This window comes from Saccostrea echinata, unplaced genomic scaffold (assembly GCF_033153115.1).
Source record: "Saccostrea echinata isolate AGI-Se365-2 ecotype Australia unplaced genomic scaffold, CSIRO_AGI_Sech_v1 ptg000012l, whole genome shotgun sequence".
Lineage (NCBI taxonomy): Eukaryota > Metazoa > Mollusca > Bivalvia > Ostreida > Ostreidae > Saccostrea > Saccostrea echinata.
The window spans coordinates 10,994,952-11,139,130 of NW_026889761.1; the positions used below are offsets into that span (position 1 = coordinate 10,994,952).

A 144,179-nucleotide genomic window follows, 5' to 3' on the forward strand; every position below is an offset into this window, starting at 1 on the left:
CACTTACGCTGTAAAGAAATTATTTAGATTATCGCTAAGTAAGTGGTAACCATCTGAAATACATTTCAAATGTTGAAAAATACAACCTGAAAACAATCAATTTTCACTAATGAGAGATGTACACGACCTAACTCAATCACCAACACAAGAAAAAGCAATAAAAATAGTCGACCTTTCGTAATAAGGTACTTGTAATATCATTCTTAAATAACTTTCATGGTTACCATCGTAACACAGTGAAGTCACACAAAATTTGTTGCTAAATTTTGATTATGTTGCTATCTTAACGAGAGACAATTTAACATACCATTGTTTTAAAGTTTATAATGTTTTGCTGATTCGGAAATTCAGTTGCATTTATTTAAGACATATAACTGAAATGAATTGTACTTTTCTGATGGAACTGGAGTTTAAATCAGATATTGATGGGAATCTTTCATGAAATATATGGAGATAACGAACAGTATTCAAGCTCAAAAGTCCATTAATCAATACAAAATAGGAGCAGAGCAAACACGGACCTCCAAACATCAGAGGTGGGATCAGGTGCCATGGAGGAGTGAGCATCCCCTGCCGACCGGTCACACCCGCCGTCTGCTCCTTGTCATGATCGGGAAATAACGGAAAAATCCGTCGACAATTCAGTGTGTAAATAATGGCCTAACAATTAGTGTGAAAAACGTCAGTCAGCATTTGACTCAATGACAAATTGTATTTGCTGACAAGGTCATTGTATCGACCATAGAACTTACGAAATGATGACTTCAAACGAGACAGCTGATATTCTTGTTTCATCAACTTATTTGTCAGTAATTTACCTCGTTTTAGAAATTGTACATACGTAGAGCATGCTCTTGCGTATCGAATCAACTGAGAGATATATACCCCGTATGCAGGTGATGAAGGTATATTGCTGCATAAGTAAGGGAAGTTGACGATTGAAAAGTTAAAGTCATCACGTTTATCATAAAGCTTGGTTGTTAGATTATCATTAACGTCTTTTTCAAGTAAAATATCCAAACATGAAACAGATGTGTCAGACTCTGTGGTATCTTTTATCTCAAGTTCACAAGGATATATCGTATCGACATAAGAATGGAAATGGCCATTGTTAATTGACAATACGTCGTCGATATATCTAAATGTCGAGTTGAAGGCCACAGCAAGTGTTTTCTTCTTTTCACGTACAAGATTTTGGATTTCTGCTTCATATGAATACAAAAAAAGGTCTCCTAATAACGGGGCGCAATTGGTACCCATGGGAATTCCAATAGATTGTTGGAAGACCTGATCTCCGAAAACTACATAGATATTGTCAATCAGAAACTCAAGCATCTTTTTAATGTCAACTTCAGAGTACTTGTGTGAACAATCAGAATGTTTTTTAACAAAATAATTTTGCAAATGACCAGTGACAAGGTATGTATATTTACGAGTTCCATTTTTATTGAAAAAGCAGCTGTCAATGATATCAAAAAGCCTGGACTTTAATTTATCGTGGGGAATGGTTGTGTACAAAGTTGAAAAGTCGTAAGTTTTTAAGCTGTTGATTTTGGTAAAATCTTGTGATTTCAAATTTTCCACCTTGGAATTTTTAAGTATCCACATCTGATTTACACCACTTCTCGAATATATTGTTGCACAGTACTCTTGAAGTTTCTCCTTCACCACTGTTAATATCTTAGTGAGGAGTAAAGATAGAGGCTTGGTTGAACATTTACTGGAACCCGCTATGTACCTTTGCTTGTAAGGATTTTTATGAAGTTTCGGAATCCAATATAAATATGGTAATTCAAATTCATTTTGGTTGTTAACACATATTCACTCCCATTATTTCCACAGCAACGCTCCATTTCATGAGTTAAATTTGAAATTTGAAATGTGGAAATGAGGACCACACCTTAAAAGTTGCTCTCTAGCTATATAGAATTATGTTCTGTAAAAAAAGATAGGAACATACAAAATGAAATACAGAGTCAATTTGAAATTCCTCTGTGGCAACCATTGCCAATAAGAAACATCATATTTTAGAATATATCACAATGACCTTTCTGTATTATTTGGTTGCATTTTTAACCCATAATTGCTTTTAATTTTTTGATTGTATGATTTTATCAAAATAATTTTATGAAATTATTACTTTTCAATATATTATTTCCATAGTAATGTATGTTATTCTTGGTTTCCCAAAAATTTTCATCAAGCATATAAAACATCATAACTTGTAGAAATAGTCAATGTTAGTTTTCTGCATTGCTGCAAACGTTAGTAAGTGAAAACTGATCATATCTAAAATGCTATTTTTCAAACTTTAACTTATGTTGCCATGGTTAACATGACCCATAACAATCCAATTTTGCTAATATACATATATGATATCAAAGACTTTCATCATAGAGAGTTGAGGGAAAATCTGTTCAAGTCATTACAGAGAATGGCTGTTAAGTGATTTCAATTACAGAAAAGTTCTTGAAAGTACTAGGCATAAGTACTCGAGCAAACCAAACCCTTTGAATGCAAACATTTCGAAATATCAGAAACTTTTTGATATTAAAATGAAAGTACCAGCTGAAAACCTTCACCAAATAACGTAATCACTTGTACTCGCTTAAACAATTCAACAACACCAAGATTCTTGAAGCTATATAAGAAGTCTAATAACCCTAGAAATCTCTAAAACATCTCGAATAAAATGGCAACATAATTAATGTGAAGCCCGAACCACATAAGCACTTGCATTTGTTAAGTGATTCTTGATCCAGAAAGCTGACATTTTTATTTTACTAAGTATAAGTACTTAAGTTGTTAAGAACCTCTCTAGAAAAATAATTTCATAAATTAAGATTTGAACAAGGAAATGTCAAGTGCCTGCCTAAATAATTTATTATATAAATACATCGACTGAATGAAGATCTTAGTCAAACCAGAGAAGTTATAAATTAAAAACGAGAGTACAAAAGAGATGAAAACTATACAAGTGATTTATTTACTTCTCTCTATTTATGAGACATGTGGTCAACTGACTTCAAAAAACAAAGCTTTGGAAGCAACAAATGAATTGGCTAGTACTACATCTGATAAAGTATCAAATGTTTTACGTGATATCTTGAACCAGGAGAGCTTAGTTCGGTTTTCAATGGTACAGAAAATCCAGAGTTTGATGTTGGATGTTACAGATAACAAAAATGATGTTGAATTTTTGAAAAAGAAACTAAGTGACGTAACAAAAGAATTACAGACCCTTAAAGTAAAGAGCCGTCAAATGGAGTATGAAAACGTAGATATGAAGCAGACTTTAAATAATTTGTACTTATTGAGTGATCGCAACAACCGTTCAATAGAAACAATGAAAACCTGGAGCGAGAATTTTCCCTTATACTGGATGAAATTCATTTCGCCCAAAATGTCTCTAACGAACAACAGCACCCATCAGGTAAGTTCGTTTGTTTTACATAAAGCTTTAAAAGTTAATTGTATAAATGCAGCTGAAGATAGCTTAATGATTAACATCTGACCTGTTTATCCAAATGATGATAACACATTCACCCAAAGACTGCAAGGAACTGCATGATATGGGTAGGAGAACGTCAGGTGTCTACAGTATTTATCCATGGGATGGACTCAGTGATAAATCAGTAGAAGTCTTTTGCGATATGGTAACGTCTGGAGGAGGATGGACAGTGAGTAAAAGAACCTAAGTTTAAACTCTGCTGATACTATGATAATATAAATAAACTGTGCTGATACTATGATAATATAAATATACTGTGCTGATAATATGATAATACTAAATAAACTCTGCTGATACTATGATCATATTTAACATGTTTGTGTTTTAGCGACTCAGCATTGTGAACAGCGTTTACAACAATGTCTTGCAATGCATATCTTTTTTTAGCAGTTAATCCTTCAATCAAGAGCAACTTGACTAAAATTATACAAAATGGACTTAATCTTTGGTAATATTTGGATCTAAATTTTATAAATACAGTTTAATTAGGTAATACAAAGATATATACGTATATGCACTAAGATTTTCGTTTTAAATATTAAATGTAGGTAATACAGAATAGAGTTGACGGTAAGGTGAATTTCAACAGAAATTGGCAAGAATATAAGGCTGGCTTTGGAGATGTGTCAACTAGCCACTGGGCAGGTAATAAACTATCTTTACTATAGTCTGTCCACGGTACCAATTAAGGACCTCACTTTTCGCATCATATCTCAAAATGTATAAATACCTTGGCCTTCAAACTAGGTTCTATCGATAGATCATTTTAAACGAACCCTCGAGTTCAGCCGGTGTATTGAAACGGCGGCACATTCAAAGTCTATGTGGATTTAACATGGTAAACTCGTCCATTAGCTTCAAGATCACGAGGCAGGAAACAAGTTTATGGAGGGAGTAGTCGTTCTTTCCAAGTAAAAATTCAAAAAAAAAAATCTTTAAAAATTAAAAGAAAATAATTCAGTGTGTTTTTGTCATTAATATAAGTATTGCTTTATGTTTAAATATTTTAATTGGTTTTATCATAAAATAAAAGAAAATAGTTCAAATTTAATGCAGTACAAGTTGTGGACATTGAGGTCACATATTTCCTCTTGAAACGGATATTGACATGGTCTGGTGCAGGAATATGTTATTTACAGCTTCAATTGTTAAATACATAGCAAGTCGGTAAGTTGTTCTTTTCCTTATTTTATACCATACCTACATGTACATGCAAAGATCTGTTTCAAGTGCTAAGAATGAGTCGTACGCATACGTGCCCCATACATGTCTAAGAAAGAAAAAGAAAGAAAACTGACATTTTTATCATTTTATTTCAAGTAAAAAAACTATTAGGAAAAAAGAAAGCGTACCAATTAATACACCTTTTAATTATAGTGACAATGACTTTTTTTGGTATAGGGTTCTCCATGAGCTGTTTAACTGTGTCGGCCTCGACACAGTAAAATTTCCTCCGACACAGTAGCAATGAATAAAATTTTATGCGTGCGCCACAGTAAAAATTTTGCGACACAGTAAAATCTTCGACGATCAGAAAATCAGAACATGAAATTTCTCTATCTGAAATTTTAATCAAACAAATCTACCGTCTTTAAATTTTTAATTCAGAGCACTTAATCATCTCTTAATTTAGTGCACGTTGTCTTGCTTCACCTTGTACTACGAATTATATTCTTATCTCCTAGATCCTCGATGGATTTATGCATGAAGGAACAAAGAAAATAATTTATTTTCACACTTCCATGTAATTATATAATTGCTTTGAGCATTTGTTAAAGTTATTGAAATACTTAGAAATTAATTAAATGTATGTCTTTTGAAGTTTTCTTTAGAGCCATTTCTCTAGAATTATGTTGGCGCTGTGAGTCCAATATCGTACCGTAAATCATTTATTTAAAGAATTAAAGGCTCCCCGTAAAAGTATTTTACTACTCTAAAGATTCTATTTTTAATTCCAATAACTTACCGTTAATTTGATCAACTGACAAAAGTCATGGCAAATTTACTTTTAAAGATGGTAAGTAGTTTGATTGTATCGACAAGAATTTCCTCTGCTTTTCAATGCATGTTTTATAAAATATGAATGTACATAAATATATCAGGGATTTATACTTACAATATGTAGATACTGATGCAAATAAGTATGCAAGTTTTTTCATCGTACTTATGTTGTTTTTTTTAAGTTGTGTGTGTGTGTGTGTGTGTGTGTGTGTGTATGGGGGGGGGGGGGTTACAGATCTTTTGTCTTATAGTATGTACATTATTATATATTGGAGACATTCTAATTGTTTTCAATATCCATTAATTATATCCGCACTTTCTAAAGAAAGTTTTTCGCCCGCGTAGCACAGTGGTTAGAGCGTCTGCTCTAGAGTCGCGAAGTAAGGAGTTGATCCTTACGTCGCGGGTTCGAATCCCACTGTGGGACGTGGAGACCGGTCCTTCGTATGAGACCGTATAAACCGAGGTCCCGTGTCGCAGTAGGTGCTGGCACGGAAAAGATCCCTCACTGCTCAATGGCCGTAAGTGCCGAGTTTAGGTCAAAATTTGCAGCTCTCCACCGGCTATGGTGGCGTCTCCATATGAGTGAAAAATTCTCGAGAGGGACGTTAAACAACATACAATCAATCAATCTAAAGAAAGTTCGGATATATTGTTGTTACCCTGGTCCGTCCGTTCGCCTGTCACACTTTCTTCTTCCTCAAACTTCTCTTTTATTTTAAGCAGTAGCCATGCAATTAGTCTTTTATAATATGATAGATGGTGTCCTGTAGATGTGCAATAAGGTTTTGGAATTTTTAATTTTACCCTGGGGACCAAACGAGTGTCAAACAATGATGTTTTTTTCTTAAAAAAAAAAAAAAAAAAAAAAAAAACTGGTTCCCTGAACTCCTCTTACATTTTACCCAATAGTCAAGTCTTGTAGGTGTGCAATAAGGTTTTAGAATTTTTATATTCACCCTGGGGGTCAAATGGGGGTTAAAAATGACATTTTTAAAAAATAAATCTGGTTCTTAGAATTCCTCTTACATTTTATGCAAGTAGCCAGATTATCTTTTGGAAGATGATCGGTGGTGTCCTCTAGATGTGCAATGAGGTTTCGGATTTTTTATTTTCACCCTGGTGTCAAATGGCGGTCGAAAAATGATGTCTTTTTTATCTACAAAAAACCCTGGTTCCCTGAACTCTTCTTACATTTTCAGCAGTAGCCAAATCATCTTTTGGAAGATGAATTGTGGTGAACTGTAAATGTGCAATAAGGTTTGGAATTTTCATTTTCACCATAGGAGTCAAATGCTGGTCGAAAAATTACGTTTTTTTCCACAAAAATACCCTGGTTTGCCAGAACTCTAACGTTCGCAAAAAGTTTTGAATGGTTGGAGATAGTGCTTTTATTATACACCTGTGTATTCCCCTGACAAGACCTTCCCTTGGGTACAAAGTATTTTGACCCTTTGACCTTGACCTTTGAATTTGACCTACTTTTGAAAATCTTATCCTTTGCCATAAACCTTTGAATGATTAGTAAGAGGGATTTCATATTTCACAAGTGTTTTCCTTGTGACAAGATCTTCCCTTGTTTACAAAAATATTGACCCTTTGACCTTGGAGTTTTACCTACTTTTAAAGGTTGGTGCTAGGGCTTTTATATTTCACATGTGTATTTCTTGTGACAAGATGTTCCCTTGGGTACCAAACCAAAACATTTGACCTTTTGTCCTCTACCTTGGAGTTTGGCCTACTTTTGAAAAAACTTTAACCTTGACAAAACCTTTTGAATGGATGGTGCTAGGGCTTTATTTCACATGTGTATTTCGTGTGACAAGATCTTCCTTAGGGCACATTTAATTTTGACCCATTGATCTTGATCTACTTTTGAAAAACTTTAACCTTTGCCATGACTTTTGCACGGTTGGTACTAGGGCCCTCATATTTAACGGTACGTGTATTCCTTGTAACAAGACTTTTATTTGGGTATCAACATTTTAGATCTCTTGACCTTAAAGTTTCACTTGCATTTTAGAAACTTTTACCTTCGCCATGCGCTGCCATACGGGGGCATCAGTGTTTCACAAACACAGCTTGATTTTTTTTAATATACAAAATGCTTCTTTAAAAATTCTTTTTTAAACAGAATTTACATCATTTAATTCTGTAATTTCAGACTTGTAATGAATTTAGTACCGGTATATGAATTGCTTACATAAGAGGTCATTGGGACATATGTTCACCAGATCAATTTATACTCGGTTCGACAAATACATGTATTTAATTATTTTGTGTAAATTATAGAATTATTATGTCTTAGTTTCCTTAAGTAACAAGTCTCCCTAATTTCCCCAAACCCCCCAAAAATGGCAAATTCAAATTCTTGTTTACTTGTGTAGTTAGGCGGAGTGCAAGTGCAAGACAAAAGAGTCAAATGATTAGGTGAATCAATATTGGGGCATAACCTAGGTGATGTCCTTACAATGCTAAAGTAAAATACCCTTGCCCTTGATTCAGATTACTTACTTACTTATCCTCTCTGTGCCCCGTAGGACGCATGAGGCCGTCAGATTGCAGATTCAGATTGCACAGTGTTAAATTTATAGTATGACATACACCGAGGAAAATTCATTAGATCTCAACGAGCAACTGAGCTACATTTGGTAGCATTTGAATTGAATTTGATAAAACTTACTAGTATGGGTAGGAGCCAAGGGGCAACTACAAACTTAAGAAGCTCGTAATTTTATTTTCAGTTTACATTTGAGGTTAAAATATGCAAGAAATAAAGCGTTGGCTTTGTCCCGTTGATTGATTCTATTGTTTAATGTGGAGGCCAATATTAAAGACCCGAACACAAGTCATAAATGCATAAATAACACATAAGCCTAATTTATGGTAAACATTATCCCTACAATATTGGATTTACCATGTTAATCATTAAAGCTGGAAAGTTAAAACGTTGCTTCCAACCCCCCCCCCCCCCCTTTCAACATTTCTAGATGCTCTTATCTGAAAAAATTCATTTATTTTAAAATTCCCTTGTATAAAATAAGAATGTTCAATTTTAATGCTGTGAAAATTGACAAACGATCATTATAATGTTTTGATGCCTCTATACCCCCCCCCCCGTTTTTACTACATTTTTTTTTTATTTTTTAGTAAAGACGGCCTTTTTTTAAATAAATATAATGCACGATCTTAAAATGTGAAAACGCGAATTCATAAATTTTCCTGAAATATGTTTGCATGTAAAACAACAAAGTTTCAATAAAGATCACGCGATCACGCCACATGCTAACATGGAAACTTTTCAATCCAAGCCAATCGTGCATTACCCCGTAAAAGAATAATCCATCAATGCGTTTGATCATCAAATCTGATATTTGTCGACGATATTTTATGAAATTATTTTAGAAAAACTGTGATTGAAAGTATATTTTTTTCAAAATTCAGTCTGCTACAAAATTCGCGTACCTTTCGTTTTTGGATCCAGGGCAAAGAGGAGGAATTTGAGATATTCCGACCCCGATCTAATTATTTTCTAGCTAACCCAACTCAAATAGCAGAAACAAAGTTTTCCTCATAAAATAAGCGCATCTTTCCTTTAAATTAATGGATGCTATTATTATACCCGCACTTTCTAAAGAAAGTTCGGGTATATTGTTGTTACTCATGTCCGTCCGTCCGTCTGTCCGTTCGTCCGTCTGTCACACTTTTCTTTCTTAAACTCCTCTTACATTTTACACAGTAGCCTAATCATCTTTTGGGAGATGGTTGGTGGTGTCATGGAGATGTGCAGTAAGGTTTCGGAATTTTTGATTTCACCCTGGGGGTCAAATGGGGGTCAAAAAATGACGTTTTTTAATGCAAAATGCCACTGGTTCCCTGAACTCCGCTTACATTTCACAGTTTAGCCTAATCATCTTTTGGAAGATGGTTGGTGGTGTCATGTAGATGTGCAGTAAGGTTTCGGAATTTTCATTTTCACCCTGGGGATCAATTGGGGGTCGAAAAATGACGTTTTTTTTATGCAAAAAGCCCCTGGTTTCCAGAACTCCTCTTACATTTTACACAGTAGCCTAATCATCTTTTGGGAAATAGTTGGTGGTGTCATGTAGATGTGCAGTAAGGTTTCGGAATTTTCAATTTCACCCTGGGGATCAAATGGGGGTCGAAAAATGACGTTTTTTTTATGCCAAAAGCCCCTGGTTCCCAGAACTCCTCTTACATTTTACACAGTAGCCTAATCATCTTTTGGGAGATGGTTAGTGGTGTCCTGTAGATGTGCATTAAGGTTTCGGAATTTTTAATTTCACCCTTGGGGTCAAATGGGGTCAATTCTTTTTTAAAAAATATATAACATTTGAAATCACAAGATTTTACCAAAATCAACAGCTTAAAAACTTACGATTTTTCATCTTTGTACACAGCCATTCCCCACGATAAATTAAAGTCCAGGCTTTTTGGTATCATTGACAGCTGCTTTTTCAATAAAAATGGAACTCGTAAATATACTTACCTTGTCATTGGTCATTTGCAAAATTATTTTGTTAAAAAAACATTCTGATTGTTCACACAAGTACTCTGAAGTTGACATCAAAAAGATGCTTGAGTTTCTGATTGACAATATCTATGTGGTTTTTGGAGACCAGGTCTTCCAACAATCTATTGGAATTCCCATGGGTACCAATTGCGCCCCGTTATTAGCAGACTTTTTTTTGTATTCATATGAAGCAGAATTTGTCCAAAATCTTGTACGTGAAAAGAAGAAAACACTTGCTGTGGCCTTCAACTCGACATTTAGATATATCGACGACGTATTGTCAATTAACAATGGCTATTTCCATTCTTATGTCGATACGATGTATCCTTGTGAACTTGAGATAAAAGATACCACAGAGTCTGACACATCTGTTTCATGTTTGGATATTTTACTTGAAAAAGACGTTAATGATAATCTAACAACCAAGCTTTATGATAAACGTGATGACTTTAACTTTTCAATCGTCAACTTCCCTTACTTATGCAGCAATATACCTTCATCACCTGCATACGGGGTATATATCTCTCAGTTGATTCGATACGCAAGAGCATGCTCTACGTATGTACAATTTCTAAAACGAGGTAAATTATTGACAAATAAGTTGATGAAACAAGAATATCAGCTGTCTCGTTTGAAGTCATCATTTCGTAAGTTCTATGGTCGATACAATGACCTTGTCAGCAAATACAATTTATCATTGAGTCAAATGCTGACTGACGTTTTTCACACTAATTGTTAGGCCATTATTTACACACTGAATTGTCGTCGGATTTTTCCGTTGTTTCCCGATCATGACAAGGAGCACACGGCGGGTGTGACCGGTCGGCAGGGGATGCTCACTCCTCCATGGCACCTGATCCCACCTCTGATGTTTGGAGGTCCGTGTTTGCTCTGCTCCTATCTTGTATTGATTAATGGACTTTTGAGCTTGAATACTGTTCGTTATCTCCATATATTTCATGTTTATACATCCTTGTTCCCAGAACTTCCCTTATATTTTATGCATTAGCCTTTAATCATGATCTTTTGGAAGGTAATTGGTTTTGTCCTGTGGATGTGTAAAATGGTTTCAAAATTTGCATTTCCAATTAGATGGCAAATAGGGGCAGGAAAAAAATGACCTCTCCCTAACCCATAGGGTCATGATTTGTACAAACTTGAATCTACACTTCTTGAGATGTTTCCATATTAATCATGCTCTTGTTGTTCTTGAAAAGAAGAATTTTGAAGATTTTTTTCCTTTTATTCCTGTATAAAACTTTAATCCCTTATTGTGGCCTGACCTTACCCTCGGAGGTCATGATTTGAAAACTAGAAATATGTCCATAGGACATGAATGCCCCGCCGAATTTATATTACTAATGCAACATGAAAATTTGTATGAGTGTATGAAGTTTGATTAGAATATCTTGAACAATTTCTTTAAAATTGAAACTAAAATCTAAAAAAAAAGTTGGATATAGACGATAAATTCTCACCAAATTATGTATAAATGCATGCTTACATAAAAATATCTTAAATTGTTTCTTTAAAACTAAGCAAAATACAAATTAAAGAGAAGGGAGGTCAAGGTCACAGAAAAGTGCAAGGTGAGACGTTTTTGACGCAGTTGAATAGCTTTACTAATACATATCAGCATATTAGGTTTGATAAAAATATCTTGAATGATTTATTTAAAACTACATAACACTTATTTAAGAAAAAAGAGGTCAGGGTCAAAGGAAAGGTTGAGGTCAAAATGTTGATGCAGTTGAAAAGCTTACATCAGTATGTATTTACTTTTTGCATATGAAGTTTGAAAAAAATATCATAAATGGTTTATCTAGAAACTAGATAAACACTAATTTAAAAAAGTGAGGTCAAGGTCAAAGAAAAAGTCAAGGTAAAAAAAAGTTGATGCAATTGATAGCTGTCAGCAGTATGTATCAGCATATGAAGTTTGATAAATATATCTTGAATTGTTTATTCGAAACTGATCTAGACACTAATTTAAGAAAAGTGATGTCAAGGTCAAAGGAATGGTCAAGGTCAAAAAGGTTGATGCATGCGCAGTTGAAAAGCTTACATCAGTATGTATCAGCATATGAAGTTTGATTACAGTAACTTGAATGATTTCATTAAAATTAAGCTAAACACTATATCAAAGAAAAGTGAAGTCAAGGTCAAAGGAAAAGTCAAGGTCAAAAACGTTGATGCAGTTGAAAAGCTTACATCAGTATGCATCAACATATGAAGTTTGATTACACTATCTTTAATGTTATCTTTAAAACTGAGCTAAAACTAGTTTAAGAAAAGTGAGGTCAAGGTCAAAGGAAAGGTCAAGGTCAAAAAATGTTGATTCAGTTGCATAGGTCTTTCCAATATCTATCAGCATATGAAATTTGATAAAAATATCTTGGATAGTTGCTTTGAAACTGAGCTTTGGACAGAGCTAAAAGCAAAGCGCGACAGAAAGACAGACGGAAGGATGGAAGGACGGAAGACGGACATAACAAACACTATATGCCTCGGCCATATTCATGGCGGGGCTTAAAAACTTGAATCTACACTATATGAGGATGTTTCCATATCAAAATGACTAACAAGCAAATTCAAAGGATTGTGGTCCCCTGCTTTCCATGTCTTAGTGGATGGGATGCCATTAATTATGGCATATTGTTTCAAATATGCATGCCCTATCATATGTCATTCAAAATTAATCACCAAAGTTAAAACTTTTGAAAATTAGGTAAAACATCAAGGTCAAGGAGTAAAAAATCATACCATGCTCGGAAATCTTGTTACAGGTAATGTATAGGTCAAATATCTTAATCATTCTTAAAATATTTATGTCATCATTTCTGATTCAAGGGAGAACTAGAGATATGACCAGAAGTATATCTGTTGAGTAATAAACATGTACATGTATATTGCGTTTTTTAAGTCATTTGTTTGTTTGCCGTTAAATGTCCCTCTCGGGAATTTTTCACTCATATGGAGACACCACCGCTAAAAAATAATGAAGACGTACAAGTCGGATTTGAGGATAACATTCATTTTAGGAGTTTTCAACAATTAAGACGTAAAGAGATAACTCCTTCCCCTCGCCCCTTTCCCTTCCCAGAACCCTGTTTGTTCATGTATGCAAACTAATACTTTGTTTTGACATAAAAAAATGTGAATATATACAAATAGTTTAATGGTCCATTTCTTTGAATGATTTTCATTCCTAATTCTAGGAGGGTACATAGGTTGACTCAAATTCATGAATGAAATGTCAAGCAATCTTATCATTGATGCACTTTTATTTAATTTGATGTAGTCATATTGTGAACATTTCCAGTTCATTAAGAGAGTGGGGATGACCTCCAGGGGTTCATTACCTTAAACCATTAGATGTACATAACATAATAACACAAGAAACAAAATTATGCATAGTCAAATGGAAAATTTTTCTACTATTTTGGAGTCACATGATCATTTGTCACTTCAGGGACAGGGAGCGGCTAGGGAGATTGGACCCCCCCCCCCCCCTGGAATTTGCAGAGTTATATAAATAGGACTACATACTGATTTACAGAAGCAAATAAAAATGACTTTGGATGCCCTTCCCCCTTTAAAATCATGGACCCCACCATAATTGTTTTTATTTTGTTTGTTTGTTTGTTTGTTTTTTTTGCTCCTCGGGAAATTCTGGGCTGGAATTTTTTTTGACCGAGGTGTGGACACCCCCCCCCCCCCCCGGAAAAAAAAATCATGGATCTGTGCCTGTTACAGAATGTAGTGTCGACAACGGGAGATAACTCTTCAGAATGTGAAATTCGTCTATTGTGGCATCCGATCATCTTAAGTTTGATCCTTTTCAAACTTTAACCCAGCCATTTTCATTTCAGTTTATTTTACCCTAATCTATACTTAAACTTGTACTTACCGACTGTCATAGGTCCTGTCAACTTCATTAAATATAATCCAATTAAAACACAAAATGAATTAATTTCTACTGATATACATGCAATGATGTGAACACCACACTGCACCATGTGCAATCTAAAATGATAATGGTAAAACTAGTACTAATACTAGTATGGTGACGCAAGCCCAATGTGATGTAGAAATTTTCAAAAAGGTGTTCACATACATATACAGTACAAGGACAAATTTTAAATTATCATAACAAACGATGTTTTAACATAACTTTGCCATCTAGGCCTATTACCAAAAACAGGCAAATTGTGTGTGTGTGTGTGTGAGGGTGTGTGTGAGGGTGTGTGTGTGTGTGTTGGGGGGGGGGGGGGTGACAAAATTGATTGGGTATGGCTTTTCAAGGAGGTTTTTGCCTAATCAAATACTTAAAAAAATTGCACATTTTGATAAATTCATCAAAAACGCTTTGTACTAAAATAATATTATTTGTTGTTGAGAAAATAAATTTAAAAAGTTCCAATTATGGGCCAAAAATTTATATCCCCCCTTTTATCAAAACCTAATTTACATCATTAATTAAATTCTGTTATTTCAGACTGGTAATGAATTAAGTAAAGGAAATACCTATAAGAGGCTCATGGGTCACATGGTCACCTGGGCATTTTATGCTCGATTTGACGAATACATGTACTGTGTAAATTATAGAATTATTTGGACTTTTTCCTTGGTAAGCCCAATATGAAGGAGTGTACATTTAGAGGCAAACACCTTAGTGCGGGTATTACTGTCTCATGACAGCATCTAGTTGATAAAAGAAGTAATAAAGAATCAACATACACCTTGTTATGTCTTTATTATTTACAAATTTTTGTAAAGGTATAATAAATTGGAGTACATTGTTATGATAGGCAGACATCAAGACTTGAAGGCACGCATGCATTTAAAAGACAATCCACTCAACTTTTCAGAATAAAGTGTTTGGAGTTCATCTGGATGAAACACACATTTACAAGTTTCGTGATATTCTTCTGGAATATCTGGGCAGTAGGTATATATATGAATATGTCTTTTTTCTCTTTGAAGTGTATACTTCGGTATGGTATCTGAAATTAAAAAATCATCATGTATTTTTCATATGTACAGAAAGAATTCATGTTATCATGGTACATGTACAAAGGAAATCATCTGAATTTTCATTATTCCTTAATTTCACTTTACAGAGATTTAAAAGTTGTTTTCTTTCTTTTTTCATGCACCAGAATCTTTATGACAGTTAATATGTTGTCATCTTTTTCAGACCCAAAGTATTTGTAGCGTGCGGATGCGTGAACTGAACAAGTCAAGAACTCTATTGAAAGATTATAAATTTATTTCACGGGACACAGAAAGAAAGCAATACTGTCCAATATTCACAAAATCTCTGGTGTTTCATAAATTAATAAAAACCTCTATAACTGGAGTCTTATCCAGTAATAATAATTCATGTGCAAGTCTAACTCTCTTAGACCTAATAAAAATCCTGGTAATCCTAAGTATAATCCCAAACTGGTAATAAACCAGTTAACTTAAAAATCTAAACCAGTAATATACTGGTAAATAAATATTATTCAATCTCTGAATAAAATTTTCCCCCACACCCTTAATATTATTAAACTATTAAACTAAAGAACTAAATTAAACACACACCTTGATACATGCAGTGGTGTAGCCTACTGTTCAAACGCTGCAACTCCGCGTTCTTACTATAGATACGTCATTAAATACTACGAAATTACGTAAAATACGTTCACCAATCAGAAACATCGCGCACCTGATCATCAACCAATCACAGGCGATACTCGATACCCCAATTCCCACGGCAACGAAAAAGTGTACACATGTTTCACCAGAAAATAGAAACAAGTAAAATATTATAACTACCTTATGAACAAAGTAAATTTCGAAATAATTATAAAATATTGACATACAATTAATTTAATTAATCGCCGCTTACAACTTTTCACATCTTAAAAATAATGCATTATGGGAAATCGCACTTCCGCAATAACAACCTCGCGCACGATGTTGGTGTCAAAAAGTCAAAATTTCCATTGCGACAGCATTTGCGCTATTTTCATAATTTTGAAACAGTTAACTGTATGAAAACTATATATCATTCGGTCGGTAATTGTATACTTGATACATTTTAATATACATATTGGTCAAAAAATTCCATTTATCAAATATATGAATTCGACTATTCCTTTAATAACGTCCAAAACGCATGTAGACAGGTAACGGGAGCGTCGCACATGCAATAACAAAATGTTGATAACTTCCATAAAACAAACAATACAAACATAAAATTTAGCAGAAAAATTCAAAATATGATGTAAATGATGTAAATTCTTACAATTGTGATGACATTTAATCTGTATGCTGTGAATGTAAAACAGAGATGTAGATCAGCATTAACCGAAGAAATATGGAATGAACATGAAATGCCTTTGGGTTCTTAGAAAAATATTAAATAAGCTAAATAAATTTTGAAATTACATCTCGATAATCCTTTTGGTGTGTAAAGAACTATTTTTAAGAATAGAATGATATTGTGTGTTCATATGTATGTTGGGTACCTGATATTTAGAAGATTCATTGGAAGGATATTGAATAAGATAGTGTGTCACAAAGTTTGGACGTTCAGTGTCACAAAGTTTTTAAGATTCGTAGAATGGCTAATTTTGTAATACTGAGTGAAAAATCATTGTTGAAATATTTTTTAAATTCTACAAAAACGTTGTCATGTTATTAAGAAAAACATATCTATACAGAATTTTAATTTGGGATGTCGTAAATATTAAGAGTAATTGCCGTGTCACATATATGTACAACATGTAGCTATGTGTCACAATGAAATTTGACGGCAAAAACGTCACATCTAAATACGACACTCAATAAATTGCTTTCATTTTTAGATTTATTTTTTTCTAATTTGGCACCATAAATCATTAATTAAATACAACATGTGCAAAATCAAAACTTCAATGAGATATAAAATTGAATTGATTCTTGATAGAAGTGTATGTTTTAGAGGCTATCTGCGATGTCAACATTGAATGTCACACATTGTCCAAAACTAATAAATCTAATAACCATGGCACAACTGTGGTTGGATAAATCATATATGTAGTCATTAAATATAGACATATTGAAAATTAAACGATTTTTTTTTCAAATGTGCATCTCTTCAAAAAGTTATTAGTATATTCCAAATTAATATCAATAGAATGGTGACAAAATCCTAACAAAAAATAAATGTCAACATGCTATGTCACAGAGGTAAAAATAAGGCGTTTTTGACGTTATTACGTGCACTTGCGTAAAATACCATTTAAAACATTTAATGATTTTATCCAAAAACTTACTCTTTTTGCTGATATGGACGAAATAAAAATGTACCAATAATGATTAATTTTATGAACAATTTAAAGTTATGTCAGGTGTATTTATATATAGAAGCAAAACATGTACAGTGTATACACTGTATCAGTGTATATCCTTGTCAGAATCTGTCCAAAAGTACTCATCACTCGCAGTTTGAATTTTAGAAAAGAGAAAAAAAAGCACATACACAAAAATTTATATAAGGATAGCGATTTCAAATATGGATTTCCTGACAATAAAGTGTGTCAAGTCTATTTGCTGCTTGCAAACCGTACTACATGTACATGGGGCATTGGAAGGCTTTTTACATTGGGTAGTCGAATATTGATTAAAAAACTTCAATGACGTCACCCATTGTTATTAGTCTACGTATATCTTACCGATTCAACCAGCACTAGTTGGATATTGAAAGATCCAACTGGCCAGTGGCCATCAGTTGGATATTCAAATATCCAACTACCCATCGGTTGGATATTTAAATATCCAACTGTGCATACAAACATAATTAAGCAATGAAAAAAGAGATAAAAGAGTTTAAAATGTATTTCCAATGCAAATAAAAAACAATTACTCCGAATTTGTCACACTATTAGAATTTGTCCAATGCACACAGGATTAATCACTTTGCATTTATCACACCATTAGAATCGTGTTAAAAATGTACTTCCAATGCTCACAAAAATTACAATTCCTCCGAATTTGCACACTGTTAGACTCTTGTCGTCAATAAAATATCCAATACTTATCCATGTTTTTTTAACAGAATGTTTCCGGTCTTAAATTTTGAAAGTATCGCATTTTGACACGCTTTTAAATACATTTTCACCTTGAACCTTAAACCACATCACTTCCTGTTGCTGAATATGATTTCAGGGGTCCGTTATCAGCAAATCCTCTCAGATTATTCGAGGTTCATCTCTGTTCTCATACTTTCCAGTATACTTCCCAAAACAATTTAATAAATTGACAGCCCATCTATCATTACATATATGATGATGATTTGTTGGGGGAAAATGTTTGAATCTTATGGAGTTCCACTCGGACAATACTTCTAGTAGTGCTAAAACAGATGAAAAGATTGTCGGTGTTATGCGGAACCTGCTTTAAAAATATTCCATATCAAGATCTGCAATAAAAAAGGTATCAAAAATAGATTTCCAACCTTTTATCAAAATTCTGTAGTTTTCTTCTGTTTTCAGGTCAAAAGTGTTCAGAACACTATCTGAACCGCTCTAATTTTACTTTGGATTCAAAACTATTCTTCATCTGATTTCATGACTGTTCAGTACAATGGAAAGCTTTGAAATGACATTAACACCATTCAGTTTCATGCTCACTAGTCCATGTGTTCGATTAGGGGTGTTCGATTAGGCTATTGTATTGTGTCACTGTTGGATATCTAAATGGGCTAGATCCCATTGTATTACAGCAAAGTTGGATATATGAATGGGTAAATGTTTCTTTGGGGTCCACAGTAGGGAAGTTTTTTAAGTAAGATAAATAACTCGATAGTGTTGAATAGTTTAGAGAAAACATCCCCTCCTCGGGCCTTCGGCCCTCGGAGGGAATGTTTTCTCTAAACTATACAACACCATCTCGTTATTTATCCATTACTTAAGGGTTGGGGTGGGGGATTAATCCGTGGTTGTGATTTGACTTAAATTTCAAATTTTCACTTGAATATTGATAATTATTTCTTTTTGTCATCAACCCGGTAGCATTTGAAATAAAACAAAATAGTATTTTATTATGATACCGTGAACAAAAATAGGTATGCAAACAACATTCAAAATGGCGGATGTCATGGAAACAAAATAAGACGAGATCGAGGTATATTACGCTATTTCTTTTAATTACAGATCTTTTGTTTTTCATTTGAACTCAATAATGATAATATTTGGATATATATGACTGGTCCTTCCTTTTTTCATCTTTTCATTATTTATCTATTTTAGTAATGCTTCATATTTTTCTTTGAAATTAAAAAAAAAATGCTTCCAAATGCATCTAAACCGACCAAAATGGTAACCATTTATATAAGCAAAGTCTAGTTTAGGGAAAGGATACTCTCTCTATACAATCCCCTGTACAACATTTCCAGAAACCCAGGAACGGACCCAAAGATCTCATCACACTTGGCACACCTTGGCCGATTCGTACATGTACCTCATCTAATTTGATAATTTAATAGTTTGATGAAAGACGGAATCATCAGAGGTTTGCCGAATGGACCTCATTATAATTTATCCACGGATTGGATGTAAAAGGTGTAAACAAGATATAATAAAAAACAAAAAACAAAAACAAAAAAACAACAACAAACTATCATACATATATCAATATTTTGACATGTTTATCATGATGTGTATTGATACGTATAACTTTCCAATTTTGTTCTATAAAAAAGTTTTTAAAACATATACCTTTTCATAAATTTCATTTCATTATTGGCAGGTGTACCGGTAAATGTATTCTGCAATCTACTCGTACAAATACAGAATAAGAATACACAAAAAGAAACGAATTAAATTTTGTAAAGCAGGAAATGACGTAGATTCTTTTAATCGTTTTTCATTCGTATAAAAAAAAGTATTTCAGATAATCGATAATCGACTTCAAGCGAAAAGCATTACCATATCTCGGGATATTGTTACACCTCCTATTAATAGACCCGGTTTCAAAAGTGGAGGGGGGACTTCCCAAAAAATCTGACAAGCACGAAAAAAAACCCTATACTGACCAAAAAAGTGAGAGGGCCAACTGGTATAAAACACGCTTAAGGAATTTGAAATGAGCTGGTCGATTAATATTTTTAATTCTTTCATTCTTGAAATTAAAATGCAGAAATTTGACAAAGTTAATAAAATATTTTTGAAAATCTTAAAGTAACCTGTTCTAAATTTATAATAATAAAAATTCCTGAGTTTTTTTTTTTTTATAAGCTTCTAATATGAAATGAGCCGAAAAATATGTTCAAAGTCTTATCCTTCATGACTTACAGGTTTGGTTTAAAGATTCAAATCTGAATCTTGATGAAAGTATGTACAAAACGGTCTCCGAAACACTCTTTGCTAAAATTTATGAGCATGACAAAAAAAAGTATGCAAACGCATAAAACGGGTAAACTGTATCCAAAGGAGTACGAACCTACGATCATTATCCAGATCTGTGAGGCACGTTGCTACACATATAAAAAAAGGGGGGGTAAGGAAAAAAAATTAAATATTTATTTAAATGAATACAAAACCTCCAAAACTCCCCCACATCGAAAAATCCTTTTCATTGATAAAGTTGGGGGGGGGGGGTTCGATCGGTTTTGTTTCCTCTCCTTTATTTTAATGAATTATTTGAAATAGTTAGATCTACTGTAACAAATAGATATACTCAATATGTAAGTGTCTATGCGAGGGCGGGGGTTAAAGGTGAGGTGGGAATAGGGGCTTTGAATGAAAAAAAAAAATTCAATGCTAAATCAGCAACATATCTACACTATACTGAAAACAGAGGGCTGGTACTAGGGCCTGCTGATATGACATGGAATTGTTTTGAATGTTTCTCAATGAAATAGAAAGCAGATAAATTTAAATATGATGTCAAATGAATTTTGTAATTTCTACCGAGCTTTTCATTAAATAAGGCAAATTATGCACATAATACATATTTCCCTCCCACAATAAGCATGCAAAATAGCAGATAATTTAATTATTTTCAATGAACTGCATTGTATATTTGACAACATACTAGGTTTTATATTTTTTCTTTCAAAGAAAATGTAGGTCAAAAAAGTAACGTCACATTAATTTTCTAACGTCACGTAATCTAACGTCATTTTGACGTTACCGAAATTGACACCAACATCGTGCGCGACGTCCATGCGGCGAAAACATAACCAGGTAACAATATTTACCGAATAATAGCTAAATAAACACCGTTTTAATTATGCGATCACGTAAACAATATAGGAAATTATAGATAACAATTAGTTCACCATCATATCAGCATTAAAGTTTTAAATAGCAAAGAAAATAACTTGTATTTTGCAATGCACATCGTCTGACAGCAATGGGGGGTCATATCAAAACACAATTTATAGAAAAAAAAATGTATTCAAGTGATATAGTTAAAAGTTAAAACATCGTGATTATAATATCGCTGTCACTACATCTGTCACAGTATTGCTAAACCAAAGATTACCAAGTAATTTGCCCAGTGATCACTTGATGAGCCAGACACAAATTGAAGTGTTAGTGATGAAATGGGAAGAAAAATACTCACTCTCCATTCCATTCACAGATGTTTCTCTCCTCGGCTTCATGTTTATTATGTCGATATGAAACATGATTTTTTTTTTGCACCAAGAGACATTCAAACCATGGACAAGAGCAGCACTGAGCATTTTACTTTCATTTGTTCTTCACTCTGAATATCTAAGATAATCTAAATAAATATAAGATGGACAATTCATTAACCTCTTGGAATATTTTTGTTAATTTACTTAAAACACTGGAAACAGTTCAAACAAAATTACAAATAACGTAGTATGTTGAGTAGTTTTACCCTGTAATTTCACTAAGATTTAAGTAATTTAAGATTTGATATTTTTACAAGTTGTAATCAAAATTTTATAACAATCTTCACAGTATGAATTTAATTTGCAAAGAAGTTGTAAATTATGTTACAATTGAACTTCGGAATCTCGAACACTGATATCTCTAATACCATGGATATGCCGAAGTGATTTGGAAGTCCTAACCACTTCAATATTCTTGAAGTATTTTACCCTTGATATTTTGACTACTTGGTTACAATGTATCTTTAGGTTTTTCAGTCCCAACGAATTCGAGATAATGAGGTTTGACAACAAGGTTTGACTGTAATTAATATTAAAAATTTAAATACGTCTGATGACTTTAAAAAATAAAAGAATTCCGCTTGACAAGCCCAAACTAAAAATTTTTGGTCCCCCCAACTAAGATTTCTTCCCATGGGCGTGACCCCACAAATTAAAAATGATTTCACAGATGACAGTAGACAATTAAAAAAATTAGAAAGCCAACGTACACATGTTTCTGCAGCTACTAAAGTCTGAATTAATTTAATGTACTGCATGTTTCCCTGCTCTTGTCTGCCTGATGTCTTCATCGGCTGCTCTGTTTCCTAATAATCAAATTATTTTAGAAAAAAATGCTTAATTTAGTTTTATCTATTACTTTCATTCTAATTTTTCATTGTTATATTTAAAAAGAATAAAAAAAAAATAATTAGAGGGCTTTGACTTACTTGCAAATGGAGATTAACTCCTGGTCTGAAAAGATTTTTTAATTAGTAAAATCATTAAAATTTCTGCCATAAAAGTTGTTATTTTTTAAAGTAAAAAATATAAAGTATACAAATAAACATAATAAATCAAAAATAATAATTTATTCCATTCTCTACTGAGGTTTGTGTGATTACTATCTTCGTATTTTATATTTGGCATTAAAACTGCTACATACATGTATATGTATGGAAAACTATTAAAAATATAGAAGTGTTTGAAATCACAGGGCCCGCATTTACCTAATGCCAATACAGGAAGTTTTCAAAGGGCAAGGTCAAAATTCATTGATGACGTAGTTTGATGCAGACAACAGATCTTATTTTTGCACTACGTTTCAAAATGCATAAACGTGGATGTGTGTTTTTAGAGTTATAAATGTAACAAAGCCAGGAAGCATTGTGGATTCATGATAGAAGTGATATATACAAAATATAGTATAATAGATACTTTTAAGTGTGTTGAATTTATTTGCAAAGGTTATAATTAATTACAAATCTAAATTATTAGAACATACTTTTACTCGCTTACATATAGACCTATGTGTTGGTAAAGCAGTGATGCCACTTGGTTGAATTTTTTTTGTATAGCCTCGATCTTTCTTTACATTACAGATTACTCATGTCAGTCATGATGGGTCTTGTAATAGCGAGTGCAGCGAGCGACGCCGCTTGTCATTGCGAACTCTAACGACAACTCCTGGGCGAAGAGAAAATTCGGATTTTGCACATTGATCCAAATGATTTTCCCGCAGTAACCTCTGGACCCACATTCCTTAGCGAATTGCTTGTACCTTCTCGCTGTAACAAGAAGTTCACAGAAAAAAATAAAATCGCCTTGATTTAATGGATATATAGCAGATAAATAGTAGATTAAAGGTTCTTTATTAAAATCAACACTGTTCAGTCGTCATATGACGTTAGAGTCTAGACGTTCCAAATGTCACCTGCGGTTTGAAGAGCTCGAATTAAAATTGAAAAGGTATATGCGCTCGCCTTAACGGTCGCACTGTCAGCATATAAAATCTTTTTATCCCGGGCATGTCGAAGACGCTTTTCTGCAATTTTTTCCATTGATAAATCTGTTTGTATTGAGAACTTGGTAACTCTCGGGTTGTAACTTGCGTTCCAGACGTCGGTAAGCACAGAGCATTCCAGAACATGAGTTACATCATTACGTCAATGACGGCGATGTACGGAAAATCACGAATAATGAAGGATCCCCTTACGAAGTGGCAGCCATTTTGGCAGTGTTTAATCCCCGTAGACTTTGAATTTGCCTTAATTGTCAAAACACCGGCTGAACTCGAGGGTTCGTTTAAATGCAGGACGTTTGGGGAAAAATGATCTATCGATCGAACCTAGTTTGAAGACCAAGATATTTATATATTTTCAGATATGATGATATGAGATAAAGTGAGGTCCTTGGTACAGTGGGACAGACTATGATCATAGTTATGATATAAATAGTCAATAAAGACAGTGTGCAGTTGTGCACTCAGCTTAGTCTTACTTTACAATAAATCAATTGCCTCGCATTTCCTGAAAAATCATGTAATTGACATTTAATTTAGATATTTATCGTAACCATAATATTTTGTGAACATATAGCCGAAAATTCTATTTTATTTTGATCAGAATATCTTTAAGTTTTAATTTTCCTTAAATGAATAAAATTTGCTGCAGGAAATGACATCATACATCACCTGACAAAGGCGAACAGCAGTTCACTTCATGTGAGCATTACAGGCAAAAACGGTAACACCCTTTTTATTCAGTATGACACGTTCTCCATATCTGGAGAGGAAGATGATTACAGATTGTATATAGCCGGGAATGCAAAAGGGACGTTAGGTTTGTATCCAAACTTCTTTTTTCTATTATTTCTCAAAAGTTCAAATGCAAATGTAGAGAATGGCTTAAATTTTCAAACTAAGTCTTGCCTTTAAATATCTGAATTACCACTGGCCAAAATTTAAGTGAGTATTCATAGACTTACTTCTGGATAAGTGGTTAAACCGTTTGCTCTAGAGTCGCGGAGTAAGGAGTTCATCCTTACGTCGCGGGTTCGAATCCCACTGCGGGACGTGGAGATCAGTTTTTCGGATGAGACCGTATAAACTGAGGTCGTATAAACTGTCGCAGTAGGTGCTGGAACGAAAAAGATCCCTAACTGTTCAATGGCCCTCAGTCCCGAGTATAGGACTAAATTTGCAGCCCTCCATCGGCAAGTGGTGGCGTCTCTATGTGAGTGAAAAATTCTCGAAAGGGACGTAAAAAACAATGGACAAACTTCTGGATAAACGGACTTTAGGAATTTCCATAAATAGTACCTCAGTATTAAAATTTGATTTCAAACCATGAATCGTGTAGTAAGCTGGAGAGGTGATATATTTGTAGATATGCAACTATATATTATATAATATTTCTTTGAAAGCGATTTTTTCATTTTTATTGCTATATTTTATGAGTAAACAATAGAAAGACGTCATTCAGGCAATAAAATTATATAGACTTTTTATTATTCAAAACAGTATAAAAACACTTTTATTTTTATCTATTTACAGAAGATAGAATAAGGTACGGTTCGACCGACAATATAAACGGGATGAAATTTTCTACATATGACAAAGACAATGACCCTGTTTCAGGATCAAAGTGTACAGATAGCATGGGTATAGGTGGATGGTGGTTTAACAATTGCAACGACGCATACTTAAACGGACCGTATGCACTAGAGAAGTGGAAACAACCTTGGGATCCTCCATTTAAGGATGGATCATACATTTCCCGTACAAGGATGATGATAAAGAGAAAAATGATTTAGTGACAATCCTTGAAGCAGAACTAAAAGTCCACAAAGAATTTTTTAGAAAAAATATTTTATTTCTTTTTAATAACAAGTGTAAAAATATTACTCATAACAACAGTGCAAGCTCCTTTTGTATGGTAAAATTATAAAACTAGCATTAACAGTGCTTTACATTATTTGAATGATGTTGTATGAATCAAGTGGCTTTGACGTACTGTTTAAAAATAATTTTGAATAGCTTACAATGAAATAGGAGAATATAAGGAAACGAACAGTGATCAATCTCAGAAAACCTACCAACAATACAATTCCCTAAAAATTCCAGAGGTGAGATCAGGTGCCTAGGAGGAATAAGCATCCCCTGTCGACCGGTCACACCCGTCGGGAGCTCTATGTATTGATCAGGTAGAGGGAGTAATCAATAGTCAAATTTAGTTTAAAAACAAAGACCTAACGAATGGTATGAAATGTGTCAATTAAAATACTCCCAATGATATGTTGTATTTGCTAACAATGTCGTTATAAGGACCATATCATTTACGAAATGCTGACTTTAAATGAGGTTGTTGAAATCCCTGTAACATATACTTTTTTGTCAGCAGCCTGCCTCGGTTTAAAATTGATGGTACTCAGAGCATGCCTTTGAGTATCGAATACATTGAGAGACATAAACACCATATGTAGGTGATAGTGAAGATTACTACAAAGATAAGAAAGTTGACGATGGGAAAGCTTATGTCATCTCTTTTGTCATATAGTTTAGTCGCTAGTTGGATCTTATCGTCTACAGTTAAATACGGAGATAACGATAAGTAATCAATTTCAAAGTCCATTGAAACAATACAAATCGGGAGCAGAACAAACTCGGACCTCTAAAACATCAGAGGTGGGAATAGGTGCCATGGAGAAATAAGCATCCCCCGGCCGACCGGTCACACCCGCCGTGTACTTGTCATGATCTGGAAAAACATCTGTAGAAGTTTTTGAATAAATTCTGCTTCATATGAATACAAAATAAATCTGTTAATAAAGGGACACAATTGGTTTCTATGCAAATTCCGCATATGGAGAAATGGTGTTCATTCTTCTAATTTACATATCGGCCATATTGGAGCTATAATGGCGACAGATTCCATAAAGGTTTATATAAAGAACGAACAAAAACCCGTAGATTTTTATATACTAACTATTTCGGATAAAGTTCTTCCGCCGATGTTTAGATTTTTCTTAATATCTTCTACCGGAAATGACAATATTGTTGATACCAAAGTGAAAGTTGCGACCGCCTTTTTGATTTGAAATTCCGAAGCGAGAGTATAATGTTTTAATGAAGGAAAGAGTGCAGAATTGGTGTCTTTATCATTTTTGGTGATTAAATGTAAGTGTTTATTGCAAGTTGACAGAGTTCTTCCGCCGAATAATAGGTGCAGATGAATGCCTATTTTTATAAAATACAGACGATTTATCATTACATGAAGAGTTACGACCGCCTTTTTAATTTGAAAACGGCAATTTCTTGCATCAGTGTGACCTACTTATTACCAAAAAAGATGGTTTCATGAGTTGTCAACTGTTAATAACCCAAAATTCTGCCCAAATAACTATGACGGAGGCTTGAAAAAAAAAAACAATCTGTGCTTGCAGGTTTTAATACAAAACTTTAAATAAATGGAATATTTCGAGTTTATGCAGGATCTTATGAATATTAATGAGAAGTAAATCACGTGGGAGCAACCTCATGAATAAACTGTACATCATTTCTCCATATGGACAGATTGTTCGAAGACCTGATCTTCAAAAACTACATAGATAATATATTGTATTATATATCTATATTATTTTATATAAAAACTCAAGCATTTTTTAATATCAACTTCAGAGTACTTGGGTTACAATCAGAATGTTTTTTTAACAAAATAATTTTGCAAATGACCAATGACAAGGGGTATGCAAATCTATGAGCTCCATTTTTATTGAAAAAAAGCATGATGTCAAAAAGCCTGGAGCTATGGGTATGTTGGATGACCGCTAGCATATTTAAATCCCAGTTCCTCTAAAATACAATTAAAATAATGAGTCTGACAAACAAAGACAATGTTGTTACCTGCTTTGTCAGCTGGGACCAGTACACACTGATTGTGTAATCTATCTAGTTCTTTTTTCACTTCTGAATTATCAAAAACAGAACGATAGATGGTTTTCATATCATTCATTCACAAAGTGTCAAGGTCTTCTTTTTCATGTTTGGCCCATCGCCTGGCATAATCTTCCACAGAATTCATAATATTTATGAAATTATGACACCAAATTATTGCGCCATTTGAAAGATCGGAGTTTCCTAAATTTTGGCCTTTTTAAAATAAGTAATTTAAGGTCCTCATTATTAACTATATTTACGCCACCAATAATGACGTGTTCAGTCGGACTATAGTTGTAGGGTGAAGAACATGAACACGTGGGAGGATTATGTTTCAGATGTTTGATATCTAGGCACTGTAGATTTTTTGTAATTAAAAGCAATAGTCGATGTATTTTTGTAAGTAATACAAGTTGTGTACTTAAACTTGAAATAATGTGGAATACAAGACTGGACCCTTTTGAGCTCAAGAATGTTACATATATTAACTGCGTTAATTCCTTTCTGGGATATTAAAGTTTAAGGAACAAAAGATTTTTTACAGGGGTTGAAATATACGGTAGTCCGACGCCCGGGGCTAGTCATTTTAAGACTCGGGCTAGTTAATTTATAAGTAACGATAGTTCGTCGGACTAGCAGACCGGGAAAAAATCTCGTCAGTTTACTTTCGTTTTCTTAATTTGGAGACTGGTTTCTTTTGACTGAGAACTAGTTTAATTTGTTTTTATCACCAAAGCGTTTGAAAGCAAGCAAATAAATTAATGCGATAAAGCATTTTAATCACATTGATCAAAAAATGAGTAAGCAAACAACGTTGTTCGCATTTACCAAAAGTTCTGACGTGAATAAGAGGAAAAAGGTCAGTAGTGAGTCAGATAACGGAAGTATTAATAAAGATGAAAAGTATGATCATACCAAAAGAAAAAGAAAGTTTCAAGAGAGTTGGAGAGAAAGATTCCCGTGGGTGGAACTGGAAGTCCAGTCTCAATCTACAAGTGATACTGATAACGGTGACTTGATGTATTGTAGTTACTGTAGGACCTTTCCTGAATGTGCAAACAAAGCATGTGCTTTATTCAAGGGAACCAATAATTTTAGAATTGATTCATTGATTTCTCATGATAAAGTGAACATTAGTGAACATTTTGTTGCAAGCAGACGCTATTTTACAAAAAGTAAAACTGGTGACCAAAATAACAATCGGCTCGAACTAAGAAATTCAAGTGAACCCTGTAGTAGTGGTGCTGTTGATAAATACAAAGAAAAACTGTTAACTACCGTTTCAAGCACAGAAATTGGCAAAGCAATGTACAGATTATCAGAGGAAGAAAAGAAAAAGATGACCATACTTTTTAACACAGCTTATGCAGTTGCAAAGAATGGAAAACCCTTTACTGATTATCTCTATTTGTATGAACTGAATATGTTGAATGGTTTGGATTTGGGTGGCCAGTATAATAACATTCATGCTTGTGAAAGTTTTGTTGAAGCCATAAGTCAAACATATCGAGAGAAAATTCAGGCTGAAATTCTGAAGACAAACTGTGTTAGTATTCTGGCAGATGGTTCAACTGATGCTGCTGTAATGGAACAGGAAATTGTGTACTTGCGGTAAGTGTTTCAGTATGAGTATTTTCAGATGATAAACTGTTCTTGTCAGTGGGATTAAGGAATTGTATGGCAAAATAATTCAAAAAAAATTGCATGGAATAAAAAATTGGTAATATAAAAAGTCTGCATCAATTCATTATTCTTTTATTCTGTAATTATTTATTAGGTATGTTCAGCCATATTCTGGAGTTCCTGTATGTAGACAAATAGACATAGTTGCTGTTCAATCTTCAGATGCCTCTGGAATCCTTGCTGCATTGCACCAGGCTGTAGAAAAGGGTGTGAATATCCACATGAATGATCCCACATCTATCACAGATATACCTTTAAATCTTATTTCTATATTTTCATTTGTAAAAACTGTTAAGATCATTATCTTGAGAATAACAGCAATGAAAAAGAAATTATTTTAGTATTTACGTTTAATTTGGTCGCCCGAGTGGCGCAGTGGTTAGAGCGTCTGCTGTAGAGTCGCAAGGTAAGGAGTTAATCCTTACGTCGCGGGTTCGAATCCCACTGTGGGACGTGGAGACCGGTCCTTCGGATGAGACCGTATAAACTGAGGTCTCGTGTCGCAGTAGGTGTTGGCACGAAAAAGATCCCTCATTGCTCAATGGCCGTAAGTGCCGAGCATAGGACAAAATTTGCAGCTCTCCACTGGCAAGTGGTGGCGTCTCCATATGAGTGAATAATTCTCGAAAGGGACGTTAAACAACATACAAACAAAAAAACGTTTAATTTGAGCCTGAAATATAAAAGATTTTTCGTCCATCGAAGCTGAAAATTGGCTGGTTGCTAGGGAAATTTCTTTACCCATGTTTCCATGGTAACCGTGAATCAAAACATTTTTCTTTTTGCATACATGGTTCGTAGGGCAAAAGAAAACTATGTGTCGAAAATCATCAAATTCTGAGAACCCTCATATATCACCTACATGCCTATTTTGCATGATTTTTACAAAGAACTGTTCTTAAAATATTGAGCTTGGGAAATAATACCTACATGTTATAAATCAACCTTGAAGTACCATACTCACTACAATTTCACATATCATTAATAATAGTCTATTATCATATTTATAGACTATTTCTTTAATATCTAAATGAAAAAAATGAGGATTTTTCTAAATTATATATATATATATATATATATATATATATATATATATATATATATATATATATATATATATATATATATATATATATAAAATCATAAAAGAAATAGAAAATGCACAGTTTCCAAATTTCATTTAACACAAGCGCTTTCTGGATTGAACAATCCTTCTTCAGGTGAACATACTTTGAACAGTTCAAAGTATGTACACCTGAAGAAGGATTGTTAAATCCAGAAAGCGCTTGTGTTAAATGAAATTTGGAAACTGTGCATTTTCTTTTATGATTATTTTTACTGTGTGACATCATCTTTTAACTACTTCTGAATTATATATATATATATATATATATATATATATATATATATATATATATATATATATATATATATATATATATATATATATATATATATATAGGATTAACTGATTTAGATACGTGTACTTCATATAACTTGTCATTGCTTTATTTTAGCCCCCTGCTACTAATGTCCTGGAATTAAATTGTTATCTCTCCTTGTTGGAATCTCTACTATTGTTGGGTAAAAAATGACAGGAGTATCAACATGAAATAAAGAAGGTCATGTATGATCTTTTTTTTTTTTTTTTATTAACCTAGGGAGTTGTGGAGCATCATTTCACTATGAAAGTGGGAAAACTCATTTTAAAGATTTTTGAATGTAAGAAAGAAAAAACAAACTAGCCTGAAATAGCAAACAGCCCCTGCACTATAAGACCTTTTATGTTGTATCAGTGTGTAGAAATGGAAATTGTAATCGACTCTACTTGTTAAAACCTTTATCATAACGTTACGCTTTAAAACATCGTAATGACGTTTTGTTCACTGGAGAGACAGCAAATAATGTGCAATGCGGATAGAAGGATCATCCTAGAACAAGCAAGGCCAAAGCAAGTATCACGAAAAACGTCTACAATATATATACAATATATACAATATATGTTCTTGTGCAAAGAACACATGGCTGAAGCCAAAACATATGCCATTTGCTGTACAAACTGGTAAGAATTAAAAACCGTCTTCAATGTTACATGTGTAAACATGATAAAGGGGGGGGGGGGGGGGGGGGCGATAAATTCATTCAAATGGGCCTGGGTGTGTGTCAAATTTTGTCATGTCATATTTTATTTTCATAATATTATTAATAAATTGTATTATATGCTTTGTAATTTATTTGATACTGAATAACCATAATAATATTAATAATAAGGCATGCTCCTTGTCATGATCGAAAAAAAACCCGGAAAAATCCATAGACAGTTCAGTGTAAAAATAATGGCCTAACAATTAGTAAATTAAACGTCAGTCAGCATTTGAGTCAATGATAGTAAAGTAATCTTAAAGTAATCTTAAATATTTTTGTAATATAATTCGTTTGCGCATCGGATTGAGTCGATTTCTGTCTTCAATTTCATTGGTTAATTTGATATTATCCAATAGTTTTAATTTACCTTGAGTATAAGTAACCGTTCAAACTAAGTAAAATTGGGTAGTATTACATTTACATCAGAAAATATCTATCCAGCGTATATCAGCTGCATCTTGTGGTATGTAACTATCAAATTTATTTATTTATTTGTTACTTTACTATAAAAGTTTTTAGTATGGCATTTTATTTTAATTGCAAAGTTTATACGTTATTGTATTTTTGTAGTTAAAGTTGTCTGAGTAATTTCTTATATTTGTATGTAAGTTCAAAGTTCATTTGCTACAGAACATTTTTGTTACCTAATATATTTATGCTGCATTAAACGGTAACTTATTGTCAAATTTTATGAAACTATAGTGTAAGTTGTATTTTTCTCTAATTTATTCTTTATGTATGTTTTTGGTCAATGTCTTTATACTTCATTAAATAAAATGGCTACCATCATCTGATTCCATCATCTTACCCTCACTGCTCTATTACCTTAGGATTGTTTTAATTTGATAAGATCTTTCAAAAGAATTTGTGCAGCTTGAAGTTGATATTAAGGAATTTCAACAACCTTGTTTAAAGTCAGCATTTTGTAAATTCTACAGCCGTTATAATGACCTTCTCATCAAATACAAGCTATCAATGGTGCTTATTTTGACTTACATATTTCATATTAAAATTTAGGCTTTTCATACTTAATTTGAGTTGATATATACATAAGGCTCGCGGTGGGTGTGACCAGTCGACAGGGGATGCTTACTCCTCCTAGGCACTTGATCCAACCACTGGAACTTCAAGAGGTCCGTGTTTTATGCATTCTTCACAGATATATGTATTGTTTGTAGGATTTTTTTGGATGGTCATTATCTTCACTTATTTCATTGAATTTAGAACAACAAATACAGGTTTATGTATAAAATTAAAATACAACTTAAATGGATACCTGCACTGTATTGGGATAACGTGTAAAATAGCTGATTGTAGGATCTTCCTTAAGTACGATTTGTTTTTTTATTTTCATTTTATTCGCCTTTTGTGATAAACATTTGGGAGAAAGGACAAAATTATTCACATGACCATTTTTATGATAAAATTCTATTTTGAATTTTAAGAAAAAATATAACTTTTGAACTTAAGAATTTATCGGCACGACTTTTAATTTTTTATATTTACAATACCTGCAAAAACATCAAGAAAAATTGCCTGCACGTTTTTCTTATATTTTCTCCCTAGTTTATTACTGATATTCTACTGAGCAAGCATATTTCAAATACTTTTCTTCATTGCTTAATATTTCGCTTTTACTTCACAAAAACAAAATGTACTACATGTAGGTTAAATACCTATTGTTAAGTTAATTCATAAAAAATGAATTTAATGGATAACCCAAAATGATGAGAAATTATAGTGTATTTTAATTTGATTAACGAAAACTTAGTACAATGTAATCATATTCAAATGTTAAAGCTCTAATATTTGATTATTAGAGATTTAAAAAACTTAAACAGGCCTTTGAAACATATTTATTATATATAGCTTTGGACAAAATTTCCTGATAAACCAATTATAAAATACATGAATTTGTTTGACTATTAAAACCTCTAATGTTTATTTCAAGAGATGTTTGAAAAGCATGTACGTTCTCTTCCGTAATTCTATCGTTATTTTATCATCATTTTATCATGCCATATTTAATATTTTATAACATGAAACATCAAAGGAGATATAATTATATTTTAACATTCTGGGAATTTTATCTGATTAATTATTCATGTGTCAAAACAAACTGAAGAACAGGTTTTTTGACATCGTAGACATCTGCTTCTTCTATAAAAATGTATTTAGAAAATGACATTCAACGTTTAAAGTATGCAATTGTATCAGGTTATTCTATAGTTTTCTCTTAGACTTAAATCTAATTGATTCTTTTATCTGTGATGGAAATTTTGCGATCAATCAAAAAAAATAATAATAATAATAAAAAAAAAAATAATATATAAAAAAAAAGGCAAAGGTAAATTTAAAAAAAATATTGTGGCAGAGATAACTTTCATAGATAATTTTCATGAATTATTTTACAGTTATCTTCATGGCACTTTTCATAAAAAATGTCGCATTTATTCCCTCAGTAACGATTATTCTCTAACCAATTAATGGACGTATTTGATATATTTCCCTTGAATTGTTATATATTTCATTCAAGTTTCAAGGTCATTGGTTGAAATATTCTTAAAGATGAAATGTATAGATTGCATATTTACTTCCTACCAGCGTATGTGATGATAATCGTTTTCCCTTTTTTTTCTTACCAAAACTGTGCAAATGAAAATATATATTCCACAATTCATACATTTCAAGCTGAAGCGCCAAAAATATGTGTAGCTTAAAAGTAATTTGTTTGATTCTTGTTTCAAATAACTTGCTTTACTCATTATAAAGTGTGTGCTTTACGGGCTGAGAAAGTATTGACTCTTCTGGCTACAAGAATTGTTCAAGATTTCATTTCAATACAAATTCCCAGCTATTCTTCAATTATACACTTGATTATCACTGTATGACTTTGAATTACTATTAAAACATCAACAGGTCTATATTGACTTGAAAAAGATGTTTCATAATTTGAATATACCATTGCTGATCAGGATGAAAAACGATCGTGGAGACATCTATTACACATAGATTTTATTTTCTTTAAGTGCTAAGACGCCCAAATCTTTCCTCACATTTATGTAATGAGATTTTCAGTTCATTATGAGTATATAAACTTAACCTCATTTAAAATTATGCACTTAATTCGATGACGATGAAATTTTCGCGGCACCGCCTTACACTGTAGCTACACGGTCATTGAGATTAGAGGTGGTCAAGAACTATCAAAAGAGGATCTGTATGGCTACACATTGTACTTAAATTAAGGTATCAAATGAAAGACCTTATGTTTTTGTTCGGTTTCTCAGTTCGATCACAGTTTATTCCACATGAGGCATCCGGCAGATGTAACTATTTGCGCACACATTACGCCCTGCACTACTTTGTTTACTATGCACTGACAGCTTCGTGTAAATCTTTTATAACATGATAAGTACTAACAAGCATTATTTTGATGCAAATACCTTGAGATCCAAACGGTGAATAAACTTATATTTTTCTTTATATGCATAAGAATTTCATTCGGAAGTACACTTCCTTTAAGAGTGAAGTTTATTCGCTCATTTGTGTTTCGGAAAACAACAAAAATATTCAAGTCACATCGAATTAAGAAAGCGCGACTTATCCCATTAAGTCTATTGATAGCATCTGCTGATAGCATTTAGACTTTCAGCATATTATTGTTTGTAAAGAAGGTTCAAATCTCACATAAATATTTATAAAATCAATGTTTTACTAAAATATGACTTCTGGGTATTTTTCCTAAAATTGTTGATATAACTGGTTCAAAGCTTGAAGCAAAAATGCCAGACTCCTTTAATATTGATAAGCATTGGAAAAATGACACCTAAATTTGTTGTAATGATCAGTTCATTATTCATTGAGAGGATACAATGCATTATAATTATGAAGAAGAGAGAGGCATGGAAAAGGATGTTCTCAAATTTCACAAAAATAGCAATTAACGATCTTCTTCCTTAAATTTACAGCAAAATGCCACGTTTCCTATGACATTTTTATTTTTAAAAATCCTGAATGTTGTCAAGACTACTAGAGTTATTTCAAAACATTTAAATGCCATCAGATAATTTGGACATTAAAAATGGATTACTCTCCTACTGTTAAGAATAGGATACGGAATATCTACAACATGGAGTGAGTTAAGATATGTGATAAATTATCACATATCTTAACTCCCAGTACTTTACTGATAATAAAGTACAATATAATTAATAAGATTTTGTGTCCCTTTTATAATTGACATGAGAGGTATATATTGTCTGAATCATGTTAAAAGTTTTGGATATATCATAGATGAATATGTCGCATTATTTTTATATGTCATTAGTAAATTGCAAGTTATGCTAAATAAAAAGTTTGCTGCTTTCAAAAATTTTAATGTTCTTTTAAATATTAACTGATTAATTAATTTATCATGCACATTAGGGAACGATGTGATGGATGAAATTAAATTTCAGAAATGACAATGAATTTCTAATTTTTTATTTATTACTTTCAAACAAACAAGAAGTCTACCGATACTTGAATTGTAAAACTGTCAAATGAGTATAAATATTGAAATAATTCTTGCATGGTTATGTTGCAGTTTTCCTATCACTCACAACTCCGATAAGATTAATGATGTCCGTTGAATCTAAGTTAAGAAATCTTTTGACGGAATTTCTTTTATTTCAATGCGTTTTGGCAACCGATAGATGTCCTAAACTTAACGATGATAAAGAAATTGGTAAAAGATTACCAGTTTCTCCTTTCGCACAGCTTAACAAAATAGGGCTCCAGTTGTGTTTTAGAGAATGCGAGGCCTATGCCATGTGTCTGTCAATTAATTTCAGCCCAAGGATGTTATTGTGTGAATTGAACAGTCAGAAGAAAAATAGCAGTTTATCTTTAATTCATGATGGTGACTTTTTATACAAAGAAATACCGGATATTGTAAGTATTTTAGGTGACCTTACTAAACAAAAATATGTAATTGTGCTTCTAGATCGCATAATCTTACTAAATTTCTCATGATTTTTTTTTCTAAAATAAGCTTATTCATTTTAATTTTAATAATAATTAGTAATGTTTTAGATTTAAATGTGTAGTGTTAAAATATAGTAGTTACGTATATAAGGATATAATTTTTTTCGTTTTACACTACAAACACATGCACCCCTAGGATACCATTAGATTCTGTATAGGATCACATATTCATATTTAATGCGCTTTGTCGGTTAGAAAATTCTTATTTACCTATACATGTTATGAAATTACAAGCTGAAAATTTTTGTATATTTTTATAGGGCTGCAGCATAAGGGATATTTAGATTTTTTTTTAAAATAATAATAAACTGGACCCCACATGTACGATTTCCATAATAATGGAAACATTTTACATTATTCTACAATGCAGTTACCCGTCTATTTTGTCTTGTTTGAATTGTCGACGGATTTTCCCGTTATTTCCCGATCATGACAAGGAGCACACGGCGGGTGTGACCGGTCGGCAGGGGATGCTCACTCCTCCATGGCACCTGATCCCACCTCTGATGTTTGGAGGTCCGTGTTTGCTCTGCTCCTATTTTGTATTGTATAATGGACTTTTGAGCTTGATTATTGTTCGTTATCTCCATATATTTCATTAAAGCAGCTGCGACATTTAACGTTAAGGCAGATGATATGGAAACCAGATTACACTTGCTGATAGGGTCTAGTATTGTTTATGTAATACTCTTAAGCTGTTTGCTTTGAAGCGCTAGTTAAATACATATTTAATTTAACGTTTATAACCTTGTACAGCAGTTTGTGAATGTTGTTTATTACATATATCTATGGACTGTCTAGAAGAGAGACATCACAAATAATCAGGTCTGAGTAGGGTTGTCATCAGAGGGCGCTTGCGCCCGAAGGTTACAACCTCACTCAGACCTGATTATTTGTGATGTCTCCCTTTTTAACAGTCCATGGTAGTTTTATTATCCTGATGAAATTAAATTTCATAAAAAAGTCGAAATATCAGTCAAACCTGTATATAATTACATTTGCAGATGTTTTCTTTTATATAATGCTATTTAAGCAACGTGTATCTACAGTTGTATATCTTTATAAAAACAGGTTCCCCGCGTCATAAATGTTCGACGTAATTTCTCAGTGACGTCATAAAGGACTGACGCGCATTCAATGGATCAACTTGTGCCGTTGAGTTTTGAAAAAATAAAACATTTCATGCGTTAAAGATTATTCTCAGACAAATATATATCATAAAGAAGTCACAAATGCAAATACATGTATCAGGATAAATACGGGTTGGTACGTAATCAAATTTACAATAAAGCCCTGTGGGCTTCATGGAATTTGATCACGCGACCAACCCATATTTATATCCCGATAGATGTTTTAAAACGATACCATATTTCTTAAAAGAGTTATCTAGCTAACAACATTTTATTTTCATGTAAAGGGAAACGCAGTTGTCACCCTGCACGCTAGCTTACGTTATTTCAACATCATCAGTTGTCACCCTGTGCACGAAGGAGACATCATAAATTATCTCCCTGCATATGACATGCTCTAAATTGATCAGATTGACTTATTATTATTATTGGAATATTTTAATTTTAATTTCGAATGGCACATTGATATCGTCTCAAGTCCTCTCCCACCGTGGTACTTGATCTCATTAATATCGCAATCTTGAATAACCACTCATCTAATGTATGACGTCATGTTAAACAAATGAAAATATCTGTTCCAATTTCATTTGCAATCAGCATTATACAAGTTATGTAAACAGCGATTGAGTATTGATCAAAGTTCAGTTTTCGACTAGTTTACTTGCATTGATAAATATGAAATGAAATACGAAATGTTCTCATTCAACCCCAGATAGAATGGGAAAGAGTTGTACATTGTTGCAGTGGATTGCGACGATGATTGACAATTTTCACTCTTCCTTGCTATGTACTTGTATGTAACCGATAATTTTATTTATGTAACTCGTGGTGTAACCGATAATTTTATTTATGTGACTTGTAGTGTAATCGAAGAATTGTATGGCTGTATTTTTCAAATAACTTTATTATTTTCATAATAACTGAATTTTGTTTTATTTGTTTCATTTCAAATATCTGTCAAGAAATGGTTTCTTCCCGTTTTGCACACATTTGAAATTCAGGCATAGAAAAAATGTGTGCAATCCTGGAATTTGTCCAGGTAATATAATTATTTAATCACTTTATCCTGTATTATTTACCTGGTAAATAGGGAAAGGTGAAACCCGGGAAAGAGGTTGGAAATAAAGTCATATGTAATTGATATCGCCCGCGTAGCGCAGTGGTCAAAGCGTTCGCTCTAGAGTCGCGGAGTAAAAAGTTGATTCTTGCGTCGCGGGTTCCAGTCCCACTGTGGGACGTAGAGACCGGTCCTTCGGATGAGACCGTATAAAACGAGGTCGCGTGTCGCAGTAGGTGCTCACATGAAAAAGATCCCTCCCTGCTCAATGGCTCTGAGTGCCGAGTATAGGTCAAAATTTGCAGCTCTCCACCGGCAAGTGGTGGCGTCTCCATATGAGTGAAAAATGCTCTTGAGGGACGTTAAACAATGAAACAAACAAACATTAAGATTTATTACACTTTATTTTATCTTTGATTTAATTATTTTATAGAATTATTTACTAATTAGTCATTAATTTGCTCTGTTTTTAATCTGTAATTTGAAAACAAAAGACAGAATTGAGACATAAATATTCAATAAATTCTCTTTCATTTTTTTTTTTAAATACATTGGTAAAATACAGGTAAATCCAGGTAGAGGAAGGACTATAATTGTATAAAAACATAATTCACACCTTTTGTTTATATCTATAATTATCAAATGTGCATATCTTCATTAAATTGATTAACAAGGTACTTATAATTATGATAATTATGCCATTTTTTATAAGTATATCTGTGATATTTGATTATTTCTAGCTGCAAAAATCTTTCAGGGATGATAATGACATGTAGATATACAATGAGAATATATTTTGTAATCGGAATTTCTGATCATGAAAGTCAACGGAAAAGAATAGTACGAATTGAAATATTCTTTTGACAATCTTTATCAAAGAGATACTAGTAATACATATCAAAAATATATAGAGTGATTTGTAACTTATTATTTCAAAACGAAGCGTTATTTGGAAAAACCGAAAAGTGTCAAAATATATGCCAATAACATTTCTATTCTTTTTGTAACTTTAATTTTCATTTATGCAACATCAAAGATTGACTTTATTATTCATTATCAAACCCTGTTCAATAGTTTAATATGCTTTAAAAATGCACATTTCATGACTGTGTTTATTCTTTAATCTTGCAATTGTGAATTTTTATTTTTTCCTCGACATTCAGCGGGATTAGTGTTTTGATGCGCATGTGTTGCTGTTTGTAGGTTGATTATAAAGAAAAGAAATGTGGTAAAACTTCATGCAATTTATACTCCAAATGTGTTCGCACAAAATCAGACAAATATGCATGCATGGAAGTAGCAGGTATGTTTATTTGGGGGGAAAATGTAGCTATATTTTGATGGAAAATAAACCCATTTGCTTCACCTTTAACTATCATATATGGATTTAACAGGACATCAATATTAACAATGTATTCAATATATTTCATGTGTATTAACTATTAAGTTCATTTTTTTATCTTATTTTTTATGCAAATGGTGAATATGCATTTTGTTTTAAAATACGTACGTTTTAATATGGTATTTAGCTTTTGAGGTTGATACCACCTAGGGCATTGAGTTTAACAATATTTCCTTCTTTTTTAGTTCATGGAGGATGGAGTGAATGGAATTCTTGGGGAGATTGTTCTGATACAGGCGGACTTGGAAATAGAACACGAAAACGCAGATGTGACAATCCCACGCCGAGGTTTGGAGGAAAAGCTTGCAGTGGACAGTCCTCCGATTCTTCACCATGTAATCTGCCTGGTACGTTTAATTTTTTTTTTACAAAGAACACAATGGAAATCCAATTTTTCTCTTTTAATTGAATGGTTTATCCTATAGTCTTTATGCATAAAAATCATCAATTAAGCTTCCAGAATGTCGCTCTTTGAGTTACGTTTCATTTGTTTTGATATATATTAATTTTGAACGCTTTCACAGAACTGTGAAATCGCATATTTTTGTTGAAGTTTTCTTAAGCATGAAGAGACCGTCGAATTCATGACCACTATAAAATGTTATAATATACAAATATTGACTGGGGTTGAGGGCATCATTGATTGTTAGCTCCAAGGGATGAAATTTTGCCCGACGCTGAGTGTAAGGTAATATTTTTGTCCCGAGGGGCTAACATTTTCATTGCTGTCCGAAAAGATAGTCAGTAACTGTTTTGTTACATGAGAACAAAATAAAAATATAGATAAATAAATGAAAGTAAAATAGTACATTAACTTTCTACAACTCATTTGAAGCAATTTCATTTAAATAAATAATTTGTATCCCATGCATTTTCTGCAATTTGATTGTAGTTCAAGCGAATCTTGCCATGATTGTTTTACCTGGTTTTGTAGTGTGAGGTTATTATCTTTGTTAAAAAATAAATGAGCTAATATCTTATCTATGTTGACTGTTATACTAAATTGTAAGTTGCAATTTTACACTTTTCATCAAATTATGTGGCTTGGTCAAAAACGAAGCTGTTAAACTATAAACAGCTTTCACCTCTTCAGTAAGAGATATCAATTATGACCCAGATATTTGAATTTTGGAAGACATTTAAAAAAAATGGTCGTGTTATTTATCCTTAGACGAACGAAGGAGAAAAATCTTCTTAATAAGCACTTAATTGGAAAAGTAAGGAAAACTACCTCCCATCATTCACTACTACCGTTCACGGTAGCTCAGTCGGTAGAGCGCTCGCTCCGTGATCGGGAGGTCGTGAGTTCGAATCTCGGCCGCGACTGACCTAAGTCGATAAAAAATAGGTAGCAACTGTTCCTTCGATATGCGCTCGGCACTTTGGAGTGAAAGTTGCGGGTCTTTCGGATGAGACCTTAAAAACCGAGGCCCCGTGTCACGGCAGGCGTTGGCACGATAAAGATCCCTCACTGCTCAATGGCCCTGAGTGCCGAGTAAAGGTCAAAATTTGAAGCCCTTCACCGGTATATGATGACGTCTCTATATGAGTGAAAAATTCTCGAATGGGACGTAAAACAATATACAATCAATCAATCAATCATTCACTACTACACGATATGTAATCTATAATTTCATCAACAGACGACTGCAAATCATTACATGATAATGGTAGCAGAACATCAGGTGTCTACAGTATTAATCCCTGGGGTGAACTCCATAACAAATCAGTAGAAATCTATTGTGATATGTCAACGTCTGGAGGAGGATGGACCGTAAGTAAAAAAAAAAGTAAAAATTATACTGTGCTGATACTATGATAACATTGATTAAACCGTGTTAATACAATGATAATATTGATTAAACTGTGCTGATATATGATAATATTGATTAAACTGTGCTGATACTATGATAATATTGACTAAACTGTGCTGATACTATGATAATATTGATTAAACTGTGCTGATACCATGATAATATTAAATAAACTGTGCTGATACCATGATAATATCAAATAAACTGTGCTGATACCATGATAATATTAAATTAACATTGCAGATATATGTATTATGATAATATTAAATAAACTGTGCTGAGAAAATGGTAACATTAAATAAACTGTGCTGATATTAAATAAACGTTGCAGATACATGTACTATAATATTAAATACACTGTGCTGATACTATGATAATGAAATAAATAAGATAAGATGATTTAATGTGGTAAGCGGAGTTAACAGCAGTAAATGTCTTGTTATATTTTTTATTGATGGAAATTTTTAGGCGTTAACCTGTGGACAAGTACATAGTATGAATTATAGAAAATCAAATTTTACATGTTTTTCTTAAACGTGTAAATTGTTCTAAACGGCAACAAGTTTCCGTTTATACGAAATGCATTAATGAGAGAAGAAAATTGTTCTGTAACAAATTGAACTTTGAACCCTAAGACATATATTAGAACAACTTTTTTTCTGCAAAACTACAATAAAATATAAACTTTATGATTAAAATGAGCTGTCATACTCATACATTTTACAATAAAGTAAATATCAATAAATTTTAAATCTACATGCCACAAAATGCAGCTGTTATGTAATGCATGGATATTCACTGATTTAATTGTAAAACCATAAGTTTATTTCGTTTGAACTGTCACTTATACGCAAAGTAAATCAAAACTATTGGAAAATATCAAATTAACCAATGTAATTGAAGATGGAAAATCAACTCAATCCAAAGCGCAAAAAGAATAGTATATAATAAACAATTCTAAGATTACTTTAGATGAAGAGGAAAAAATAGTTTTGAAATAAAATGATATAAAATGTAGGAAATAAAAGGATCCAGAAAGCATATTGAGTAAGCAAAATAAATAAATCTCAAAATTCCGATTAAAAAAATAGAAATGGAAAATAGAGCAAACAGGGTCCTCTGAAAACATTGGAGGTTGAATTGAGTGCCATGGAGGAGTGGTCATTCCCTGTCGATCGGTCGCATCCGCTCTCTGCCACCTTGTCATGATAGGGTAAATGGAGAAATCCGTAAACAGTTCCGTATGAAATAATGGTCTTTTAATTTATATGAAAGATATCAGTATTTGTATTTGCAAACAAGGTCATGGTGTCGATCATAGTGTCGATCATAGAATTTATGAAATGTTTACTTAAACGAGATTGTTGATACCTTTTTATCAACAACTTATTTGTTAGTAGACTGACTTGTTTTAGAAGTCGTTCGTATATAGAACATGATTTTGCGTATCGAATCAACTAGGAGACATTAGCCCTATATGCAGGTGATAATATTAAATTTTACACAAATAATGGAAATTAACGATAGAGAAGTTTAAGTCATCACGCTTATCATAAAATTTAATGTAATTCTCTAATAGAGCATCCAAATATGAAACAGATATGTCAGGCTCTATGTTGTCTTTTATTTCGATTACAGTGGGATATATCGAATCAACTTATGCATAAAAAATAATATTGTTTATTGAGACAGCGTAGACAATATATCTTAATGTCTAGTTGAGTCATCTTCTATGTTCATCTACGTTTTTTTTAATTCAATATAGCATAGACTATACAGCTACTTATATATAATGTATTCTGTGTAGGTAATACAGAAAAGAGTCGACGGTAAGGTGAACTTCAACAGAAGTTGGCAAGAATATAAGGCCGGATTTGGAGATGTGTCAACTAGCCACTGGATTGGTAAAACTACATAGTTAAATTTCTGAAATGTTAATATATCTTTATTTAATTTTAAGTAATTTTAAATAGATGAGAAAGTAACAATTAAGGACAGGTCAGCTCTATTTCGGGCCCTTGAACCCAGATTTTGTGATCTTCCCTGACAAATCGTCAGTACCATGGCCAAATGAATAACCGATTTATATACCACACTACTGAAACAGGTTCTATTGGGGCCACTGAATCAATTATGGGCTCCTGAAAATTATGAACGTAGAAAGTTGAAACACCAACTCTCTCTGCTCCTTGTAGCAGGAATGACACAGCCTCTCAGTGTCTACTACAATTATACTAGTAGAAGAGTTTACTATATGGGAGTGTAGGGGTATTCCATTAAAATATCTTTTTTATGGTCATTATTAGGCATTATGGAATAGCCAAAACATCACATATGCGTTAAATTTATATCTTATTTTGCTATTTGATCTTTTTTTTGTGTGTGTATCAAAAGATCTTCAATTCAATGTTTTTAAAATTTGTTACAGGAAATGAGATCATACATCAGCTGACAAAGAAAAACAGCAGTACGCTTTATGTGAGCATCACTCTTAAGAACGGCACCACCCTCTTTATACAATACGACACGTTCTCTATTTCTGGAGAAAATGATGATTACAGATTGTATATTGCTGGAAAAGCAACAGGAATGTTAGGTTTGTAGGGGTATTTTCTAAATTATTCCTTACAAATTAAAATGAAAAAATCGCTTGGACAACTAATTCTTTTTATATCACTTAAATGAGGTTTTGATTGAATAATTCATTCATGACGTTTTATCAAATAATTAAACGATTGCTTATTGTCAGTTTCATTAAATATTGTCAGTAACTTAGATCCGCCAACCGCAACCAAAACCGTGCTTTCTTTTTTGCTATTTTACGGCCGCTGTTTATCAAATATGAAAGAAGACTTTTAATTAAATTTACAATAATTACTATGCGAGTGAAATCTAATTATATTTTACGGACATAATCTTTTACACTGTAAAATTAAAAGAGTATGTGTAAACTCTAGTGCTGGCATTTCGGCGTTTATTAGCAAATTTAATTAATTTATAAGTATACATGTAGATGTACGTGTGTATGTTAACAAAACATTTCTTACATTAGGAATGATTAATAGAATGACTAAAATATTGAACATTGAATCAAAATCACCTTTGTTTACATCAATTTTATAGACGATAGCCTGAGGTACGGTAGGAACGACAACTCAAACATGCTAAAATTTTTCTTCTCGTGACAAATATAGTTCAGGGAATTGTAAAGACAGAAACAAGAATCTAAGTCATTTTATATATATTGAATTATCATGTGAAACAATAGAAAAACGTCAATAGGAAGGCCAGTTGCAACGGTTTGAAAAGTTGGAGAGCCAACCTCCCAAAAAATCTGACAATTAAAGAAAAAAACTAGACTGTCCAAAAAAAGGGTCGGGGGACAACTTCCCCAAAAATCTGACAAGCAAAATAGATTTAAAAAACCTAAACTGCCTGTCCACATCCTGGAATTTGCTGGTGCTCGACCTTACAGGAAAAAGAACCCCAAAGATTTGGCGGGACCAGCATCTAAATGAAAATTACCCCTAGCAGAATTGTATACTCAAAAAAACCTCCCCGTCCCCCATGCGTTCCACGGGCCTGATTGGAAAACGCCCTTCAGATTGTAGTTTTTGGAGCGATATATCAATACACATGCCTAATATAAAAACCCTCATTTGGCATTAATTTTGCAGACGATAGGATAAGGTATGGGACAGGAGCCGACAACATAAACGGAATGAAATTTTCTACATATGACAAAGACAATGACCTTGCAGGATCGAAGTGTACAGATGCCATGGGCATAGGTGGGTGGTGGTTTAACAGTTGTTCTAATGCCTACCTTAACGGACAGTATCCACCTGGAAAGTGGAAACAACCTTGGTACCCTCCATTTTCTGATGGATCACATATTTCCGAAACAACAATGATGATAAGGCGGAAATGATTCTGTAACAGTCTTTGAAATAAAAGGAAATATCCACAATAACTATTGAGAAAATATTTCATGTTCTACTAATTGCTATAGTGTAAGCTTCTGCGCTATGCAGAATTGTCAATATGAATTATATATTATCTTTTTTTTTTTTTTTTTTTAAAAATAAGAGGTTGTTGTTTCAGTCCAACAGCTTCAGCCAACTGTTTAAATATATGTTACTTTGATTCACGTAGGTATAGAAAATTTTAATGGGTGTTGGACACGACTGAGTTTTTCTAAGACCTGATCGAGTCTATTATAAGGAAGTATTGAAAGAGGTGAGGGCAAATATAATAATAGCGAAGGACGACTTTATAATCTACTCCATTTTTAAATAGAGGTGAATAGTGGGTAGTGTTGTTTATTGTCAACTAAAGAAATAACAATACTCAATCTTGAGTTCAATAATGGTGCTCCAAACAGATTATTGTGTTAAAAAGATTTTAAACATTTAGTCTAAGATTAAATAATTAAATATGAATATTGATAAATAAACATCTTAAATGATTTTTTGACAATGTGGAGTGATTTGTCTTTGCAGTTAGTTTTTAAAATTATCATTATTTGTTTATATATCTATTTATTCATTTATTTTTTTGCATGGAAATAAAATATATTCCTTGTATGTTCAAGTGGACTGGAGAAATTTAAATCATTGCTCTCATATTGACATGATTTTTATTTGTGGATGAATTCAAACAAAGCAGAGAGGCAATTTTTTGTTCAAAATTTGTCTGATTGTGGTTGTATGTTTGTGGATGAAATTTATACAGAATAGAATAACCTTCAATTATTTATTTCATTGCAAGTGGTTCAATTGTACTGACTAAATTATTAAAAAACAGGGTTGAATAGAGCATGGAAGTCAATGAAGATAATTTATATGCAGGATATGAAACTACAGAATCGCAACAAATGTTACAAATAAATAGACATAGACGGTCATTTTTTCTTTAATTTGATAAAAGTTTTTTTTTTTTTTTACTATTTCAAGTGTAGATATGTATTTTCTGTATGTTGAATGTTGTGATTCAGGTAATATGCCCCCGCAAAAAGAAGATTCGGGGCATATAGTTTTGCACTGTCCGTCCGTCTGTCTGTCTATTTGTTCTCAAAAAAATTAACTTTGCCCATAACTTTTGTTTTTTGAGCTATGACTTTCATATTTCACGGGCGTATTTCTTGTGACAAATTTTTCCTTCAGATACCAACGTATTTGACCTCTTGACCTTGAAATTTGACCATATTTTGCAAAATTTTACCAAACTTTAACCTTGGCCATAACATTTGAACAGTTGGTGCTAGGGCTTTCATACTTCACATGGGTATTTCTTGTGATATGATCTTTACTTGGGTAGAAATATTTTTGACCTTGACCTTTGATCTTGACCCACTTTAAAAACGATAACCTTTACCATATGTTTTAGATGGTTACTACGGCTTTCGTATCACACAAGTGTATTCGTTTTGACAAGACCTTTCATTGGGTACCAAAAAAGATTTGACCCTTTGGTCTTGACCTTGGCGATTGGCGATAATTTTTGAACAGTTGGCGTTAGGCCTTTCGTATTTCAAATCTGAATTCCTTGTGACCTTCCCTGGGTTACCAACAATTTTGGAACTTTACGTTGACAAGATCTTTCTTTGGATACCAATATTGTTGATCTATTGACCTTGACCTTGGAGTTTGACTTGGAATTGAGAAACTTTAACCTTTGCCATGAGCTGCCATATGGGGACATCAGTTTTACAAACACATCTTTCTTTTTTTTTAAATATTTACAAAAGATAAAAAACATAATTATTTCACATTAACAGAAATTTTGGTTTTCAGACAACTAAAACGGCACACCCTCTGATGACTAAAATATTGATATTAACATTATATTAATGTAATACTGTGCTAGAGCTTACAGTGGAATGGCTTTTTTATAGAATTATTGAAAAACGAGTGGAAATTCTACATGTGTCTGATTACGATGTATTTTTCCAATGTATGAATTTGATATTTATCTTTTGTAATCCATTTTGCTGAATAAATACGATAGTTTGAATTTCCTTTTGCCTTTCATTATCCATGATCACGAGTGTATGGTAAACTAAAAATTTGCTTTTACGGAAAGATGTCTCAAAAATCAAGAGTTGCCTCTATATGATGATCCTTATCGCTACTCGTTTGAGATACTGATAAGCAGAAAGTTTCCTTTGGAATGTAATGAAAAATGTGAAGATAAATAACAGTGATCGATCTCAAAACACCTACGAACAATACAAACCTGTGAACATGGTAAAACACGGACACTGGAAATTGTAGAGATGGGATAAGGTGCCTAGGAGGAATAAGCATCCCCTGTTGTTCGGTCACATATACGCCGTGAACCCGACATATATTGGCCAGGTAGACGGAACATTCCGTAGTCAAATTTGTATGAAACAAAGGCGAAACAATTGGAATGAAACACTTCAGCCCAATTACGACCCAAAGATAGATTATATTTGTTAACGAGGTCATTATAACGACCATTGAATTTACGAAATGCTGACTTTAAACGAGGTGATTAAAATCCTTGTAACATTAACTTATCTGTCAGTAGCCTGCCTCGGCTTAAAAATTGATCGTACTCAGAGCATTTTCTTGGCTATCGAATCAGCTGGAGATAAACACCATATGCAGATGAGAGCGGAATATTACTACAAAAATAAGAAAAGTTGACGATGGAAAAGCTGAGTCGTCTCATTTATCAACAATTTAGTTGTTAGTTGGTCCTTATCGTCTAAAGTCAATAAAACATCCAAATATGAAACGGATAAGGCAGACATTTTGGTATCTTGTATTTCAAGTTCACTAAGATATATCGACATGATCGAGACGACATATGAATGGAAGTTACTAATTGTTACTTGTTGTTAACTGATAAGACGTCGTTGATATATCTGAATGTCGAGTTGAAGGTCAAAGCAAGTGTTTTCTTCTTCCCATGTATAAGTTTTTGAATTTTTGTAAGTAGAAATTTACAGAATTCTTAAAAGCACCTTGATGTATGCATTATTTGTACGAAGTTTATTTCAAGTCAATGAAAAGGATCGGAAGATAACTATTTTAGAAGAATTTGTCACAGTTATCAAAGAAACCAATTTTCATGGATTTGCTAAAATCTACGGATTTTTACAGATGTAATTTCATGGATGAAAAATAAAAATCTTTCAGAAAAAACATATTTTTTCAATATTCATTGGAGCATTTAATTTGTGGTCAAGGGGTATCCAGAAATCCGTGAAATCTGGTATCTCTTAAAGCCCTGATCCCACCTCTGATGCTTTAAGATGCCTGGGCCGTAATTGCTCGCTCTCGATTTGTATTGTTTCAATTGTTTTTGCTCTTGATTATATTACAGTTTGTCTATATTTCATGCAGAGGATGCTATTATATCGCATGATACTTAGAATGTAAACACAGCTATAAATTTTATCAGAATAAATGAGCGCAGCAGAGAGTTGGAATAACTGCCACATGATACCAATGTTCAATAAATATTTTATACGCCGAGACATTATAATATCTCATCAATTAAATCTTGCACTGAGAGAACATATACGTACTCTACTTTATAAATCAATTGGGAAAAAATTGGTATTACATTCAGGCCCATAGGAAACAATTTCAGTTTGGGGTGGGGTGGGGGGCACAGCCATACGTTTTCAGTTGAGGGGGCACTATCAACTACCAAAATTCCTTGACAACCAAAAATAAAAAGTCAACAGACGTTTTTGTTGAGGGGGCACAAGTATATAGTAGCTATGTTTTCTATAGCAATCTATATATCCCATGGCCATGACATTTTCAACAGTGAAATACTGTGATTTATTTTTTGAATAAAAGTTATATTATTTAACAGTGTGAAAGAATATCAAAGTAAGTAAAAATAATTTCTGGTCTGTCATAGGATAGAGATAGTAATGAAATATGTGGAGATAACGAACCGTATTCGAGCTCAAAAGTCCATTAAACATTACAAAGTAAGAGCAGAGCAAACACGGACCTCTAAAACTTCAGAGGGGGGATCAGGTGCCATCCCCTGCCGACCGGCCACACCCGCCGTGTGCTCCATGCATGATCGGGAAATAACGGAAAATCCGTCGGCAATTCAGTGTGTAAATAATGGCCTAAAAAATAGTATGAAAAAAGTCAGTCAGCATTTGACTTAATGATAGATTGTATTTGCTGACAAGGTCATTGTATCGAGCATAGAACTTACGAAATGACGACTTTAAACGAGACTGTTGATATTCTTGTTTCATCACTAAAACGTCTTGATAGCGACTAAAACAGCCAATTCCTCCCAAATTTGTTGCTAAAATCCATGTTACAATGTTTTCAATCTCAGAATTGCTAAGCTATGGCATCTCAACCGCTCAACTATGACGTCACAGCCTATGACACTGTGTTTAGAAAAGACAGAGGCAAAGGGAAAATCAATGAAAATGTAATAAACAGAAAATTCGATGGTTTGTAGATGGATATGGAATTTATTTCACGAGTGGGACAAGATTTTTTTTATATTATATATTTCTTTATATTTTCCCGAGTGCGATATTGTGTCTAAGGAAACATTTAAGGTTTTAAGTAAGCAATCGTTTTAGGTTATAAAGGTTATAACGTAGTACAACCTGCAACATTTGGCTGCAAAAATGACAAATAAATTCAACATTGCCTCCCTCAATCTTAAAGCATAATTTATTCTTTCATGTGTGATCAAGTGCATTAATTTCTCGATATTTACAACTGAATGAAAATTCCTACGTGTACAAGTGAAAGGTTAAGTATCTTATATACCTATCAATTTCCCTGACTTTCATTATGTAGTGGGCTGGGACTAAGGAAATTAACATGGAAGGCTTCGTGTATTTCAATTTTTTGATATATATTTAAATGTTTCTTTCACATATAAATGTAAATATAAGGAATCACTATCTAATTTCTTGGAATATCCAGGCACATTAAGGACAGTTGGAAACGTGTGATAATTTAGGCATGTTATACAAATTATCCCATGTTTCCAACTGTCGTTAATACTCTTGCATACCCAACAAACTATGACATTCCTTAAATAAATATACACTGTATTGAGAAAATGTGTCAAACAGCTGATGGTAGGATGTCCCTAATGCGATTTTTTTTTTTGCATATTGTTCTCTTAAACTTGTGATATACGATATTTAGGATTTTGCTCATATAAGTTATTCATAAGCCTTTTCATGGCAAAATCTATTTTGTCCCCCACTTTCACTGAAAGTGTGGGATATTAATTTTGATGTGTCCGTCTGACCGTCCATCCGTCTGTCTGTCATTCTGTCTGTGTTTCACAATTTACTTTCCGGACAATATCTCAAAAAACCTTTGAGCTTCTGCAAGGAAATTTTTCTAAAACTTCCTATGATCTAAAAAAATACCTCCTCTGATTTTAAGGTCAAAAGGTCAAAAATAAATTTTTAACAATGCTGCAAAGAATTTCAAGTTTGTTACTTGTTTGTTAGATTTTTTTTTTTTTTTTTTTTTTGGAAATTCTGAAATTCTGCTAGATACGTTTATCTCAATATAAGAAGTTGCTACATGTAACTCCTCGAGATCTTCTCCCATTACTGCTATATGTTTCATCACTCCTGTTGTGATTATTTTCTTGGTTTTGATCAAATATTTGATTGGCTGTGATGACGTCATAATGATAATAACACGCTTCTAATATGATGTCACGTTGTGCCACATTATATTGGTGACAAGGATTTCAACCACCCTTTTGAAGTCAGCTTTTCGCAAATTCTTCAGGCGTTAAAATGATCTTGTTTGCAAATACAGCCATCGTTGGGTCGCTTCATCGTTTCATACCTTTTGTTAGGTCATTGCTTTATACTAAATTTGACTACGAAGTATTTCATTTACATGTACTTGATTAATATATAGGGATCAAGGCGGTTTGAACGGTCGACAGATGATGCTAACTCCTCCTACTGATTCCAACACTAGTGTTTCCAGGAGTCCGTGTTTTTGCCATTTTCATCATTCATTTTTTTCTTCTGTATTTCTGAGATTGGTTGCTGTTCATTATCCTCACCTTTACATTTATAATGCAGTAATAATGTACAGATAGTTTGAAGTCTTTCAGTAGCGTCAAAAGAAGAAAAAATGTCCTTGTTAGTTACCTGTTTTTGTCCAATGCTAGTTCCTAAACTTTTCAATTGTCTTATAACAGAAACACAAGTTTCTTCTATTTTTAGTTACATATCCTTTTGCGTTTCATATGAAGTCTAAGTGAGCTTAAAATACGCTAAAATCTGCATATTTCCTGATTAAATTTTTTTTATTATATAAAGTAAATCGCATTATTGACATGCTACAACTTTATTGACAACCTACACCTTGCAATGTATATTTGGATAAACATTATAGAAGGTATTAATAGGACCTTAGTTAGATAGCATCTTTATTCAAAAAAAAAAAAAAAAATCACGAAAATGGTTAATCTTCGATAGAAATAGATAGATAAATGTACCTCCATTGAATGCTGCATAATGAACATTACACGAAGATAACGAAGTATTCATGCAAAAAAGTCAAATTACACAATAGAAAATAAAAACAGAGCAAACACAGACTTCAGAAAACTAGTTAGGATCAGGTGCTATGGAGGGGTGAGTATCCCCTATCCACCGGTCACTGCTTCCATCTGCCCCTTGTCATGATCGTGTAAGCAGAAAAATCTGAAGACAATTCAGTGTGAAAATAATGGTATAACAATGTGTATGACAGAAGTCAATCAACATTGACCTATGACCTAGATTCGAGATTGTTGCTATCGCTGTATCATCACCTTACTGTAAATCACCTTTTATTCGCAAGAACTTTATATGCGCGTAATAACGCGAGTCTGTCTGTTCGCGAAAATTTTATTTTGCGTATATTTGTGTTGTTAAAGATTATATACAACAAAAAACATAGCTTGCGAAAATTTTGTCTCGCTAATATATACCAGTTAGCTATTTCGCAAAAGGAAGGTGGCGCAAAATATAGTGATCTACAGTAATTCTTAATACCCTGACGCGTTTTAGAAATTGTTCCCATATAGAACATGCTCTTGCGCGGGAAACATAAACCCCATATGCAAGTGATAATGGTATATTGCTACATAAATAAGGGAAGTTGACGATAGAAAAGTTGAGCCATCGCGTTTATCATAGTCTTTCTTAAGTAAAACATACAAATATGAAACATTGTGTCAGTCTCTGTGATGTCTTTTTTTCCCAGTTGGGATATATATCGAATCAATGTAGGAATGAAAATAAAAAAAAAATCATTATAATATATATAAATATAAATTCTTTTAATAACGGGACACAATAACGGGAATGCCAACAGATTGTTTGAGGACTAGGTCTCCAAAGATTACATTCATATTTTAGCGCAAAGGACTGTTCCAAAGTATTAGCATTGATGAATTCAAGTACGTAGTAGATGGCATTCAAAAAATTTGTGGTTTGCTCAAAGTCAAACGTTTTTCTCAATGGTCATTCAAACGCATTTGTTTGTCGATTATTTTCACCGTCATCAATGATAGCTTATGATATTTTGCTCAATAATTACCTCATTGTTGACAGAACAAATGACGAATGAGAAATATATCTTTTGCTGTTTTAGTTTTATTGTCTATTAGGGTTTATAATATAATGGAGATATGTGTTTTCAAACTTATCTTTCTTTAAAAATATAAACAAGAAAAAGGGACAAGGTATATCCTTGGTATTAGGAGAGAGAGGTAAATTATAGACAAACAAGTAGATTAAACAAGAATATCAACAGTCTCGTTTAAATTTAAAGTCATCATTTCGTAACTTGATACAATAACCTTGTCAGCAGATACAATCTCGTACAATTCGTTGTCTCCATATATCATTGATAAGAGCTCTGGTATTGCCGTCCAATTCTGATTTCTGAATCTAAAACATGGGTCCTGGGGTTGAAAAGTCTATGTTTTAGAAATTTTTGGGTCTGCCAATACGTTTATGTAGTCGGGATTGAGGGAAGAAAAACCTTAAAAAAAAAAAAAAAAATAAAATAAAAGAAGCAATATGATTTTAGAAAAACAAATACATGGAATATAATGCATAGAATAATATGCAAAAAAAAAAAAAAAAAAAAAAAAAAAAAAAACTCATTATTTGATTCCCCATTTGTTTTTACTAATTCTCATCTTATGATAAATATTTGGGGGATAAAACGGCAGAACGCAAGAAGACATAATGTTTACATGGCAATATATATAGTAAATTATTTTTGTATTTTAAGTACGAATACCTTGTATTAAGAATATATTAGACAGTATTATTGTTGGAAAAGACTGCATTTTTTCTTACATTTTTATATTCAAAAGCTGAACGTATTATTAGTAAAAGAAGAAGCTGTTAACACTTTTTATTGGAAAAAATACATTTAGTTTGTTTCAGAAGAAACATTATTTGATACAGGCGCCACTGAAGGCGAATATGTTTGATCTCTATTTATCAATGAGTATATACACAAAATGAATTCAATAGATCTTCCTAAAATGGTATGTCAAACGATATTTGTCCGTCTTCCTCAGAATTTATTATTGTTTAAACACTTGATAAAATGATTGATTGATTGATTGATTTTATGTTGTTTTACGTCCCATTCGAAAATGTTTCACTCATATAGAGACGTCACCATATACCAGTGAAGGGCTTCAAATTTTGACCTTAACTCGGCACTCAGGGCCATTGAGCAGAGAAGGATCTTTATCGTGCCAACGCTTACCGTGTCAAGGGGCCTCGGTTTTTAAGGTCTCATCCGAAGGACCCGCAACTTTCACTTCAAAGTCCCGAGCGCATGGCGAAGGAACAGTTGCTGCCCATTTTTTATCGACTTAGGTCAGTCGCGGCCGAGATTCGAACTCATGACCTCCCGATCACGGAGCGAGCGCTCTACCGACTGAGCTACCGTGAACGGTCCTTGATAAAATGTATTCAAACTCTAGTATGTTATATTCTACGGTCAGTTGGTAAATTATCATCTTAACTCAAGGTTATGTCTCAAAAGACAAAGCTTTCAGGTAATAAGATTTTGAATTCGTGCCAGGACTAGAAGATTTGAAACTGTAATAATTTGTTTTCCATAGTCTAAAACTGCCATAATCTTAACTCTACTCTTTCAAGCAGGAACACTGCAATGCTGAAATCGTGTCTGGAATAGAACCACGAAAGCCTCGATCGGGGTATGATAGAGAAAATATGTAATGTACTGCTGATAATGATCTAGCACTATTTCTGACAGAGGCTACAGTCTAATCAGAAATATCGTTAATGGACAAGAAAAAGTTTATAAAGACATTAATTAGGCTATAACTGTAATTAATCACTGCATGTAACAAAATCAGTTTATAGAAAATCATTCTTGGGTATTTCAAGATAAGATCATGTCATGGAGTGTTCTCAATGACATAACCTTGCTTTGCACTGGATGAACACTGTGCCATCTAGGTAACTGAAAGTTCACTGAAAAGTGACTGAAGACAGAGTTCTGTCAACTAGTCACCTTTCAGTTGGCTGAATGACACGGTATCATCCAGTGTTAGGTAGAGTACACTGCAGGGGTAGGATGGAGCCACAATAACACAAATAGGGGGTCAAAGTTTTACATGGGAATATATAGAAAATACCTTCTTCTCAGGAAGAATAGTGCCCTTGATGATTAGATATGTAAATTAAAGATGCAAGAGATCAGGATTCAGGTTTGTTCAATTCATCCCCTGAGTTATTGTTTGGCCACAGAAGGATTCTAAAAATATCCTTGTAATATTTTCATGCAATAAGCAGTTTTAAAAATATTCTCAAAAATAACTGGTCATTTCCATATGCAATCAAACTAGATAGTAAAATTCAACATTTGTTTAAATACTGTAAAATCAGTTATTCTCTTTGGGTAAAAATTTCGACGTTTGAGGGATAAAGGAATATAAAGAATCATATATCCAAATGACATATATAGGCATATATCTTCAAAAATTATCTCTTCAAAGACAGCATCAAACATTTACTCATTTTAATATGCAGATAACCAAAATTGTGCAGATTCATAGTTGTTTAAAAATACGACTTCTAGGGCTAGTAGGAGCTAATATGGGTAATTAAAATACAATGCATTTTTTTTATTAAACAGAGTTTCACTATTACATTTCCAGGTCACGTGGATTTTAAATTTGTTCAGAGTATGGACACTGTCATGAGATTTTAAGGTGTGCTTAAATCGGGGACCAAGTTGTACATAAATTTATGCAGAAAGCTTTAAAGAATTAAAAAAAAACTTATCTCCATAGCTGCAAATATAAAGTTATTTATATTGATATATAGCATCCCCATAATGTGCACACAGGATAAGTTGAATTTAAATCTCTTGTTTATAGGGTAGATTCACAATATGTGGTAAAAAAATTTCATGAAAATATAGTGGGAAAAATCTTCTTCAGAACAGAAGTACCAAGGTATCTTATGTGAGCAATGTGGCTCGAAGCTAAATCAAGTCTCGCAAAATGACAGGAAAGAAAGGTTGCATTAATTCAGCGATTCTAATACATACAAATAATTTTGCTGTTATTTCAATATTTATTTTAATTTCTTATACTCAGCGCAGGAATTTTTTTTTCGAATGCGGTTTGTCATATTTGCTATTTTTCCTTCTTTTATGGATCAAGGTTTATACGTAACTCCTTGAAAAATAAACACATTTTCTTTAGCTTAACTGTGATAGGTTATTTCATGAATTCGCCACAACATAAGCTAAGGAAAAAAAGTAATTTATATTCATTTCTCGATCAGACACGGAGCATTATACTGTACGTTAAACCGTTCATGGATTTATTACGCAAATTGTTCTCAAAAAGTATATAATTTTTATTTTAAAAATTATGTAGGTAAATAGCTATAAGTAGCAACAGAACACTTGAAAAAATATAAACTGTTCAAATAAATTTTAATAATAAACTTATCTGTCTATTTACGGCTGTCTTAATTTTAAAAACTTATTGCCAACCAAGCATTTATGAAAGGGTCACTGCTGTAAAAATATTCAGAATTGATTTCATACGCAAGCTCTTCACACAATACAAGGCAGACAGACTGCAATAATAAAGGCTCTAGAAGCGACTGATTAGCAATATAGGATACGCGTTGACCGGTGTGTGTTCGTATTCTTAAATAGGATGATGCTCTTTATAAAATTCAATATAATAAGAGCAATTAGAATTTACCTGTTCCTGGCGATGGCCGGAATTGTTGTTTTATATGCAATGTTCAATATGTGTGGGATAGCAGAAAATACTCTAAAGAACTTTCCATCAGTTTTGAATAGTTCAATCGTATTTAATGGATTTCCAAGTGATGATGAAGATAAATTGGCTCTTGCACATGTGTCTGAAATTGTTGTTAAAGTAGAGAAGAGTCTGCATTTTTGTCCACAGAGTCCACCACATCTAGGTAAGTTATGATTTCTTTTATTAACATTTCCTTCCTGTCCAATTTCTAGCGTCTGTGAATGTATGATTACATTATCAATGACACAATGTTTCCCAGATCAGAAGCCCGTTTTTGGTTTTCTAGATGTATACTTTAGTTACACGGGATAAAGGTATAAATTCTTCATAAATTTAGTGACATTCTTGGAAATGAAGAATAATTTTTGTGGGAAAGTTTGTCATTCTGTAGAATTCTATTAACAACTCTTAACGATTGATACTTTAACTTTGACATGTAAAATAATGTTAATAACTACAATTCATATATTTAAAACATTGATGTGTTTGGTGTGAAGGCAGCATAAATGTTAACATATTTATGTTGCATTTCAACATAGCTATATCGCATTCTGATACATGTATATTTGTGCTGCATGCGTTAATATCTATTTGACATGTTGATGTAATCTATCGAAAAATAACTTGTTTATAGAGGGAAGCAATATTACATAATACTCTTTTGAAACATGCATGGTATGTCTTAAAATAGAAAGTTTTCTGTTTCTGAGATTGATATTCAATTGTTCATTTATTTAAAAAAAATAATCAAGTAAAAGACAGTAACAACTCTAGATCCTTTTAGTGAAAGAGAGCCTTAGTTCCTAAGTGCTTCAATCATGGTGTTATCGATTTCCCCCATCAACAAGTATGAATGATTTAATCAATAAACTTTATTGCTTTGTAATCAGATATATTTCTTTTTAATTTATTATTTTTTTCTTTCTACTCCTGAACTTTACTTTAACACATCTTTATCAAGAAATCAATCAATAATTCTGTATCAGATGCCAAATACATGTATTCACAGTTATTTGTAAATAACAAAACAAGTTCAAAATTGAACAAACTTAAACTGATAAAGTTACTTTGAAGAAATAGGTTCTTTGAATTTTCAGTCATTTTCTTTACAATGAAACCCCTGAGAAGTCAAAGGTGAGATCAGGTGTCTTAGAGGTGTAGGCATCCCTTATTGACCATAGAATCTGTAAAGTGTTGACTTGAAACAAGATTGTTGATACCCTTGTAGCATCCACTTTCTTGTCAGTAGCATGTCTCGGTTTAGAAATTATTGTATACGGAATTTGTGTTTGCGAATTAAATCACCTTCGATATATCAATACCATATGTACATATACCGGTATAAATGTAGGTGATAATGGCATATTATACTTAAAAATGAGAAGTTGACAATTGAAAAAAAGTTAAAGTCATCACTTTTATTAAAAAATTAGAGGTAAGTTTGTAATCAGTGCTTCTTATCGATGACAAGAATATGAAGAAAGGATAGGTAATCCAAATTGTAAACTCTTAGGTGCATTTTAGTGTAAATGTATGTATACACTTTTAGTTCAATGTACGGTCAAAGAAATCGTTTCAATGAAACACTCCTATGTGCTTCATTAATAGTGTTATCACTTTTACCAATCATCAGGTATGAATAATTTAAGCAATAAACTTTATTGCTTTTTATTCAGATATGTTCATGACCTCATGTACTTTATTTCATCGTGCATTTACAGAAATCCCCTAGGTATCTCAGTATCGTCAAACTAAAAATTTTAAAATTTGTCAAGGCGGTATTGCTACCCATCTCTTACAAATCATTAGGGATCACTTTTCTTCTTTTTCCACTTTTATCTACTAATATGATAGCATCTAGTTAATTGCATTGCTACATACATTTTGTATTCTATTGTTAATCTGGACTCTTTTTGTTTTTGCCCAGTGCCTTGAAAGAAATAAATGAATCAAGTGTTACATGTATTTGGTTTCATTTCTGGTCATTTCAAACTCTTTAATGTCCAGTCAGAAACTTGAATAGATTGTCACAAAATTCAACTAACGTTATCAGTTTATTTCGCATATCCTTTATTGTAAAGCATATTGCAGTGTTGTTAACCAATCATTGTCTTTTTAACCTGAACTTTTATGTGATATCCTTTTAATTCTTTGATCTTTAACCCATGGGTTCTCCTTAAATTTTCTCGGATTTCAAAAGAAAGGATTTTTTTAATTATTGCAAGGATATCGATGCATTACATTTGTTTAATTCTCTACATAGTTCCAGAAACCTCTGATATGTCATCTACATTTTATAACTCTGTATTTACCGGTATTTAAGGAATGTTTTTAAGTTTTGTGTGAGGTATTGGTGTGTAAATCACACAGACTTGTCACGTAGGCATATTTCATGAAGCGCGCTAGCGCTTCATGAGAGATATGCCTACGTGCAAGTCTGTGTGATTTATACACCAATAATTCACACTAAACTTAAAAACATTCCTTATATTTACATTTTACATGCTTAAAGAACTTATCGCATGATTTTTCAAAAATCTTAATTTTATGAAAAATATTATCTAAAACCTTGTTTATTAAAATTCTGAATACAATAAACGTTGTTGAAAGCATATTTTAAGAGGTATTGAGAGTTGAAATTCAAATACGGCAATATGCATATTTCAGTCGGATATCGGCGAAATACTGCTCTGACGTCATAGGCGACAATTCAGTGATAGAGAGATGAGAAGTTGCATACTATTTACGAAGTTATCAACGACAAATGCAGGTTAATTATGAAAAAATGCTGAAAAAATTAATTCCTAACGTGATTTTCAATTACTATAGAAACATTAACTAGTTCTAAGGTATAAGAATTTTGAGATATTTTCGTTTTTTTATTCCACACATTTAGAATATGTAGGTCTGATTACGGCAATGTTTCGTGATCGGAAAATTATTTTTCAACACCGCCATTCTTTACAAAACATATGAAAGTATACTTGCATAAATTAAAATTATGTTAAAAAAGGAAGAATAACAGAATTATGTAATATTAAATTTGTGAATCAAATAAGTTAATACATGTGATAAAATGACAAATCAAATTGTATTGTGATGGCGAGTTTCTTCGTATTCGCCGCGTCCCCCTCGCTATCGTCGCTGTTATTTTTACAATGTTAACGTATTTTTTAGATTATTTCTTGCTGACATTTCTAAACTATAAGGTTGGACATTAAATTTCATATCGATAAAATCAGTGATTTGGTCGTCCATAACGCAGAAAATTCAGGTTGTATCGCGTACATTTTAGTAAGATTTACGCGAAGAGCTGATCAGCCATTGTCGCCTTTGACGTCACAGGGTCACGTGATCGCTATCTAATTAACTTAGATTTTTAATTCAGCGGTTTTCATTTGAGTCAATAATTGGTTAATTACCGCGGTTTATCCGCAGAAAAAAACACAAAATTTATAAACTGTGGTCATAAGGAACGTTTTACGCTTTTAATTTCAAATAATTTAGAAACATGCGATAAGTCCTTTTAAACACCAAACATATACTCAATGTTTGATTTATTCGCTGTCCTATATCGTTAACTTTTTATTAACGTCTCTGTAGCTCATTGGGACGTCACTTTAGCGCGAGTTTCTCCATGCATATTTCTACGCGTGAGTATACATGTAAATGGTGTTCAAATCAATTTCACCTTTGGCTTACTAGAAAAACACAGCAAATGAAAATATTTGCAAATACAAAGTTGTAAAGAGCAAGTCATTTTAGGATTAAGAAAAGTATGAGGTATTAGTCTGATTGTCCATATCATACATGACTCAAGATATCCGAATTTCAGCATGTTAATTTCTATGAATTTACGAAATTTGATAAATTCGAGCTAACTTCTTTACAGGCCTGTGACCATGATGAAACTTAGAAATGAATTTATATACATCTGATACAAGAACTTCTTGCTTTCTCTCAAATGGGTATTTGTAAAGAAACAAATATAATAAGAACCTAATTTATTGATTAAGATTAGTTTGAGTGTTACATGTAGACTTAATTTACAAAAAGTTAATGTCAAGGAAATACTCATATTTACAGACTATTCAAAGTATATTGCTCTCCAAAATAATGTATCCTTCGTAAATGTAACTCAATTAAAGACATTGTTTTCATATTTTTTCATACACGAACGTTAGAGTTTCAGAAAAGACAATCATTAGATCTCAGTACATTTGGGAACTTTCTGATCTCTACCGACCTTCTGCCTCTCTCCTTTGTCAAACTAGACAATCCATTTAGAATCGTTATTCTCTGTATCACTCTTATGTATTACTTCACGGAGATAGCTCATAAATGGAGAAGCGTGCTCGATAATTATAATCTTTTATTTCCGAATAAATATTCTTCTTTTCCTTAAATTTTCTTATAATTGAATTTTTGTCAATATCTGAACATAGATTCAGCTTTTTTCCCCGTTTCAGCCTACTTCCTTCAGCATATGGTCACGACTGATGACAAATAACTGTGGTTCTAAGCAGATGATATAGCAATCAATAGATGCCTGTTCTAGTAACGGGATTCTAATCAAATTTTCTTGATGCATATCTTTTCATAAGGATTCAGTTTCCCCCAAAAGTCGGTTGTAATTTGTTTTTGACATCTCATTTCCATTATGAAATGTAATGATATCCTGGTTTCAACTTATATCGCTTGCTTGATTTTCCTCTAGTCTGACTTTAGTATTGATTGCTAGGAATACTTGTTCAATTTTTGGAAGAAAATGTAGAATTGTTTATGTTTTTGGTCAGATGTACCAAAAGTACTAACCGATACTTCGTCTAACACTTCTTTCATTACAATCAAAAAAAATTTATCCAAATTATCAGCGTGTTCTTCATATTTATTGAAACAATAAACATATTAAAGAGAGAATGCTAAATATGATAATTTTTAGTTTAATTACCCCTTATAAATTGTAAGTTTTATTATGCATTTAAATGGACATGCCTTGGTACTGGAACCTAATTGGATTTTATTCATAATAACAAAATTTCAACTGCTGCACTAAATTCTTAGTTAAATTGGAATGAATCGCATGCATAATTTAAATGAAAACTATAAACATTTTAACAGTTTTAATTGTTTGAGGCGAAAAATCATTAGGAGTATTATCGCACTTGAGGGGATTTCCTCTTGTCTGAGCTTTTAAAATTTATTGATATTTCCTCATTGTTCAGAGATGATTTTTTGTGTCAAAAAGGTTGCAGTAATGGTTTCCCTGGAAATCATAACTATAAGATACTTGAATCATTTCTTACATTTTGATTATGATAATCTATTATCTTCCCCTACGAAATTTCTCTGCTAAAGTAAAATTGCAGGACTCCTTAATTTCTTTTTTCATCTTCTTTGAAACACAAAAAAGAGACTAAATATAGTTTTTGTAGCAAATTGAAATATTTGGAAAATAGTTTATCATTCTTTTTGCAAGTAAACACTATTGCTTATTATAATTGAGTATCCTTTCTTTGCTTCATTACAGAGGGGAAGCGGAAATTGGACATCAAACCTTGTATATTAGCAGAATGCAACAAAAAAGCTTCACAGTTTGAGGATAAATCAATGGAAATGTGTAACTTAATGCTGTGTAATAAGTCAGTCTGTGCACAAGTCAAATGTGCAAAGTCTATAAGAGCTTCCTCTGTCAATTACACAAATCATATCGTAACATCAAATACCACTTTAAAAGAGTGTCATTATAATAACAATCCAACACTTCAACAGTTTCAAAGAACTGTCCTTCGTTTTGGGGGACAATGGAAGCCCCCACACTGTATTCCTGTACGACATATAGCCATCATTATACCATTCAGAGATCGTGATGAGCATCTGTGTATTCTCCTGAAGAACCTTATACCGATGCTAATGTCGCAATTAACAGAGTTCAGATTTTTTGTCATAGAACAGGTAAAAAGATTTGGTCTCGGGGAAAAAACAGAAAGCAAACGAATGTTTGTAACATATATAGAATCTCTACACTAAATATGTGTAGCTGACACTTTATAAAATTGTATCTTTACTGCACTATTTTGTTTTTATCAGACAGGAAACGGTACATTTAATAAAGGAAGGATAATGAATGCTGGTTTCCTGGAGGCAATGAAGACGTACAATTTTGATTGCGTTATATTTCATGACGTCGATCTTATTCCGGAACATGATGGGAATCTTTACGATTGTGGAGACCATCCACGCCATCTATCGGTGGCTATTGATAAAATGAGTTACAAGTAGGGAATGTTCTTCAAAAGCTTTGATGTTTCCCTATAGATGATTGATATCTGAAATAAATTTAAAGATTTTTTTTTTTCATGAAAGACATATAGGATCTCCCATGATTTGTAGTTGGATATGATTTTTATCCAACGAGTTGTGTGTTTTTTATCCCCGAGCCTTGGCGAGGGGATAAAAACACACAACGAGTTGGATAAAAGTCATATCCAACTACAAATCATGGGAGATTCTTTTTATCCCATGTTTAATACTTCACAACCAATGTTTTACACTGTTTTATATAGGACTCCACTTTACTTTACCTCATCGCGCTAACGCAAAAACCATTGTGACGTCACAACTGTGGATTATGAAAAAATTATCCAATGAGTCATATCCACGGGATAAAGAGGTAAACATGGGATAAAATGTAATAATTGACGTTCATATTCCTCCTATCATGTATGTTTAAGGAGTCGGGAGATTTCTAAGTCATGTTAGACATTTTTATGTGCTGGAATCAAATGGTTAATATATGCTGTTATATTAATCGAGTGATTGATTGATCTGAGTTTTATGTTTTACACATTAAGCAAAGCAATCCTTTTCCAAGACTTACTTTTTTCAAAAATATCTTTAAAAATTAGAGACGATGTAAGTTTAATTAACCAAAAATAAATCAAAATCCCTAGAATGAGAGGCTGCGTAAGGTTTTTTTCATCACAATATTTCTGAAATCGAAATAAATTGACACGGAAATCTGAATCCCATCAAGGGACGAAAATGCCGCGTCAGCCATTAACATTCTGGAGAATTATCTTCATTGTCGCTTCTTTTTATACCAACTCTTATTCATTAATGGATAGTTGGCCAATATTGGCTGACCATGTAGTCATTCTAGTCAGAGAGGTGTTCCTCTGGGAAATCATCTTGATAATATTAAAATGGACTCTCTTTTTTGCTCACACCAAAGGCGACAAAAGTTTGTAGTTTCTTTATGAACAAGTTGTATAGGGACATTAAACTAGAAATTTCCTTAAAATGATACAATACCACCATCATGTTGCTGTTTCAATTTTAATGAGAACATCCCCTAGATTGTTGACAGTTTATCACATTTTATACGACTAGGAAGACACTTTACTTCTTTTCATACAGTATTATCATTTCGTACATTGAAATACCCTACATTTCTTGATATTTTCTATTTAATGTTTAAAATCGATCTGTCTTATTTTGTTCATTTTCAGACTTATGTACTCCTTTTTGGTAGGTGGGGTGTTAGGGTTTAGACCAGATCAATTCCGTCGCGTCAATGGATATTCGAATGCGTTTTGGGGCTGGGGAGGCGAGGATGATGATATGGCACTGAGGTGAGAACGCATTATTAAATATAAAAGCTAGAATGTTGCCATTTTCATTATACATTAATTCTATCTTAAAAAACACAAATTTTAATAATATTAGTTATCTTTTATCATTTATTAGTTATTATTAGTAATGTATATTCAAGAAAATTGAGAATTTTAGTCAGATCGAATGCACGAAACTCTATGATGATCCATTCAAAGAATTCATGAAAGGAAATTAGGGATAATTCGGCAGAAATAAAATTTCTTTACATCCTCAATAACGTTAGCGTTCTGTGAAATTGTATTCTACATGTACACATGGTAGAATGTTGGTTCTATTTTGTTGAATTTCTTCTTTAGATCAACATCATACAAAATATTTCTATGGATGTATTTTAGAATTACATATTCTGGACTTAGAATAACGCGTCCACCAGCGACTGTTGCCCGTTATAAAATGTTAACCCATGCAAAGAGAAAGCCCTGGAATAAAAGGTTGTATATTATTGTTTTTTATATCTTTTGATATTAGCCATAATTACAGGATAGATGGACTGTTTATAATTTTAACCGTACTATACAGCATTCTTCGCACATTTGAACATTAAACAATACACATCTAATTCTAAAGTCGTTTAATTTTGTTTTAGAGTAGCAATGTTGCGGACTTCCAGGCGTAGAATGCGTAAAGATGGAGTGAATAGTGTGCCTTATAAAATTGTATCCGTCGAGGTGTATGCGTACTATACCAAGATAGAAGTTGATGTTGGAAAACAATGAATACTTCTTTATTACATAAAATCTGCATTACATGTATTTGCACAACTCTTCTGGCGGTTTGGAGCCAAATGACACATGATGAGATTATTTGTTTTATTTCTATTTTTTATGCCAGTCGCCACTGAATTACTAGGATATACAGCATTACCCCTTTCCGTCTATCATTTTGTCATTCGGTCATTCCATCGTAGTTTTTCCATACTTTCCTTTTTGCCATTCTTGAATATAATAAGCTGACCTTTGGTATGTCTTCCTATTTTGATGACTTACCTATCAATTTCTAGTTTCTGCTGAATGGCCCATTTTCAAGAATGTTAATGTCCTTGAAATTGAAAATTTCAAATAATTCACTGTATTTTGGACTTTTTATGGCCATGCTGTAGATGAAATATGGAGATAACGAACATTATTTAAGGACAAAGTCCATTAAAACAATACAAGTCAGAAGCAAAGCAAACACGAATCTCCAAAAACAGAGGTGGGATCGGGTGCCATGGAGGAGTGAGCATCCCCTGCCACTGACCACACCCGCAGTGAATAGTTAGAAAGTTTCAAAGTGTAAATGCTATAATTATTGTGAAAATATGGCAATATTCTTGAAATAGGAACTTGGTCTGTGGGTTCTCAATGCAAAGAGTTATACTACAAATCAACGTATTTATTAGCAGACCTTTTTTGTATTCATATGAAGCAGGATTTATTCAAAATTGTTTACATGAGAAAAAAAAAACTCTTGCTGTGGCCTTCAACTCGACATTTAGATATATCGACGACGTATTGTCAATTAACAATAGTTATTTCCATTCAGATGTCGACACGATATATCCCAGTGGGCTTGAAGTAAAAGATACCACATAGTCTAACACATCTGTTTCATATTTGAATATTTTACTAGAAAAAGACGTTAATGGTAATCTAACAACAAAACTTTATGATAAACGTGATGACTAACTTTTCAATCGTCTACTTCCCTTACTCGTCTACTTCCCTTACTTGTTCAGCAATAACCGGTCGGCAAGGGTTGCTTACTCCTCCATGGCACCTGATCCCACCTCTGATGTTTTTGGAGGTCCGTGTTTGCTCTGCTCTTACTTTGTAATGTTTAATGGACTTTTGAACTCGATTACTGTTCGTTATATCCATATTTCATTGTATCTCCAGTCGCCCGCGCGGCGCAGTGGTTAGAGCGTCTGCTCTAGAGTCGCAAAGTAAGGAGTTAATCCTTACGTCGCGGGTTCAAATCCCACTGTGGGACGTGGAGACCGGTCCTTCGGATGAGACCGTATAAACCGAGGTCTCGTGTCGCAGTAGGTGCTGGCACGAAAAAGATCCCTCACTACTCAATGGCCGTAAGTGCCGAGTATAGGACAAAGTTTGCAGCTCTCCACTGGCAAGTGGTGGCGTCTCCATATGAGTGAAAAATTCTCGAGAGGAACTTAAACAACATACAAACAAACAAACAAACAAACAAACATTGTATCTCCATGTTGGTTTAATGTTAATTTGTACTTGCATTTTATGATGTATAAAGGTCAGGGTTATCTTATTTTGAAGACAAAGCCATGTTGTCAACCAATTCTGGCATACATGACCACGAACAAAGATTAGAATGTTCAGATGTATATCAATACTGGCTGTAATTTTTTTTCCAGAAATGAATAAACTGATACAGTAACTTTGAAATAGGTCGTGTATTTTTTCCAGCCAATTTCTTCACAATTAAATATAAAGATAACCATCTCCCGGTAATCATGTTTAAGTCCAATTAAACCTCACATACTGAGAGCAGAGCAAACAAAGACCTCTGAAAAATCAAAGAAGAGATCAGGTGCTATGGAGGTGTAAGCATCCCAGTCGACCGGCAATACCCACTGTGAGCTCTTTTTCTTCATCGGTAAATGGAGTTTTCCGTAGACGATCCTGTACGAAAGTAATGGTCTACAATTTGGATTAAGAACGTCAGTCAACTTTCGACCTTATGATAGATTGTATTTGCAAACTAGTCGTATTAGTGATCATAGAATCAGGTTGATACCCTTGTAGCATCCACTTACTTGTCAGTAGCATGTCTCGGTTTAGAGATTATCCTACACGAAACGTATCTTCGCGAATCTAATCAACTGAGAGGCAGTAGTCGGTTTTAACAAAACGGTGTAAGTTTGTAATCAATGCTTGTTATTGATGACCAAAAAAAAAAAATAATAAAATAAAGCAGAGATAATTGATTTATAGTAAATGTACCTAGGTTCGTTTAATTTTAGATATATGTATACACTTTGAATTCAATGTACGATCAAACAAATTGTTTCAGTGAAACACTTCTAAATAACCATTGTTTACATTGTCCCATTCTTCCTCTGATGTTTCTTGTTTGTTTTCAAGTGGTAGTGGGTTTCTGGAGTATCTCATACTCCCACTTCGAATTATTGACGGGTATTTAAGATATCCATCTTCATCCTCTATAGTATTGTAAATGGGCTCTTGATTTGAATTGTTGGACTTTCTGCTGCCTTCTTGTGATTTTGTCGATTCTTCAATAAGTTTGTCAATTGTTGGCAAATGCGTACTTAAAATGGTTGATTTTTCAGACTTGGGTCTGAAAATTAAAAAAAATGTAGTATCACTGTCACATTTTAAGCTGATGATTTGTTTTTTTTTTCACAAATTGGATCAGACACTTAGTTCTCTCTTGAAATAAATGTTATTTTTTAGACTTATTCCCGTCATACTGGTTCAAAGTGAATCGGTATTGAGGAACACTAGTTTTTCCTTTTTATTTAAACAATAAAATGCAACACAATAAAATGTTCGTTAATACGGGGGTGACAGTTGCATATTTAAGGAAAAATACAAAACCCACATGAAAGGGATTTTTTCCGCAATGATTGCACATTAATCCCCTCATTAATATATTTAAATTTTTCGTAGAGAGTAGGTGAAAGTACATAAAATATTGTACAATTGGTCTGTACATTTCATTGATCTTTTAAAAAGATGGATTTAAAGAAACTCTAAATACTTCATTATTAATGGATTGATAATGTCAATCGGTTTTCATAATAAATAATTAGAAAAAATATTCAGTAGATGTAAATATACAGCTGTACGTATATATTTGCCGTTATATGTGCATGAAGTGGATGAATTTTTGTTGAGCTTAACGAATTTTGACATACAGTATGATTTTAAAATGGAAACTATTACTAGTGTCTCATTTCCTTGATGAGACTCACTAACAGGCAGCTATCAGCTTTTATTGTCATTTACCTTCTTGTCCTTATTCTACAAATGACTGTTGAGATAATTATAGCAATAAGAACTACAGGAACAAGGGCAGCTGCTGCAATAACCCAAGGTTTGGTAGCATCTCCGCCGTCTGAAATAATAGGGATTGAAGTTATAAAATATAAGTCATATTTATTGTTTATCGCAACTAGACAAAAAGCATCAAAGTATAAGTGACTAATAATTATAACACTGCAGTTTACAATAAGTAGACAATATATTTCCTTTGCTTATTTATTAAAAAAAAAAAACATTTCAAATACAATCACATATTAAATATACAATATGCACTTTTTTCAATTGTCGATGTAGAAAAGCAAAGAAATATTTGGGCTCTTTAACAGACTCTTTTCCGTTCAACCCCCTCCTGTTTATTATTCATGATTTTGACAAGTAGATTTTGTATCAGATATCGATCTACCTTTCCATTATGCTCCTGAATAAAACTGAATTGTATACATTATGCCCTTAAACTCACTTTAGATTCATTTAAAAAAAGTTTATTAAATTTATTCGCCAACAAGGACAACAAGGCTCGAGCTAGCTTAGTGGACGAAAAACAAACTATGCAGACATCCATGCTTGCTTGATTCTACTACAGCTACACTTCGAAATCTCGAACACGGATATCTCGGTATTTTGCTCGTTTAATTGTACCATGATATTAAATTTATAAAAAAGAAGCTAAAATACAAAATACAGCATTTATTTCTTTGAAGTATATTCTTTCAAAAACTACATGTTAACCTTAATTCACAGCTTACGTAAACATCTACATACTTACGGGCTTCTTTGCTTGTTTGAGTCGTGGATATCAATGAGCTTTGTTTGTCTGTGGTGGAAGATGCCTTTGTTTCTTTAATCTCTTCACCGTCGTAACAGATAAAGTAAATTTTGGCACCTTAAAGATATTTGCAAAAACAAGAGGCATTATATTCAGAATCAAAAGCAAACATTTCATGACAAGAAGGAGATAAACTATTCATCCAATAAAATTAGTGGGTCATCGTCTGTAGAACCAGTTACAAAGATGAAACATTCGTGTTCTTTTTCAAATTAAACAATACAAAATATATTAACATTTTCAGGAACTGTTTTTGCTAACTTTGTAACTGTAAATAAAAAAGTTTTTAGGTCTGTAAAATTACATATAAAATTAATACATCTATTTTCAAATTATATATATTCTAAAATATCACCACAAAACTGGAACGAGTACTTCGTATTGCCATGGCTGTTCAACAAAGAGCTGAAGGATATTGTGCCCATTGAACCATTTTCAGCGCTAATAAAGCGTGTGGGCGTTTTAGAACACTGAATCAATTTTCTGGTCTGGTAATTCAGAACAACCTGACTTGTACAATCTTCCATTTCTGGTACACGACTAATTGCTATTGTAATGAATCCATCCTGTTCTATCCTAAATGTGCAGTTGCATGACATGGCTTGAGTGTAAGATTTGACGTTGATGAGAAGGAAGCTTCCCCTCACTAGCCCTTGTGAACACATGGATAAACCTTTTAATGATAAAAATGTTAAAAACTTGTTAAAGGTTCAAAGTATATATTTGAGTTAAATATAAAGAAATTTGATGAACACGTTAAATCCTCTGAATTTTAGATTCATTTGTAATCTATTACAGACACGATTTCAAGATATCAGACACTGTAACATTGACTTGAAAACTTTGAGTCAAGATCATGAAACAGATTTAGGTATTGAACAACATCTTATTCAAATTTCCAATCTCTTAGTCCTGATGGAATTTAAAATATCACTTCACAAAAGCCTTGTATTTTGGGATATGACCTAAAATTTAGATGATTTCCTACAATTGTCACAAACATGTCTAATGTTCAAACATTCGGACTGGGGCGCAATAGATACACCGACAAACGCACAGACGATCATTATTAGGCGACAATCCCTTGAGGAGATTTTTTTCTTTCTACATGTACATACTCAATGATATATTGAGATCAAACAAACTTACTTTCAATAGCCTCTGTATCACACAATGAATTAACTGAAACAGAAAAAAGAGTTTATTACATGTAATTTTAAAAAATCCTCAATGAGTCGTTAGATCAATATTGCATGTAATGGGGAGAGTACAAATTGATCCACAAAATAAAAAATCGGGAAGAGGGAAGTTTCTCAATTTTCACTCAATTTTTTGTTCAAATATTTTTAAAAACCCTATACTAGAATAATAAATCTGGAAACACGCACAGGTACCTTTGGTGAAAATACAGGAATTTCTCATTATATTTTCGCGCCGATTGCATATATTTCTTTCTTAAATAGTGTATATTTACATGCAGAACATGGCTTTATTAATAGTAGTATTCAGTATTTCGTTCTGTTGGATGTAAGTATTGACAAAATCTTAAACAAAAGATACAATGTAGCAACGTTTCTAAAACAACTGAATGTTTAGCATTTCGATGTAAGAATAAACTCTTGGAGGAATGTAAGCAATATTTTTTTTTTTTTTTTTTTTTTTTTTTTTTTTTTTTGTTTTTTTTTTTTTTGTTTTTGTTTTTTGTTTTTTGTTTTTTTTTTTTTTGTTTTTAGTCATTATTTTAAAAAAATCGCCATTCGTATCTATCGACAATTTTAAGAGTAAATATATTATCCGCTATTTGTTTTTTGCTGAGATCTAAGGTCTATTCTCACTTATACAATGCAAAATAATTTCATCATGAGTATTGTAATGTAATGAATTTCTTTCTGTGTATTGCATCCTTTTTTCTTTAAATATTTATCATTAGATCATAAAAATAATGAAACACAAAAGAACGATTGAAGGGACATTATTTCATCAGTTTCTCTAAACGTCATCTAAGTGCAGTGGATTGGCATTTTTATTTGTATTTTACTTACTGCAAAATCAATTATTTTCGTGGGATTTAATATTCTTTTTTTTTGGGGGGGGGGTATAAATTTAGAGACCCGCAAATTCATATCCTCCATGAAATGACAAAATTTTAAAAACACAGAATTACAATTCTTAAACAAACTTAAAATCAAATCCCTGCGAACCAATATTTTTCCTCAAAGCACAAACATTAAACCACAAGAAAATAAGTGATTAAAGTTTTTCGTGTATTCGTTAAATTGTACAAGCTCTCTTGAAGAGTATATCCTTCCCCAAGTACATAATCGTATGTAGTAGTAAATTTTCATTATACTTGAAAAGATTTTTTTTTAAATCCTTAAAGCTTGAAAATCTTACCATTCTTTACTATTGCACCACCTCAGGACCCATCCCTTTGATTCAAACATAAAAAATGTGCAAAACCTTTATATGTCAAGTCCGTCTTCCACCAAAAGAAAAATTAATTCTTAAAGCTTGAAAAGCTTACCTTTCTTTACTCTTGCCCCACCTCAGATCAGGACCCATCCCTTTGATCCAAACATAGGAGATGTGCAATACAACACCTAAATCTTTATATATCAACTCCTACCAAAAAACTGATTCTTCCAAATGAAAATTTACTCTTTTTTGTATTTACATTTCTAAAAAGAAATAATAATTTGGAAACACATACCTCCATTACAAAACTTGATAGACCAAAAAACTAATAGTGCTAGGAATAAATCTCTCACGCTCTCCATTTTAAATGTCTTTTGTCAACAAGGAAGTTGGTTTCTGGATTTATTCTCTCTTTCTGTTGAGGTTAATATATCACAGTAGGGTGAGCAGGTAATTACCTGGTTCCTCCATCCGTAAAAAGCAATAGAAATTGTCCGCGGCAGGGCTCCCATTAACAATAATGGGAACTGTCCGAATAAAACTTTTAATTTTCAGTTCGTTTTACAGGCGATTTCTCTTTTTAACACATACACACACCCTCACACATAAATACACATTCTAAAAATCTCTTAAAATTTTACATTATCCATCCCTCCTTTTCAAATTTGAATCACTATCTGATTTTATCCAAAGGTAGATTTTTATTTCCATAAAGCTTGGAAGATATGAATTAATAAAATAATAAATAAAAATCTGGGTGTCTTAGTGCTATCTAGAGGAGGGTATTAAGTTCATGTCCTTATAAGAGACATGCACCCCTTTTTCTCCTAGAAAACATTTCAAGAGCTTATCCATCATAGTTTCTCTGCAAACTAAAATAACAAGAGGCTCATGTGCCACAACGCTCACCTGAGGTAGTATGATCCTGCTGTTCTTTATCAGCAGATTTTTTTTCTTATATATATTCCTATGTACATGTTATACTTTTATCCCTGTTGCGACCCTGTTGTGACCCCATCCTACCCCCAGGTGTCATAATTTGTACAAACTTGAAACTACAATATCTGAGGATGTTTCCATATTCATATGACTAATCATGGCTTTGTTGTTCTTGAGAAGGGTTTTTAAAGATGATGTCCCATCCAACCCCTGGGGGTTGTGATTTGAACAAACTTGAATCTACACTACCTGAAGATACTTATATATTGATATGACTAATCATAGCTTTGCTGTTCGTGAGAAGATTTTATAAGATTTTTTCCCCTATATATCCCTATGTTCAACTCTGAAACCCCATATTCTGGCCCCATCCTAGCCCCCTAGGAGGGGGGTTGAACAAAGAACAAGGTACGGTTTCAATAAAAATCTTGCCCTGTGTTTTTCTTAAAAATAAAAGTGATGTAAAAAATTAAAACTCATACTTTTTGAATTATTGAAATTCCATGCAGAAAGATCATACAAATCTTTTTTCTCACATTACCTTCCAAATGTTAATTCTGACGTCATAAACTTGTGCATTTTCCCGTATTTTCATAAAAGTTGCAGAGGACATCAATTTTCAATGGAATTTTCTTTCAGATAATATTGTCCACTGGCATCGCCCACAAAGATTTTGAGATATGTGATTTTTCAAAGAAATTTACAAAACATATGTAAAAATTAACGTGGGCAACGGCTGTGGACACTATTTTCTTAAGGGAAATAACCCTTGAAGTGGGTCATTTTGAGGCTTTTTCTGTTTAAAATAGAGAAATACATCAAATTAATGACGTCATATATCCAGAATGGTACTCCATCATGCTATATTCTTTCCTGATTTATTACAGTCATATACTCAACTAATATTTAAGCCAGTTTCAAAACTTTTTGAAAACATTAAATTTTTAGGGCACAATAAAGCTAAAACCATTATACCTTCTTCTTTAAATTTGCACTGCTTCCATATCGATATGACTTATCATGGGTTTGCTCTTCTTGAGAAGATTTTTAAGCTATAATTTCCTATGTAAAACTGTGATCCCCCCCCCCCCCATTGTTGCCCCACCTTTGAATGATGATTTGAACAAACTTGAATCTACAGTACCTGAGGATGCTCCGACATCAATATGACTAATCATGGCTTAATGCATGTAATATAATTCAGACACTTAGCAACATGGAGGGGCCGCCCCCCCCCTCCCCCACTTTTTTCCAAAGACCTTTTTACTATTTGAAATGTTAATTGAAAGGCCGGTTGCCCCCCCCCCCCCCCCCTTTGCCCACTTTTTGTTGTAAAATAGTCAAATAAGGGTTTTGTAGTAGTGTATGAATAAAATTTGATACTGAAAGAAGTTGGAACACACCCTCCCCCCCCCCCCCCTCCTCCCCACGAAATAGGATTTTCGAGTTCGGGTAATTTTCAATTTTCTCTCTTTTTGCTTGTCAATTTTTTTTTCAGATAAGTTGATTTTTTTTTCCCCTGGCTGCCCCCCCCCCCCTTTCAAAACGATGCTAAGTCCCTGTAATTATACACAAGAATGTCTCGCTTAATCATAGCTGCAGAACTGTAGCGTTATGGTTTTATATTTAAGTCTTTGATGGTCAAAGACTAAAATATAAAACCACAACGCTACAGTTCTGCAACAAGCTTAATCACGCAAAAATAAAGTTCTCGCAAGTTTTAAACGGGATTTACGGCCAAGCATTGTCGTCTGTTTACATGAATAAATGATTAAATTTGAAAAGGATATTATTTTATGATCCAACATTTTCTACGAAAGCCTATTAGGATCAAACTACGGTAAAAAAAAATTTAAAAGGCGTTATACCGCCTTTTTAAAAGGCGTTATAACGCGAAAAAAGGCGTAATAACGCCTTTTGAAAAGGCGTTATAACGCGGAAAAAGGCGTAATAACGCAAATAAAGGCGTAATTCTGCCTTTCCAAAAGGTGTTATAACGCGAAAAAAGGCGTTATTACGCCTTTCCAAAAGACATTAATACGCCTTTCAAAAAGGCGTTATTACGCCTTTTGAAGGGCCATTATTATGTTTTTGACAGGCCCGTGCTTTTAAAGTGTGTGTGTGGGGGGGGGGGTCCCATAAAATTGACAAGCAAACAAAAAAACAAGAAACCAACCCCCTCCCCCCCCCCCCCCCGAAAAGAAATAAACTGCCTAAACTTGAGGGAAACTTTTTCTAATTTTTCGGTAAAACTTTTTTTTAAATGCAATGACTTGCCCGAGTTTAACCATACTGCAACAAAATGTTAAGGGACCAAGCAATCAATTAATGATTTTTTATATTTAAACTAAAGCAAGACTATTCTCCCAAAAAGTGGGGTGGGGGACCCCCCCCCCCCACTCACATTCGTACTACCGGCCTGTTTGAAAAGGAGTTGTATCCAAAAATGGAAAGGCGTTATTTTAAAATAGTAAATATATGAAAGATTGAACCAAAGCCATCTTTATTTATGCAATATTTAGATTATAGTTTTAATATTATAAATTATAGTATTTTCTATATTCCTGCACATCTCGCAGACAGTTGTTTGCATTTCGCATGCATATTAAGAGAAGTCAACACTCTACTTTTGAAAATCCAGGATATAGGCAAAACCAGCTTTGGGCTTTGCTAGCCACGTATTAAAAATTCATGTCAAATTTGAAATATTTTTCTCTCCTCTTGGTAAAAAACAGGCAAAGTATTTGCATAGGTATGATGAGCAATTAGCCTTCAACAAAATTTCTGAAATCCATACACCTTGGTGGCTGGCATCAGAGAAGAACTAAGTTGGTTTAACACTGAAAATATTTTACACATTTAAAAATCTTTTTTCCTAGAAATCTAATTATAATCAGCCCCCAGGGTGGGCTAAGTAAGTCATGTATTGAAAAAAAAGAGGCGTAATAACGCTTTTTTAAAAGGCGTAATAACGCCTTTTGGAAAGGCGTGATAAACCTTTTGGAAAGGCGTAATAACACCTTTTGGAAAGGCGTAATAACGCCTTTTGGAAAGGCGTAATAACGCCTTTTGGAAAGGCGTAATAACGCCTTCTTCGCGTTATAACGCCTTTTGGAAAGGCGTAATTACGCCTTTATTTGCGTTATTACGCCTTTTTCCGCGTTATAACGCCTTTTAAAAAGGCGTTATAACGCCTTTTAATTTTTTTTTTTACCGTAGTTTGATCCTAATAGGCTTTGGTACTATATACTAGTATATAGGTCCATGGAGCCAATAAAGCGTTTTGAACATCATAATCATAAACTCTCCGATAAAATGTCGACTTTTTCGCTGTTGTCGAGCAAAATGAATAGACTGGCCTTGTCTGTCTTATATGTGCGCTGTACAATAGAGACAGGCAGTCTAGCAAAGTGAATACCTTGTATTTAACATACGATGCATTTCACGCTGAGCGATTTGGTTCCAATGGAATTACTGGGACCCCGAATTACTCACTAATTTTAAGAACTTCCGGTTTGCATGGTCGCTCAAATCAATGTGGAAAATTTGAAAACGATAATACTTTCTCGGGAAAAAAACTGTTCATCAAGTTGAAGAGTATTATGTAAGTTTTATAGAGTAATAACATTGTTATTAAGTTCATTTATCTACGATTTTAAGTGAATTTTACATCTATGTACCATTTTATGCAAGGAAACAAGACTTGCCACGAAATACAGATGTTTCACAACATGTGATCAACACCTCAGTCTGCCAAGCTTCCATCGTGTCCTCAGTATTCATTTAGTCAATTTGGGCAGATATATTCACCCTTATCAAAATGCCGGGACATGGGAGTAAAAAGCAAGCACAGAGAACCAAAGGAAATGCGAAAGTTAGTATTAAATTATTTATTGAAGATGAAAAACATTTTGTTCTATACTGTTCAAAGTATGACCAATTTAGATGCAATTATACTGATATATTTAATGTAAACACATATACTAGTGATAATCCCATTAGAATAATTGTCAATCCTACAAATATTACAACTGCTAGAAGGATATGTTGTTTTTTGAAAAAGTGCTTTGACACCAGAAAAGAAAGTCAGCAATGAATACTTAGAAATATGAGAATATACTCTACATTGTTTTGTTCAACTCACATTTGTCACTTTGTATATGTATGTATTATTCTTGTTAATTCGTTTTATGTCATGACTGTATGCCGACATGGTAATTGTCAATAAAGTGAATTGAATTATTATTAAGTTTTTATCTGTCCATTAACAGCTGATAGATTATATGCCTTTTCCATGATATATGTATCAGATAAGAATTTGGAGTCACACTGCCATACGTGAATGTGGATTGGACTCCAAATTGTTGTCTTTTTATAGATACTGACTGTGTTCAGCTGATATAAAGTTTTACTTTGTTTAGTCTTTGGAAGTACTTATCAAACCATGTTCTTTTAATTGATTTTAAGTTGTAAATGTATATACATTGATATCTCATATACCATGGATATGTTGAAGTGATTTGGAAGTCGCACCGCTTATTCTTTAAGTATTTTACCCCGAATGCCTTGAATCCTCAGATATCTCGAAGTTTTTTTGGTCCCATTGAGTTTGAGATAATGAGGTTTGACTGTATAGTGTGGAATAAATACTTTGCATTTACTTATTAACTTTACAGCCCTCCAGCAGTAGTGAAGCTGCCAAGCTTCTCCTTGAGGCAGGGACAGCCCCCACTGGATTCATAGGGTTTGGTTTTCAAAGCGGTAGCCCTGGATATGTGCCAGTAAGCCACAGCTTGGATGATGTTGACTCAAGTTTAGATTCAGATATACGCATGGTTCTTCGAAAGCTCAGCAAAAGAGATGCTACCACAAAAGTCAAAGTAAGTTCCACTTAATAATATATACTGGAATTTTTTTTCTTTAAGTTCAAAACTCTGTCAAGTACACTTAAAATCTGGTAGAATGTCTATATAGCCATTCTCACATTTTTTTCTTCTTCTTTTTTCAATATGTCAATGTCAAGATATTTGATAGTTAATATTTAAATCTACATATATCCATGAAAAGGCACTACAGGAATTCAGCAGTTTATGTAAAGAAAAAGATGAAGAGTGTGTCAAAGCAGTGCTTCCTTACTGGCCAAGAATTTACAATAAAATGACCCTAGTAAGTATAAACTGATATTTGAAACAAAGTGATTAATGTTATCATATACTTTAATCGTACATGAATGTTTCCGGTCAGATTAGGCCCATGAACAAAATTTGTTTATTTACAGTTACCTGAACAACCCTGATTTTATGCACCAATCCAAATGCTTTTTTGTTGTTGTTAAATCCTGAAATTGGATGTCTGTATAATTTTATACCCCTGGTATGAAGAATAGGGAGGTATACTGTTTTATCGTTGTGTGTCTAGCTGTCTGTCTGTCTGAACCAAATTTCCGCCATAATTTTCACAGCAACTACTCATCGCAAATGCTTGAAATTTTAGCACACTCTTTGTTTAGGCATGCCATATGGTGGGATTCATTTTTGTATGAATCCTATGTTAACTTACTGTTTATCTCTGCATCTGTCCGTACCAAATTTCCGTCACAGTTTTCTAAGCAATTGCATAAGGCAGATGCTTGAAATTTAAGCACACTTTGTTTAGGCATGCCATATGTTCGGATTTATTTTTGTACGAATCTGATGTCAAGTTTCTGTTTTTCCTGGCTTTGATTTGGTTCTAATGTTTTGTTACTGTGGACATTGACTTTCTGGATAAATTTTAATGATGATAAAAAAGATTAACCTGAAATGGAAAAAAATTTTAAGAAAGGATAATTCTTTCAATGAACTTGTGTATATTCACATCAGAGTGTATATTCACATCAGAGCGGGAGTATTATTAGTGAGCATTGGCTCACAGACTTCTTCTTTGTCTGGAATATTTTAGAATTTAATTTTCATGTTTAAAATATGAATTCATTTTGTTTGAGGTAACTGAAAAGGTTTCTTAATTTCAAATTAATGTAGCATTTTGTGCAGTGCTTAATTAAGGAATGATTTTAATAGCTACCAAATTTATATGGTATAAACTGGGTTGGGGCAGTTTATGCTTTATAAACCGTGAAGTGGTTTATTAAAAAGCGTAAACTGTTCCAACCCAGTTTATACCATATAAATTGGGTAGCTATTAAATTTATTCCATATAATTTAATTTTCAATTCATTTAAGGTAAGAAAAAAGATGATTGCCCTTAAAAAAAAAGACTACAAATTGTACAAAATTTAAATGTAACATCAGGCGGATTGATGCGTTTTTGACTCGAGTCATTGTGACATAGGCAACCCAATTTATACGACATAAAGTAAATTTTTCATCCATTCAAATACTGCAATATAACCAGAATTAAATTATTCTTTAATAAATATTCTGTCAGTATGTTGAACTTCTTGATCAATATCTGCACTGTTTGATTCCTGTTTAAATGAAATATGCTGTTGAGACTTACTGTTTTAATTTATAGGATGTAGATCACAGAGTAAGGGAGATGACTCAGACAGCTATGAACACACTGGTTCTTAGAATGAGGAAAAATCTGGCTCCTCACTTAAAGACCCTGATGGGGGCGTGGCTTCTCAGTCAGTGTGACACTTATCCCACTGTGGCCACCGCAGCACAACAAGCTTTCCAGACTGCCTTTCCTCCAACCAAACAGACAGATGCACTGGTGTTTTGTAAACAAGAATCAACAGAGGTATCACATGTAGATGTTATACATTTAAATGTTAAAGAATTGTTTTGGTGGTCAGAAAGTAACAAATTTTACAAGTAGTACATACATTTTCGTTTTTATAGCATGCATGTTCTTTATAGGAGTGAAACGGTTCACCGCGGTATCGATGCACCGCGGTATTTTTTCTCGGTTTGATACACGGTGCAAAATCTCTAATTTTCGGTTCGGTTCATTTTTCGGTCGGGATCGTTATTCAGTCGGGTTTGAGATAGGGTGTAACACGTTACTCAGTATAAATAAGTATAGAAAATGTAAATTTTTGATATCTGATAGCTTGTAAAATAATTTTGGACAGTCAAATAATTTTAATCAATTTCTTGTAGTCAATTTGCAAATAAAATTCGTAAAATATGTGACTAGATTTAGAAAAAGAAAGCATAAAACAACGTTGAATTTGTTTCCTTCTATCAAAATGTATCGTATCGAAAATAACCGAACCGAGACAAAATTATACAATACGTATCGAACCGTGAAGGAGGTGTATCGTTTCACCCCTAGTTCTTTAATGATACATGTACATAATAATCTTAAGAATTCATAGTCCAAACAAAAAAGAAGGGAGAAGGGGGGGATAGCATTTTCGCCAGCCAAGGGTTTCTGATTCGCTACTCTCCTCATAAGCCCTTGGCATACGGTGTTAAAAAGAATTGGGATTTTTTTCTCAAGTTGTGATTGGAGTTGATCGACAACGTTCGACCAATCAGCAATTGTTTTTTGTAAATGACGATATTTGCCTTCGGGATATATCTTGACTCTTTAATATCGGTAATGTAAAACGCAAGTAAACAATGATCCGTAAGATAACATGCCATTCTATGAATAGCTATATGGTGTCATCCAATATCTAAAGCTACGTGCAAAATATGTGATTAAGAATCTATACTGAAGATGTAGATTTGCATTTTTACATTTTTAAATAACAAATTAACATAACTCAATACCTTCTTGTTAATTATTCTTTAAAAACAATTTTTTTTAAAATACGCTTTTTATTTCTGTTGATGACGCAATCTGTGGGTACCTGGTAAGAATCATGATCACATGACAAAAACAATCCCGTCTTTGTCAGCACCGTATGCCAAGGATTTATGAGGAGAGTAGCGTATCAGAAACCCTTGGCTAGCGAAGATGGGGGGGATAGATGGGTAGGAAGTTGATATTAGACTATTTACTACAGTAACATTAGTAAGATAACCAATGAGGAAAAAGTATTCTTTGTAAGTAGCATTTACATCTATTGAATTGAACATAGCAGGCAGTTTTAATCTTTGTTCTTCATGGACGATGCATGTTGATTACTGTGTTTAAGTTTTTTCCCTTGTAAGCAAAATATTTATTTTCAGTAAATAAAATCGTACATTTTTGATTTTCAGTATCTTGTGGACAACATTTTAAGACAGACCCCACTAACACTGAGTGACCCAAAGTAAGAATTTCCAGGATATACCTGTATAGAGATATCCATCTTAAAATGTTAATTTAAAAAAAATTTGATTTAAAGATTTAAAAAAATTTTGAATGAAAATGTTTTCAGAAAAACTCTAAAATAATTAATACTAACTATGGACATTAGGCCATCTTTAAAAATATGTTTGCTTGCAATCTCCGGACTCAGTATAAAAAATTGCATTTTTTTTTCAGAAATTTTGAACATCAATGCTTCATTTTCAAAATTATTGAAATTGAAAGTATTATTAAAATGAAATAAGTTGTTGATGGGATGAGAAAATTCAAGTGAATTTGAAAAAAAAATATTTTCCAGGAGATTCTAAAAAAGTTTTGAGTCAGGCCATTTTAAGTAGGTTGGTCAGGAGAGGGCGAACAGAAAGTCATTTAAAAGATGGCCTTAAAGTGATATCTTTCTTGCTGTTTTCCTTTGATTAGACTTTTACAATGCCATTATTGTACAGCTTGCCAATGACATACAGTTTTCTTTGTGTTTTTATCTAGAACTACAGAAAAAGAAGACATGGAAAATAAGTACAACAGAGTGTTAACCTCCTCACTGTTGGCTCTAAGGAAACTACTGACTGCTCTTCCATCTGATCAACTCGCATCTCTCTCAGATAATATGGATAACCTTTTGAAAGATCCAAAATTTTGGAAACATGGAAAATCGCAAGTTATTAGTGTAAGGATAATATGACCGCTACATTAGTGTATATCTTAAATTAGTTAAACTTCACTCATACATAGCCACAGATACACAGAGAGTGCTCACCTTGTGTTGAAGCAAATTTGTCAATTCAGCAAATTCATACTATTGTATTAAAAATAAAACAAGAAATTCTTAACCTGGGGTTTTCAATTACATGTTTGATGAAACTGAATATCTAACCATGAAGATAAATTATTGTCTTCAATTTTGACTTTGCAGGTTCGGGCTGCAGTTTACTCATTCCTGGCTGGTATGTGTCAGACACTTACTGGGACTATTACCCAGCATTCCAAGAAAGTTTCTACCCACATCCTTCACAACATAGATGAGACTGATGCAGTTATCTGTCCATGTCTGTGGGAGTCAGCTCTATCTCTTGCTAGCTACATTGAAGTAAGTCAATCAAGCTACACATAATTAAACAGGACATTAATATTGATACTCATTACACTGTAGTTTCCTTTTGTACTGAGTAAATTATATGAAGCTATGTCATGTTTCTCTAGGAATTGTAATGTTTCCTGTATTGAAAATAAAGGAAGGTGCTCTGTTGCTAGAAAAGAAATAACAATTCATATAACAGATTTTTTACAAGGACAAATATCCTTCTTATAGAGACCAAAATGCAATTTCTTATTGACAGGACTGCTGGCAGCATATTAATATCGAGAAAGCTTTCTGGCCAAAACTAAGGAAATATTTAGAAAATGGTTGCCATGGAAATGCCTGTCTAATGGGTGGTGACCTACTGCCTTTCCTGAGTAAAGTTCCCCATACTCTCCTGGGAGAAGGCTACAAGTTCTACATTGAATTTTTCAACTATTTGAAGTCTGGGTAATTACATACAATCATTCTCATCTACAATGTACTTACAAATTGAACACTGTATCTTGAAAATAATTCAGTACATTCACTTTTATCATAAAGTACGTGTACTTCTTTCCTATTTTGATTTGTAAAATTCTTAGGACATGTATTGTTATAAAAATGACTGTGTGTAAAAATAAAATTCTTATTGTTGCTATCTTAGAAGATGATAACCTGTATAATAATGGTGTTAAGGAAAATTGGCAAGGTCAGATTGATAAGTAAATTAATAAAACTAAAACTTCTATCCTTAGATATTATTGATTAGTACATTAAGTACATCTGAAGAATTTCTATAAAGAAAAATGATAATATGCAACTTCAGAACATTGAATTCTCTAAATATGGTAAATTATTATTTTAGAGTGAAATTAGAAAGAACTATGAGATAACTTGAAATTTCCATTTAAAAAATCAATGTGTTCTAAATTAACAAAACTGAGAACTTCTGTACACCCTTTAAAAATTGAAACTGGGAGATATTCAAAGCCATGTATCCCAAAAGAATCTTGTTTTTGTCACTTTTGTATTTTGTAATCCTGTAAATTCATTTTCATGCTAGAAGGCTCTGTGAATTTTTACATGGAATGTTATGAACTGTGAACTCTAAATGTAGAGTGCAATAATACATATTTGATATATTGATCAATTATCTCTGTTCAGATTAATGTTGTATGACAAATGAGTTTGTATACTTTAAAGTTGTAAACTAAACGTACAGTTTGACTTTACTAGTATATGTACATGTATGTACACTAATGTATGTACATATACATTAACATGTTAAACTGTTTAAGTACCGGTAATGATTTGATAGCACAATGTGCCTTTCATTCTATGTAACATGGTTTTTTCCAACATGTTTGATGAATCAGCAAATGTTAAAATGAAAACAAAATATTAGCCCAATTATTTTTTTTCATCTATGGCTAGAGCAAAATGGCCCAATCCAAATAAGCTTCAAAATTTCTCAGTACACAGTTTTCATCATTTCTTCTTTCATTCAGTTACCTTGCACATATATGAATATGTTTTCTTTTTTTAAAAAGATGACCTTATTTTTATAATTTTGAGCCAAAAAGACTGTTTTGTTATCTTTTTTGATAAGTAATGTACATGTACTTGTTATAAAAATATTCTATTATAATCAACATTTGCCAATGAATTCCAGGTTGAGTAAGGACCAGGTTCAAGCCAGTCCCAGTGAATTAGGAGCTCTAGTGCGAGCATTCTTTGAGTGTGCTCAGTTTGTTATTAAATCCACCATGAAAAGCAGCAAAGATGACTGGTTCCTGGAAATCATGTTCTCTGATCAGGTATATACAGAAACAAGAATTGTCCAGAGATCCACACTTGACAAGCTGCATAATTTCAATCTTTAATTTCAACAATTTCTCCTTTATGTAGATAATGCAGGTTCTCCATGCCTCATTATTCGAGTCTACCTCAGCTCTTCACAAGACAGCCCTGTACAGTCTCCTGGGAAATCTGCTGACAACACTGGAGACAAGTGATGAATACACACACACACTGTCCAAATTCTGGAGTGAGCTAGGGCTCAGTGTATCAGAAAGGCTTGGCTCAGGACTGTCCAATGAGGAGCGGTACTTCACAGACAGACTGATTCAGTTTGTGAAGTGTTTGATTTTTCCACAAATGGGCAACAAAGCTAAGACTGATGTAAAAATGAAAGTCAAATTTGCTGCTTCTGAAGTTACTGGTATGGAGCAGCTCTCTATAAACCAGCAGGAAAGGAGAGAATTATCAAGGGGAGCTAAGGAGTTTGTACATTTGGTGACAATTAAATCTTTTGAGATGGCTCATAGGAATCGCAATAAAGAAAATCTACATTTGTTTGCTGCTTTAATTGAACTATTACCAGAGGAGAAAACAATTAAGGATATTATTGAAAGATGCCATGGAGATGTAAAAACTGACCAATCACACTCCAGCTACTTCGTGTTCAATGTTTGTTTACCATGGTTACACCAATCACAAGAATTGGAAGAAAATGATTCTGTACAGTTAATCAGTGTTATTTGTAGCTTCATTCCTTTGCTTGAATCATCAGTGATTGACACTTTGTTGGAAGAGCTATGCAAGGTAAGGCTGTAAAAATTTAAGTGAAACTCGAAAAAAAATTACATAATTGTACATGCCTGTGTGAAGTAAATGTTATTTGCTGTTGTACAAAAAGAAAGGTTTCAAATCCCTAAACATGATAAAGCAAAAATAGAAAAGTTAGTTGATAATTGTTGTATTTAAAAATTTTCCAGATGTACTGGGACATAAATAGACAATAAATAATGTGTCATTTTTTCAGACAATCATCAGTTTCTCTGTGTTTTACAACCTACTGAGTAAGATGGTACAGATGCAGAAGCAGATGGTGGGGATAGATAACTGGCTCCACAGCGATTCCCTGGGGGACAAGATAGTCTCTGTGGCCCACACTGTGTGTGAGGAGAGTCTGGGGAACTCTGATGAGGATAGGATACAACAAGGCTGGGACATCCTGACACTGGTTCTATCTACAGGGATAGATAGAGGTACACATCAAGCTGTCATGGCAATGTTTCGGGTTTGCTTATGAAATAATACACAGTTATATATATTATCTGGCACTAAACTAAAAGTCTGGTATGCAGTAAAATATAGATATAATCAATCACTAAATTGCTTTAGTACATGAACATAAATGTTCGAGGAGGATTATCTAAGTTTTAGAGCTTGAACCTTTGTTTCCAATCCCTTTCATACAGTGTCAAGAAATGATGCTCAAAATATGCATATTATATGACCCAATGCAAGGAGACAGCAAATTAACAATGGATGCAATGCATTACAGATTTATCTGTAAAATTTATGTAATAAATTGTAGAATTATCCATAATTTATTTAATGTAATGAATTGTGATTTTCTTGCACTGGTGACAAAATGTTTCCACTGTCCTACATTCCTACTGTCATTTACATACATGTATATCAGTTTTTGTTATACACATGTTGTATTGTTTTTCTCTCATATTTGAAAGTTGCAAAATAAACTTGTGTGTATATATATATATATATATTGATCTGTGAAATAAGACACACTACAGGGCATGTGCATGTTAATGTGATTTTTTTAATCAACCATTTTCTTCTATTATAACAGTAAAACCAGCTACAGTACATGGTATTCTACAGACCATCCATAAGTCATTGGCTGATCTTGAACTCAACAAGGATATACAGCAAGCAGACCTTGCTGTCAAATTTGTTGCCAAGGCAACCACAAGTTTCTTCCTGCATCTAAAGGTACAGAACACCTAATTCTGATCTTCATTATTCTGTCTTGATGTTTTTGTATCAGAAATGGAACTATTTTGGTAATTTTAATTACAGGATGCAGGCATGGTACATGCAGGGGAAAACTTACTGGTGTCTTTATTCTCCATCTGTGTAGACCAGTCTTTCCAGCTTCAAGGTTCTTATGAAAATATTTTTGTTTGATTTTTCCCATTTCAGCTACAGAGAATATTTGTCATGTACATATATGTACATGTATATCTCAACAGATAATCATTTTTGTAAAATACTGAGGCATTAGTTATGTATCTGATATGAATATAATCTCAGTTTGCAGTTACTTTTTATTAAGTACATAGTCATGCTTGTATTTCTCTTTTTTTTTCAGATTCTACAAGACAGGAAGCAGAAATTGCATGGACCTCTGGGATAGCATCTGTTGTCATGGAAACAGGAGGATTTCTTCAGGAGGGATCTGTTTTATACAGATTCAAAGATGTTATTCACAAACAATTACTAAGGACGGAAACCATGGATTTGTAAGATTTAAATCAGTGAATCATGTTTCTATGTCAATATCTGCAGATAGAATGCTAATGAGATAAACAATAAAGGTAGCAAGCAGTGCAGATTCAGTCCTCTGAAATGCTGAATTAATTCATATATATATGATTAATTCATATATACATGTACATATGTAGTACATGTACGGTCAAACCTCATTATCTAAAACCTCATTTAAATAGAGGAAAACTGAGAAATCTGAGGATTCAAGTTACTAACTAAGGCTAAAATACATGTATATAAAAAATAAGTGTTTGGAAATTCTATCTTTAGTTTGTTTGATATCTATGATATTTGAGATATCATAGCTCAGGGTTTGACATTAACTTTTATGAGTACTAGACCAGTTGGGCTTCTTGCCTAATTTTTACTAGCCCTGTCCATAAAATCACTAGCCCTGCCCAAACTTGAAAATTTACATTGTATAACCTGCTAATTATTATGGGAAAAAAGTTTGAAACCATACTTTAATAAAGATATCGTCTTTTGCACCATTTGACATACTTTTCATAGGTCGCAGACCATTGAGTCAAAATTAGCGGGACATGGGAATATTATAAGCCTTAAAGAACATTCAACAAACTTAAATAAAATAAGTACAGTACCCTAAATATAAATAAATTGAAGAATATATTATTCAATAACTATTCATACCAATTGATACTGAACGAAGCTAGTTTCGATAGTGACTTGTCTGTTACAGCCAGGCTAAAAAATAGTGATAGTGAAAATTTTCTTTTACTGAGCGATGGGTATGTATATAATCAGACAAATAAGAATTTAAAGAAAAAACTTTTTAGATTATTTATTCAAAAGGCTGAAATGAGGTTAATATTTATTTCATCTACAGGACCAAGTCGGTCTAGATCACAAACATTTTACTTGACTGAACCATTCATTTACTAGACTGGGTTGGTCGGACATGCCTTAGTGTCGAACCCTAGAGCTTGAGATACTGAAGTTCATCTGTATTTTAGGTTTCAGTGTCTGTTCCATTCTACTGAGAAGTTAATGGGTGTCATAAAAGGAAGTCTCCCACATGAAGATGAAACAGAAGAGAACCCAGTTGTCTCCGTCTTCCTCAGTGAACTCTTTGTTAAGACTCAACCAACCTTGACCAAAGCGGTAAAAAGAAAATTATTGCGGGAGATTCCCTGACTGAGATTGAATTATTTTTATCACTGATATACTTTAATGAAAATACCAAAGTTATTTTAGATCATAAGAAGAAGCTTAGAATGCATTGATGTTGAGACATTTTAAACTGCTAAAAATTGTTCTTTTATGTCATTACATGTAGATGGCAGAATATTGCTTAGTGAGTGGACGTCTATCCTACCTCAACTTTCCTGCCATGTCAGACAGCTCATTCAGTCTGAATCAAATGTTATACACAACCCTGTTTAATGTTCAGCTTTTATTGACCTCAGACTGTTGCTTTGACAACCAGGAACTTCTACTGACTGTACTACAAAGTGTGGCTTTAGTACGTGTGTACCAAGACATGGAAAAAAGACTGGTGAGGAGAAATTCTTAGCAAAAATATACAGTGAAACCTGTCTAATCTGACATGCAGTGGGAAACCAAATTTATGTTGGTATAGACGGAGTGTCAGATAACACAGCGTAAAGAATTTAGAAAATATAATAAGGTTTGCACAGGTGTCGGATTAGACAGTTTTTGCCTTATCATGAGCAATATACATGTATGAGGGTTGTCCAAAAAGTTCATGGACAAATGCTTAATTTTCTTTATTAAGTCCGCAATGGCAAACATGTACAATAATATCTTAATATAGACCATGATTGAGTAAATGTACAAAAAATTAAAACAATGCACACTATTTACTGAACGTTTTAGCTGTAAATACTTTGTATATGCAAGTTGCACAGGCCAGTCTGACGTAACGCTTTTTTCATGATAACGTCAGAAATATGAATTTTGAATTTTTTATCACATGTTCATAGACGCACGCCATTTTTCTTTATTATGCCACATTACCAAATGTGTGCAATAATATTTATGTATAGATTATAATTAATTTAAATTTTAAAATTCAAAACAATATACAATAATTTATGAGCGTCATTAATATTAACACTTCATAAACACAGGATGCACAGCCCAGCCTGACGGCGCTATGTTTATAACAACGTCATGTCGAATAGGAATATATTTTCATCAAATAACAGTAGTTTTCCACTTCTTGTAGTGTCTCCGAAATTTTACACACCGTTGAAAAATCGTATACACCAATTACAAATCACTAGACTAAATATTTTCCAATAAATTTAAGTTGCTTGAATAAATATTTTGTTTTTGACGACGTTTCAACTATATTAACCATAATTGTATGATTGGACCCTGTCCCGTTCTGATGGCTGTCGTCACTTTTTCTGTCAATTTTTAAAACATACTTCTTGCGGTTTTCACTTAATATTTTCATTGTCTATTTAGTAAGCGATACTAAAGGTATCAGAAAATAGTGATAACTGCTTTATTTGAGATATGTTAAATTTTTATTCAGCTTTGACTCGTTTTAAAAAGAAAATAATCATTTCAATCAGATCACTTTATTAAAAAGTTCATGGCATTTTAACCCTGGTCCGTGCGCACTATCGTTGACCTTTAATGACCGAGATTTTTACAAAAATATTAAGTTCAATCAATAAAAACCAAACTTTTCCGACTTCGATTTTCATGACTAATATTTTGGTATACAATAAGCATATCTTGAACCATTCATTTTGACAAAAATGCCATTGTCCACCAACTTTTTGGACAACCCTTGTGTATCCACATTTATTTGGTTTTACTCTGTCATAAGACTTCATGTCATGTACACACAATACATTATTTTGTTCAGTTTTGAATAAAGTGTGTGTGGGCTAGTTTTGATTACAAAATATTAATGTCAGATGAAATGAATTAAGAAAGATTTCTGTGTGAAAATCAAATCTTAAAAATGAAATTTGGGGAAGGGGGCTTGACAATCTGTGATTAAACATAATCAGATAACTTTAAGTTTTGTATGGTACTTTTCAGTTGGTAAGATTTGCCGACACAGTGAAAGGAATAGAGACACTGGAAGAGAAAACCAAATCTCTGGTACTGGGGATGTCACACGAGAAGAGAACTGCTCTGATTAATTACAGCCTAGACAGGTATAACATATGAATATACATTCCGTACATTAAGCAGAATTTTTAACGAGGATTCAATTTTGGCATTATAAGCTAGGGTTCTGCAATTGCTAAAATTGAACATCGCTAAAAAATTCTTTATTCCATTTAGGTTTTAATAGCTACATGTATCTCTCTTGACTTTATAAAATGGCTTAAATTACTTCTCACTAAAAATATTTACCATTTTGGGGGATAAATCACTAAATTTGCATCTCGCTAAAATACCACTATAAGTAATGACAGCACTCTCTGAAGGCTGTAATTTGAGTCCTTTTCACCAAGAACATATTGTTTCTCTCAAAATCTTAAATGCTTTAGTTTGATAGGTAAAAGCAAAGATCATCTTGGACATAACATTTTAAAACTTTTAATAAACTGATGTTTATTGTTTTACAGATGTAAAGATGACGGGTCTTTGAGTTTGTCTCTAAGTGAAGTTCTCCCAGAAGTACTATCAGATTCTGAAAATCGAGTGAATGTTAGCAGCTTAATAGAGAGGTACAGTCTATACTGTAAATTACCTTTATTTGCAAGAAGTTTATATGCCACCATTTATGTGAGACTGCTCACGAAATATTTCTTTCTTGCATAAATTTTTGCTTTAACAACAAACAGAATTCATGAGAATTTTGTCTCGCCAAGTAATATCAAACAGCTTTCTTGGGAAAATAAGGTTTCAAGAAAATTAAGTGACTTTAAATTGTCGTGATTTTTTTTATGGATACAAAGATTCAGTAATTTTATGACATGTATATACATGTATGAGGGAGAGTGGTGTACATCTATGGTATTTTTGACATTATATTTCTATGATTAGATTCTCAGAGTTAGATGAACACAGTATCCAGACATTACAGACAATAGCCCAGCACCTTGACATAGCTGGTTTAATGACATTGACAGAGGTCATGGTTGCTAGGATCATCAGTTGTGATGTTGAGACTGTCATGTCAGCTAATGGCAAGTAAAAGTGCACAAATTGATGTGCACTGTTCATATATATGTTCATGTTTGTTCATGTGTATCAAATTTTCATCAAAATAAGCAGTGACATTGGACTCCATACCATATTTGATAACCATGAAAACGTTAGTTCTTTAATTTGCGATTCTAATACAGTTTTATTTATACTTTTATAAACCAATTTGAAAAGATAATAGAGTAGGACTTTTTAAATATACAAAATAGGAGGAATATCTGCACTATGTGTCCTTAATGCTGCACTGAGGAGCAAGGCTAATGAAGAGATGGCAGAGCTGGGTACAAGTGTACTTACACAGATCATGACCTGGAAAGACCAGATGGATGATCTTCTCCTGTGTGAATGGTAAAAAAATAATACATCTGTTAGTGTTCAATTTTAATTTTACGATAAATTATTCGGTTTCTACAGAATTTTGATTTTTTTTGGACAAAAATTGCAAAGCTTTATACATTGTATTTCTGTCTTTGTCAATGCTGAAAATATGAATTTTACTCCTAAGCACTTGTTTCTGTAATAAAAGTTTACACCTTAGTGTAATAATAACACAATTTTTTAACTCCAAATTACATGGCATACCCCCTCCCGAACATTGCAGCCATTTTCTCTTTCAGAGAAAACACAGTGGAATAATATCTTCTACCTTGTTTACAGAAACAAGAGCCTCTTATTTTACTCCCCACTAAACCTTTTCATGTACAGTATTTAAGGACATCTCCAGCTATTTGTACCAAACTGAAACCTCTACCAAATGAGCAAACCTATGCAAATACAAGGAGGCTTCTTTATAATGTCAGTGCCTGCTGTTTTATGTGACAATGTCTTTTAAATGGTTAATTTTTTAGCTCACCTGAGCCGAAGGCTCAAGTGAGCTTTTCTGATCACATTTTGTCCGTCGTCCGTTTGTCCGTCCGTCCGTCTGTCTGTCTAGCTGTCTGTCTGTCCGTCCGTCTGTAAACTTTTCACATTTTTGACTTCTTCTCAAGAACCACTGGGCCAATTTTGACCAAACTTAGTACAAAGCATCCTTGGGTAAAGGGAAATTTAAATTGTTAAAATGAAGGGCCAAGTCCCCTCACAAGGGGAGATAATCAAGAGAAGACAAAAATAGGGTGGGGTCATTAAAAAATCTTCTTCTCAAGAACCACTGGTCCAAAAAAGCTGAAACTTATGTGGAAGCATCTTGGGATAGTGTAGATTCTAAATTGTTAAAATCATGACCCCCGGGGGTAGGGCGGGGCCACAATAGGGAATCCAAGTTTAACATTGAAATATATAGGAAAAATCTTTAAAAATCTTCTTCTTAAGAACCACTGGGCCAGAAAAGCTGAAACTTATGTGGAAGCATCCTGGGGTAGTGTAGATTCTAAATTGTTAAAATCATGACCCCCAGGGTAGGGCGGGGCCACGATAGGGAATCCAAGTTTTACATTGATATATATAGGAAAAATCTTTAAAAATCTTCTTCTCAAGAACCACTGGGCCAGAAAAGCTGAACTTTATGTGGAAGCATCCTGGGGTAGTGTAGATTTTAAATTGTCAAAATCATGACCCCCTGGGATAGGGCGGAGCCACAATAGGGAATCCAAGTTTTACATTGTAATATATAGGAAAAATCTTTAAAAATCTTCTTTTCAAGAATCACTGGGCCAGAAAAGCTGAAACTTATATGGAAGCATCCTGGGGTAGTGTAGATTCTAAATTGTAAAAATCATGACCCCAGGGGGTAGGGCGGGGCCACAATAGGGAATCCAAAGTTTACATTTTAATATATAGGAAAAATCTTAAAAAATCTTCTTAAGAACCACTGGGCCAGAAAAGCTGAAAATTATGTGGAAGCATCCTGGGGTAGTGTAGATTCTAAATTGTTAAAATCATGACCCCCGGGGATAGGGCGGGGCCACAATAGGGAATCCAACTTTTACATTGTAATATATAGGAAAATTCTTTAAAAATCTTCTTCTCAAGAACCACTGGGCCAGGAAAGCTGAAACTTATGTGGAAGCATCTTGGGGTAGTGTAGATTCTAACTGTTAAAATCATGACCCCCGGGGATAGGGCGGGGCCACAATAGGGAATCCAAGTTTAACATTGAAATATATAGGAAAAATCTTTAAAAATCTTCTTCTCAAGAACTACTGGGCCAGAAAAGCTGAACCTTATGTGGAAGCATCCTTGGGTAGTGTAGATTCTAATTGTTCAAATCAGGACCCCCTGGGGTAGGGCGGGGCCACAATAGGTATTTAAAGGGGAAATTTGGTAAAGAACAGCATGGCCAAAGTTACTCAGGTGAGCGATGTGGCCCATGGGCCTCTTGTTTTACAGTAATCTGACAGATGCTGATGGAGTTAAGGTTCTTGCTAATGTAGAAATAGTCAGGTTCCTACAGAGGGCAGTGCAGTATTTCCCTGAAAAATTATCAGACAAAGTCTGGGATTTTATTCTCTGCACAGCAGTTAGCCTTATACAGGTATAATTCAAAGTGCACATTGAAAGTTCGCTGTAGTCTTCCATTTTCCTTTAAATATGAAAATTCTGATGTGCAGTAAACATTGAACTTAAACATGTTGTTACAGAGGTTGTGATGTACAAAATTTCACATACCTAACACTCAATAATTTGTATTTTATCCCAAAGAAACACAGAACAATGAGATGGGAAAAGTTTTAAATATTTTTCTCCCCTGAATTACAGACAGTGAGTGAGAGTGAATCCCAGCTGATGACATCAGTCCCTGTCCAGGTATTCACCCTGTCTGTCTGTCTCCTAGTGTCTGAGGTGGCCCACACTATTGAGGATTTATCACCAGTCCAGCAGGATATATGCCCAAAGAACCTGGCCACTGAGTGGGAGGAATTTTTCAGTGAGGGAATTTTTTCTTCCCTGCTACCAGTTTTCCATGGACTTACTAGTAAGATTTTTTTTAGGAATATATGGCATATGAACTATTATATTAAAAAAAATTAGATTAATATATTTTTGTTGCAAAACAAATTTTTGCTTGAATTTCTGATGCAGTTATTTATAAATACTATGTAAAATGATAAGTTATGAGTCAGTTTCCTACAGTGTTTGCATACTTTCGTATATGATTTTAAAGTGGTAACATTTGGTGATTATCATGTTAACAAAATTCCAACTAACGATCATGATAAACATGTAATAATTGTATATAATTATATGATAATGTAGGCAAATTGAGGAAGAAACCCTTGAGAGGAGTCTTGGACTGTCTAATAAGAGGTGTGACCAGTGCTGCTTCATATTGCCCCAAGCAACAGGTGATAGGTCACAAGTTACCAGCATATCTTATCGCTGATCAGTCGTCTCCCTTGCCAGACACTCTCCAGTCTCTCCTTAATCACATGACCCCATGTCTTATGTTTCCACATAGAAGTGTACAATTAGCTGCTTATCATATTCTCAAAAGGTAACCAAGTGTATGCTGTATGTCAGGAGGTAATTGTAAATTAAGATCTAATTTTCATTGAATATGCCTTCTAGCTTCTATTGCACTCTTTTTTAAAAATGTGTCAATATTTTAGAGTTGCGCCGGAACTTCCTACCTATGACAAAGAGGAGGCAACTGATGTGGAGGGAGAGGAGGAGCAGAATTCAAGGTAAACAAACAAATCATTATCTTATCTGTCAACTAAAGCAGAATTATAACAGTTTATGCATGAAGACCCCCCCCCCCCCCCAAAAAGTGTATGACAATGTTTAAAAAAATTCTTATTTTGTTCCTAACTTAAGTTAGAAATAAACTTTTACTACACTGAGATGTCACATCAAACAGGATTTTCTTGACAGCTTTTTCTTTTTTTTTTTTTTAGAAATTATAAACAGTAAAAAAAAAAAAAAAACAAAAATGGTTTAACAATTTTTTCCCATCTTGCTTTAGAAACAATAGATTAAGTGTTTTCAGATTGCTTTGGCCTATCTAAGTTACTGACATTTAGCTATATTTGTTTTGCAGGAGTCCCCCTGTCTCACTGATACAAGTTATTAGAAACAAACACTCAACAACTCTGTCTACTGTGTTACTAGACCTCAATGTGGATCAGAAATTCATTGTGGAACCATTCTCTGAAATATTTCAACATGTTCTGGCATATCTGTTGTCATGGAAACTCTTACTGACCTCATTTCATCATTCTCCAGCAGAGGTAAAATATGATACATGAATAGTAGTCCCTCAATTCCAGTGGGATTACCTGTTTTATCTGTATCTTTCAATATTCTGAAGGTAGCATCTGACAATCCTTATTTTACTCTCATTTTTAGCTCACCTGAGCCGAAGGCTCAAGTGAGCTTTTCTGATCACATTTTGTCTGTAGTCCGTCTGTCTGTCCGTCTGTAAACTTTTCACATTTTCGACTTCTTCTCAAGAACCACTGGGCCAATTTCAACCAAACTTGCCACAAAGTATCCTTGGGTAAAGGAGATTCAAGTTTCTTCAAATGAAGGGCCACGCCTTCTTCCAAGGGGAGATAATTAAGAATTTGTGAAAAATTAATGGCATCATTAAAAAATCTTCTTCTCAAGAACCACTGTGCTTGAAAACATGAAACTTATGTGGAAGCATCCTCAGCTAGTGTAGATTCAAGTTTGTTCAAATCATGACCCCCGGGGGTAGGGTGGGGCCGCAATGGGCGATCAAAGTTTTACATAGGAAATATACAGGAAAAATCTTTAAAAATCTTCTTCTCAAGAACAGCAAAGCCATGATTGGTCATTTTTATATGGTAGCATCCTCAGGTAGTGTAGATTCAAGTTTCTTCAAATCATGACCCCCGGAGGTCGGGTGGGGCCACAATGGGCGATCAAAGTTTTACATAGGAATATATAGGAAAAATCTTTAAAAATCTTCTTCTCAAGAACAGCAAAGCCATAATTGGTCATATCTACATGGAAGCATCCTCAGGTAGTGTAGATTCAAGTTTGTTCAAATCATGACCCCCGGGGGTCGGGTGGTGCCACAATGGGCGATCAAAGTTTTACATAGGAATATATAGGAAAAAATCTTTAAAAATCTTCTTCTCAAGAACAGCAAAGCCATAATTGGTCATATTTACATGGAAGCATCCTCAGGTAGTGTAGATTCAAGTTTCTTCAACTCATGACCCCCGGGGGTCGGGTGTGGCCACAATGGGCGATCAAAATTTTACATAGGAATATATGGGAAAATCTTCAAAAATCTTCTTCTCAAGAACAGCAAAGCCATGATTGGTCACATTTACATGGAAGCATCCTCAGATAGTGTACATTCAAATTTGTTCAAATCATGACCCCCGGGGGTCAGGTGGGTCCACAATGGGCGATCAAAGTTTTACATGGGAATATATGGGAAAATCTTCAAAAAAACTATTTGTTAAGAATAGCAGAGCCATGATTGGTCATATTTATATGGTAGCATCCTCAGATAGTGTACATACAAATTTGTTCGAATCATGACCCCCGGGGGTCGGGTGGGGCCACAATGGGCGATCAAAGTTTTACATAGGAACACATAGTAAAAATCTTTAAAAAAAACTATTTGTTAAGAATAGCAAAGCCATGATTGGTCATATTTATATGGAAGCATTCTTAGATAGTGTACATTCAAGTTTGTTCAAACATGACCCCTGGGGGTCGGTTGGGGCCACAATGGGTGATCAAAGTTTTACATAGGAATACATAGGTTAAATCTTTAAAAATCTTCTACTCAAGAACAGCAAAGCCATGATTGGTCATATTTAAATGGAAGCATCCTCAGATAATGTAGATTCAAATTTGTTCAATTCATGACACCCCCCCTCCTCCCCCCAACCACTTTTATATTTAAACTTTTCAACCTTTCAAGATTGAAGTGATTTCTGCTTTTTCCTAGCCATAGTGCTCAGGTGAGCGATGTGGCCCCTGGGCCTCTTGTTACAAACATGGTTCAGGGTTGAAAGGGTAAAATTGAGAAAATTGTTTTCAATCTTATAGAATTAAATCTAATTTATACTATGATGGCATTGTCAAGAACTAAAAGGCAGTAAAATTAAGCAAAGACTTCAGCCAAATTATAATTTTTACAGCTACGGTCAAAATATGCAGCTTATTTACAAGAGCATGGCTGCCTGAGCCAGCTAATGTCGGTTATTTTCCGGTTGATGCCAGAGGTTCCAATCAATAAAGACAAAAGCAACATTTTTGAGAAACCTTTTTCTCTTCAGGCATTAGGTAAAGCCAGAACTTAAATTCCATTCTATATTTGTTCTTATAATATGAAATTTATCCAAAATTAATTGTTTGAGAAATGTTCAATACTATTGTAGTATAAAAGTGTTTAACTGACTTTTAACTGTGTTCATGTATGCTTTGATCTATATCTTTTTATTCAACAAAAAAAAAAACTTTTTTCCCTTCACAAGACTTAGTGTGAAGGAAATGTTGATTTTGATATTGTTCAGACAGAAAATTTCTAATAAACTAACATTAAAGGTTATCTTTGATAGAACAATGCTTTGCTGTAGGCTTTAACACTGTGTATTTTTCCCCAGGTGAGCCCAGTGCTTTTGAGATATGTGAGTTGGCCTGCAGTGTTTATAAAGATGCTCTGAAGACAACACCAGCCCTGGTACGACTGTGGTGGAAGGACCAAGACAGGAAATCTGTCAGTTATGTAGACAAGTCAGTATTACAACTAAAGTTATTCTTTTTAGGGCTTTGCCTTACTTGTATTTACAGTAAAACTTGGTAATTAAGGAACTTGCTTATAAGGGAATCCTGGTTATAAGGATCTTTTTACAAATCCAAAAGACTTTCCATTACTGTAAAAGTATGTTCCTTATATCGATATAAAGAATCTCAGTTATGTATTTTTAAAGTCATGGGGAATGAAAATAACTTTGCTATAAGCGTCAATTCACTATAAGCATGTTTCACTGGACTATTGTTTTCACATTTGATCAAGCTTTAGAACAAAAGTTTTATTGATAGTATGTCCATCCAACCTTGGATTCATATTCTTCAATTGGTTTCTCAGTACTAGACCTTGTTGTATCACTGATAAATGATTTTACAGATTTACCAGTAAATATGTCAGCCCTGTTCTGTGTACAGAAGAAATCTCCTCTCTGGACGCAATAGACAAGAAAGACGTAAATTTCACTGTGAGTTTGATACAGTATCTAAACATGTAGATATTAACAGTGTACCTTGATTGTTTACATATTGTTGCAATGATAAAGAAAAATATTTATTCATTTTTATTTATTATTTATGTTTAAAATATTTAAATTAGGTGACTATGGAATCTAGATCAATCTCCTATAAGCTTAATTTACCATATTTTTTCTCTAGATTCTGTTTGGTGGTTCTCAAATGATTAATTAATATATTGTAGACTTTCCCCCTAAATGTTTTTTTTTGGCCAGACTATTCTCACAATTCTGTAAACTCTTACTATGATTGATAATTTGAATCTCTGTTCCTACTTTTCAGGTGAAGACCCGCCCCTCCACTCGTGAGGTTGTGGCTATACACACACTTGAGGAGGTATGTATTGAGGTAGTCATCACTCTTCCCCAGAATTATCCCCTTGGAAACATCACTGTATCCAGTGAGAAAAAGGTTGGAGTCACAGCCCAGCAATGGGACAAATGGCTGCTGCAATTGAACATATTTTTACAGCACCAGGTAAACAAATTTATCTTTAAATTTCATGAAGTGTTTCATATATTCACCACATTGAATTTTCAGTTTTTCACACAAATCTAATAAGAAATTTTGATCTATCTTTTTAAATTCCTTGTACACAAGAAAAAGATTTTCATTTTCTGTTTGAGTTCATGGCGAAGTAAAAAACCATACTTTCCTAATTTTTTGTTGTATGCATAGAATAAATGAACAGTATAATGCACTTATACAAAGTGTCAGGGACACAACACTATTTAAAACTACAGGAAATGAAATCTCTTTGCTGTACGTGTAAATTTCTTATAAGCATATTCGCTATAACCATGTTTTACTGTACATGTTATTAACTGTATTAATGTGCTTGTCTTCATAACTCATCTACATATTTGTATAACATAGAATGGTAGTATAATGGATGGCCTGAGGATCTGGAGGAGGAACATTGATAAGAGATTTGAGGGAGTGGATGACTGTATGATCTGTTTCTCTGTTCTACATGGCACAAACTTCCAGCTACCACGGCTCTCATGTAAAACCTGCAAGAAAAAATTCCACTCAGCCTGTCTGGTGAGTCAGGAGTTACCTCCCGGAATATAAATTTAAAGAATATAAATGAACATGTATATGATGACATAAACATATAAATACAGGTGATTTTATATGTAAATGTATATAAGGTATTCATATATCAAAACCCAGGCACCAATATATGTACCGAGTCTCTTCTTAGTGTGAGAATTTTTTATGTTTCTTTTTCAAAATACATTTATTCCTACATAGATTTTTCAGATTTATTGTCAGCAACCTAAATGGATTATATGAAACTAATGACAATTGTATTTTCTTTCTTTCAGTACAAATGGTTCCAGACAAGCCACAATTCTACCTGTCCATTATGTCGAAATCTTTTCTAGTCTGGTGCAAGCTTATCTGTGATGGACATTATCTTGTGACCTTGAAATTATCTTTTAAATAAAAATTAGGATATTTTAATTTACACATCGTATTATCTTGATTAACTGGAAAGAAATGCCCAATATTATAAATTAATTATTTGCTTTTATAAACATTTTGAAAAGGAATCTTAAAATGTTTACACAAAGACGTGTTGTTCTCTTTTTCTGGAAAAAAAGGGCTTTAAAATAAACTCAGAACTGGCATATATACATCTATATATTTTGAGATAAAAAAAGGATGAAGTACAATGTATATGTTTAGTTCAGTTTACCAAATATAAAGATAGACAATAATTACAAACAGTTTTTCCACAAGATTTGACTGCGATGTAGTGTTTAACGCTAATTGAGATACATGTACAAAGGCGTGTAAATGAATTTTAAGGATGAGTTACAGTTGGACCGAGTGTAAAGAACGGTGAAGATTAGCAAGAAATGAATCAAGCATCTTGGAATTTAGAAGAGAGAAATTGTGCAGGATATCAGAATACTGTATATATAGGGTTTTTTGCCATGTGTTATTTTCGCTCTCGATTTTGCCCCATTTTAAATTCGCCCAGACACGGTTCATCTTCCTGGCCAAGGGTTTCTAATCTTCTACTCTCCTTGTGAAGATACATGTAGTAGCGGATCAGAAACCCTTCATTAACGAATATGGACACTGTTTGTTAAAGAGATAACCCTATTTTCTTTGAATTCCCGTGGTTTTAAATTCGCCCACCTAGCTGCGATGAGGGCGAAATTTAAGGAACGAAAATAAAAAAAAGTATGTATACAATTTTCTGTCCCTTTCGTCTTCTTCGTCAGAGGGCGATTTAGAAAAAAGAGGGAGAATTTAAAACAGGGCGAAATCGTATGAAATCTGAAATGGCGAAAATAACACGGAGCCTGTATACAAGCAATGGCAAGGGAGATAATTATCAAATCGGGTTTTTTGGATACACGATCAGAGGGCTGGTAGCAATACTTTGCTTGGTTTTACGGGATCACCATATTTGCGAAAAGGATCTATTAACTTACATGTATATTATTTTTTTAACATTGCCCAATACCATAACGTTTAAAAATAAGACAAGGTTCCTAAAAATATATAATTTTTTCCAAGCATTTGTCATTTAAGTAAAGGTAATTAAACAAGTTTCCTCACAAAAATTGAGGACTTACCAGTGATTTGGAAAAGATACCAGAGGATGATATATTTCTTACACAATCCATATTGGTACTCTTCTGAATGGCCTATGTCACAATTTTTGGTGTACTTTTATTAACATATTGAAAACAATTTAGAAATCACAAGATAATGACAATTATGAATAATTCTTTATATAATATCAAGAGATACAAGGCATATATTTGAGGAACGTGTCGTCTGACCTTATTGAGCTCCTTTTTACATTAAACCATGTTCTCTCACAGCTAAACACCTAACTAACTTACATAAAGACTCGTCCTTTAGATGATAATAATAATGGTAAAATGGTTGAAAAAGATCCACTTCTCTGTATTGATTTATAGACACATCAATAAAAATCTAAACATGATAGCAAGCAATGTAACAGTTTTAAACTGGTTGAAATATGTTTTATATTAAATGTTGACATTTTCATCAAGGGTTTTCAACCTTTCTTAATTTCTTTTAATAAGGGAATAATGCTTGCAAAATTGATAAATTTAACATAAACCTACATTGACGGCACTAGTGAATGAAACAGAAACTTTAAATAAATGATGTTTTACGAAGCATTATTCATACAAATAATAATAGACAAACTTTTAATATTTGATCACGTATTTACAATACCTAACTGAATGCGTAATAAAGGTTTTGTTGACTTTGATCTTGAAGTGTGTTGACTTTAGCCTGTCCGTAAGTGTCGTGTCAATATTGTAATTCTCGGATGTGTTTTGTCTACAGACTACCAAGGTGTGGTGAGGGTCAAGTCTGAACAGGGAGGGGGGTTTTATTTAGTATAAATGGGATATATTTCAATAATGGCGTGAGTATACGCGTGTGCAACAAGGCAAGTGTGAGTAAAGATTAATTTGTATGTTTTTATTATCTGAACTAAATTTGAGATTTTGTAGGAAAGTTTCATAACAATGTTAAAAAGTTTATATAATGTACAAAACTGTACAATGGTTGATATAACTTTCATTAAATGATCGAAAACGAAGATCACGCTTTATACTGATAGTATACAGACACTAAGCACAGTGACTTTCATGCATCATACGGCCGTAGGAACGGGGACATCATTAATAAGGTCTGATGATTTTTTTTCTTATTTTGCTTGTCAAGTAGTAACCCCCCCCCCCCCCCCCACACACACACACACACAAACTGAAAATGTTTGGTGTGCCCCAAACTGAAATTGCTTGACGGGCCTTTACATTGTATTTCTCACGTTCATGCATCTAAGTGGATCATAGTTTTAAAGGCGTGGAGCAAGATGACTGTCGGTTTTGATATTTCATTTATAGGCTTTGATAATTAAAACTAACATATATAGTTGAATTATTTATAGAAAAAAAGAACCGATCAATTTACTTATCATGAACTTTAAAATTATTTTCGGTTGAACAGAATGTACGCTGTCAATTTAAACCAATATTTTTTGTTCTGATATATTTCTATGGACTATCTACTTTTTGAATGGGGGAGGGGGGGGGGGAGGGCACGATAGATTTTAGAATTTGTGTCATACACTGTACCTTTCACACAAGGACAAAATGAGGGCAACAGATAATTGCTAAGAAACAAGTATAAGATATGACAATCGATAGCGTACTAGTTGAAACATATTTTATTGAATAATTCTGTATATTATTCCAAAGGATTGTAATATCTTTCTTAACTTAAAAGCTCCTTTCCCTATGTATTAAGTGTACAATTGTCACACATATATAGTTTAAGTATAATATGTACATGTAAGCAACAATAAACACACAGAACAGAATGCATGCAATAAAAAATCGAATCTCTTCAATATAAGTACTTACAGATTATAGGGCGTGATAACATAGGCGATTATAGTGCCCCCCTCCCCCCTTCCTCACGTATATATGTATAGTGTACTTCAGTTTGAATCACTCGGCATAGTAACTCGTTTTTTCTCAAAAGGGGGAGACTATATCAGCATTATTCTTCAGCATTAATCAGAAGGATATACATATTTAATTGTTTTGGTAAAATAAATGGGGGGGGGGGGCTTTATTTAGAATAGGGTATAATGCTTTATGACGGCTTTGGAACAAATATACATCATCTCAATTCAACAATCAAATATTTTGTCCAAAGTAGCAAAATATATAAATCATATATTTTTAGTAATAAAAATTTATTAAAACAAAACATATTAATTTATCGATTATAATATATGCATTATAATATGTTCTGTCAGTTTAAGATATTATAGCTTTTCGTTGTCAGACTTGTTTAAGGGGGTACTGAAGTCCAGACATCTGGTATTAAAAATTTATTTAAATAATATAAACACTCCAAACACCACCCACGCAAACATCCCGGGATAAAAATCTACAGTGTAGAATAACTCCTTTTTATAATTACCTAAAAACTTTTGTTTTAAAATTATTTTGTTGTACCTTCCCTTAAAAATTGTTATTTTGCTTGTCATCTTTGGAGATTAATCGCCTCCTCCCCCCCCCCCAACACAAAACAAACAAACAAAAAATATATGCAAGTCCAGTTAGAAAGCAAAAATCCTGGGATGTTTAGCCAACTTGATGTTTCCAAACACGATGGTAAAAGCATGCGAACTATCAATGAATGCACTAAAGGAAGTGTCAGTATAGAAAAAATGAAGTTCTTTGGAACCACGTTCATTTTTTTAAGCAATGCAATTTTTGTACTGAAACGAGGACATGTAAGATCTTCCCTTCAGGAACCATTCGTGTTAAAAGAAAGTGACTAGTGTAATTTATATATACTAGCATTCATTATATATACTATTTTTATAACCCTTGCATTGATTTTTTTTTTAATAACACTGAAAGAATACAAGAACAAACAATTAGAATTACATTTTCTGTTGAAATTCCTTTTTTTTTATTTTAATCCACGTACAGTGTATATGAAGCTCTTAATAATATTTAAAGGGTGTACAAAAATCAATATAATTGTAGATTAAAGTCAATATTTTACTGTTGACATTTTTAACAAATTTAATGGTAAAATCTGAGAATACGTGTCAATTTTAGATTTTGATGACAGCGATATTTTCCCCCCTCCACCTACATGTCAGCAGAAAAAAAAGATGATTGATCAATGCATCTAAATTCCACCACCCCCAAAAATGAAATACACATGTTGTTTTGAATGATTCTGTTAGTGCAAGTTGTCTTGTAATTATATAACTAGAGAGTAAACTTTATGGAACGATATTGTATAGGTTGTCTTAAAGGCTACGTAATTGTCTTACAAAAAGTTACTGATCAAAAGTCGCAATTTGGTTCGCATCCAAATTTCCAGTCACGGCGAGATTTTCATATCTTTTTTTTTTTTTTTTTTTTTTTTTTTTTTGACGGTGAACTGTAAACTGTATTGCGAATTCGTGAGGGAAATTGTCAGATGTTTATATTACCATAATTCAGTGCAGAGAATTTAGAAACAATCTTTTGTAATAAACGATGTGAGGATGTGCAGGAACTGATAATATCACTTAATTTGTTATTTTCCTCTTTTATCCGAGCCTTCATCTCGTTCGTTAAAAGCATAGTTTTTAATACTAGTAATTCAAAAGCGACTGGCGTCGCGAACTAATTGTGTTCATCATTAAAAGAACTCTCGTGTTAAAACTCATTACCTGGAAAACTTTTTTTTGTCTTTCAAAAATAAAACTGCAAAATCGATGGTTGCTCAGGCATGTACTCATGTATTGATTTTAGGAACTCTCCGACATACACGGACATCGTGGATGCGTGTTTAACACAGACTTAGTGGATTACAGCAGGAATACATATACTTACTGGTTAAGATCTGACAACTTCTTCAGCAGCAACTTGCCTTTATTTTCTTTGGACATACGGTGACCATGGGAGATACGGGACCGGAAGCTTCAATCAGCTGTGTGCCAGGTGATCGGACAATAAGCTGTGTGGCTAAGGACTACCTCTGCATAGTCGATAGAGTGAATAGTAATCTACATAAAATCAAATCGGAACTGGTAGGTGTCTCGTCGGAAATCGCTTACAATTTTTTATAAATATGAGTCTCTGAGATTGAGTGAACCTTTTTTTTATTTGGAAATATCTCTCTCTCTCTCTCTCTCTCTCTCTTTAATATAATCATATGTTTAAAGTTAATGTTATAATTTTTCTCTGTTTCTAGATATTTTCAGATTAACTTCAGCAAACGAAATGTTACAAAAATTAAATGATTAGGAAGTAGGTGTACCAATCAAAATTCTGCTCTAAAGACCCAGTCAGACATAACAGAACAAGACATTTATGTGTAGATTTTATTCTGATTTAATATTATATGGTCATTATTTTTTCGGTTAGATAGGACGTTTTCTGGAACACTTCAAGATACTGGAAAATATATTTATAACACTACTGTTTGTAGGGGAGTTGTCTTTAGATAGGATTTTGACCTTTTTGTTGGAGTTACAACTTTTTGTCGACTGAAAATCCCTGAATACACTGATGTACATATCAAGTAACTGATTCGATATCTACAAATGTATATGATTTTTGGTTATTTTTAGGAGTATAGCCTTTATTGACCGAAAATCAATAATAAAAAAGTTCGCCAGAATTCATTTTTTTTGGGGGGGGGGGGGGGCTGGAGCGATACTAGATATAAACTTTGGTATAATATACATGTAGAAAAGTTGCAGATAATTAAGAGTTTTATAAGATATAAAGGTTTTGTAGTAGTTGTGGCTTATTATTAATTAATAATCAACAAAATTTAATGTTTTGGTATTAACTTTACACTCCTAATTTGAGATCAAGTTTGAGTTTCATAGAATCCCGATCCTTTGATAATTGATACTCTATCGATTGAAAATCGAAATTTTGTTTTACAGGTTAAACTTTCAGATATTTCATGAAAATTTCACACACTGACTTCTGCTTTCAGTAGAGTTGTTGATTGATTAATACGTTTTTTTTTTAATTCCAACCCTGTCTTCCTGAATGCATGATGGTCCATTAGGATGTATCAATGAAAAAAAAGTTTCAAGAACCTCTTTGTTTTACCTAGTCCAATGCAATTCTTTTAATTTGGAATATTATTAAATGTTTTTAAAAAAAGTAACATTTAAACATCACCTGCAAATGGTGTTTATGACTCCCAACTGATTCGATACATACAATGTAAGAACATGCTCTGATCGAGTACGATAAATTTCTAAACCGAGGCAGGCTACCGACAGATAAGTTGATGTTACAGGGATTTCAACAACCTCGTTTAAAGAAAGCCTTTCCTAAATTCTATGATCCTTATATCGATTTTGTTTGAAAATATAACATTGTTGATTCGTATTTTGACTGACAAGTTCCAAACCAATCGATAGGCCATTCTTTTTATACTAAGTTTGACACGGAGTAATCTGTATGTCTGATTAATACATAGGGCTAACGGCGGTCCTAGGCACCCGATCCCACCTATGGTACCGGTGTTTTCAGGGGTCCGTGTTTTTGCCTTGTACACGATTTGTTTTGTTTAATTGAATTTATGAGATTGATCACCGTTCGTTACCTTGCATTTCACCTTTTAAAGTTTAATGAGAATCTTAAGATTGTTTTGCTATTTTATTACTACCGGTCTTTAATTATAGTCTTTTACTGTAGTTTATATGTAAATTTTCATTTAGATGCTGCTTGCCCCCCCCCCCCCCCCAACACACACACACTTTTGTCGTAATTTAATGTCGATCATCGGCAAATTCGAGCATTTGAAAAAAAAATACCAAAAAGAAATGTCCAGATGCATATATTGTTCAAATATGTTAGAGCTGATAAGGGACATGTTGCTTCAGCAATACTTACAGCATGCTCAGACTGCTGGTTTTTGAAACAGATCGATGGATGCAGACAATAAAAAATCAACGCTATAATGCCATACTCTCTTGATCATTTTGATGCTAAATCAAGCATAGTTGTTATGAACTGTATTTTGTACATGTTATGCCTCTATATTTTCTAAAATTGTACGAGTTTTTCTTTATACAATCAACAGTTACAAGTATAATTCTAGGCTGCTCTTCGACAACAAGACGTGAAGCTATTAAAACAGCTCATTCAGATAAGTGAAGTCATTCAAGCATTTTACCAAAAAGTTACCAAAGACAGTAAATCATCCACGGACATTAGCCCTGATAGTGGGCTAGATGTGTCCGTAACTGATGTCACACAGATACGAAGTATGCCATTGGTTAGACAACAGAGCGTGCCATATTACTGTAGGATTAACCATTCCGCCGGAAGTCTGCTCAGCAGTGCTACTTCAAGTTTTGATGGTATGTAGGTTCAGAAAATAACTGAATGTGATCAGATGTGCATATTTTGAAATGTTCCTTATTTGTCATTAAAGCATATGGAATGTGTGCAAACTACTATAGAAATTCCATGATCTTATAATGACTATTGATTTTTCCTGCCAGCGGCCTGACAAGAACATTCATGTACTAACGCATCTTTTGGCTTTCTGAACACTCTCAAGTCATACATGGATGTAATTTTATCCCATGGGCGTTTGCAGAAAGGAACGATTCACCAGACTTATAGATAACTGTGACATAATATCAATAAGTATATTTTTTTTTTGTCAAACAAGAGTTTTTATTTTATTTAAGGTATCGGACCCATAATAGCCTCAGATTCAGTGAGTCTGAATGTATAACAGATATATATTGACTGAATACTCAGTATATGTAGACATAATCTTCATGTTTTAGTATCAATATGAAAGAGCGGAATGTATCCTAATTTTTGACCTTGTCCTGTCCTTTAACAGTTATCCCCCTTTGCTTTAAATCAATAAAAATCAATTCTAAAAAAATCTATCTGGTAAAAATTTAGTTTTCAATCACTTTTCTATTCCTTATAATTAAATACATCTTTCCCACCACAGCATTTTTTGATATTCTTAGTATTTAAATTTTTATTTTCAAAAATTTGTTTGTCCCCATAGACATCAATGCAATCTTCATTAATTAATTACTGCTTAGGTAATTATATTTTTGAAAAATTCTCTTGGTAAATCCTTTACTACTCTAAAATGCTTTGAATTAATATCATAGTATTTAATACAGGATGGATATTTAAGGTTAGAAAATTAGGTCCTAATATGGGTCGGATACCTTAAAGCAATTCACATTCAGAATACCCGCAAAAATAATACCGATCTCCGGTAATAAATAATCGTTTGTTAAATACACAGCATGGCCGTAGGAACCGCCCCCCCCCCCCCCCCCCAATAATTTTGCCGATATATAGATTGCTATAGAAAACATATAGATACTATATGCTTGTGCCCCCTCAATATAAACGTCTGATGACCTTATTTTTTTCTTGCTTGTCAAGAAATTTTAGGTAGTTGATAGTTCCCTCTCAACTGAAAATGTATGGCTGTGCGCCCCCCCCCCCCCCCAAATTGGAATTGCTTCCTACGGGCCTGCACAGAGTCAGCCAAGGGTTCTTCCCTCAAAAAGAAGATAGCTGATCAGGAACCATTGGCTAGTGAAGATGAAAGAGAGTGTGAAATCATAGTGTTTCACTCCTATATTTTTGACAAAATTTTTGAGTCCAGTTAAACACATGATGTATATCAAAATAATTTAATAATGAATTACCCTCCCCAAAACCATTGGATCGAGTGTAATACGTGGTTATATTCACGAAAAATCACCTTCGCTATTCATGGAACTTCTGTCATATCCCTCTCTCTTTTTCAAAAAGATCGTAAAATTCAAAGGGAATATTTTATAACTTGTCACAGCCAGCACTGACACACGCAGCATCTTGTCGCTCTTTCTTAAATAAACCTGCAATTGGCACTTGTCAATAACCCCCTATATACGCCGTGTTCTGTGTAACATTAAAATTTTTACTGAATGGTCAATTGTAAATACAACAACAAATACTTTCATTTTTTGCAGATATTTCTGAAGAATCAGCAGACGACAACGACAGTCTCTTCTCTTTAAGTCTCAGTGGTCATTTCCCACCACGATTCTCGATCTCACTGAATCGCGCGAGATCTCTGTCTTTCGAATCTTCACCAGCAGACCCGGAAGCAGATTCTTACTTTGACGAAGTCTTGCGTAAGAATGTAGAACTGTGGAAACTGTCGGAAAATGTGACCTAGCTAGTAGTGATTTATTATTTAAATGCTTTCCCAACTATCAGTGTGTATTCATTTGTTCTGGTGAACATAAAAGAAATTTGTTTATGGATTGCCAATTTGTTAATCAATAACATGTTGTTTTACGTGCATCATCATAAAACAACCATCAACTTGAGAGCCTTTCTTATTTCGATCAAGAATGCTAACTATTTAATTCTACCATGCTAACTATTACTTACACTTTAACATAATGATTGGTAGATTAGTGTTAAGAATTAAAGAAAAAACATTTATTGCAAATAAAAAAGGATGAATTGTATTATTATGTATATCAAATACTAGGGTATTCAAAAAAATATACAGTTATTAAACTACTTGGCGCCGATTCGTCGATGTATCCATGGGGGAAGCTGGTGCCCTAACGGCCATTGATAAGCTTGCATTGCCTCAGAGACATCGGCAGATTCAAAGTTATTCAACCTACAAATAAAACCAATGAAAAAATAAAGTAGAAGAGAAATAAGTCTTACATTGGCATTTCATTCCAACCAGCTGCATTTTCATTGATTAACAATTTGAATTCTGGATTGAGCGAAATGAAGAAGCCACGCGCTTTTAATTTTGTAACTTGGAGCTTTTTTATGGATCTATTTGACTGGGCACTTATGAGACATTTTTTCCTAGATAGGTAGATTATGATTTCCCTCGGTTGAATGATGTTTTAAAAACATCTTTTAAAATTGAGGGATTAATTGTAATTTGGAAATTAATAAAAATGCAGTATGGTTGGATATATATGTAAAAACAACCATGAGATTTTTCTCCAATATCCCATTCTGCTTTCACATTCTTTAAAAAGTTTTAGTGGTTTTACAAAATAATATAAAAGTCTCATGTATTTACAACAGTGTAAGTAGCTTTATTCTTGCATGGGATTTATTTCAATTTAAAAAAAGAAGATAATATCGTTTACTGTCATAACTTCAAAGGAGATGCATGCACTTGCAAAAGTTTGGGCTTGAACTGGACATTGTAAAAACATTTCATCTGTATAAGTGTTTGCTGTTCATTTCTTGTTTGTTTTTTTTCTGTTTTCCCCGTATAATGCATAATTACATTCTATTGAACAAATCATTTCTTTAATATGCTGCAAAGCTATATGCAGCTTTTACTTTTGTATTACCAAGAGAAAATAAACAATTTTTACTCATACAAGAAATTATGGAAGAAAGTCATCAATAAACAGAATATTTACTTACTTGACGGGCTTAGACTTTTCTTTGATTTTTCGGATGATATTCTGGCTATTTGGGCCCGTCTCATGTTTGACCAATCTGTAGTCTATCTTTGACCTGGTCAGTGGCGTGAGTTTTTCCTGATAGTTTATCACGCCCCTCCCTCCGTGTAAGGCCTTGTTGATATTGAAATCCCGTAGACAGCATTGACGTATCGTATCAGAAATATTCTTATTGTACAAGTTAAAATACTGGTTGTTTGATGTCAGGAATCTACTCTCTGTGCTGAAATCCGTGACGGGCAGTACCTAGAAATTAACAATTGAATAGCAAAATAGATGTTTAAAAAAATTATCAATAAAGAAATTTCACTTTAAAGTGACACTGTGACGGACAAACGGGAAAATTGACAAAAGTAGAATTTTTGCATGACACATGCAAATTTTGTTCAGTTCTTGAAGATATTAGGTTTCAGAAAATTACACATTTCAGAACCTAAAAAATCAAATTTAATGGAGAAAAATAAAAGTAAAAAAAAAAATCTTTGTGAATATTGCTTCACGTCTTCCTCTTTATTGTGCGCATGCGCTGAAAAGTTGAAGAATTTACCATGGTTTCAATTCCATAGATATAAATGTCTGATGACTGAAAATTTTGATACAAAGATGATCATAACTTATTCCTTACTTCTGCTTGCCCCAATTCAATGTTGTTTACAAGTTTCACGCTAAAAATAAAGGACGCGTGACCTTGACATTGTAGACATTGACGATAAAAACAAAGCGATAGATACAACATTTGTTTTTCCGGCACTTATATTTAGCAGTTTTTATGCCCCGCCATGAATATGGCCGGGGCATATAGTGTTTGTCATGTCCGTCTTCCGTCCTTCTGTCCTTCCGTCCTTCCGTCACACTTTGCGATTAGCTCTGTTCAAAGCTCAGTTTCAAAGAAACTATCCAACTTTATCAAACTTCATATGCTGATAGACATTGATGAGAGCTATGCAACTGCATCAACATTTTTTGACCTTGACCTTTCCTTTGACCTTGACCTCACTTTTCTTAAATTAGTTTTTAGCTCTGTTTTAAAGATACCATTCAAGATAGTGTAATCAAACTTCATAAATTGATACATACTGCTGTAAGCTATTCAACTGCATCAATATTTTTTACCTTGACCTTTCCTTTGACCTTGACCTCACTTTTCTTAAATTAGTGTTTAGCTCAGTTTTAAAGATACCATTCAACATAGTGTTATCAAACTTCATATGCTGATACATGCTGATGAGAGCAATTCAACTGCATCAATACTTTTTGACTTTGACCTTTCCTTTGACCTTGACCTCACTTTTTTTAAATTAGTGTTTAGCTCAGTTTTAAAGAAACCATTCATAATATTTTTATCAAACTTCATATGCTAATACATACTGATGTAAGCTTTTCTCAAATTAGTGTCAAACTTCATATGCTGATACATACTGATGTAAGCTATTCAACTGCATCAATATTTTTTCACCTTGACGTTTCCTTTGACCTTGACCTCACTTTTCTCAATTTGTGTTAAAATGTTGCATTACTAATATACCCTCGGCGGGGCATTCATGTCCTATGGACATATTTCTATTTTTTTCTTGCTTTACAGTGCAGTTGAGTTGTCAAAACTTCGCTATATTCATATTTCACAGAAATCTTTTGTTTGTGATACAATTTTCTTAAAAGAAACACATGGTTTTGACTCATCATGCAACTTTAAATATTACTTCATATAATTTAGCTTGCAGTTCAAAATCAACACGCACACATGTACGAGTTGCAAGGTCATTTACTACGTGTATTTCAAAGAGTAATTAAATTTTAATAAGTCTTGCAGCGACGATTTAACTATCTATTGCACGTAATTTAAAATCTCCGTATATATTAGTTCGCCAGCATATTCCAAAAAAAAAAAATAAATCCAAAATTACTAGTATCAAGAAGGGGGGGGGGGAGGGGTTCGAATCCTCAATTGTTTCATTACATAGATATCCTATCCCTATACTCAATTAATACATACGTAAAACTGAAACACAGTTACATATACAAATTCACAAAAATAACAGATTTTCTTCAATAAATGAATTCAACTCTGTTGTAATTAAGAGGCAGTCCACCGAAAAACCAGGCAGTATTGTATTAATAGGCGGCACATCGAATGTGAGGAATATTTGATATTTTATTAAAAACAATATCAATGTAGCCCAAAAGGAATAATGTAATCGAAGATTTGTTTGATAATTGCTTATTTAGTAAAATATCCTTGTGTTTTGTGTTTTTGAATGCCCCTATATAAACCATTGAATGTAGGTCAGAAACAAAGAACTGTAATTTCTAATACATTTTTAACAGGACTATAATTCACATTTAACTAAATCTAGAAATATTTCAAATTTTTGTTTAAAAAATAAAATCGGTGGGAAAAACACTTTTGATGGTAGTTTTCTGGCAAAATAAAAGGACGTTTTTATGAAATTTTGCGATGCAAGAGTTATCTCCCGTGGCATCGGTAAATCTGCTCAACACCTTTTTATCGGAATCCTGGTGAAATATTTAGAATTGATACACTAAAGAAAATAATTAAACAAAAAACTAAATAATTTATTTTCAAAATATAATTCATTTTCGCCTCCATACGTAATATTTAGATTAAAATTGGCTCTATTATTCAGGTTGAATCCACGTTTCCATTGATGTATCAGTGACGTCATATACCTGACTAATATTGCGTCACAATGAAATAGTTACAAGTTTCTAGAGAAGTTTGTAAATTCTTTGCGTAAAAGATTTAAAAAAAATGATTTCTCTTTTTCTGTTTAATTACTCTTCAGAGTGCATTATTCTAAATGTTAATTAATATTTTAATATCCAAATGTATTTTATACACGGGCGGCGTCTCAGCTAGATGACGTTTTGATAAGTAATTTTATACATGTCTGAGAACTAATTTTTTTTTTAACTGATTTACTAGGATATGCGTAAAAATAATTAATGAAGTGTTTATCATGAACATTTCTTATAAAATTGGGAATCAATGATGAATGTTTTAGATTTACGCAATACTTAATTCAACGAAGTTGAAATGTTTACTTCATGATATTTGTAAAAACTTAAATATATTTATCTATGCAGTCAAATCAAAATAAACAATCCGAATTACGATTAAAAATGAAAAAAACCCCTGAAAAATAAGTTATAAAAATATATGTATTGAGTTAAACTACTGCTGAACTCCCCACTATAATTTGGCACTAAAACGGAAGATGGTTTAGTGAAACATTTCGTTTTTTTTTTATTTTACTTATTTATTTTTTTTAATTTGGCGATTGAAACAATCACACACTCACATTTAATATGGAGTTTAAACATGTGACTATTTTGGCCAATTCTAAAATGTTTTCACGTTCATGAAACCAATTTTTAAAAATAATGATGTCATGACACCCCCCCCCCCCTTTTTGCTTGCGATTTATCGGCTCTTGAATAATGATACTATATATAAAAGAACTTATTTTCTTATTTATATAAAATCAAATTTTGTAAAAGAGGAAAAGACTTTACAGATGACAGGTAAGAAAAAACTTGGATAAAGTCGAGACTGTACACATAAAAATATTTCCTGTATTTAGGCAAGTTTAATTTCGCCACTGATAGAATTTACTCTTTAATTCCTGAGGAAATAAAAAAAGAAATTTTACTTGGAAATAAGATAAATAATAAAGATAGAAAGCTGTCTGCTCTCATTTGTTGCATAATGCATGTACAAATACTTTTTTTTAAATACCGAGTATCTATTAAGAATTCAATCAGATGTTTTACATGTAATCTTCATGTACGTAAAAGACATTAGTAATTTAAATAATACATAAATTTGAATCTATGGTTAGACTCATTTAAAAACAGTTAACTGACTGAAAAGAAATAAAAGACAAGCATATTTTTCTGATAAATTAAAATGAAGAGCCAAATTTAGGAAATGTTTCTAAATTTACAGTAAAAACCGATCCCGATTCGATCGAAAATAATGCAAAATTAACAAATTTATCAAACTAAAGGCACCTGCCACCTATATAACATGTTAAAAAAATAAATCAAGTAAGTTTTTACTCATATTACAACAAAAGAGCCAAATTTAACATTACAATTATAGTATTTTTTTTCTTTATATAATTCCGGTCGGGATCGGTTTCATTTGGGAAAATTATTAAAAAAAAAAAAAAGGTAAATTTGACTCCTTTTATTTCTTTCAATATACCTGTTCCCACTTATTTTATTGAGTGATTCAAAAGTTTGTACTTTGTATTCATAATAACATAAGAAAAAAAATCTGTCCTTGTAATGTATTGGGTTTTATAACGTAATGAAAATTGGATACTCAATTCAAAAAGTTACTTGCTTAACTCAAATTTGGACCATATAATTTTTTCTAAAGAAGTATAAATTGGAGTCTTATTCATTAATAAAATAAAAGATAAGAGTCTATGCTATAAATAATATTCATCGACACATCCAGCTTTTTGAGTATCTGTTACATATAAAACAAAATAAAAACGTAGTAATTTTTTTACCCTTATGTTGACCTTTTTGCACTTAAAATTAAGCATTTACCAAAAATAGGACTAGAGGAGCACTAAAATTTTTTTAATGTTGTCATGTGTAAACACTTGCTTTAATAAGTCTACATGCAAAAAATAATTAAAATCCATGACATGCGATGTGCCACCCACGCAGCTAGGTTAAGGACTCCCATATCTACGTCAGCCTATGCAGAGGTTTGGGAGAGCTATTATGACGTCACGTTAAAATACAAATGAATCTCGATGAATAAATACTATAATGTTCTTTTTAAAACACACGAAATACTTTCGTTTCTCATAAATGTTATAAAAATAAATGGATGTGCAACTTATCTTGCCATAATAGCACTTAGCGTATGCAGAATGAAAGCCAGCTTGATCTCGCTGTACTTACTGAGATGACGTCATTTCTGAGTTTGACACGCAGTTTCTCTGTATTTGAGGCGTGGATCAAACTTTTATCGTGGCTTATAAAAATAAAAATAAATACGAAACATGCGTAGTCAGACAAAAAGAGAGACATATTCTGAAATATATTAATCCACATTTTATTGTCAAACTAAATTGATAATGTGTAGACTTTATATATAGCCGTAGGGAGCACATTTGTACAGTAACGTGCTAGAATGAGGGGTCCAGCCCCTGGAAAATATCAAAAGTTCAACGATATCCGTTTCACTATAAATTCTGAATTTTTAAACCCGTGTATCCATTATTCCTACTATTCTGAAAAGTGCTGGGAGCTGGTTGTACATCGTTTATTTATTCCGTAATCTAACATTATTCCAATGCGTATTACATTTTTGTCTGGAGTTTATAGAAAGACGGCTAAATTTTAAACAATTCTCAAGCATGAGGAAGTTGCTCCCAGCACTTTTCGGGTTAAGGAATTTGTCTCAAAGAAAACAAAATAAATTTTATAGCGGAAGAATGCCCGTATATCGTTGAACTTTTACGATCTTTGTAGTAGTACATATATGGTCCAATTTTAAACCTGTCACGTGACAAACAGCTGATGTAAGCGATGTCACTTTGGCCGAACTCAGCAGAGACCCGATATATATAAATGCAATCACCACAACTCACATTTATCAAAACTACTGCTGTTAAAAAAATATTAAAATTGTATTCATTTTCCCTGAATATATAAAGGCGTATATTTCATGGGCGTCCTTAACCCAGCTGCGCATTGCCTGGTTTTTGGGTGGACTGCCTCTTAATTGTAAATAATGGTAATTGTGTCCTGCTTGACATACGACTGAACAACTCTAACATAGGTATAAAAATGATTTTTTTTTACCTCTACTGGTGTTTCGGAATGCCGCATGATTGGGGGGAGTGGTACGGGAAATCGACTATCCGGACCATAATCTCGGCGGTAGGAGGAGGTTTTCTCTCGGGGATCGTTACCAAAACAGAGATGTGTCCTCCTAAGCTTTTCTTTGTTTTCCAAACCATTCGACGCCATGGAAGTTGATTGATGTTATTGTTACATCATAATACAGTGTATTTAATATGCTATTTTACGTCATAGTATTTGTGACGTCATGTCGTGTGATCATTACAGATGGGTTTTTAGAATCTGTTGGGGAAGAAAGTATATAAACATGCTATATTTGACACACTCTTAAACCACCTTAGAACAATAGGAGCTCCCGAATATATCTCCATATGATAGACTGTAGTCTTTGTGTACAAACATTCTTCCAACTAGCAGTTGTGTTCGTTAGCGTGCATCCGAGTAATGAACAAAAGTTGACATTAAAATTTTACTTCACTGAAATTGTGCCTCTTGTCACGTCATTTTTGTGTTCAGTATTCTAGATATTCGAGATTCTGACGACATTTTCGGAGTTATTACGTAATAAAATTACAAAGTGACGTCCTAATATGTATATATTTTTTGTCGTCTGTCCAATGATATCAAATTCAGTAATTTTCATTAAATGGTTAATATTTTATCAAACAGTTCTCAGAACTTCGCAGGTAGGTTAAGGCTTCCCGTAGAATATCACAGTGCACACTGTGCCTTCACATCTCTGAACTACCAAAATATGACGTCATAATGGAAAATGACGTCAAGTCACTGCAAACTTGAGGTGTTATGACGGGGAGAGTGTCATGAACTTTACACTTTATTTCAAACTGCATGTAAAATGCTAGATAGCTACTGCAAAATTCACGGGTCGTTAAAGGTTTTTTAAGTCTTATACGAGGGGTGATCAAAAAGTTCGCGAACTATCTCTATATTTACAAAACCACAATTCAGATCAGAATGAAATTTGGCACACATATAAAATAATGTTTTGCTCCGTGTTTGTGACGTCACAATGTGAAAATGACGTCAATATGTAGGTCACTTGTGACAAAAAATGGTTGACTCAGTCGTACTCGAGCAACGAACGGCTGTAAAGTTTAACGTATATCTTGGAAATTCCTTTGCAGTAGAATATGATAATTTGTACAAGGTTTATGAAGACAAAAGACTTACCAGAAGTTCAATCATTAATTGGATTGACTGTTTAAGTAAAGACAGGGAGACGGTTAAAAATGATGTTTGTTCTGTTGTCCAGCGAAAGCAAGCCGGGGAAAAGATGTGTCCTTAGTTGAGCAATTTGTTATGAAACATCGTCAGGTAACAATTAGAAAAATGGTTGTATATCTTAACAATAATATAATTATTAAATCGCTTAAATATCGTTTACTTTAGACTTTAAACGTATGAGATATGATAAAAAGAAGGCACCCATACTTTATCCACATTGGAAAAACGACTCTCCCGAGACAGAGGACTCAGGTTGTGATGGGTCACCATACTAATTGTGGGAAGGGATATCCTTATCCACCCATCCTATTGCCGAGATTTGGCCATTTCTGACAGATGGACTGTTTTTGTTAAAAAAAAAAATAACTTGCATGGTAAGAAAAAAATCTTTTAGCTTCTCTGAACAGACTGCTTCGGAGCATGGCACGTGACTGCCTGGATCACGTGATTCACGCATGGGCAGAACAATGGCAGATGTGCATTAAAATCGGTTAACACTAGATGGTACAATGATTAAAATCGGAGAGGACTACTTTAAAAATAATAAACACTGAAACTTCATTTTATTTCTTTTAAAGAAGTAATTCAATTAGTTCGCGAACTTTTTGATCACCCCTCGTATGTCCGAATATTTTAAAAATACACCGCTTACCTACCCTTGATTGAAATTCAGCATGTTCAAAATTCTTATGAAAAATATACTTTTGAAATGTACTCTGTTTTATACCCATGGTTGGAGGTAGAATTTATTTTGTGTGTATAAAAGAGTCTGGCGCAGGTGATTAATGAGAATTAATCTAAGAATATTTGTGGAAATCTGTAAGAAGAGGTTGTTCTCTAACCGAATCTTGCTTGGGAAAAATTTGTTTTGGCTTTGTTTTAATACAGATTACGATATTGTGTGGAAAATACCCTCAAATTTGTAGGTAAGTTGAATTTTTCAGGAAATATTTTGTACCCAAGTAATACTATGACTTTTCCCAAGCACATTTCAGATACACAAGGATACGATGAGTTTATTTATATAACAAAATGTTAATAATTATTGTGTTAATCAGCTGCGCCGAAGCGATTTATATGAAACACTTCAAAAAATTATAAATGACCGTCACGTGACCAACAAAGTCATGTGATATCATAACAAATATGTTAATATATAGCCGAGGAAACCCTTTATATAAAATGGAAGTACTAAAGTTCAATACTTATAAATTAAAACCAAAACCGACCTCGCAATGACATATTATGTTTTGAGCGCATTTTAAAACTTCGGGAAGCCTTAACATAGCTGCGTTCTCAAATGCCCCTCGTATAGCCAGTCTTCCGGGGGAAGTCTCACTATATAACCAGCCTTCCGGGGATGTCTCGCAATGCAACACCGGTATGAGGAGTAGAATAAAATTGAAAAAAATAAATGATAGATTTTTCATGTAAATGAAAATCAAGATGATATGCGTACCTTGACGAATATTTTGTATTTTGGATATACAATGTGTACGTACCATTCAAAAAAGATATCGGTACCTGCTACTTATATGTACTCTAGGGTGTGTGTCATTTTCTTCGAGTTAATATGTTAGTTTAAGCCAATTTTTATGCAAGTCAGTCTTTTGTTTTTACCAGTATCAGCGTAGCTATTTTTTTTTTTTTAAGTGGGGAGGAGGTATTATTATCAAAAGAAGGCTAAAAAGGGTATTATGTATTGCTCTCACTTACTGCAGAAAATATTCCGTGAATCCCTGGATTATGAGTACAATACATCTTATAGATATTAAAAATCAACAACATAAAAACTTACGACTTTTCAACTTTATGTACAACCGTTTCCCGCGATAAATTAAATTCTAGGCTTTTTGATATCATTGACAGCTGCTTTTTCAAAAAAAAAAAAAATATATATATATATATATATATATATATATATATATATATATATATATATATATATATATATATATATATATATATATATATATATATATAAAGGGAAATTGTATATTTACTTACCTTGTCATTGGTCATTTGCAAAATCATTTTGTTAAAAAGCATTCTGAATGTACACACAAGTACTGTGATTGATTAATGATTATTTGTTGTTTAACGTCCCTCTCGAGAACTTTTCACTCATATGGAGACGCCACAACTTGCCGGTGGAGGGCCACAAATTTTGACCTATACTCGGCACTTACGGCCATTGAGCAGTGAGGGATCTTTTTCGTGCCAGCACCTATTGCGACACGGGACCTCGGTTTATTCAGTCTCATCCGAAGGACCGGTCTCTACGTCCCACAGTGGGATTCGAACCCGCGACGTAAGGATCAACTCCTTACTCCGCGATTCTAGAGCAGACGCTCTAACCACTGCGCCACGCAGGCGACCTACAAGTACTGTGAAGATGATACTAAAAAGATGCTTGAGTTTCTGATTGACAATATCTATGTGGTTTTTGGAGACCAGGTCTTCCAACAATCTATTGGAACTGCCATGGGTACCAACTGCCCCCCATTATAAGCAGATCTATTTTTGTATTCATATGAAGCAGACTTACATTTAGATATATCGTCAATTGACAATTGTTATTTCCAATCTTATGTCGATACGATATATTCCGGTGAGCTTGAAATAAAAGATACCGCACAGTCTGGCACATCTGTTTCATATTTGGATATTTTACTGGAAAAAGACATTAATTGTAATCTAACAACCAAGCTTTATGATAAACGTAATGACTTTAACTTTTCAATCGTCAACTTCCCTTATTTATGCAGAAATATACCTTCATCACCTGCATACGGGGTTTATATCTCTCAGCTGATTCGACACGCAAGAGCATGTTCTACGTATGAAAATATATCTAAAACGAGGTAAGTTATTGACAAACAAGTTATGAAACAAGAATATCAGCAGTCTCGTTTAAAGTCGTCATTTCGTAAGTTCTATGGCCGATACAATAACCTTGTCAGCAAATACAATTTATCATTAAGTCAAATGCTGACTGACGTTTTTCATACTAATTGATAGGCCATTCTTTACAAACTGAATTGTCGACGGATTTTTCCGTTATTTCCCGACCATGACAAGGAGCACATGGCGGGTGTGACCGGTCGGCAGGGGATGCTCACTCCTCCATGGCACCTGAACCCATCTCTGATGTTTTAGAGGCCTGTGTTTGCTCTGCTCCAAAATTTGCATTGTTTAATGGACTTTTGAGCTTGAATATTGTTCGTTATCTTCATATACTTCATGTACACTCTAGTTTGGTTGAAACATGGTCGAACCCTCCATGTTAATATATACATTTTTTTCTCGTTAAAAAAGTTGGAAGCTTACCTCTCTTTTCCTCTCGAGTTTGGACATTTTTTTTTCTCTTTTGCTTGAAGACGTTTCAGATAATTTATTAAATGATTTTCTGTCTGGCTCACACTTTCAAAACGATGCTACGCCTCTGTGAAAAAATTTGGGTATTTCTTTGGTGATTTTGTATATAATTAAAGATTTAGACAACTTTTATAAAATTTTTTATATTGCTTTATATTTCCCTATTTGTATTGTTTGTTTTCCATTCATATTGTATATTTCACAATCCATATTATATTTTTTTTTATCTGTATTTTAATTTTTCTATTTGGTATTCTATAATTTCTATGTGTAGAATAGAATTCTATATTTCGTTACTTGTATTATTTCCATTTTTATTGCATAAAAATAAAACGTTTGCATTCTATTAAGTTTCAGTTTGTATTGTATGTGAATTAGAATGGAAAAAATAAAAAAAAAATTGCAAAGTTTGATATGCCATGCATACATGATGCACACATGTTCACTGAAGAGCACGCACCAATTGCAATAAACTTTAACCTTGTTCACCTGAATAATTATAGCAGACATCCAATCGCAACACAAATAAACAAAGGTGTTACTTCTTTGTTCATATTCCTTTGTTAATTCAAACACAAAAAGTAAGAAAGGGTACGTATTGTCTATTATGTATTCATAAACTACAGTATCGGTAAGTACATTAGCAACTTATTAAAAAAAGATCAGACCTGTCCAGTTTAAGAGACATTGTTACAGTTTGAGCAATCATGTGACATTTTAATTTAACAGTGTACATCTTTTTACAAAAATATAGTTACAATATACTGTAATAATTTGTGTAGTAATAACAGTAAATATAACAGTTTTTGAGATTTTTTAAATTCTAAACTTAGATTTTGTGAAATACACTTTTAGATTGTAGTTTTAAGTACAAGTACTTTGTATTTTTTTGTTTCCCCTTTTAAGAACGCTATTTCTAAATTATGTCTAAATTAAATTTAATTTCAAAAGCACAGGTCTGTGGAAGTGCAACATCTTGTTTCTTGTTTTTTTTTTTTGGGGGGGGGGGTGTTATAAATTCCTTGACAAGCAAAGAAAAAGATAGACATCATTATTTTGTAAATTTTGTTTGTTTTCTAGCTATTGTTAAGTATATATTGGCAAAAATTATAGGGGAGGACACACACACAAACACACTCTTAGGTTGTCCCATTCCATTCCAATGCAGTTGCTTCATATCTCTATATATGTCTGTACGAATCGTAGGACATTGGCAAGAGGCAAAATATATTTTGTGTTACTAATTCAATGCATGTACGTTCATGAGTTCATAGATATGTACCAATATGACTTGATAATTGTAACAAAACTACCCCGGGTAAACCCAGACGAGGAAATCCGGTGATTAACACTCTAGTGAGTCAATATACATAACCGTATATCCTCGTCATTTATCTTAAAAAATAAAATGATCAAACGCGACTCTTTGTTGTCTACATAGTTCAAGGCAACATTTATTTTTTAGAATTTTAAATATCGGTAAGGTAAAGCGCAGAGAGGATACGATTATTTGTTTACAAACATAAGCAAGGACAACACTCAGCAATGCCCGTCATATGACACGTTCACGTTTTAAGCATATTCTTTTGAATCACAATAATGTATACATCAAATATTGTCCTTCACAGAAATATAAAGATGAAAGCGAATATCTACAAAGTTGAAAATCATTGGTCAGGGGTATAAGTTGACATATTGATTCTCTCAAGAATTTTATTGTATTTAGAGTTATTTTACATGTAAGTTTCTCAGTGGATAAATGCATTGTATTGAAACTCTTATATTGGTTGCAATAGAATATTAATTAAACAAACACACACACACACAAATATCTATCTATCTATCTATCTATCTATCTATCTATCTATCTATCTATCTATCTATCTATCTATCTATATATATATATATATATATATATATATATATATATATATATATATATATATATATATATATATATATATATATATATATATATATATATATATATAAATTTATTTATATGACATTGTTGTTTAACACTTAACAGATAAACCCATGTTTGTTATAAATTTAAAAATGTACAACTCATAGATGTCATGTCTATAAATAAAATAATGGACATCCTGTAACTAAATATAATATACAATCAAGGGGAGGTATATGTACCGTGTATATCGCCACGTCGCTAATAAAAACAAATTGAAAATAATTATTCATCTGCTAGGTTTTTCAAGATCAGATATGACATATATATTTGTCATTTGATTTGCATTGCATGTGCATGTACATTAGCAAATCACCATTAAACGACACTATGATGTAATTTAACCAATACATTTCGTATAACACGATGATTTGATAAATAAGGTAAATATTCATATGATTGAAGCCTACATAAGAATAATTATATATGGAATCAGGATTAAACGTATCTGTTTATATAATTTGGAGTTATCAATGCGCTTATATTTACTGCAGCAGTAAAATAATGAAAGAAATCTTAAAGAAAAGGGTTGTGTTATACTAATTGTTGCAACACCTATTTTTTGTTGTTGAAAGGAAATCCATAAGAAGAAAAGAAACCAAGCATGCCTACCAAGGACGAAGAAATGTTGGTAAATCTAATATCGCTTATTTTTTGCATCTACAGCTATATGAACGAGATCAGCAATGGATATATATGTAAAAAGAAAGTATATCTTTACAGTCTCCTTATATTTGATAATTCTTATAAGGGTATTCAATCTAAGACAAGAACCTTAACCACTTATCCTTTGTCTGAAAATCCTGGGTCTTTAGAACCATTCTTCAGCGGAGCTCTAAAGAGTAATAATGTTGACAATGACATGAGATATGAGTGGCTGCGATTAAGAACATTCTCCACGTTTCCGTTATGTATCTCTCACAGCCCCGTCCGTCTTGCTCGTTCCGGATTTTACTATACAAGAAATCATCTTGAGTGTGTATGTTTTTTATGTGGTAGACGTGTTAGTGATTGGACTGGCAATAACGTCACAGAAATACATAGACAAATTTCTCCAAATTGTCGTCATCTAGCAGGAATTGATGAAACCAATGTTCCAATTGGATCCAACTTCAGTAATCAATCTCTTCCTGAGGTTCAACCTTCATCCTCTGTTGAGCCATGTCACACAAGTCAAGCTCTTGCAAGATCACCTTACCGACAGCCAACTTATCCGTCGAACAGTCTTCAAGAAGTTCTAGGACCCCTTGGAGTAGTCGTTGAGAGACCAAGATATCCTAGTTATTCCGTTTTAGCCACTAGGATTAGCAGTTTTCAACAATGGCCGTCACACTTTATGTTGACTCCTCGGAATCTCAGTATAGCAGGTTTCTTTTATGCCGGGTATGGAGACTATGTTCGATGTTTCTTTTGCGGTGGTAAGTCAAAGGAAATGATCAGATGGTTGATTGTGGTTGCATTAGCATGAAGAAAAATTTAATAAATGAAAATGCGGAGGAAAGTATAATTTTTCCCCCAATTTTAAACTCAATCTTTAGTCAATATTTGCATAGAATGATTTTTATGTAACTCCAAAATGTACGATTTTCCTATCAATGTTTGTTTTAGGTGGTCTGCGAAACTGGGAGCCGGGCGACGATGCTTGGGTAGAACATGCCCGATGGTTTTCGAAATGTTCTTTCTTGTTACAAAACCGCGGTCAAGACTTTGTGGATCTAGTATTGAATGTTCACTCCCAAGACTCAGAAAATCCAGGACAAGTAGTGGAAGCACAAGAATACGATTCACAAACTCATAACATCGACGAGTTTCCAGCAGCACAGCAAGTATTCGAAATGGGGTACACTTGGGAAACAATAAGGGATGCTTATAGGAAAATAAGGAAAAGAAAAACTGGTATATGTACTTGATTTTTTTTTTTATCTAAGTGGTCCATTTTATGGTCTTTCTTCCTGAGAATTATACATGTATGTACTGGTTTTGAAAAGAAAAAAATTATTGATTGAAAAATTATTTTCAGGAATTTAAAATTTTCCCACAAGGTTAATCAAGACAATTTACTCATAGGTGTATCTCCATCAGAATTAGTAGAGGAAATTTTAATAACCGAGACACCAATCGCTGAGTCTCGAGGACCAAGTCATCAGCGTTCACATAACTATCAGACAACCACCATGGATTCCAATGCCGAGGCAGCAGAAAGCGATAAACCACGTAAAAATACCTATATTATCAGATAGATTTATAAAAATTGGTCATAATTCTTATCCTGACTATTGATAATTGGCTGTAAGTTTATTATAGAAATACTTTGTAAAGACTGCAAAATAGAACAGGACATAGTTAACAGTAAAAGAAAAAAAGAAACTTCACACATGTATACGGAATTATGATTTTAAAATTAAAATCTGGCATTTGATAAGAAAGCATTAGTTAGACTTCCTTCCTAATTATCGACAGTTTATAATTTCTTCTTTAAAAAGCAATCTACACATTAAAAGACATATTGCAAATTATATGTTTAATCAATAATTACTTGTTTATGTATACAATATATATAGGGGAAACAATCTCTCCTGAAGACATGTCCCTAGCTGCTGAAGTCGGGGCACTTGATTTAAATGGTACTTACTTTAAATCATGAACAAGCCTCCACAATATTGCATTAAAAATATATTGAAGCATGTTTTGAAAATTATAAAAAATAAATCTAAGATGCTCAAGTTTTTTTTTTTCATGCAGATGAAACGCATTCCCTTCTGGAAGAAAATCGTCAGCTCAGGGAGCAAAGACTATGTCGGGTTGGTGATACTGTTGTATAAATAGATAAAGTAACCTTTACACCACTTACTCTGTGCATGTCTAAACCAAGCAGGATCATATGATTTCATTCATGGTATCATATTTATCTAATTCATTATTAATTTTGTAGATTTGTTTGGAGGAAGACGTTGCCATTGCATTTTTGCCTTGTGGACATTTGTGCTGCTGTGCACACTGTGCACCTGCTATGCGCAAGTGTCCTATCTGCAGAGCCTTTATAAAAGAAACTATCAGAACTTTTCCAGCATAAACAAGTAATGGAGACAATAGATAAGGTTCAGGTTTAAATAGGTACATAAAGGATTGACGTTTTGTTTCCCCACTATATCATTTTTTTTAACGTGCTGCGAAACTTCTAAGTAATTCTTTCAATCTGAGACCAATTTCAAAAATCTCCTGCTAAATTGGTGTTTGCATTTATATCAATAATACGTGTATTATGCATAGATTAATCAGGCGGACGACTGTACTGTGTCACATGTGTATTTGGAAAGTTGCGAAATAATATTTATGTTCTGAATAATGAGAACGAATGTTAAATTATAAACATTTCACCTTATTATGGCTCTTTATTTCAAACCTTTGATAAACATGTTTTTCTACCACTGTAGTAATAAGAGAGAGCGATAGAGAGAGAGAGAGAGAGAGAAAGAGTTGCTTCTGAAAATCAATATTTTAATGTTTTTCCGACGTTTTTCATACAAATCATAAGGCCATTATTTTCAAACTGAATTGCATAGGATTTTTTTCGTTTGCCCGATCATGACAAGGAGCACACGGCGCGTGTGGCTGGTCTACAGGGGATGTTTACTCATCCATGGCACCTGTTCCCAAATCAGTATTTAGAGGTCCATGTTTGCACAGCTCCCCATTTTTATTGTTTCAATGAACTATTTAGCTTGATTACTGTTCGTTATCTCCATATTTCTGTTTCCAAAATAATAAAATAAAATTCAAATGAATTACTAAAGAAAATATTTCGTTACATGTATATTTTACTATACAATGCAAATTGCAATAAAATGCATAATTAGTCAAGTAGTATAGCATAAACATAAATTAAATATCGAAATGATACTCTCTTAGACCACCCATAACTGATGTTATGGGCAAAAAATGATCTGATCAAACTTACTTTTCGGAAAGCATAATATCTCAATCAAACTCATAATGATTTGGAATCCGTTATCTGTAATTAACACGAATCTCCCATTCCTGACACCGTAGATTGAAATATATGGAGATAACGAACAGTATTCAAGCTCAAAAGTCCATTAAACAATACAAAATAGGAGCAGAGCAAACACGGACCTCCAAAACATCAGAGGTGGGATCAGGTGCCATGGAGGAGTGAGCATCCCCTGCCGAGCGGCCACACCCGCCGTTCGCCCCTTGTCACGATCGGGAAATAACGGAAAAATCCTTCGGCAATTCAATTTTATCGACTTAGGTCAGTCGCGGCCGAGATTCAAACTCACGACATACCGATCACGGAGCGAGCGCTCTACCGACTGAGCTACCGTGAACGGTCTATGCAGGTGATTAAGGTATATTGCTGCATAAGTAAGGGAAGTTGACGATTGAAAAGTTAAAGTCATTACGTTTATCATAAAACTTTGTTGTTAGATTACCATTAACGTCTTTTTTAAGCAAAATATCCAAATATGAAACAGATGTGTCAGACTCTGTGGTATCTTTTATCTCAAGCTTACCGGGATATATCGTATCGACATAAAAATGGAAATAACCATTGTTAATTGACAATACGTCGTCGATATATCTTATTGTCAAGTTGAAGGCCATAGAAAGTGTTTCCTTCTTTTCAATAAAAGATTTTGAAATAAATTCTGCTTCATATGAATACAAAAAGGTCTCCTAATAACGGGGCGCAATTGGTACCCATGGAAATTCCAATAGATTGTTGGAAGACCTCGTCTCCAAATACCACATAGATATTGTCAATCAGAATTTCAAGCATCTTTTTAATTTCAGCATCAAAGTACTTGTGTGTACAATCAGAATGTTTTTAACAAAATGATTTTGCAAATGACCAATGACAAGGAAAGTAAATTTACGAGTTCCATTTTTATTGAAAAAGCAGCTGTCAATGATATCAAAAAACCTGGATATTTGTATGCATAAAAATTCTAAGAATTTTCTTAAGTATATGCTTAAATTTCCTAAGCATATTCTTAGCTGAGTAACATGCTTAATTTCCGTTGCATAAAAATTCTAAGCAACATGCTTAGTATTTCTTAGCTAAGCATATCGCAATCTGCTTAAGTACACTGTTGCCATGTCAATAAAGTCACTTCCGCTTTCACTTAAATGTAAACAAACACGTCATGATGAAATGATGAAGAAGCAAAGAAGTAATATTATGGAAAATATCATTCATATTTATTTTATGATTCACCTTCCTGCTATAACTATTTTTTTAAAATATTTTGATCGATTTAATTGATCAAAATATTTTGTTTGATATCGATGATATCGATGATATGTTTATATTATCAGCTACTCCGACAAAAAAAGAGAGAGAAGAGAGAGAAAAAAATGAACAAACTGTGGGGGATGTAAAGAAAAATTGGCATATTTGAGAGGGAGAGCGAATCAAATTAATTTTGAAATTGATATTATTTATCTTAGAATTAGAGGACATGGTAAACACTTTTTCCACAATAAATTTAGGTTTCGTTTCAAATTTGTGTATATAATCTCGTGTAATATTTGGCGTTTTTTCTGAATACAAAGTCATTAAGTCTCTCTCTAGATCTCTCTCTCTCTCTTTCACGTTACCTAATTTATCCACGATTGAGGTGTCGATTGAATGATTGTACATGTATAAATTACGTGTAATATGGGATACATGTAAATCAAATTCTTCTGAAAATGTAAGAATAATTTAACATTGCTAGAAATACATCGCACTATTGAATTTAAAAAGGGCTTTTCCGACTACACTGCATTATCACAGGTGCTGGACGTTGACAAAACTACGCAACAATTAAATGACGTCATATTTTTAACAGTATTGATAATAAATCGCTAGCATCTTGAAAAGTATATAAATGTCATATAATAAAGTAGATCCATGCAGATTGTAATTGATTTCATTGATTTAATTACCTCTTCATATTTTTATTTCATTTTTTGTAAATTTCCTTTAATTATATTTGTTCCTCTACCTCTTTGAAATATCTTAAACAATATGCCTATAAGAACTTAAGAAAAGTAAAGACCATGCTAAACTTTAAGCATATGCTGAGCATATACTTAAGAGTTGAGAAGTTTTATGCAACATTCTAAGCAATATGCTAAGTAAAATACCAATCTGCTAAGCAGGAAAACAGTACTTAAGTATATGCTTAAGGATTTAAGAATTTTTATGCATACGAACCCTGGACGTTAATTTATCGTGGGGAATGGTTGTGTATAAAGTTGAAAAGTCGTAAGATTTTAAGTACCAGTCCATATAAAAATCAGACAAAATGGGTATAAAAGTGATACATAAAGGTTCTCAGAATTTGATGATTTTCCACACATAGATTTCTCTTGCACTATGATCCATGTATGTAAAATAAAAAAAAAATTGGTTCATGGTTACTATGGGAACCTAGCCAAAGAAATTTCCCTAGCAACCGGCCACTTTTTCCATTTGGTAGGACGAAAATCACTTATCTTTTAAGACTTAAAATGAAACGTAAATATGAATTAAATTATTCCTCTTTACTGGTATAATGAAGATACACATTTTAAGTGTTTTAACAACCCAACACATAGATATCAGATTTAAAGATACATATGAAGTTTTGTGATGGACATTGGAAGATATACATGTTTTTGCATTTTTTGCTGATTCAGCATTTTTCTTGATTTTGGCAATATTCAAGGTCAAATTAAAATTTCATCTAAATATATCAGCTTTTGCATGGATTTCATGTAAAAGTAGAGGAATTTCCCTGTTGAAATCCGAATTCAAACACGTAGGTTTTTTGTAAATAAGTGCCCGTTGCCTAGCAACAATAATGGATGTTTTGATAAATAAACAGTGAATAATTGTAAAGTGTTACAAAGAAATATTGCATAAATTGATATCTTAGAGTACCAGAACATCATCTAAAAACATCTTTTCACCGTATGATCGACATTTTTAGTTGATGTTCTGTTACCAACGTACCGTTTGTCAGTTACTGTGTACACCTGTGGTTGGTATTCTTTCTTCACTTGGGGCTTTTTATTTTCTGTAAAGCGTATACATTCTTCTTGCATAGCAGCTGTAACAGCTTCCTCTAAGGTTCTTGGGCGTGTTCGCTTAACTGCAAGGCGAAAGTCACCATTATCGCTACAGTTATCCAGGAATGTCTTTATTGGGCTTTCCATTACATACTCTCTGTTCTCAGGGTAAGCACGACGACACAAGTCCTGAATGGTCTGTCCGAAATCCCGGAATGTTTCTTTGTCCTGTTTCCTGCGCAGCTTAGCTTCGGCTATATAACTCTCCTTAAGCGCTGTATGCCAAAATCTCTGATTAAGTGCCTCTTTCAATGACTTGTACTGTCCCAAAGTATTTTCCGGAAGTCCATAGGCAAACGCTTCAGATTGATCCCTTAAAGTTGTCAGAAGAATGCGTCTCATGCGCTGCTCTGACCTCTGATTCAAACTTGCCACATTTTCAAAGTATAAAAATAATATCGATTGAATTCACTCCAAATAGTAGATCCATCTCCTTTAAATACTCGTTTCACAGGAATATTGATATCAGGTGATTGACTAGAGACTGCTGGTGCGGCATGTGAAAAACCAGTGTTTTCTCTGGTCGCTCTCTGTCGAGTTCGACTTCCTCGCACAGTACTAGATGAAGGCTGTCCTGATTCCTCTCTGTGGCGTTCTCGGTTGGCCCATATTTTCCAAATTACACTTCTTATCACAGCACAAACCACTATGGATCCTGTTATGAATATGAATTCACGAGTAATCCAACACAAAAATTCGCCAGGGAAAAAATTATAAGTTACAGCTATCACTGAAACACACAGCAAGCTCACATACATCCAGAATATTTAACAAGTTCCCCATCCCTTAGGACGTTCGACTTCGGGTGTCAATTGCACTTCCGTTTCTGGAGTACGTTAATTAAAGTCGGGTGTACGACAAATTGGAGTATCCGCTTCGTCAAATTCCGTTAGCAAATTTCTTCGCACTGAACTTCGCGGGGCCCTTGGAGTCTTTGCACTTCGTATAGTCTCCATATCAAATTTGTGTTTCTCAGGTTGTTTAAATAGCAATGTCAATATCACTGCAATGTGCGCCACCAAAACACCACTCACAAATAAATCCAGTTTGACAAAATAATTACATTGTTCACATCACATCTAATTAGGTTACACGTGAATTTTGATGCGGCAAGCACATGCCGGGCATCGATAGAAATGGCTCACAATCCCTTTACTTTCGATTATCAAACGATGCCGATTTTCTGTTTTGATAAACATATTGTAACAATTCGGGCACTCTTTTCTCAAATCGATTGAGTTCAATGGTTCAATCCTGACGAGCACTTTATTCCCTGAATCATCATAATCGTAAATATACGTCAGTCTCTGGTTCGAAATGTTTCTAGCTAAATTAAAATGAGTTTTGTCAACGTATACGATTTAGATGAGTTAGAAAATTTTGTGTTAATTGGAAGCGTTAACGTTAACTTCCAGAAAGAATGTCCAAATTGCTGTGTAAGTTTTGTGAAAAGTGAAAATCGCCATTGTATTCACAGGAAAAATGGACAATAAGTGCCCAATTTGTGGATGCAGAATCAAAGCCTACGATGAATTCTAGAACCTTTGAGTGATTTAATCTTATTTAGTCTGCTAAGAACGAGTAGTTCAAGTTATTATTTACACTTGATTTATTTACTGCATTTGTTGCATTGACACATTGTGCAATAATTCTTAACATCATGTTTGGAGGGGAACACACAACGTTTTCACCCAGAGACATGGAGTTAACTGGAAATATACCTCAATCACCTGAATTACAAGAAGGAACATCACCAAAAACGCCAGGATTAGTAGCAAGACGTAAAATGTTATCGGAATTTGAGCAGTGTATGATTACAACATTCATTCCAAAACTTTGGAATATAAGAATTCTAGAAGGAGTTCTTTTCTGAGATTTTGGACTACCGTGATTTTAGTGTGTGTGTGTGTGTGTGTGATGGTGCTGATTAGTGTTTACCATTATTTTCCAGGACATCTCCTGTATTGTCTCACGAAAGAATTTCTGGTGATATCATTGTTTTTAGTCCTGCTGTCGATCTTAGTGAGTGCTGTATGGAAAATGTGGAAAGATTATCGCGAGGTCGAGCATATAGCAGGAAACAGGAGAATACAACCTACTAGTTCTTCAAGGAGCTTCACCCCGGAAACTGATCATCTGGTACCATGCAACAAATGACTTTGGTGACAAATTGATGAATATTCAAATCAAACGAATTTTTAAAGGTGATAGCACTGATGTATGGAGTGAATTTATTCGCAACTTTGAGAATATATCTACTCTGAATCAGACCTGGGGTAATGGTTATGTATAATGGTAATGCATTGTAATCATTACATTTTTTCAAAGTAATTGGGTGTAATGTGTAATGGATCCATTTTTCAATTACAAGTAATTGTAAGGTAATGCATTACTTTCAAAAAATATGTCAGTAATGACCATTACTTTTCAATTACATTTCAATTACATGCTGTATTTTAATACCTTTTTATTAATGAATCGTAAACAAAGCAAAGCCATTGAGATTTTTTTTATTATTGATAATGTTAAAGTCTAAAAATTAAAATCCTATATCTTACCATTTTTTAAATGTTTATTCAATGGTGATTGATAGACAATATACTGAATAATTGTTTTAGTAGAAAACTTCTTGACAAGACAGTTATGAAATCAATTGAAGAGAGCCAGAAAAAAAATATTAAAAGAAATCATTAGGTTTCAAAGATAGCCACAAAACAAGTGACATTAATACATGTACTATACTATGACTACCAATTAAGATACAGACTATATTTTTCAACTTGAGTTTTTTTTTCTTTTCACAAATTCATTCTGGTAAAATGGACTTGGAAAGCAAGATACAAGATCAGTATGATCTACTCGAAGACACAAACTAAGGCCAAATGTAAATACATGTATTGATATTGTCCATCATTCATTTTTAGTAGCTTGAGAGTCACCTTTAACTTCAAACCCTTTATCTAGGTACCAGTAATTATCACCTTTGATTGTGTTAAATTTATATCTTCATTGATTATGCCTGTTCAGCTAATTATGAGTGCAAATTAATTAAATTATTAATACATACTCGTTTTACAATTATAGAATTATCTGTTGATGAAATATCACTTTATATAAAACATAAAGTATGAAATGATTTATCAGGCCTCAAACCTGCGTAACTACACATGCATGATCTACCCACCTGAATTAGAAAATCTTGAATTTATTGATTTTAATTACTAGTGTATCGTAAATACAATTAAATGCTCAAGAACCACTCTTCGACCGCACAATAAATACCTTAGGGCTATTTTCAGTCCTGTGGACACGCTAATTGACAAGTAATAATCTTGCATGATGTTTATAAATTATTTAGCGTAAGATAATAAAATTTTACTTCAATTCCCAGTACAACTTTTGATTAATATTTTTAGCTCTACATGAGTATCGCTAATTCATGAATACGCCAATTACTCCATACCTGGTGATTGCGCTAAATTTTGAATACGTTAATTTATGTACACATACAGTATTATAGAGGACCTATATTATTATTCTAATGCGAGTGAGAACTGAAACGTTGTACACATTCCTCTAGAATATGGAATGAAGGTAAAAGGGTTTATATAAGGAGCACCACTGGAATGGAAATTAGACACAGGAGTCATTAATACATTTATAACAGAAGATGTCTATTACAGCATCCTTCCAGAACAACGACCAGTACTTGAGTTCGCAAAGAAGAAATTTCAAGCTGCCGATGGAAACAACTTGCATATTATAGGAACAGCTAAAATGTTGATATCATTTGCTGGGTTTCAAATGTAGTTCCATACATAATAAAGAAATATATTTTTTTGTGAAAAATTTTATATTTTCCCTTCTTCTATTTTTACATTTTTGGTATCTGTGCTTAGGATATTTTATGTACTTTGTAAAATGTTGAAGGTTTTTGACAGGAACTATTTTTTTCAGTGCATGGGAGGCCACTTCCTGGGGTGCACACACAATGTTTATAAACACATTGAAAACACATGGTTTTGAGGGTATTCCTGTTTGCTGATGAAAAAAAATCAGAAAATGCCGTGTACATACCCTGTTTTTTGGTGTCAGCTGATGTGACGGGTAACGTTTAACACTTCCTGCTAAATAATTTTTCATGAATTTAAATACCTGATTTTTAAAGATTTTTTTATTCTACATAGAATTATATAGTGAAAACAAGTACCGGTGTGATACCTGAACGCAAACACCATCAAGGATGCTTGTCCAATACCCAGAGTTGCAGATGATCTTGATTCCTTAAACATGGCGTACCACCAAATTCCCATGCACAAGGGTGATAAAGAGAAAACAGCATTTGCTACCAACCTATGGAAGATGTGTCCTGTTTAACTCAGAGAAAAACTACTGTGTTTCCAGAAAAAAAATGCTCGCAGTAGTATATTTCATAAAACAATTTAACCATTATTTACTAGGGCGAGAATTCTTATTACGGACCGATCACGGGTCACTAGTGTGGCTGCATAAGAGAAAGAATCAGAAGGTCAGATGGCTAGGTTGTTTCAGCAACTAAGACCATATACATTCAGAATTGAACACCGTGCTGGAAAGCAGCATGGAAATGCGGATGCGATGTCTAGAATTCCATGTGATTCGACTAGTAAACAGTGTAAACGTGAATCTACAAATAGTGATAGTGACAAATTCTCTCATGTTAGTGAATTACGGGGGGCCTTTAACACAACCAAAGGAGAAGACGTGTTTGCTCTTGACAGTCTTTTTAGTGTTAATATCAGTGACTGTGCACCAATGCTAGGAGATTAAAGGCATAGAGCTAACAGACCTACCAGACCAAAAGCTAGAAAACAGCCAACAGAACCATTGGATATTCAGAGCATTCAAAAACATCAACTCGAAGATAGCGGAATGCGCATTATTATCCAGTGGCAGGAAAAAGGCAAGAAACCCCCATTATCAGTGATATCGTGTGAAAATTCTGAGTGTAAATTTTGGTTTTCCAGATGGGATTTATTAGAATGGATCATGGAATATTGTGTATTCGTTGGATGAATCCAGGAAATGAGGATTACAAAATATGTGTTCCTCGGAAATAATTGCGAAGTGTTATTCTATGGCAGCTGCATGATTCCAATCGTGCCGGACATATGGGAGAAAAGAGAACACTTGCGAAAGTACAAAGTTGGCGTTATTATTGGCAAAGAATGCGACAAAGTGTGCATGATTATGTCTTATTTTGTGATATTTGTGAGGAAGGAAAAATCCACCAAGAAAGAAAAGATCCTGCATGATGCAATATTTCAGTGGTGAACCGTTTGAAAAAATAGCAATTGATATTTCTGGACCTTTTCCAAAATCGGACAAAAGGATATTCTTACTTGTTAGTAGTTGCTGACTACTTTACCAAATTCATGAAGATTTTCCCTTTGGTAAATTTAGAAGCAGAGACAGTTGCTGAAGTGATTTTTAGCTCACCTGAGCCGAAGGCTCAAGTGAGCTTGATCAAAGAGTGTCCGGCGTCTGTAAAATTCACATTTTCGACCTCTTCTCAAGAACCACTTGGCCATTTTCTCCCAAACCTGCCACAAAGCAAGGGGATTCAAGTTTGTTCACAGGAAGTGCCGCGCCCTCTTTCAAGGGGAGATAATTGGGAATTCGTGAAAATTTGGTGGCATCTTTTAAAAATCTTCTTCTCAAGAACCACTGGACAAGAAAAGATGAAACTTATGTGAAAGCTTTTTTTTTACATACACTAGATTCAAATTTGTTCATATCATAACCCCCGGGGGTAGGGCAGGGCCACAGAAGGGGATCAAAGTTTAACATAGGAATATATAAGAAATACCTTTAAAAATCTTCTTCTCAAGAACAGCAAAGCCATGATTAGTCATATTATTACAGAAGTATTCTCAGGTAGTGTAGATCCACGTTTGTTCCAACCATAAACCCTAGGGGTGGGACAGGGCCACAACAGGGTGGTCAAAGTTTACCATAGGAATATATAGGAAAGAGCTTTAAAAATCTTTTCAAGAACAGCTTAGCCATTATTAGACATATTGATGCAGAATTATCCTCAGGTAGTGTAAATTCAACTTGGTTCCAATCATGACCCCTGGGGGAGGGGTATGGCCACAACAGAGGGGTCAAAATTTATTATAGGAATATATAGGAAATATCTTTAAAAATGTTCTTTTCAAGAACAGCTAAGCCATGATTAGACATATTAATACAAAAGTATTCTCAGGTAGTGTAGATTTAAGTTCAAATCATGATCCCTGGGGGTAGGGCGGGGCCACAACAGTGAGTTAAGGTTTACATATGAATATGTAGGTGTAATGGTTAAGGGACATTGGAGTAAAACGCATTGAAGACTTCAAATAGTGGGATGACCTGACAACCCTTGAAATGGACTAACCTATGGGTATACAAGGCAAAGCTTTGGGAAAGTCAGACATTCAAAAAGTAGCTGAAGAAGTTGGATAATGAATCAGCAATAAAGATTGATTGATTGATTGTATGTTGTTTTACGTCCCATTCGAGAATTTTTCACTCATATAGAGACGTCACCATATACCGGTGTAGGGGTTCAAATTTTGACCTTTACTCGGCACTCAGGGCCATTGAGCATTGAGAGATTTTTTTTATTTGCCAACGTCTGCCGTGACACGGGGCCTCGGTTTTTAAGGTCTCATCTGAAGGACCCGCAACTTTCACTTCAAAGTGCCGAGCGCATGGCGAAGGAACAGTTGCTACACATTTGTATCGACTTAGGTCAGTCGCGGCCGAGATTCGAACTCACGACCTCTGGATCAGCGAGCGCTTTACCGACTGAGCTATTGTGAACGGTCAGCAATAAAGAATTTGAGGTATTCCATCCTAATAGCAAAAGATTAAATGAAATTGAATACATAACAGATGTGTAGGTGTTTTATACTCAGTATATTTAGACATAATTCCCATTTATTACTTTTAGTATGTAAGGGTGGGATGCGTCCTAATTCATGACCTTGAATTTTGGTAAGAGTTATCACCCTCTGTTTTTAATTAATAAAAAAATCAATTTTAAAAATCTTACCTGGTGAAAAAAAATGTTCAATTGTCATTCTATTTTTACTGTTTTTTGGTGCATTTTTTCACTGCAGTATTTATTGATATTCTTATTAGTCCCCTACCGGTGAAAACGGAGGTGACTATAGGTTTCCTCAGAGTCTGTCTGTCCGTCTGTCCCTCTGTCTGTCTGTCACTCTGTCCCACTTGGTTTTCCGCATTTTTTCCCTAAACACTTGCAGATATTGAGCTGATTTTTAGTATGTAAGTGTATCTCGATGAGTTACAGATCAACTTTGCATTTCGTTCCGCTTCATTAATTTTTTGACGGAATTACGGCCTTTTCAATTTTTAAGGGTTTTCCGCAATTTTCTTCTAAAACTTTCAGATATTGAGCTGATTTTTGGCATGTGACTTTACCTTGATTAGTTATAGTTCAAGTTTGCATTTCGTCCCGCTTCATTGATTTTTGACGGAATTATGGCATTTTCTATTCTTAACGGGATCCAGATTACACTTGCCGGTAGGGGACTAGTATTGCTAATGCAATACTCGCAGAACGCTTGTTATTTGAATTTTTATTTAAAAAAAAAATCTTCAATGCAATCTTTGTTAAGTACTTAAGTTCTGGGTGTAGTAAATCTGAAGAAGATTGAGACAACTGGTTCTTATCTATAAATGGGAACCTAGGGGAGAAACACAGTGCAAGTAGTACCTTACTCAGTCCTCCTCTCTAGATGAAAGAGAAAATTTAAATACTATGTGATATACCCTCAGACATAGCTGTCCAGTCATTAACTCAGAGTAATAGGAAAACCAGTATATCCCTTGTAAGTACCTGATCATACACGTTACATAGGGAATATCTTCGAAATCTTCTCAAGAACAACTAAACCATTATTAGTTATATATATATATATATATATATATAGAAACGAAATTTTGACAGAAATATACGAGAAGTATCTTATAAAGTTGGAGATTTAGTACGCAGTAGTCAACCAAATATTGTGGAAGGAACAAAACAAAAATTGGCTAGAAAACGGACTGGACCATGGATTATCCCAAAAAAGACTATCAGATGTATTATACCAGACAAATACTCGGAAAATTCAAAACCTGTTATTATATATTCACTCAGATAACCTTAAACGATACCTCGGCAGTAAAACCTTACCAGTTGTTAATTATGATGTTGATCCAGAAGACCCTGACGTTTCTAGTTTGCCGCTCCCCAACCATACCTACCCAACTGTCTCGACACCCCATACGGAAACGACGAAACTTCAAAAGACTAGAAGGAACATGGTACAGGAGTCACAGCTAACCACCACATTGACACGCAGGGGCCGTGCAGTTAAATTACCGAATGCTACTTATTGTATCCATTCTAGAAAAGAAATTTGAGAGTAATTGTATGCAAATTTTATGGAAGAAATATTATAAGAAAGGATAATTTACAACGACACATCAGAGAAAACCATTTGGACCAAATTATTGTAAAACTTTTCTTATTGCCAGCGACCATTTTCAAGAACTTTAAGCCTAAAAAGGCATTTACAAAATTGTCACAAACTTTCCGACAAAAATGCGGGAATCGGAGTGCAACTAAGTAAGAAAAAAATGTCGCAAGAGGAACTAAATGAGGTTAAGAAAGCTGTATTTATCAGCTCTATGTATGAAGATATTACTTCAGTTAGTTCAACACCACTTCCGTCAACGGAATAAGAACCAATTAGTGAAGATGAAGATTGGCCGTCAATTGGGTCCGTTTTGGAAAACGAACTTCTAAACTCAACAAATAAGGCCGACGCGGATGCGTTCGTGGAAGAGATCTTGTTTAACAGTGCTGGAGAGTCACAGTCAGGCCTAAGTGAATTTAGAACTTGTAACTCTGATAACAAAGTTATTTAACGGAATCCGTCGAAACTGAGACGCCAAGTGACAAAACATCAAGGACAGTTACCGTACCCGCAACTATCATTCTCAAAATGATTAAGAAAACCATCTCTCACATTGACGGTACCACAGGGATTGTTCGGGATACCGAAATTTCCCAGTCAGAAACCGTAAACCCAGACGGATTAGATGTGATGAAGTTTTCGACTGACGTATTAACTGAAATTCCGGAACATTTTCGTAATCGGAACGTCAGGATTGTTGAATTAAATGATTGAGAAAATATTGTAAATTTGTGAACTTATGCTGACAGTGAATGTGTTTAAATAATGTTTTTATTGTCATTATTGTCTTGATTTATATAATTTCTTTGTATGTTATATCTTCTTCACAGTTGTCAAAAATGTACAGTCAGATTTATTTTTGTTTAATTGTTTGTTTATTCTACATGTATTTGAATATCTCTTATTTATATAATCTGATGAATTATATTTGAAGTTAAAGTATTGCTGATTTATGTGTTGTCGTGTATGTTTTTCTGTTTCAATTTGTCAACGTTTCGTTTAGCTTAGTTTAGCTTAGTTTTCTTCTTTCATTTTGAACGGAATCAGAAATTAAGTGGGGGAGAGTTGTAACAAATTTATAAAAGTTGATTGTAAGATTCCGGATTATTATAGCTACCTATTATTAATTTTCTATTTCGCTGTTAAGTCTTATATATTTGTTACCTAGGACAGTTATTGCTTTTTAATTATAGTGATAATTAGTTGATCACAGGTGGTCATTGTTTAATGTTATGTATTGCCTCCCCACTTAGAGGATGTAGAGTTTTCACTTCCCACATAGTGGAGGCTCGGTATACTATATAAGTGAGCAAATTTGATCATTTGTGCAGTTGCAGTTGTGTAGTGAGTTGTTGTAATGCTAGTTTAAATATCAGACAGAATGGATTTTGACTGGATAGTGGGAGTTTAGGATTTTATATATTTCATCTGGATTATTTTACTATTATTTCTAATGTGAAGTGTGGACTATATGTGTAAATATTGTGTGTAGATATGTAAATAGATTAGTGAACTTTTATGCGGACTACATAGTTATTCAGCACAATACTGAGGAAAGATGAGAATTTATGTAAAAACCGCTCGGACAGAAACTGTTTATAAAGTCAGCAGTTTAAGCTGACTCCCCCGCATCTCTGCCTGCGCTACATAATGTTGAAAATGATCGAGCCAGATGATCCCGGTGCTCAAAGCAGACTGGACTCTTAAGTGTATTAGCATGCATGTTAGGACCATTTAGATGAAAAAGGAGCGCTGGCAATCTGTCCTTAGAAATGTTGTCTGAGAAATAATTTGATCTTGACTGGTGGTATCTTTTTTTCCTTGTCTCTGGTCTCTGGTCATCTTGGACATAAATATTCTCTCCTGCAAGAGCATGAAAATAAATAATCTGGTTCCACAAAATTTGCCCCCCCCCCCCCGCCCGAGAATTAAATGACCGTCCCTTAGCATCCACACAAATAGAGGAGCCCAGTTCACCCGAAACATCTCGCTTGTTTCAACACTATATATGTACTACCAAAAAAAACTATAACTTAACCATTGTAACGATTAAAAAAAACAATCTCTCGGATACAATATAAATGAAACATTATCGCATACAAATAAATTTTACAATACAAGTAATAAACTAGAAAGTCTGCTATTGCAAGCAATAGGGTATGTCGCCCCGAACTGGCTTTATTAGAAATGGTCTAAAAGTGTATTATTCTGTTGTTGTTGTTGTGGGTTTTTTTTAAAAGAAGCTTTTAAAACACATGGTTCAGTTGCTGGGATTGGATTACCGACTCTTGGATTGTGGAGGATTTGTTGTGCGGAGATAATAGTTTTGACAGGCAGGATTGGTGATTAGTGAAAGATTTGATTTCCTCAAAAACCTCTGTTTTGTTTTATTTCTGATTGATGAACATGAAATACAGCAGAATACAGATGTTTATACATGTAACTAACACTAACATATCCGGAGAATTGGATTTTATTGAAGAAATAACATCGTCAGTGTAAGCAAATCGATGTTTATTGTAAGTTGGTTTTGGTGCAAAGAAAATTATATAATAAGACCTTTTTCCTACTAAATTCAAGAAAATATCAGAAAGAGAGATGTATCTCAACTCGATTTAGTTCTATGACTGGTTAAGCACACGGTGCAACAATTGTCATAAATGACCTAGCATGAAGGAAAAATTTTGGTAGATTTCGCATCTAAAAGAAAGTCAAATGGCAGCACGATTAATAAAATATTGATATGTATATTAAGGCAAAAAATGTTTGTTACCTGTAGCATTCCAACAAGAACAAGGGCTGGTCGGTAGACATTTTTTTCCTTTTTGGCTAATACAATCTCACTCATTGACTAATAATGCCATTTCCAGCTTAAAATTTTTATTTTCACTTGTTATAAGCCTAAATAAAAGGGGTCAAACATCCCCGGATTGAACTAAGCCAGGTGTGATATTTACAGTGGATACCCAACATAGTTGTCTAGCGGTAGAAAACGAAGTTAAAAATGCTAGACGATATAATAATGATCAATACTCTTCATATTTCTGGTGAATGTGACAAGGTTGACATTTTATATTCAAATAAAGCTACAATTAACATTTTTCGTAAAATTGCATTGGCTGATTGATTAAACAGAGATTTGGCAGGGGAAAAATATGGTTCATTGTTATTTTATTTTTCATTGGGATCAAAAAATGAAAGTGAAACCTGATTTTACACATCGATAAACAAGTTTTGCTTCATTTGAACTTTGGTCGAAATATTTTTATTCGACCAGTAGGGCTACAATGTTGAAAAAAAAAAATAGACCGGACCTAACTTTTACTAGTCTGAGTAGGTCGGACGCGCATTAATGTTTAGCCCTGGTGTGACAGGTCAAAAAACTAATCTTAAGCATCTCTGGAATTCCCGGCGACCTTTGTTTTATGACATGTTCACAGTTTTGTATTGTTTTTAGATTTTTTTTTTTTTTAGGTCGATCAGTGTTTCTTTATATTCATCTTTTTTCATGGTATGAACCCAGTTTTAAATATACTGTTAATTACCTAACTGTCATCCAAAATATATGAACCAAACTTCACAAGTATTAGGCATAATTTATGGGGATCTACCCAATTGTAATTCAACCACGGAATGTCTTAAGGAAGTCGATTGCGGAGACCGCCTTCAATGTAACAGTTCGGAAAATCTACAACTTCTTATCAAGACTAAACTTGATCAAAGCTAAGGTGAAATATAGAAGAATTCATCAAAAAGCAAGTCAAACAAAACGTTGTTTCAATGATTCCATATAAAATCTATGAAAAAAATGAAACAACGGATCGTTGACTATGTTTGTATGGAGTTCAATAGTAGTCAGTATATTTCTAGTGTTGAAAATCCCCCATCCTCCCATCTAGATCTAAAACTGAAAGGGTAGAAAAAAAGAAAGAAAATTGGGTGTCAGAAGTTTTATTTTCAAAATGAACCGTAAGAAGAAATTATGTCATATAAAATAATTAGTTGCATTTAACATGATTTAAAGATGACGGCGGGTGTGACCGGTCAACAGGGAATTTCCTGTTCACAAATTTGTATTGTTTGTAGATTTTTTGAGAACGATCACTGTTAGTTATCTTTACCTTTTTCATTGCGTTTGAATGGTCTTTACTTTAAAAAATTTAATACAATGTTTGTACTGATGCAATACATCAGGGAATAAAATAAATGCTTCCATCTACATTCTCCAAATTAATTTTTAATTCAAAAATCCATTTGAGTTTATGAAATTTATTTTTTTAGAGCTTCCCTGTTATTTCAGAACATCGCTTTTTCTTCACAAGTCAAATAACGCTTCATACGATAAGAGAGATTACCATGGTGTGCACTTATACTTTAAATTCTCACAGCATGAACTGTTACACTTTCATAAGAAAAGAGAGATAGACCCTAAGTCATTTGATGTGCATGTTTTCCATGTTCATCCCCTGAATTTTACTTTTGAAATAAAAATTTTGAAATAATCAATGAGATATGCAGAATAAATTAATAAATATTGTTTTTATTATTATTTTGAAATTGTGACATTGAAAAAGGTTAAGATAAGGAACATTGACCGATCTTCAAAAAAAGATTTAAAAAATTTAAAAAAACAAAAACAAAAAAAACAATACAAATCTCTGAACAGGGCATAAACCACGAACCCCCGGAAATTTCAATAATATGTCTTTATTAAAGAAAAACCCCGAATAGTCGCACAGGTACTCTAAACATGATATTAGAAATGGAGCTTGATTTCTGACTGACAATGGTTACGAAGCCTGGAAACAAAGTCTTCAAACAATCAAGTATGTTTCAGAAATATATTAACAGTGCCAAATTTTAATTGATGGGTATTTGTACTCTTAAAAAAAGAAATTACTAAAAAACATGTAGAAGATTTTTCTTTCTAAAAATTTTAATAAGAAAACAGACACAATTCTTACCTATCGTTTAATATTGTATTCAATACTAGTGCTGTTTGCTAGAGATGTACTTGATTTCAGAAAAAAATGCGAAGAGGGTTAGAGGTAGTACCAGTCTTGGATAAATTCTGTCTGTGGAAAGTCACAGGGATAGTAAAACATTGAGGAATTAATAAAACACGGAACCACGGTAATTTCAGAGGTAGAAGGAATAAGCGTCCTCTGTCGACAGGTGACATTCTGTTCACAGATTTGTATTTCTTGTAGAATTTTCATGATATCGATTACTGTTCATTATCTTCACCTTTTTCATACAGGAGATTGATTGATTGTTTGTTGTTTTACGTCCCATTCGATAATTTTTCACTCAAATAGAGACGTCACCATATACCGGTAAAGGGCTTAAAATTTAGACCTATATTCGGCTCTTAGGGCCATTGAGCAGTGAGGGATCTTTATCGTACCAACGCCTTCCGTGACACGGGACCTCAGTTTTTAAGCCAATTAAGGTCTCATCCGAAAGACCTGTGACTTTCACTTTTAGTGCCGGGCGCTTGGCGCAGGAACAGTACCTATGTTTATGTCTTAGGTTTGACGTGGTGCGGCGAACGATAATCGAACCCGGCCTCCCGATCACAAAGCGAGCGCCATACCACTAGGCTACCGTGACCGGTCTAAAATTACTCTTTATTTGTGAGGATTCTCCGTTTCATTTGGAGTCAGAAAAATGTTTTATTACATAATGTTCCATTTGTTAACAAAAATAAACATTTGAAGCTATTATATTTTCTTCTTCGGGAAAATGGTGGTGTTAAGTTGGTAAGAGAGAATAAAAGGCTCTATTAATTGAATAGAACTTCCAAATTTTATTGGTTATATTCATCTACTTGGAGGAGATTCCTCATTGATTTTTTTTATAATCTTTATAATCAATGTGCGTATTTGTAAGGATATACTACTACTTCAAGAAGGCCGAAATCTTGAATGTCCAGG

The 144,179-nt window shown here is 33.4% G+C and overlaps 9 protein-coding genes and 1 long non-coding RNA gene across 12 annotated transcripts; 8 read left to right on the plus strand and 2 right to left on the minus strand.

Annotated features, from left to right (window-relative positions):
* Nucleotides 1-2,948: 2,948 nt before the first annotated feature.
* On the plus strand, nt 2,949-25,661 carry LOC133185370 (fibroleukin-like). The gene is made up of 5 exons (XM_061320532.1): nt 2,949-3,433; nt 3,553-3,680; nt 4,060-4,156; nt 24,375-24,542; nt 25,256-25,661. The coding sequence occupies exons 2-5, from the start codon at nt 3,573-3,575 to the stop codon at nt 25,513-25,515; spliced, it is 633 nt and encodes a 210-aa protein (XP_061176516.1). The 5' UTR covers nt 2,949-3,433; nt 3,553-3,572; the 3' UTR covers nt 25,516-25,661.
* On the plus strand, nt 4,559-15,428 carry LOC133185375 (uncharacterized). Of its 2 annotated transcripts, none has more exons than XR_009720906.1 (3): nt 4,559-4,678; nt 14,918-14,993; nt 15,247-15,428. It is a non-coding gene; the product is annotated as an uncharacterized LOC133185375 (long non-coding RNA). The 2 variants fall into 2 exon arrangements; XR_009720905.1 differs by lacking the exon at nt 4,559-4,678 and adding an exon at nt 10,936-14,676.
* A 2,772-nt stretch (nt 25,662-28,433) lies between the features above and the next one.
* Nucleotides 28,434-29,661, plus strand: LOC133184993 (zinc finger protein 862-like). The gene is made up of 2 exons (XM_061320058.1): nt 28,434-29,248; nt 29,415-29,661. Exons 1-2 carry the CDS (start codon nt 28,434-28,436, stop codon nt 29,659-29,661), a joined length of 1,062 nt encoding a protein of 353 aa, XP_061176042.1.
* Nucleotides 29,662-36,147: 6,486 nt separating this feature from the next.
* LOC133185369 (ficolin-3-like) lies at nt 36,148-45,875 on the plus strand. Its single transcript, XM_061320531.1, has 7 exons — nt 36,148-36,400; nt 39,884-39,983; nt 40,268-40,429; nt 41,726-41,856; nt 43,704-43,800; nt 44,325-44,492; nt 45,574-45,875. Exons 1-7 carry the CDS (start codon nt 36,278-36,280, stop codon nt 45,825-45,827), a joined length of 1,035 nt encoding a protein of 344 aa, XP_061176515.1. The 5' UTR covers nt 36,148-36,277; the 3' UTR covers nt 45,828-45,875.
* An 11,262-nt stretch (nt 45,876-57,137) lies between these two features.
* LOC133185367 (beta-1,4-galactosyltransferase 4-like) lies at nt 57,138-65,870 on the plus strand. Its single transcript, XM_061320530.1, has 6 exons — nt 57,138-57,398; nt 62,766-63,190; nt 63,326-63,513; nt 64,747-64,869; nt 65,248-65,343; nt 65,499-65,870. The coding sequence occupies exons 1-6, from the start codon at nt 57,185-57,187 to the stop codon at nt 65,626-65,628; spliced, it is 1,176 nt and encodes a 391-aa protein (XP_061176514.1). The 5' UTR covers nt 57,138-57,184; the 3' UTR covers nt 65,629-65,870.
* Nucleotides 65,871-67,846: 1,976 nt separating this feature from the next.
* Nucleotides 67,847-72,643, minus strand: LOC133184994 (uncharacterized). Its single transcript, XM_061320059.1, has 6 exons — nt 72,631-72,643; nt 70,907-70,939; nt 70,113-70,430; nt 69,698-69,814; nt 68,896-69,004; nt 67,847-68,224 (listed from the first exon to the last, which is right to left on the minus strand). The coding sequence occupies exons 1-6, from the start codon at nt 72,641-72,643 to the stop codon at nt 67,936-67,938; spliced, it is 879 nt and encodes a 292-aa protein (XP_061176043.1). The 3' UTR covers nt 67,847-67,935.
* Nucleotides 72,644-76,634: 3,991 nt separating this feature from the next.
* Nucleotides 76,635-99,708, plus strand: LOC133185362 (E3 ubiquitin-protein ligase listerin-like). 2 transcript variants are annotated; one of them, XM_061320524.1, is made up of 32 exons: nt 76,635-76,715; nt 76,805-76,985; nt 77,788-77,991; nt 78,179-78,277; nt 79,625-79,855; nt 81,268-81,320; nt 81,845-82,025; nt 82,272-82,445; nt 82,696-82,886; nt 84,091-84,235; nt 84,327-85,022; nt 85,243-85,468; nt 86,077-86,219; nt 86,307-86,388; nt 86,599-86,749; nt 87,752-87,899; nt 88,075-88,293; nt 89,820-89,938; nt 90,356-90,457; nt 90,777-90,919; nt 91,148-91,286; nt 93,267-93,411; nt 93,636-93,852; nt 94,134-94,371; nt 94,487-94,561; nt 94,918-95,107; nt 97,004-97,148; nt 97,469-97,598; nt 97,993-98,080; nt 98,412-98,606; nt 99,006-99,173; nt 99,461-99,708. In XM_061320524.1, exons 2-32 carry the CDS (start codon nt 76,932-76,934, stop codon nt 99,518-99,520), a joined length of 5,151 nt encoding a protein of 1,716 aa, XP_061176508.1. In that variant the 5' UTR covers nt 76,635-76,715; nt 76,805-76,931; the 3' UTR covers nt 99,521-99,708. The 2 variants fall into 2 exon arrangements, with proteins under 2 accessions (XP_061176508.1, XP_061176507.1); XM_061320523.1 differs by having other exon boundaries at nt 76,698-76,719.
* A 4,635-nt stretch (nt 99,709-104,343) lies between these two features.
* On the plus strand, nt 104,344-110,133 carry LOC133185371 (uncharacterized). The gene is made up of 3 exons (XM_061320533.1): nt 104,344-104,745; nt 106,785-107,046; nt 108,688-110,133. Exons 1-3 carry the CDS (start codon nt 104,614-104,616, stop codon nt 108,894-108,896), a joined length of 603 nt encoding a protein of 200 aa, XP_061176517.1. The 5' UTR covers nt 104,344-104,613; the 3' UTR covers nt 108,897-110,133.
* LOC133185372 (uncharacterized) lies at nt 109,165-116,217 on the minus strand. Its single transcript, XM_061320535.1, has 3 exons — nt 116,023-116,217; nt 110,135-110,418; nt 109,165-109,355 (listed from the first exon to the last, which is right to left on the minus strand). Exons 1-3 carry the CDS (start codon nt 116,188-116,190, stop codon nt 109,247-109,249), a joined length of 561 nt encoding a protein of 186 aa, XP_061176519.1. The 5' UTR covers nt 116,191-116,217; the 3' UTR covers nt 109,165-109,246.
* Nucleotides 116,218-123,215: 6,998 nt separating this feature from the next.
* Nucleotides 123,216-125,919, plus strand: LOC133184995 (baculoviral IAP repeat-containing protein 3-like). Its single transcript, XM_061320060.1, has 7 exons — nt 123,216-123,242; nt 123,363-124,029; nt 124,220-124,507; nt 124,679-124,825; nt 125,173-125,235; nt 125,354-125,412; nt 125,544-125,919. The coding sequence occupies exons 1-7, from the start codon at nt 123,216-123,218 to the stop codon at nt 125,682-125,684; spliced, it is 1,392 nt and encodes a 463-aa protein (XP_061176044.1). The 3' UTR covers nt 125,685-125,919.
* Nucleotides 125,920-144,179: the final 18,260 nt, after the last annotated feature.

Excerpts from the sequence above, each read along its gene's own strand:
- LOC133185369 (XM_061320531.1), top strand. The coding sequence starts at position 36,278 with ATGTGTCTGTCAATTAATTTCAGCCCAAGGATGTTATTGTGTGAATTG. Across the intron at positions 39,984-40,267 it reads TGCATGCATGGAAGTAGCAG|TTCATGGAGGATGGAGTGAA; the intron begins GTATGTTTATTT and ends CTTCTTTTTTAG. Across the intron at positions 43,801-44,324 it reads GTCAACTAGCCACTGGATTG|GAAATGAGATCATACATCAG; the intron begins GTAAAACTACAT and ends AATTTGTTACAG.
- LOC133184995 (XM_061320060.1), top strand. The coding sequence starts at position 123,216 with ATGCCTACCAAGGACGAAGAAATGTTG. Across the intron at positions 124,030-124,219 it reads TCGATGTTTCTTTTGCGGTG|GTGGTCTGCGAAACTGGGAG; the intron begins GTAAGTCAAAGG and ends TGTTTGTTTTAG. Across the intron at positions 125,236-125,353 it reads CGGGGCACTTGATTTAAATG|ATGAAACGCATTCCCTTCTG; the intron begins GTACTTACTTTA and ends TTTTTCATGCAG.
- LOC133185372 (XM_061320535.1), bottom strand. The coding sequence starts at position 116,190 with ATGGCGTCGAATGGTTTGGAAAACAAAGAAAAGCTTAGGAGGACACAT. Across the intron at positions 110,419-116,022 it reads ATTCCGAAACACCAGTAGAG|GTACTGCCCGTCACGGATTT; the intron begins GTAAAAAAAAAT and ends GTTAATTTCTAG. Across the intron at positions 109,356-110,134 it reads GAAAAGTCTAAGCCCGTCAA|GTTGAATAACTTTGAATCTG; the intron begins GTAAGTAAATAT and ends TTTTATTTGTAG.
- LOC133185367 (XM_061320530.1), top strand. The coding sequence starts at position 57,185 with ATGGCCGGAATTGTTGTTTTATATGCAATGTTCAATATGTGTGGGATA. Across the intron at positions 63,191-63,325 it reads GATTTTTTGTCATAGAACAG|ACAGGAAACGGTACATTTAA; the intron begins GTAAAAAGATTT and ends TGTTTTTATCAG. Across the intron at positions 65,344-65,498 it reads AGAAAGCCCTGGAATAAAAG|AGTAGCAATGTTGCGGACTT; the intron begins GTTGTATATTAT and ends ATTTTGTTTTAG.
- LOC133184994 (XM_061320059.1), bottom strand. Across the intron at positions 70,431-70,906 it reads TGATACAGAGGCTATTGAAA|GTTTATCCATGTGTTCACAA; the intron begins GTAAGTTTGTTT and ends TATCATTAAAAG. Across the intron at positions 69,815-70,112 it reads GTACTCGTTCCAGTTTTGTG|GTGCCAAAATTTACTTTATC; the intron begins GTGATATTTTAG and ends AATATCTTTAAG.
- LOC133185371 (XM_061320533.1), top strand. The coding sequence starts at position 104,614 with ATGGGAGATACGGGACCGGAAGCTTCAATCAGCTGTGTGCCAGGTGAT. Across the intron at positions 104,746-106,784 it reads ATAAAATCAAATCGGAACTG|GCTGCTCTTCGACAACAAGA; the intron begins GTAGGTGTCTCG and ends GTATAATTCTAG. Across the intron at positions 107,047-108,687 it reads TGCTACTTCAAGTTTTGATG|ATATTTCTGAAGAATCAGCA; the intron begins GTATGTAGGTTC and ends CATTTTTTGCAG.
- LOC133184993 (XM_061320058.1), top strand. The coding sequence starts at position 28,434 with ATGAGTAAGCAAACAACGTTGTTCGCATTTACCAAAAGTTCTGACGTG. Across the intron at positions 29,249-29,414 it reads CAGGAAATTGTGTACTTGCG|GTATGTTCAGCCATATTCTG; the intron begins GTAAGTGTTTCA and ends ATTATTTATTAG.
- LOC133185362 (XM_061320524.1), top strand. The coding sequence starts at position 76,932 with ATGCCGGGACATGGGAGTAAAAAGCAAGCACAGAGAACCAAAGGAAAT. Across the intron at positions 88,294-89,819 it reads AAGACATGGAAAAAAGACTG|TTGGTAAGATTTGCCGACAC; the intron begins GTGAGGAGAAAT and ends GGTACTTTTCAG. Across the intron at positions 89,939-90,355 it reads ATTAATTACAGCCTAGACAG|ATGTAAAGATGACGGGTCTT; the intron begins GTATAACATATG and ends ATTGTTTTACAG.
- LOC133185370 (XM_061320532.1), top strand. The coding sequence starts at position 3,573 with ATGGGTAGGAGAACGTCAGGTGTCTACAGTATTTATCCATGGGATGGA. Across the intron at positions 4,157-24,374 it reads GTCAACTAGCCACTGGGCAG|GAAATGACATCATACATCAC; the intron begins GTAATAAACTAT and ends AATTTGCTGCAG. Across the intron at positions 24,543-25,255 it reads GAATGCAAAAGGGACGTTAG|AAGATAGAATAAGGTACGGT; the intron begins GTTTGTATCCAA and ends ATCTATTTACAG.